This window comes from Salvelinus namaycush, chromosome 12, assembly GCF_016432855.1.
Source record: "Salvelinus namaycush isolate Seneca chromosome 12, SaNama_1.0, whole genome shotgun sequence".
Classification (NCBI taxonomy): domain Eukaryota; kingdom Metazoa; phylum Chordata; class Actinopteri; order Salmoniformes; family Salmonidae; genus Salvelinus; species Salvelinus namaycush.
This window is the reverse complement of record NC_052318.1, coordinates 37,342,002-37,483,410: the sequence shown is the minus strand read 5'-3', so window position 1 is coordinate 37,483,410 and position 141,409 is coordinate 37,342,002. Positions and strand designations below refer to the sequence as shown.

Here is a 141,409-nt window from a genome sequence, read left to right as displayed (position 1 = left end):
CACTATCAGAAAAAAAACAATAGGCTGGGCATCATCTCCTACTGGAGAATGTATCTATGTAAAGCTACCTTTTGGTCTTTCATCCAGGTACTATAGCTGCTCTTAGCAACGTGGGTGTATTTACATACTCTAGTGTTACTTTCAATTGTTTGGGTTGCACAAAAACAGTCCGCGGGAAGGCAGAAGATAAATACAATTCCATTTCTACCTACAGTGCTGGTGGGCAGGACATTTGGTTGTTATTGCAGGGGGACTTTGAGACCAAATCTGTTAAGAATCGTATTATTAAACAGACTTGTAGGGGAAGTTTATTTTGACATGAGGTAAGCAGAGAGGAAATGGGTTAATTAAAATTAATAAAAAATGAAAAGCTGAAATGTCTTGAATCAATAAGTATTCAACCCCTTTTATGGCAAGTCTAAATAAGTTCAGGAGTAAAACTTTGCTTATCAAGTAACATAATAAGTTGCATGGACTCACACTGTTTAACATGATTTTTGAATGACTACCTTATCTCTGTACCCCACGCATACAATTATCTGTAAGGTCCTTCAATCGAGCAGTGAATTTCAAACACAGATTCAACCACGAAGACCAAGGAAGTTTTCCAATGCTTTGCAAAGAAGGGCACCTATTGGTAGATGGGTAAAATAAAAAATCTGACATTCAATATCCCTTTGAGCATGGTGAAGTTATTAATTACACATTGGATAGTGTATCAATACACTCAGTCACTACAAAGATACAGGTGTCCTTCCTTGCAGACAAGCTAAATGACTTCTATGCGCACTTTGAGGCAAGCAACACTGAAGCATGCACGAGAGCACCAGCTGTTCCGGACAACTGTGTGATCACGCTCTCCGTAGCCGATGTGAGTAAGACCTTTAAACAGGTCAACATTCACAAAGCCGTAGGGCCAGACGGATTACCAGAACGTGTACTCAGAGCATGCGCTGACCAACTGGCAAGAGTCTTCACTGACATTTTTAACCTGTCCCTGACCGAGTCTGTAATACCTACATGTTTCAAGCAGACCACCATAGTCCCTGTGACCAAGAACGCTAAGGTAACCTGCCTAAATGACTCCTGACCCGTAGAACTCACATCTGTAGCCATTAAGTGCTTTGAAAGGCTGGTCATGGCTCACATCAACACCATCATCCCAGAAACCCTAGACCCACTCCAATTTGCATAACAACAGATCCACAGATGACGCAATCTCTATTGCATCATCCCACCTGAACAAAAGGAACACCTACGTGAGAATGCTATTCATTGACTACAGCTCAGCGTTCAACACCATAGTGCCCACAAAGCTCATCACTAAGCTAAGGACCCTGAGACTAAACACCTCCCTCTGCAACTGGATCCTGGACTTCCTGATGGGCCGCCCCCAGGTGGTAAGGGTAGGCAAAAACACATCTGCCACGCTGATCCTCAACAAAGGGGCCCTCAGGGGTGTGTGCTTAGTCCCCTCCTGTATTCCCTGTTCACCCACTACTACGTAGCCAACCACGACTCCAACACCATCATTAAGTTTGCTGACAACACAATGGTGGTAGGTCTGATCACCGACAACGATGAGATAGCCTATAGGGAGGAGGTCAGAGACCTGGCGGTGTGGTGCCAGGACAACAACCTCTCCTTCAACGTGATCAAGACAAATGATCTGATCGTGGACTACAGGAAAAGGAGGGCCGAGCACGCCCCCATTCTCATTGACAGGGATGTAGTGGAGCAGGTTGAGAGCTTCAAGTTCCTTGACGTCCACATCACCAATAAACTAACATGGTCCAAACACACCAACACAGTCATGAAGAGGGCAAGAGGGCCTATTTCCCCTCAGGAGACTGAAAAGATTTGGCATGGGTCCTCAGATCCTCAAAGTTCTACAGCTGCACCATCGAGAGCATCCTGGCTGGTTGCATCATCGCCTGGTATGGCAACTGCTCAGCATTCAACAGCAAGGCGCTACAGAGGGTAGTGCGTACGGCCCAGTACATCACTGGGGCCAAGCTTCCTGCCATCCAGGACCTCTATACCAGGCGGTGTCAAAGACTCCAGTCACCCTAGTCATAGACTTATCTCTGCTACCGCACGGCCAGTGGTACCAGAGCGCCAAGTCAAGGTCCAAAAGGCTCCTTTAACAACTTATACCCCAAGCCATAAGACTGCTGAACAGTTAATCAAATGGCTACCTGGACTATTTTCCATTGACCCCACCTCTTTTTTTAAGCTGCTGCTACTCAGTTTATTATCTATACATAGTCACTTTACCCCTACCTGCATGTACATATTACCTCAATTTCCTTGACTAACCTGTACCCTCGTACACTGACTCGATACCGGTAACCCTGTGTATAGTATCGTTATTGTTATTTTATTGTGTTACCTTTATTTTTTTACTTTAGTTAATTTAGTTCATATTTTCGTAACTCTTATTTTTCTTAAAACTACATGTTTGGTTAAGGGCTTGTAAGTAAGCATTTCACGGTAAGTCTACACTTGTTGTATTCGGCACAAAATAAAATTGTATTTAATTTGAATATCCATTGAGCACAAATGTATTGCTCTGACAATGTTCAATGTCAGATTAGTTAACAAGTCTGTGCTGAAAACAGAAATTAACAATTATTTCTGGAACATAACCTCCAGGCAGGGATGTATTCTAGTAGACCATCTAAATGTGAAAGAGTCACTGCTCGGGCAGCTCCAAAATTATGCTATGGTATAGGCTATAACTGGAGGCATTTCACAGCTGGTACTTACAGGGCATAGGTGGAGAAAGAAAAAACTCCTGAGGCTAACCTATATGAAATGAATACTTGGGGTAGCCTTTTAAAATACTCTAGGGGAGATTGGGTCATATAGGAGAAGGTCATTGTTGCCATTCTCTAGCTCCTTGCCATGCTACCCTGCTGCCAACATCCTTGGGATCCATGAGTGAATGAGGGCTCCAGAGGGGAGAGGTGTTTAGCGTGAGTTATATGGATGCAGAAGCCAGTGTCACAAAGCCTTTCTGTCAGGAACAAGGCAGCCAGTGACACATCACATCTCTTACATTTTATTTTATTTCATTTTAACTGAGTTGCTGGGGAGGGAGGAAACCACTCAGGGATTTCACCATGAGGCCCACGTGACTTTAAAACAGTTACAGAGTTTAATGGCTGTGATAGGAGAAAACTGAGGCTGGATCAACAACATAGTTACTCCACAATACTAGCCTAATTTACAGAGTGAAAAGAAGGAAGCCTGTACAAAACATGCATCCTGTTTGCAACAAGGCACTAAAGTAATGCTACAACAAATGTGTCAAAGCAATTAACGTTTTGTCCTGAATACAAAGTGTTATCTTTTGGGCAAATCCAATACAACACATTACTGAGGACAACTCTCCATATTTTCAAGCATAGTGGTGGCTGCATCATATTATGGGTATGCTTGTAATTGTTCAGGATTGGGAAGATTTTCAGGATACAAAAATTAACAAAATGGAGCGAAGCACAGGCAAAATCCTAGAAAAAAAACGGTTTCAGTCTGCTCTCCACCAGACACTGGGAGATGAATTCACCTTTCAGCAGGACAATAATCTAAAACACAAGGCCAAATCTACACTGGAATTGCTTGCCAAGAAGACAGTGAATGTTCCTGAGTGGCCGAGTTACAGTTTTGACTTAAATCTGCTTGGAAATCTAAGGCAAGACCTGAAAATTATTGTCTAGCAATTATCAACAAACAATTTGACAGTGGTTGAAGAATTTTGAAAAGAATAATGGGCAAATGTTGCACAATCCAGGTGTGGAAAGCTCTTCAGACGTGCCCAGAAAGACTCACAGCTGTAATCACAGCCAAATGATGATTCTAACATGTGTCAACTCAGAGGGTTGAATACTTATATAATCAAGATTTATTAATGTTACATTTTTCACAACTGTTGTACTAATGTTAGAATGTTTCTTCCACTTTGACATTACAGAGAATTTTGTGTAAATCGTTGACCAAAAAAAATGACTATTTACTCCATTCTAATCCCACTTTGTAATACCACGAAAAAGTGGAAAAAGTCACAGGGTGTGAATACTTTCTGAAGGCACTGTAAATACACCTGCGTTGCTAAAAGCTGCTACCACTCAGGGTTTAATTCCAGTTTGTCTACAAATTAATAATTTATATTGGATTTATGTCTCCATCTCAACCATAAATCAAAGTTAAAGAATGGGACTAAATCAAATCAAACTTAATTTAAAGTGCATTTAAAGTTTGAAATTATTTAGTCGTATTATTTTACTTTGATTTTTGGTTGAGATGGAAATGTGAGTTGCAATAAGACTAGAAAAAATGCTCTATTAATGCTATCTGCAAACAACAAACTAGAATAAGATTTCCCTAATTATGAAACTGTATTCTTTCAATAAATAGTCTAGTGCTTCCATAGACATAACGAGTTTCAGCAAAAAGTATTATCATGGTGCTTTTATTTATAGTGTAATTGAATTGGAGGTGAACATTTTCCTCAATGATCAGTCAAACTTAATGATCAGCTAACGTTAGCTCCCTGTATCCCAACATGCGACATGATGCGATCAGCGGTAGCTAGTTTAGTGGTTAGAGCGTTGGGCCAGGTTACTGGATCGAATCCCGGAGATGACGAGGCAAACATCTGTCGTTCTGCCCACTGTTCCCTGGTAGGCCGTCATTGTAAATAAGAATTTGTTCTTAACTGACTTGCCTGGTTAAAATATTTAAAGTGTTTTTATCAAAAGCAATTACTTGTGCATGTGAGAACATAGAATCATACTCATTGCATGCTTAATATGGCCTAGGCTACGTCACTTTTGTTTTGAGCCGACTTCGCCATTGGCTTTGAACGGGGCATCTGGCTCATGCCCGGGAGGTAGCCCGGTTCAAAAACTAATGCAACCCGTAGTCTGACGACTCACGCTTAAATTATTCCGCTGCTTTGCCGTTCGCTACATACTTTAATTGCCGATAATAAACTAACGTCCGTGGGTGTAGCGTAGCGTTTGGCCGGAGCAAGGTGTTTGTGTAACCAGGCAAGGTAACCCGTACCAGTTAATCGAATACTCTCACTGATCAACTCTACCATTTATTAAATCCCCCCCACGTAGTTATATATTCTATTTGATATATGTTGGATATTCATTCTATATAAGTAAAATTTATGTCAAACCTTTGTTGTGCTAAAAATAAGTGATACACTTTGATATGACAACTACAGTACTACCCCCCCCCCCCAAAATGCTTTAGAAGTGGAACAGTCCAAGGGTTACAGGAAGTTGTAGCAGCTGCCATGTTTGGCTGCTTTGTTCAGGTTTCTTGAAGGTTTCCTGCAGATTTTTGTGTTGCAATGGAACCGAGCTGGAGTACATTTCTATTTCAAGTAAGTAAATTTTGATACCCGAAAAGTACGATAATTAACGGAATAACTGTAGCAAACTCAAGACATTCACGGTTTGACGTTTTTCAAATGTGTAATTTTAAGTAAAGCTACCCAAGCAAAACAATGGTAAATAACATCCAGGCTTCCAGCTGTGAGGTAGCTAGGGCATGACGCTAAGAAAAATCTGTTCTTTTCGCTTTCATTTTTTTTGTATTACTATGATGGTAAACATGTTTTTAGCTTAAATAATAATTAAGTTATTTAGATCATTAAGTTAGCTTGTTAGATCAAAGCCGGCAAACATGAGGGAACGCCACCGTTACGAGCCAGCCAGTCTGAGTCTCTTGTTTTTTTGTTATTGGCCGGAACCATTGATGCGTTTTTTTGCTGTCTGATGGTGGGAATTTACTTTATAAACAACGTCTCGCTAGCCAATTAGTCTCCTAAAATAATCGTCCAGAGATCACTCGAAAACGAAAAATACTTTACCGATTGACGTTTACTTCCTTACTATTTCGCTAGTCAGCGTTTAACTTTTTCCTTACCTCAAGTCGAAATAGAGCCAGCTAGTTAACTAGCTTAGCTAGCTAAACATTGTGACTGCGGGTAGAGAGAGAATTCAAACTATGCACGCATGAAAGCAGTGTTTTTGCCACATTTATTTCAGTGTGCGACATCCTGATTCGGTGATGGAGATTTCAATCTATTACGTTACTATATACAAATCTCCGATATAGCTAGATGAACTAACGTTAGAAGTTTAACTAAATTGTTCAACATGGGTAACTGGTCACATTTGTCTATTTTTGTCTTTGGTCTGCATTCAAGCAAATTACGTTTCTTACCAGTTTCCATTACTAGTCTACATCATACTCGCTGCACCAACTTGTATCGTATTTGGTTTATCATAAAATAGGACATATTTCTACTAGCCCATGTCTGCATTAAGTCAAATGTTGTCCCCTGTTTACTTTATACAGCTACAGCGTGTTTTGGCAAGAAGATATAAACACAGGCATAGCCGACAACTGTGGTAGTTAGGGGGTAAAAAATCGATAGTGACATCGGGATATTATTTTTGATGATTGTCAAAACTATTGGATATTTCGCAATATAATTGTTGCGCTAGTTTGCTGTGCCTGCACCAAAATTCCAGTTTTTTTCCTTCATAACTTTTTCTCTATCTTCTATTTAAATAGGGAGCAAATGTGTCTTCAGCACTTATTTTGGTGACTGATAAACTTGTTTTCTAATGGCTCTCTTGTCCCTCTGCAATATGTTTGGAACATGGAATTGCAATAAATTCAGTGTCAAATCATGATACATATCGTATCGGCACTGAAGTATTGTGATATCGTTTAGTGAGGTCAGTGACGTAGCAGCCCTAATATGTGGTGGAATGAATCGATTTTGATTAGTGATTTAGATTAGTGCTTGTTTTTCAACAAATTAAGGCCAAGGAAACATAGTCTCGGATGTTATACATTAGCTGGCTTCTTGTGTTTTGTCTGATTGGATCCTTGAGGAGAGTTGTGGCAAGCTCCACAACAACAAAACTATTCAACCCATTAGGCCTACACAGATATGGGCCTACAATGTGGCATTTCAAGTAATGGTGTTCAAACTGCTTTCAACCTGAATATAACATTCCAGATGGCTGATGTACAGTTGAAGTCGGAAGTTTACATACACTTAGGTTGGAGTCATTAAAACTTGTTTTTCAACCTCTCCGCAAATTTCTTGTTAACAAACTATAGTTTTGGCAAGTCGGTTAGGACATCTACTTTGTGCATGACACAAGTCATTTTCCAACAATTGTTTACAGACAGATTATTTCACTTATAATTCACTGTATCACAATTCCAGTGGGTCAGAAGTTTACATACACTAAGTTGACTGTGCCTTTAAACAGCTTGGAAAATTCCAGAAAATGGTGTTATGGCTTTAGAAGCTTCTGATAGGCTAATTAACATAATTTGAGTCAATTGGAGGTGTACCTGTGGATGTATTTCAAGGCATACCTTCAAACTCAGTGCCTCTTTGCTTGACATCATGGGGATATCAAAAGAAATCAACCAAGACCCCAGATAATTTTTTTTGTAGACCTCCACAAGTCTGGTTCATCCTTGAACAATTTCCAAATGCCTGAAGGTACCACGTTCATCTGTACAAACAACAGTACGCAAGTATAAACACCATGGGACCATGCAGCTGTCATGTCGCTCAGGAAGGAGACGCGTTCTGTCTCCTAGAGATGAACGTACTTTGGTGCAAAAAGTGCAAATCAATCCCAGAACAACAGCAAAGGACCTTGTGAAGATGCTGGAGGAAACCAGTACAAAAGTATCTATATCCACAGTAAAACGAGTCCTATATCGACATAACCTGAGGCCGCTCAGCATGGAATAAGCCACTGCTCCAAAACCGCCATAATAAAGCCATACTACGGTTTGCAACTGCACATGGGGACAAAGATCGTACGTTTTGGAGAAATGTCCTCTGGTCTGATGAAACGGAACTGTTTGACCATAATGACCATCGTTATGTTTGGAGGAAAAAGGGGGAGGCTTGCAAGCCGAAGAACACCATCCCAACCGTGAAGCACGGGGGTGGGAGCATCATGTTGTGGGGGGACTTTGCTGCAGGAGGGACTGGTGCACTTCACAAAATAGATGGCATCATGTGGAAGGAAATTTATGTGGATATATTGAAGCAACATCTCAAGACATCAGTCAGGAAGTTAAAGCTTGGTCAGAAATGTGTCTTCCAAATGGACAATGACCCCAAGCATACTTCCAACGATGTGGCAAAATGGCTTAAGGACAACAAAGTCAAGGTATTGGAGTGGCCATCACAAAGCCCTGACCTCAATCCTATAGAAAATTTGTGGGCAGAACTGAAAAGTGGCAAATGGCTCCATCTTGAAAAATAGATTATTTTGAGTGGGAGCTCAGATTATTGGAGTGATTCAAATATTTACTCTCTGGGCAAGCTCTTAGCCCTGTTTCTGCTTTGAAGTTATTACTGTAATTTTCCCGGCTAACTGTTCTATTCCCAACGTTTCGGACATGTGTGGCTGTTGCTTGCAAATTGTAATGGGCCCAGAGCCTGTCGAGGCTAAGTGGCAGTTTGTCTCCAAATACTGAGTACAGTGCAGCCATTTTGCTGAGGGTGGGATGGTGTTTGTGTGATGTGATTATGCTAATGTCAACAGTCATTGATCAGTAGGTGTTTAGAAGTGACACATCGAGGGAAAGTTGATGTTAATGCAGCACTCTTGCTGATTTCTCCCACACAACTGCTAGTGGCCATGAATCATTGTGTCGTGTGTGTCATGTCCACTTTCAGTGAGATTAAATTACTTTTTCCTCATCTTGCGGACAGTGCCGCAAGCCAAAATACTGTCTGCTTAGCGTAACATGATTACTATGTCAGTTGTCTTTGTTTCATTGATTCATAAGCATTTGGATGCACCTGCTATAACTGTGTAGGCGACCAATAACATTTGATTTGATCCTATTCCTACCAGATTCTTTCACCCATATGGAGGAGCACTGTTTATTGTGTTGTCTGAGTGAGCGTTTTCTTTAATTCATTCTCATCAGACTATGAACGACCGTTTAGTCAAACGGTAGCAGCTGGGGGCCAGTGGGTTCAACTATCCATCACTACTCAAGAGCAGAGGGGAAAAATCTTTTCATTTTGATTTCCCATTTTATGAGAAAAGTGGTGCTTGACAAAGGTAAGGTTATTGTGCTCTCTGAGAGAGCTAAAGTACTATAATCCTTTATTACTCACCTGCAACGGCACAAAATGAAAGATTTGTTTGTGTCACAGGCTGCCTTGTTCCTGACAGAAAGGCTTTGTGACACTGGCTTCTGCATCTGTATGACTCACGCTAAACACCTCTCCCCTCTTGAGCACTCATTGATCCCAAGGATGTTGGCAGCAGGGTAGCATGGTAATGAGCTAGGAAATGGCCACAATGACCTTCTCCTATATAACCCAATCTCCCCTAGAGTATTTTAAAAGGCTACCCCAAGTATTCATTTCATATAGGTTAGCCTCAGGAGTTTTTTCTTTCTCCACCTATGCCCTGTAAGTACCAGCTGTGAAATGCCTCCAGTTATAGCCTATACCATAGCATAATTTTGGAGCTACCCGAGCAGTGACTCTTTCACATTTAGATGGTCTACTAGAATACATCCCTGCCTGGAGGTTATGTTCGAGAAATAATTGTTAATTTCTGTTTTCAGTACAGACTTGTTAACTAATCTGACATTGAACATTGTCAGAGCAATACAGTTGTGCTCAATGGTTATTCAAATTAAATCATTTTATTTGTCACATGCGCCGAATACAACAAGTGTAGACTTTACCGTGAAATTCTTACATACAAGCCCTTAACCTGTCGAGGACTGTTACATACAAGCCCTTAACCTGTCGAGGACTGTTACATACAAGCCCTTAACCTGTCGAGGACTGTTACATACAAGCCCTTAACCTGTCGAGGACTGTTACATACAAGCCCTTAACCTGTCGAGGACTGTTACATACAAGCCCTTAACCTGTCGAGGACTGTTACATACAAGCCCTTAACCTGTCGAGGACTGTTACATACAAGCCCTTAACCTGTCGAGGACTGTTACATACAAGCCCTTAACCTGTCGAGGACTGTTACATACAAGCCCTTAACCTGTCGAGGACTGTTACATACAAGCCCTTAACCTGTCTAACCCCGTTCCGCTAGCGGAACCCCTCGCCAACAGCCAATGAAATTGCAGGGCGCCAAATTCAATCAACAGAAATCTCATAAGTCAATTTTTTCAAACATACAAGTAGCGGTCGACCACCGATACCGATTATTGGAGGACGCCGATACCGATTATTGGAGGACAAAAAAAGACGGTGCCGAATCAACGGCCAATTTTTTAATTTTTTTTTAACATTAATTTGTAATGACAATTACAACAATACTGAATGAACACTTATTTTAACTTAATATAATACATCAATAAAATCAATTTAGTCTCAAATAAATAATGAAACATGTTCAATTTGGTTTAAATAATGCAAAAACAAAGTGTTGGAGAAGAAAGTAAAAGTGCAATATGTGCCATGTAAGAAAGCTAACATTTAAGTTCCTTGCTCAGAACATATGAAAGCTGGTGGTTCCTTTTAACATGAGTCTTCAATATTCCCATGTAAGAAGTTTTAGGTTGTAGTTATTATAGGACTATTTCTCTCTATACGATTTGTATTTCATATACCTTTGACTATTGGATGTTCTTATAGGCACTTTAGTATTGCCAGTGTAACAGTATAGCTTCCGTCCCTCTCCTCGCTCGAACCAGGAACACATCGACAACAGCCACCCTCGAAGCAGCGTTACCCATGCATAGCAAGGGGAACAACTACTCCAAGTCTCAGAGCGAGTGACGTTTGAAACGCTATTAGCACGCACCCCGCTAACTAGCCATTTCACATCGGTTCCACCAGCCTAATCTCGGGAGTTGATAGGCTTGAATACATAAACAGCAGAGCTGCTGGCAAAACGCACGAAAGTGCTGTTTGAATGAATGCTTACGGGCCTGCTGGAGCCCACCATCGCTCAGTCAGACTGCTCTATCAAATCAGACTTAATTATAACATAATAACACACAGAAATACGAGCCTTACGTTATTAATATGGTCGAATCCGGAAACTATCATCTCAAACAATACATTTATTCTTTCAGTGAAATACGGAACCGTTACGTATTTTATCTAACGGGTGGCATCCATCAGTCTAAATATTCCTGTTACATTGCACAACCTTCAATGTTGTCATAATTACGTAAAGTTCTGGCAAATTAGTTCGCAAAGAGCCAGGCGGCCCAAACTGTTGCATATACCCTGACTCTGCGTGCAATGAACGCAAGAGAAGTGACACAATTTCACCTGGTTAATATTGCCTGCTAACCTGGATTTCTTTTAGCTAAATATGCAGGTTTAAAAATATATACTTCTGTGTATTGATTTTAAGAAAGACAATGATGTTTATGGTTAGGTACACGTTGGAGCAACGACAGTCCTTTTTCGCGAATGCGCACTGCATCAATTATATGCAACGCAGGACACGCTAGATAAACTAGTAATATCATCAACCATGTGTAGTTATAACTAGTGATTATGATTGATTGTTTTTTATAAGATAAGTTTAATGCTAGCTAGCAACTTACCTTGGCTTCTTACTGCATTCGCATAACAGGCGGGCTCCTCGTGAGGCAGGTGGTTAGAGCATTGGAATAGTTAACCGTAAGGTTGCAAGATTGAATCCCTGAGCTGACAAGGTAAAAATCTGTCATTCTGCCCCTGAACAAGGCAGTTAACCCACCGTTCCTAGGCCGTCATTGAAAATAAGAATGTGTTCTTAACTGACTTGCCTAGTTAAATAAAGGCATGAAAGAAAAATCAAAATCGGCGTCCAAAATTACCGTTTTCCGATTTGTTATGAAAACTTGAAATCGGCCCTAATTAATCGGCCATTCCGATTTAATCGGTCGACCTCTATATACAAGTCTTAGACACCATTTTAACGATACAATTCTCGTTAATCCAACCACAGTGTCCGATTTCAAAAAAGCTTTTCGGCGAAAGCAGAAAATATCATTATGTTAGGTCAGCAACTAGTCACAGAAAACATACAGCGATTTTCCAACCAAAGAGAGGAGTCACAAAAAGCTGAAATATTGATAAAATTAATCACTAACCTTTGATATTCTTCAGCAGATGACACTCCCGGGACAACATGTTACACAATACATGTATGTTTTGTTCGATCAACATCATATTTATATCCAAAAACCTCAGTTTACATTTGGCTTTGCATCCAAAACATCCCGTGAATTTGCACAGAGCCACATCAAATCACAGAAATACTCATAATAAACATTGATAAAAGATACAAGTATTATTCACAGATTTAAAGATATGCTTCTCCTTAATGCAACCGCTGTGTCAGATTTCAAATAAACTTTACGGAAAAAGCTAACCATGCAATAATCTGAGTACGGCGCTCAGAGACCAATCAAGCCAAAAAGATATCCGCCATGTTGGAGTCAACATAAGTCAGAAATAGCATTATAAATATTCACTTACTTTTGATGATCTTCGTCAGAATTCACTCCCAGGAATCCCAGTTCCACAGTAAATGTTTGATTTGTTCCATAAAGTTCACAATTTATGTCCAAATACCTCCTTTTGTTAGCGCGTTTGGTAAACAAATCCAAACTCACGACGCAAGTCCAGCGGAAAGTACGGACAAAGTCCAAAAAGTTAAATTACAGGTCGTAGAAACATGTCAAACTAAGTATAGAATCAATCTTTAAGATGTTTTTAACATAAATCTTCAATAATGTTCCAACCGGAGAATTCCTTTGTCTTCAGAAAAGCAAATGGAACAGAGCTCGCTCTCACGTGAATGAGCGTCACGAGCTCAAAGCATTCTGCCAGACATCTGACTCATTCCCCTCTCATTTGGCCCCACTTCACAGTAGAAGCATCAGACAAGGTTCTAAAGACTGTTGACATCTAGTGGAAGCCTTAGGAAGTGCAACATGACCCATATCCCACTGTGTATTCGATAGGCGATGAGTTGAAAAACTACAAACCTCAGATTTCCCACTTCCTGGTTGGATTTTTTCTCAGGTTTTTGCTTGCCATATACTCACAGACATCATTCAAACAGTTTTAGAAACTTCAGAGTGTTTTCTATCCAAATCTACTAATTATATGCATATCCTAGGATCTGGGCCTGAGTAGCAGGCCGTTTACTCTGGGCACGCTTTTCATCCAAACGTGAAAATGCTGCCCCCTATCCTTAACTTCTTATGGCTGGGATCCCGTTAACGGAATCGATATGACAACAGCCAGTGAAAGTGCAGGGCGCCAAATTCAAAACAACAAATCTCATAATTAAAATTCCTCAAACATACAAGTATTTTACACCATTTTAAAGATAAACTTGTTGTTAATCCCACCACAGTGTCCGATTTCAAAACGGCTTTACGACGAAGGCACACCAAACGATTGTTAGGTCTGCACCTATTCACAGAAAAACACAGCCATTTTTCCAGCCAAAGAGAGGAGTCACAAAATGCAGAAATAGATAAAATTAATCACTAACCTTTGATGATCTTCATCAGATGACACTCATAGGACTTCATGTTGCACAATACATGTATGTTTTGTTCGGTAAAGGTATTTATATCCAAAAATCTCAGTTTACATTGGCGCGTTATGTTCAGTAGTTCCAAAACATCCGGTGATTTTGCAGAGAGCCACATCAATTTACAGAAAGTCATCATAAATGTTGATGAAAATACAAGTGTTACACATTGAATTTTAGATGCACTTCTCCTTAATGCAACCGCTGTGTCAGATTAAAAAAAAAAAAAAACTGTACGGAAAAAGCAAACCATGCAATAATCTGAGGACGGCGCTCAGACGACAAATCAACCCGAAGAGATATCTGCCATGTTGGAGTCAACATAAGTCAGAAATAGCATTATAAATATTCACTTACCTTTGATCTTCATCAGAATGCACTCCCAGGAATCCCAGTTCCACAATAAATGTTTGTTTTGTTCGATAATGTCCATCATTTATGTCCAAATTCCTCCTTGTTGTTCGCGCGTTTAGTACACAATCTAAATTCACGACGCGCGTGCAAGTCCAGCGTAAAGTACGGACTAAAAGTCCAAAAAGTTCCGTTACAGTCCATAGAAACATGTCAAACGATGTATAGAATCAATCTTTAGGATGTTTTTAACATAAAGCTTCAATAATGTTCCAACCGGAGAATTCCTTTATCTTCAGAAATGCGATGGAACGCAGCTAACTCTCACATGAACGCGCATGGTCAGCGCATGGTCAGCTCGTGGCACTCTGGGAGAGACCTTACTCAATCTCCTCTCATTCGCCCCCACTTCACAGTAGAAGCGTCAAACAAGGTTCTATAGACTGTTGACATCTAGTGGAAACCTTAGGAAATGCAACATGACCCCATTTCCACTATCTTGGATAAGCAAAGAGTTGAAAACCTACAAACCTCAGATTTCCCACTTCCTGGTTGGATTTTTAGATAAATAAAGATAAGTAGATTTGGATAGAAAACACTCTGAAGTTTCTAAAACTGTTTGAATGATGTCTGTGAGTATAACAGAACTCATATGGCAGGCAAAAACCTGAGAAAAAATCCAAACAGGAAGTGGAAATTCTGAGGCTGGTGGATTTTCAACCAAGATCCCATTGAAATTACAGCGAGATATGAATGAGTTTGCTTCCACTAGATGTCAACAGTCTGTAGAACTTTGTCTGATGACTCTAATGTGAAGGGGGGCCAAATGAGAGAAGAATTAGTCACCACTGCCATAAGGTGACCATTCTTTGACCATGCATTCTTTGACCATCACATGAGTGAGCTCCGTTCCATCGCTCATCTGAAGTCAATGTAATTCTCCGGTTGGAACGTTATTCAAGATTTATGTTAACAACATTCTAAAGATTGATTCAATACATCGTTTGACATGTTTCTACTGACTGTTACGGAACTTTTGGACATTTCGTCAAGTTTTAGTGAACGCGCTTCGTGACTTTGGAATTGTTTACCAAACGCGCTAACCAAAGTAGCTAATTGGACATAAATAACGGACATTATCGAACAAATCAAGCATTTATTGTGGACCTGGGATTCCTGGCAGTGCATTCTGATGAAGATCATCAAAGGTAAGGGAATATTTATCATCTAATTTCTGGTTTCTGTTGACTCCAACATGGCGGCCAATTTGACTTTTGTTCTGAGCTCCGTCTCAGACTATTGCATGGTTTGCTTTTTCCGTAAAGTTTTTTTGAAATCTGACACAGCGGTTGCATTAAGGAGAGGTATGTCTATAATTCCATGTGTATAACTTGTATTATCTACATTTATGATGAGTATTTCTGTTGAATAGATGTGGCTATGCAAAAGCACTGGATGTTTTTGGAACTAGTGAACGTAACACGCCAATGTGAACTCAGATTTTTTTATATGAACTTTATCAAACAAAACATACATGTATTGTGTAACATGAAGTCCTATGAGTGTCATCTGATGAAGATCATCAAAGGTTAGTGATTAATTTTATCTCTTTGTGCTTTTTGTGACTGCTACCTTTGGCTGGAAAAAGGTCTGTGCTTATTCTGTGGCTTGGTGGTGACCTAACATAATCGTTTGTGGTGCTTTCGCTGAAAAGCATATTTGAAATCGGACACTTTGGTGGGATTAACAACAAGATGACCTTTAAAATGCTATAAGACACATGTATGTCTGAGGAATTTTTATTATGAGATTTCTGTTTTGAATTTGGCGCCCTGCACTTTCACTGGCTGTTGTCATATCATCCCATTAACGGGATTGCAGCCATAAGTTAACTTCTCTGCGCTACGGATCCCTTTTACGGGATCATTTTCCTAAACAACCGCTGAATTGCAGGGCGCAAAATATTACAAAAACTATTTATAATCATGCAATCACAAGTGAAATATACCAAAACACAGTTTAGCTTGTTGTTAATCCACCTATCGTGTCAGATTTAGAAAATATGCTTTACAGAGAAAGAAATCCAAGCTTTTGTGAGTGTATCAATCAATGCTAGAACAGCTAGCCCAAATTAGCATGGTCACGAAAGTCAGAAAAGCAATAAAATGAATCGCTTACCTTTGATAATCTTCGGATGTTTGCACTCACGAGACTCCCAGTTACACAACAAACGTTCTTTTTGTACGATAAATATTACATTTATAACAAAAAAATGCCATTTGGGTTGCGCGTTATGTTCAGAAAACCAAAGCCTCGTTCCGTTCGACGAAAATTCCAAAAAGTATCCGTAATGTTTTTATAATCAATCCTCAGGTTGTTTTTTCAAACATAATCGATAATATTTTGACCGTAACCTATTCAATAGGAGAGAAAAGGAAAATGGAGAGCTACCACACTCGCGCGCAGGAACTATTCAGAGGACACCTGACTACTTTTGAAAGATCTTGCTCATTTTTCAAAATAAAAGCCTGAAACTGTCTAAAGCCTGGTCACAGCCTGATGGAGCCATTGGAAAAGGAATCTGATTGATACCCCTTTCAATGGAAGAAAGACGGGCCAGGAAACACAGATTTGTTTAAAAAAATAAAAAAATAAAACGCTTCCGGGTTAGATTCTCAGGTTTTCGCCTGCAGAATCAGTTTTGTTATACTCAGACAATATTTTGACCGTTTTGGAAACTTTGGAGTGTTTTCTATCCTAATCTGTAAATTATATGCATATTCTATGATCTGGACCTGAGAAATAGTCTGTTTACCTTGGGAACGTTATTTAAAAATAAAAAAAATCTGACCCCTAGCGTCGAGGTTAACCAACAAGGCTTGTAATTTAAATATTTAATTTGTATTTACAGGTGGCATACAAGTTTGTTATTAAGGCACATGAAAGTTCACATGTTCCAGAAGTCATTTCTGCTAAGAAACTTGTTTAGAATTTTTGGCTCTCCTTTGAAGTCGTGACTTGCGACTTGAAACTGGTCCTGAAACTGGTCACATATAAGGAAATCAATCAATTTAAATACATTTATTAGGCATAGGCCCACCCACTTGGGAGCCAGACCCAGCCAATCAGAATTTGTTTTTCCCCACAACAGGGCTTTATTACAGACAGAAATACTCCTCAGTTTCATCAGCTGTCCTGGTGGCTGATCTCAGACGATCCCACAGGTGAGGAAGCCTGATGTGGAGGTTCTGGGCTGGCGTGGTTACACGCGGCCTTCGGTTGTGAGGCTGGTTGGACGTACTGCCAAATTCTCTAAAACAACATTGGAGGCGGCTTATGGTAGAGAAATGAACATTAAAATATCTGGCAACAGCTCTGGTGGACATTCCTGTATTCAGGATGCCAATTGCACGCTCCCTCGAGACATCTGTGGCGTTGTGTAACAAAACTGCACATTTTAGTGGCCTTTTGTCCTCAGCACAAGGTGCACCTGTGTAATGATCATGCTGTTTAATCAGCTTCTTGATATCCCACACGTTTCAGGTGGATGGATCATCTTCGCAATGGAGAAATGCTCACTAACAGGGATGTAAACAAATTTGTGCTAAACATTTGAGAGAAATAAGCTTTCTGTGTGTATGTAACATTTCTGGGAACTTTTATTTCAGCTCAGGAAACATATGAACAACACTTAGCATGTTGCCAATCATATTTTTGTTCATTATATTTCACATGGAATTAAAAGCCAGTCGCCAATCAGTACTGTTAGTCTTTTCAGAATCGTTTATTCTCCCTGGCTTCCATTTTGATGTTATTTACGTTGGAGTGACCTCAGTCTTCAGAGCACATTTGTATCAAAATGGTCAGAGCGGCATGAAAGCGCTGCAGGTCAAGGACCTCTGTCTTGGGGCCAGGCTGTCTGCTGCTGTCCGGATCAGTTGGTCGGAGACAGACAGAAAGAGGGCTAGAAAATTATGATGTTGATGACTAATCCTGGAAGGTATCGAGCTTGAGCAGGTGCGCAGACAATAGGGCCCGGTGTGCACGGTGGCTTTCTTCCTGAGTTACAAGGTCCCCCTGGGTCCGAGAGCGCGACGGCTCGTCTGAGCTGATGCTCGTCTGGGCTGAGTCGTGTGTGGAGAAATGCAGCCCCTGTCCCATGAATAGAGGAGCCAAATCAGAGAAGATGCGCACACACAAAGACTTCCTGTTGGGCACTGGGTGCATCACTGGCTGGATTCGTGTCTTCCACAATAGGGCAGATGAAGTAAGGAGGAGAATGTGGGATTCGTTTTTAGACCTCTCTGTCATAAAACTGCGTGCATGAACAAGTATTTTAACTCCGCCATTCACCTTTTATGGTGACAATAACAGCCTTTATTTGCTGTATAATGTGGAACTGTTGTCATTAGGCCACGGCATGCAAAATACCAAGTGTTGTTTAATATTCAGTTTTATCAATAGATTATTGGCTTTCAATGAGTATGTTTACATGCACACTAATACTTTTCTGAGAATCTTTCAAATTATTTGGACATGTAATCTCCTTGCTTGGCGTTCCAGCTGTGTATTTGATCTGCGCAATGCCAAGAGTGTGCAAAGCTGTCATCAAGGCAAAGGGTGGCTACCTTTTTTTTTAAAAGAATCTCAAATATAAAATATATTTTGATTTAACACTTTGTTTTTAGTTACTATATGATTCCATATGTGTTATTTCATAGTTTTGTTGTCTTCACTATTATTCTACAATGTAGAAAATAGTAACAATAAAGAAAAACCTTTGAATGAGTAGGTATGTCCAAACTTTTGACTGGTACTGTATATTTTAAGAATATAATGGAATATAAAATACCATTTTTGTTTCTCTTAGAATAAAAACCTTAGTGTGAATCAGTTTTAGTAAGTAATAAGCTACGGCCCAGTTGCAGCTTTTTCTGACAAAGGCGAAACAAAGTGTATTTTTTTGACTGTGTCCGTGTGACAGAGGATGAGCAATTCTTATTAAACAAACATTCAAATAGGCAACGGAAGCAGGAACAGCATAGGGCTGAGTGACTCACTCATTCCTGGCTTTCGTTCAAAATAAGTTACCTTATAATGCAGAGTTAAAGACAAATTTGTCGTTAGCATAGATTCTCTCCTCACTACAGCTAATTTTGTTTTCAATTATTATGTAGATTATAATAAATGAATGTTTGTAGGAGTTGATGTGTTTTTTGTTAGGGCAAATCTGGTCTGTGATATTGAGTTAGAAATGTAAAACTTTAGAGTACTTAAGCATTGAATACATTGCAAGTTTTCCCTTTTCGGGTCATTAGGCTACACTTTACAATAGGACTCAACTCTGACTGCCCGCTGCACCTATCTGTAGTCTAAACTGTGGCACAAATGGTTTTTCTCACACCTAGCCAACCTATTAGACTGTCTTTTGTAAGTTAATGGAGGTGTGAATGTTTGTCAGTCTCTCCTATCGCACGAGTCCTGCATCAGGCAACAACAAAAATCAGTTGGCGGGTGGTCCCGGAGTTGAGTAAATACAGTGGCGCAATTACACTTGAAATGTGGACTGACGATTTTCGAAAATAGGATACTTGTGCCTTACAGCCCGTTACATAAACGAAGAGTGGATGTTATACATTGCCGCTCAAAACTGCAGAAAACATAAGGCCAGCTATTGTGAAAGAATACGTGTGGATCTTGTTGATTTTTCACTTCAAGAGCCCTACTGTCCACCTGGTAATTGTGTGGTTTCAAAGGATATAGCGTCACCTTCAGATGGATGTGTGGTTTCAGAGAGAAGCCAGCTGCGAGCCTGCAACCAGGCACAGTGGATGACATCCTTTTCCTGCACAGCAATTTGAAGAAATCCATTGATGAATGGACTGTTTTTGGAGTTGTTATAATATATTTATTTGTTTAATGTTAGACTCTTTAAAGCAATTTGAGTTGTCAGTGTGCTGCATTGCAATATTTTCTTAATTCACGGCATGGTTTCTTTTTAGCCAAATGATGAAAAGACATGCAGACAATTTAATTAATGCAGGAAAAGAGAAATGATAGCCTACTGTCTGTAGTCGTAAAAACAATTATGCTAAATAAATTGATATTATTTTGTTGGGTAATGGATCGGCTCTCGGAACTCATTAAGAGGTGGCTTTGATCTTCAATATAATCATTCAGAAGGTTAAACCCATAGGTTTTAGGCTGTGTGGCGGAGAGTGACACGGGCACTGGAGATGTTGGGTCTGGGCAGGTGGGTCTGGGCAGGTGGGGTGTGTTTTTTTGTCTAAAAAGACTAAATAAAATCTTACAGAAAATGTAAGGAAAAATGACAAGCTTGCAACACGCATTATGAATAGGATTTATTTGATTTTGTTTACATTCTTCATTGTAACCACAATGTCACAAATAATTGAACACATACAACATGAGCAGAGGAAGTTGTTCAACATTTCAAAAAATGTATTTCTTTTTTTTACCCCCTTTTTTCTCCCCAATTTCGATCTTGTCTCATCGCTGAAACTCCCCAACGGGCTCAGGAGAAGAAGGTCGAGTCATGCTTCCTCTGAAGAAATACATGGCCAGCCAAACCGCACATCTTCACACCCGCCCGCTTAACCCGGAAGCCAGCCGCACCAATGTGTCGGAGGAAACACCGTTAAACTGACGACCGAGGTCCACGGACCGCCACAAGGAGTCGCTAGATGAGCCAACTATAAAACCCTCCTCTAACCCGGATGATACTGGGTCAATTGTGCGCCGCCCTATGGGACTCCCGATCACGGCCGGTTGCGACACAACCCGGGAACGAACCTGGGTCTGTAGTGTAGCCTCTAGCACTGTTGCAGTGTCTTAGACCGCTGCGCCACTCGGGAGGCCCTAAAAACATTTCTTTATGAAAGACTATCAGAAAGAATATTGGTACTTATTTATTTTGACCCAAAGCCACGAATGAGTGAGTCACATACCAAACAATATAGGCAAAATGACTAAACAGGCATTGACAACTCACACAACTGAAAATTCCTTTGGGAACTTGTATTTACTAAGCAGTCCTATGGTCAAGAACGAGATGACACAGGAATGCGCAATTTAAACAGGCTCATCGATAATAGTTTTAGACAAAGTACAATAGACAGAATTCAACACGATAAACTAACAACAATTGCTACAGTGACTCAAGGCTCAATGTATAGGCATCCCGCCATCCCGGGGATGATAAAATGTGTAATGAGCTGTTCAAAACCGACTCTGCTAGTTCTGGGACGATAGATACAAAATTCATACAAAGCCTGTAATTAAAAAGCCACGGTCACAAAAGGCTCTTCACATTATAAGTGCAGGAATCGCACATCGCAGTTGGCTATAGGTGCGGATGTTAAAAAAATGCAACTGGCAGGAAAACACGTTCTCAAAGTGCACCGTTCTCCCAAAGCCCACCGCCACCTCAAATGCGAGTGGTTTCATGTGATTAAGATACCAATATTTGTGAGAGAGAGAAAAGGGAAGACCTAACAACTAGCATGGGTTGTTAATATGATTAGGATTTTGTGTTTGCTTCTGGACATCGAAAATAAAGTTTATTTGAAAACCAACAGAACCAGAGAAAATGCTGGTTTCAGTGGCGTAATGTTAATGAGAAAATGTTCAGCCTATGGTCAGATTTTGGTTAGGCTACTTTGAAACCAGGTAAAACTTATTTATTTTGATCAAAAGCCACCAATGAGTGAGTCACTCAGCTTTATGCTGACAAATATAGCTTTATGTTGTGAAATAGGCCAAGCCTAAACACATATTAAATAGCCTAAATAAACTAGTACATTTCATAAATGAAGTAGCTCAGGTCTTGAAAATATGGGCAACCTTTTCCCCTCCCTATCCTCACTGGACTCTTTCATTCAGTTTCTTCTTCACATCAGCAAAGAAGGACTCTGTGTTTCAGAAACTCACTTCATATAGAGCGTCTGTCACTCTTTCACACTGGTAAATAAAGCCAGTTTTTTATTAAGAATGATTTCTTTGTTTTTAGGGGGAGAGAAACCAAAAGCCCACTGTGCCTATTTTTCGAAAATCGTCAGTCCACATGTCAAGTGTAATTGCGCCATTGTATTTACCCAAGTTCTCTTTAAACTCCAGGACCACCCGCACATTTTTATTTTGCCTCATGTAGGACTCTAGTGCCAGAGAAGAGACTTTTGGACTGAAACATTCACACCTCCATTAATTTATGAAAAGGGAGTCAATTTCTGACAGTTTAGACTACCAATAGATCAGCATTCTAACTCTTGTGATAGTGTGGTGCAATGACAGAATGATGCAATTTGCCACGATCTACCACAAACGGTCGCGGCATAAGCTCAAAACCTTTAATTGATGAACCACTGAATATTACTGACCAAATAATGGTTTTATAACAATGTACAGGAACTTTGTCTAGCAAATTCACTGAAATAGCAACTTAACCTGTCTAGGACTGGGAAACCCTTCGCCAACAGCCAATAAAATTGCAGGGCGCCAAATACAAATCAACAGAAATCTCAAATCAAATTTCTCAAACATACAAGTATTAGGCACCATTTTAAAGATACAATTCTCATTAATCCAGCCACAGTGTCTGATTAAAAAAAATAAAAAAATGCTTTACAGCGAAAGCTCCACAAACGATTATGTTAGGTCACCACCAAGTCACAGATAAACCCAGCCATTTTTCCCGCCAAAGAGAGGAGTCACAAAAAGCACAAATAAAGAAAAATAATCACTAACCTTTGATCTTCATCAGATGACACTCATAGGACTTCATGTTACACAATAAATGTATGTTTTGTTCGGTAAAGTTCATATTTATATCCAAAAATCGTATTTTACATTGGCGTGTTACGTTCAGTAGTTCCAAAACATGCAGTGATATTGCAGAGAGCCACATGAATTCACAGGAATACTCATAATAAATGTTGATGAAAATACAGCTATTATACATAACTTTAGATACACTTCTCCTTAATGCAACCGCTGTGTCAGATTTAAAAAAAACTTTACGGAAAAAGCATAATCTGAGAACGGCGCTCAGAGCCCAAACCAGCCAGAGAAATAACCACCATGTTGGGTAGTCAACGTTATTCATAAGTAGTATAAAAAATATTCACTTATCTTCATCAGAATGCACTCCCAGGAATCGCAGTTCCACAATAAATGCTTGTTTTGTTCGATAATGTCCATCATTTATGTCCAATAGCTTCTTTTGTTAGGGCGTTTGGTAAACAATCCAAAAGCGCCATCTGGTCCATTCGGACGAAACGTTCAAAAAGATATATTACAGGTCGAAGAAACTTGTCAAACTAAGTATAGAATCAATCTTTAGGATGTTTTTATCATAAATGTTCAATATTGTTCCAACCGGAGAATTCTATTGTCTGTAGAAAAGCACTGGAACGAGAGAAACCTCTCAAGTGAAAGTGCGTGACTGAGAACGAGGCTGTAGGCAGACCCCTTACTCAAACATCTCCCATCCGGCCCCCCTTCACATGAGAAGCCTGAAACCACGTTCTAAAACGTGGTGACATCTAGGGGAAGCCGTAGGAAGTGAAAAAATACCCATATCCCGAAGTGTATTCGATTGGGGGGAGTTCAAAAACTACGAACCTCAGATTTTCCACTTCCTGTTTGGATTCTTTCTCAGGTTTTTGCCTGCCATATGAGTTCTGTTATACTCACAGACATGATTCAAACAGTTTTAGAAACTTCAGAGTGTTTACTATCCAATACTACTAATAATATGCATATATTAGCATCTGGGGCTGAGTAGGAGGCAGTTCACTCTGGGCACGCAATTCACCCAAAAGTGAAAATGCTGCCCCCTATCCCAAACAAGTTAAGCAAAATGCATCGGGAGAGGAAGACAATGTTGGTAATTTCCGGTTTCTGGGGTTTATCGTCCCAGCTCTAGTACAGTACACAGTAGTTTCGCGGTATACCGGTACCTTGGTAATATCACGATACTGAAACGTCATACTGATACCAACATTTTAGAATATCGTAGTACAGTTTCATATGATTCTACCGACATTTTCAACCCTACCGCTCTAAAGAACCTGCTGGTGCCTGTTATAAAATGTTTAGTCAGTTTGTTTATAAATTCAGTTGAATTGAAGCAACAGCTACCAGTCTCTTGTATGCACAGGTACAATATCCACTTCACTTTTATACTCGCATCAGGTGTAGCAGCTGTAATCAGCCAGCCGCATCCCCTACCAGCCCTCACTCACCTGCTTCCCCCCCGTCCGCTCTTCATGCGCGTCTATTCCTCATCAGTAAAAAAAATAATTGTATTTTAGCTGGGATGCAGAACCAGACGCTGATGAGTCTTCTGTTGGTAGGTTTGTACATTGGAGCAGCCCGTGAAGCGAGCTATGTTGATGTATTGTATCATTGCATCACCTGTTATAACCAAGAGCACAGACCATTCTGAGTAGACTTTGAGTTCACTGTCATGCAGCCTCAGTGTCAGATAGGGAAAATGGAGCGCCGCTTCGCCACAGCCATGCTTGCAGCTTTACAGTAAAGACAACGACTTCTCTAGTCCAAACGGTTAAAAACATATGACCCATATGACCAAATATGTTTTTTTCTCTTTCTATTGGGAGTAGCGCGCATTTTATACTGAACAAAAATATAAACCTAACATGCAACAATTTCAGATTTTACTGAGTTACAGTTCATATAAGGAAATCAGTCAATTGAAATAAATAAATTGGTCCCTAATCTATGGATCTCACATGACTGGGCAGGGGTACAGCCATGGGTGGGCCTTGGAGGGCATAGGCCTACCCACTGGGGAGCCAGGCCCAGTCTGGTTGTCTGTGGTTGTGAGGCCAGTTGGATGTACTGCCAAATTCTCTAAAACTATGTTGGCGGCAGCTTATGGTAGAGAAATTAACCTTCAATTATCTGGCGATAGCTCTGTTGGACAAACCTGCAGTCAGCATGCCAATTCTGTTTGGTGCTAACGTTTTAAGTTGGGAGCAGTGTGTGTATGCATGTTTGAGAGAGACTCTGTGTTAACTGAAGTGTAAAGAAGGTTTCATGCAGTGTTTTCCTCTTACTGACACAATGACATGCATGTCATTATGCATTTACAGTGCATTCGGAAAGTATTATCCCCTTAACTCTTTCCACATTTTGCAACGTTACAGCCTTATCCTAAAATGGATTAAATTGTTTTTTTCTCATCAATTTCGACACAATACCCCATAATGACAAAGCAAAACAGGTTTTTAGAAATGTTTGCAAATGTATTATAATTTTTGAAATATCACATTTACATAAGTTTTCAGACCCTTTACTCTGTACTTTGTTGAAGCACCTTTGGCAGCGATTACAGCCTCGAGTCTTCTTGGATATGACGCTACAAGCTTGGCATATCTGTATTTGGAGCGTTTCTCCCATTCTTCTCTGCAGATCCTCTCAAGCTCTGTCAGGTTGGATGGGGAGCGTTGCTGCACAGCTATTTTTAGTTCTTTCCAGAGATGTTAGATCGGGTTCAAGTCCGGGCTCTGGCTGGGCAACTCAAGGACATTCAGAGACTTGTCCCGAAGCCACTCCTGCGTTGTCTTGGCTGTGTGCTTAGGGTCGTTGTCCTGTTGGAAGGTGAACCTTCACCCCAGTCTGAGGTCTTGAGCGCTCTGGAGTAGGTTTTCGTCAAGGATCTCTGTACTTTTCTCCATTCCTCTTTCCCTCGGTCCTTACTAGTCTCCCAGTCCCTGCCATTGAAAAACATCCCCACAGCATGTTGCCACCACCATGATTCACCGTAGGCATGATGCCAGGTTTCCTCTAGGCGTGAAGCTTGGCATACAGGCCAGAGAATATTGTTTCTCATGGTCTAAATCCTTTAGGTGCCTTTTGGTATACTCCAAGTAGGCTGTCATGTGCCTTTTTACGGAGGGGCTGCCGTCTGGCCACTCTACCATAAAGGCCTGATTGGAGTGCTGCAGAGATGGTTGTCCTTCTTGAAGGTTCTCCCATCTCCACAGAGGAACTCTGGAGCTCTGTCAGAGTGACCATAGGGTTCTTAGTCACCTCCCTGACCAAGGACCTTCTCCCCGATTTGCTCAGTTTTGCCGGGTGCCAGCTATAGGAAGAGTATTGGTGGTACCAAACGTCTTCCATTTCTAAGAATGATGGAGGCCTCTGTGTTCTCGGGGACCTTCAATGTTGCAGAAATGTTTTAGTGCCATTCCCCAGACCTATGCCTCGACACAATCCTGTCTCGGAGATCTACGGACAATTCCTTAGACCTCGTGGCTTTGTTTTTGCTCTGACATGCACTGTCAACTGTGGGACCTTATATAGCCTTTCCAAATCATTTCAATCAATTGAATTTAGCACCGGAGGACTCCAAGTTGTAGAAACATCTCAAGGATGAACAATTGAAACAAGATGCACTTGAGCTCAATTTCAAGTCTCATAGAAAACGGTCTGAATACTTATGCAAATAAGTCGTTTCTTATTTTTAAATGTGCAAACATTTCTAAACACCTGTTTTCAGTTTGTCATTATGGGGTATTGTGTGTAGATTGAGTTTTTTAAACATTTAATCAATTTTCGAATAAGGCTGTAACAAAATGTGGAAAAAGAGAAGGGGTTCTGAATACTTTCAAATACACTGTTTTCCTTCCTCCCATTCCTGAGCAAATCAGCCATTCGATGCAGCATTCTCTTATACAGTGAACAGTGTGATGTTAAATTCAGTGTGTTGTATTATGTAGAATTGTGAATTTCAGTGATGTTTTTAGAGAACGGTAACAAGTGTCCGGGGGAGGGCACGAACAGGATGCTAGGCCACTTTTTTTTTTTTCTCCCCTTGGTATCGCGATACTACTTGGTATCATGATACTTGGCCTGGTATCGTCTGTAAAATGTTGTTATTGTGAGAACACTAGAGCACACTAGAGTTGAGAACACTAAAATTTACTGTACTGAACTCTACTTTACTGTGCTGGACTGTACTCTATTTTGCTGTACTTTGTTGTCCAAACTTGTAAAACAGACGTCTATGATTGGTACAGATTTGGTCCGGACCAACCAAATTTAGTATTTTTGTGGGGCAGAACTCATTAAAATAATACCCCAGTGTGTAGAATAATACCCAAATATGCAAAGGAGGATAGTGCATATGTGTTAGAGGTCGACCGATTATGATTTTTCAATACCGATACTGATTATTGGAGGACAAAAAAAGCCGATACCGATTAATCGGCCGATTTATTTAAAAAAAATACACATTTTTGTAATAATGACAATTGCAACAATACTGAATGAACAATGAACACTTATTTTAACTTAATATAATACATAAATACACACACGCACACAGCTCTGAAGTGACAATGATACTGAAGAGTCTGCTTAGGAGACAAATACTCTCAACTGTTTGAGTTTAAGTTACCTGTGATGAATGTTGAAAACAAAAACTTTAATTTCTATATGCAGGAAATCCTATTTTAATAATGGGCATGGTAAGAATTGACAACCAAAGTGCAAGTCATAATTACCATGACACCTAGCAAAATCTGAAAAGCGGTTCCTTCATTTATTCCATAGGATATTTTTAGATTCACTTAAAATAAGGTCTGTGTTTCGTGTAGGCTTACATCACCGTGCCAATTTTATAACTGTGTAGATATCCATAGGACAAGGTAACTCTGATCAATATTGGCTAAATATAAGCGAAGATAAAAAAAATTGTAGAGTGGATTTATGAAAATATGTTGACAAACGTTACCTTATCCTAGTGAGATTTACACGGGTATCAAAACGTCGAGGCGGTTTAAGCCTGCACGAAACACAGACCTTATTTGAAGTAGACCAAGACATTCTCTATGGAAGACATGAACGGTAAAATAACGAAGGAACCCCTTTCAAGTTCAGAAGTTATTACAGGAATTATAACGCGTCGACTATTTCTCTCTAAACCATATACCTTTGACTAATCCGGAAACTATCACCTCGAAAACAAAACGTTTATTCCGTTCCGTATTTTATCTAACGGGTGGCATCCATGAGTCTAAATATTCCTGTTACATTGCACAACCTTCAATGTTGTCATAATTACGTAAAGTTCTGGCAAATTAGTTCGCAAAGAGCCAGGCGGCCCAAACTGTTGCATATACCCTGACTCTGCGTGCAATGAACGCAAGAGAAATGACACAATTTCACCTGGTTAATATTGCCTGCTAACCTGGATTTCTTTTAGCTAAATATGCAGCTTTAAAAATATATACTTGTGTATTGATTTTAAGAAAGGCATTGATGTTTATGGTTAAGTACACATTGGAGCAATGACAGTCATTGATTGTTTTTTATAAGATAAGTTTAATGCTAGCTAGCAACTTACCTTAGCTTACTGCATTCGCTAACAGGCAGGCTCCTCATGGAGTGCAATGTAATCAATGCAAGATTGGATCCCCCGAGCTGACAAGGTTAAAAATCTGTCGTTCTGCCCCTAAACGAGGCAGAACGTTCCTAGGCCGTCATTGAAAATAAGAATGTGTTCTTAACTGACTTGCCTAGTTAAATAAAGATTAAATAAAGGTGTAAAAAAAAAAGAAACGGCAAATCGGCGCCCAAAAATACAGATTTCCGATTGTTATGAAAACTTGGAATCGGCCCCGATTTTAATCGGCCATTCCGATTAATCGGCCGACCTCTAATATGTGTACCTATTACATCACCATGAAGAGAATGATATCCATAATTATGCATTTCTGTGTAGTACAGAACAGGAATCCATGATGAAATTCCTTTTAACGCAATTCTGTTACCGGGTGGAAGTCCACTTCACTTACTGTAGTTCAATAACCAATTCTTTCTGCAGACATTGACTCTTAATTCAAAGCAGATATTCTACAGAATTTTAGGAAAACGTGGACACAGCATTTCTACGTGTTTTTTGTTGTTGTTTTAACTAACTTTACTTCTGCACAGTTTTTTCAGTAAATGTGTTTTTGTACATTTTTAAAAGTAGTCCTTGTGCATAGTGTTGTATGGTTTGTTAAATGTTGAAATCAAGTTTTTTTTGTTTTGCATACATTTTATGTGAAAAATAGGAGTGCCTGCGCAATTCCGTTGCCGTGGAATTGCCTGTAGACCCGAATCTGGCCTCTGAAGCTGTTGAATGATTGATTACAGTCAAGTGGTAGGCAAGCCTAAAGGCCAATTTATGCTTGATCCGAAAATGTGATCGGAGGCCTCGTGTGGAGTGTGTGTGACACAAGCGGAGCCCTCGTATGGAGTGTGTGTGACACAAGCGGAGCCCTCGTATGGAGTGTGTGTGACACAAGCGGAGGCCTCGTATGGAGTGTGTGTGACACAAGCGGAGGCCTCGTGTGGAGTGTGTGTGACACAAGCGGAGCCCTCGTATGGAGTGTGTGTGACACAAGCGGAGCCCTCGTATGGAGTGTGTGTGACACCAAGCAGAGCCTTTTAAATGTGTTTAAACACATGTTTAATTGTTGTCCATGATCTTGCACACACAGTGCTGACACAGTCAGTGAATCCCCAGTCACATCCGTTTCTTCAAAACATGCCCCTGTCTGGTTCTGGTGCAGTGTGTCTGTGTTCCGCTGAAGTGTAGTGCAAAGGCCTGATCTAGATTTTAGAGAGCTGTTTAGTAGGCTTGGGCGGTATACTGTATACCGGGGTATTTGAAAATAGCCACTGGATGTTTTCTTTTAGCTTCTTCCAAAATCAAGCTTCGCTTGGTAACAGTAGAGAATCCCCTCCTGGATCAAGAGCCTTGCTGTCTAATATTTGTGTGTGCAGAAGACTGTGAGTAGCAATTTTGAGTTCCTTGTATGACTTTATAAGCTGGGATGTCGTCTGTTCTGAAAATAGTTTAGGTCAGACTGTGTAAAATGTTTGCTATGTGCTCGTTAGCATTTAGTTAGCATTCTCAATGGGATTTTACATGTACTTGTTAGCATTATTAACCTTTGGATTACAGAGGCTGTGTGGTTAGAAAATAGTGTTCAGTGGCGATATTACTGAATATCCTGGTATGACAATCTGGATACCGCCCAAGCCTACTGTTTAGTCTGCACTGAAGCTGAGGAGACAGGCAGACAGACTAGGTATTCCAGCGCTGCGTGTGATTTTATTTATTAATGTCAGTCGACGTGGGTAGCTTCCAGCTTTGACGTCACTAACCTTTTCCCACAGCGGGGGACCTCTGCCTGCTGTGCAGTACAACCATGTGCTCTTATAACTGAACTGCCTTATTTTAGCAGCAGCAGCACATTAAGGCCCCTCCCCTCTCCGCCAGCTCTTTTCTATTTGGGCTGCTTTGGGTGGTGGCTGGACGTGGCGGTTCTCTATTCGGGTGGCGGGTTTCCTCTGTGTGTTTGTTGCAATGTGACAGAGATTCATCGCTGTGATTAGATGGGAGGCTTCCTGTGGCACTCACTTTTACCTGGTGTCTCTCCTCTGCTTCCTGAAGGGTGGCTAAGGAAACGAGGCTTGTGGCTCGACCTGCGCATCTCCAAAGCCACGCAGTCACCCCACTGAGAGGTTCTCGCTCCAACCCTAATCTATAGCACCTGATTCTAATAATTAGCTGGTTGATAAACTGAATCAGGTTAGTTACAACTCGGGTTGGAGTGAAAATCTACATGAGGGTAGTTCGTTAGCCCTGGTCTAACGGACACCGGTTTCTTATTCATTTATTAATTTGAACTTTCCTGTCAGTTCTTCAATAGTTTAATGTTTTGAGGAGCACTTTTGTAATGAATTCCATTGTAACTGGTACTTGACCCACCAAAAAGTACCATAAATAAAATAAAAAAATCCAACATAATTCCTCTTGGATCACTAAGATTAGGATCTGTATTTATCTATTTCATAATTATTATGTTTATTGATCAGATATTATGCATTTTTACCTCTTTTCCACTACTACCAGTGCAAAAATTCCAAAAAAGTTAAACAAATCCATTTCAAATGTTAAAAAATATTGCTAATGTAAAGGCCTGAGTTAAACATAACACTGATAAGAATACATGTAAAATGACATTAAAATGTTTCATTACCAGAACACAAACTTTTCTGATTATAGTTGTTTTTGTCATCACTTCATGTTATTTTTATGTACACATATTTGGATAAAGAACAAAAGACACACCACAGATTAAGCCAAAATTACCAAACTATGCATTTTATTTTTCTGAATATTTCCTTAATATTGGTGCATTCTGGGTAATGGTGAGCAGGTTTCGGAGATGAGACTGCATGTTTTGGACTGTTGCGTAGTTTTTCATTGAAAAACTGTACTGAGCTCTATTAGAGATTCAGTAACCCAATAGATCAAACTGTTATTTGTTAATCCCAAATTACTCTCATAATTCTAAAATCACGGATCTTAATGCTATTGACTAAAATACCCCTTATTTTAGCATAAGTATAAGTACTGTAATTACATATGTATTTTCAAAAGTCAAATGTGGATTTAAGCTTAAAAAGTTACTTTTTTTGTTGGAAAAGGTCATTTCTCCAAGGTCTTAATAACGGGTAGTATTGGTGTATTAGGATGTGGATATGTGTGGGTCTAAGGTATTTTAGATGTATTTCTAAATTGAATGGAAACCTTTGGGCAAATGGCATAACATGACATGCCTATAAAGACCAAGACTGTCTTGGGAAATCAAACAACAGTATAGCTAAGTGCTAAAACAGGTACACATGTCACAATGAGGGATATCCTCCTTTAAGAGGTGGGGTTTCTCTTTGCTGAAACAAATTCCAGATTGTGGCTTTAAGTAAATTAAAATGGTGTTTATACACCCATATTTTGACAACTTTTACTTAATCAAATAACTGATGTTTAACAAAAATCTATACAATAGGTGTAAGCAGCACAGCACACCCATTGACTATACATTAGAATTTACTTATTCTCATTACCGAAAAGGACCTAAAAATTATGCAGTAATGAGAAATGTGTTTTCAGTAAAGAGAGGCCCTTAACTTAATCTGCAAGTAGTAGGAGACAGCCAATGAGTCAGCAAACAATTGACTACATCACTAAAGCCCATTCATGTCTAGGCCTGTGGTGGTCATGAAATTGTCAGCCGGTTATTGTCATGCAAAAGTCTACCGATCTCCCTGTAATTGATCGATAATTAGCATAAACATGTGTAGCATCTCCAGGCCTCCTCATACAAATCAAATCAAACTTTATTCGTCACATGCAACAAGTGTAGATCTTACCGTGAAATCCTTACTTACAAGCCCTGAACCAACAATGCAGTTCAGTAAAGAGTTAAAATATTTACCAAATAAATGAAAGTAAAAAAATAAATAACAATAACGAGGTTATATACAGGGGATACCGGTACCGAGTCAATGTGCGGAGGTACAGGTTAGTGGAGGTAACTTGTACATGTAGGTAGGGGTGAAGTGACTATGCATAGATAATAAACAGCGAGTAGCAGCTGTGTAAAAACAAATGGGGTCGATGTAAATAGTCCGGGTGGCCATTTGATTAATTGTTAAGCAGCCTTATGGCTTGGGGGTAGAAGCTGTTGAGGAGCCTTTTGGTCCTAGACTTGGCGCTCCGGTACCGCTTGCCGTGCGGTAGCAGAGAGAACAGTCTATGACTTGGGTGACTGGAGTCTTTGACAATTTTTGGGGCTTTCCTCTGACATTGCCTAGTATATAGGTCCTGTATGACATGAAACTTGGCCCCAGTGATGTACTGTGCCGTACACCCAGTGATGTACAAGCCGCTGATGCACGGCTTTGGAAAATCTACATTTTTAAAAGGTCTAATAAATCTATGTAGTATACACCATCAAATCAAAGTTTATTTGTCACGTGCGCCGAATACAACAGTGAAATGCTTACTTACAGGCTCTAACCAATAGTGCAAAAAAGGTATTAGGTGAACAATAGGTAAGTAAAGTAAAGATACACACACTATTTATTTAGTCGGGTCGAAAGAAACGTATGAAGAAAATGTATTTCAGAAGAATAGGCTTGTTAATTTAGCTGACAAGATATGCTTATGTCTCATGCCATTATTTAAAATATGATTTTATAGTAAGAAGAATATAGGGCCCCGTGTGGCTCAGTTGGTAGAGCATGGCGCTTGCAACGCCAGGGTTGTGGGTTCGATTCCCACGGGGGGCCAGTACAAAAAAAGTGTGAATGTATGTACTTGTAAGTCGCTCTGGATAAGAGCGTCTGCTAAATGACTTAAATGTAAATGTAATATAATATAACTTAGCTGAATAAAATAGAAAGGATATTTTTTCCATTACAGAACGAGTGCATACGAAGAAGGCTATGTGTAATGTAAAAAGTGACCTTTTGAAATGGTTATTTTATGCTAGCTTTAGAGTTATTTGTGAACTTTAGTTGTGAATGATACAAACCTTAGAATGTCTTAGAAATCAACACATATATGGGCTGCATGATGTGACTGTAGGCTATTGACGATTTTGAGAAAGTAGCAAAAAACCTTGTGCTCTGTTCCTTGCCTCAGGCTTCACAGTCGTTCTCTCATCAAGTGATCATATTTTCACGCATCAGACTATTCTCAAATGAATTTAATCTTTACTAATATGTAAAATTAGTTTTGTTTTAGAGTGGCCCATTTATCAAATGGGCAGGGGGAAAAATACATGTCATCTGTATGCATTCGAGTAGCGAATGGAGGCCACGTTTTCCCGCCGGTCCGTTTGTAGGCTACATAACTTTTTATAGCAGAGCATGTGCTTCATATGAGCAGCTGAGAAATACATTTAAGAACACTTAATTCACGCCAAGCATCAACCGCTGTTTGAGGAGCATGCTCTCGCTGCCAGACAGGTGATGTTCCTGTTTGAGGAGCATGCTCTCGCTGCCAGACAGGTGATGTTCCTGTTTGAGGAGCATGCTCTCGCTGCCAGACAGGTGATATTCCTGTTTGAGGAGCATGCTCTCGCTGCCCGACCTTCAATGCTGCAGAAATGTTTTGGTACCCGTACCCAGATCTGTGCCTCGACACAATCCTGTCTCGGAGTTCTACGGATAATTCCTTCAACCTGATGGCTTGGTTTTTGCTCTGACATGCACTGTCAACTGTGGGACCTTATATAGACAGTGGTGTGCCTTTCCAAGTCATGTCCAATCAATTGCATTTACAACAGGTAGACTCCAATCAAGCTGTAGAAACATCTCAAGGATGATCAATCGAAATCGTATGCACCTGAGCTCAATTTTGAATCTCATAGCAAAGGGTCTGAATACTTATGTAAATACGTTTTTAAAGAATATTTTTTTCATAAATAAATGTGAAAGCATTTCTAAAATCCTGCTTTGTCATTATGGGGTATTGAAGATTTTTTTATTATATTTAATCAATTTTAGAATAAGGCTGTAACGTAACATAATGTGGAAAAGGGGAAGGGGTCTGAATACTTTCCGAGTGTACTGTACGTTCTCTCCTGGACTCATGGATAGAAAGTCTGGAGCGTAACATAAGGTAACCAGTCCATCCAGTATGCATCATAATACAGTCCACACTCAAAAGGTGATTACTAGAGTTTGTTTAATTTTGGAGTATAGGCTAGACCAATTATGTACCAAAGACAACTTAAATCTGTTTTTGCATGTTTTCCAGCTGTGTGTAATATGCGGTAGGCTATATATTGTATAACAGCACAATCATCATTTTTAATTCAGGCTTTTCTTTCTGGCTTGGGCTCATAAGCCTATGCATAAGCTCTAATATGCTATAGGTGTTTTTGAATTCATCACATTAGAAAGCACTGTCCATTTTGTTGTGTTAGGCTTTGAAACAACATCCACAACCATGTTTTACACTGTTTCACCCTGCTGTGGAACTTCTGGTCATTGATCATCACAGTGAGGTACATTTTAAAAGTAAGAGATGCCTACTGTTTTGATGATAAGTGTATGCTGTGCTTTTCAATTGTGATATCAATGCAAACAAAGTGGTTAGAGGAACAACAGAGCCCGGAGTACCAGGCCATTAGGACCTGATAGTAGTTAGCAAGTTGGGTAATACCAAAGCATGTCCAAAGTGCATAAAAGGAGATTACCATGTCACATGGAATTTTACTGCGGTCATGACTCATGACAGCCGGTGTGGCAGTAATATGGTCACTGCAACAGCCCTATGCATGCCTCCATGTTGGTAAGTTAATGGAGGGTTTTTTGTCGTTTTCGCTAATGAGAAGGTCAAGTGTCGTGAAGGGGTTGTTTGAGAATACAATCCTTATTCTGAAGTCATAGCCTGTAAGTGAAGAAATTAAATGAATTTGTGCTCCTCCAAGGACTACTTCTTTAGATCAGGGGTTCTTAAACATTTTCAGTCTGGGACCCAAATGAGAATTCTGTGAAAATATGCAACTATACATAAATATCAGTACATTTCATTGCCCTTATGCCTGAAACAAATAACAATTAAATATCCACATAAATATGTTTATTTTCCCCCATTAAAACTCTTACATATCTGTCTAGGTTGGAACTATTACTGTTAAAATATAATAATTCCAGTTCAGAATGAAATTATTTAACTGATTAATTGCATAACACAGATGTGGACCAGAAAACACACACACAGTCCTAATGAGAGCATGTCTATTCTGGGCTCTGTTTTTGACAGTGTAACACTGAGGTTATGCTCAGCCTTGAAACTGTTTCTGTACTTATTATTTAAACTGGATCAGAACATCTACTGCGTTCAGTCAGGCAGGAGACCGCTTCCTGCTGTAGATGAACAACCCAGAACTGTGTGTGTGTTTGCCTCAAAAAGCATCTTGCTTCAATCAGTTTTATTCCAGTTCAGAATAACAATTATTATTGTATTTTAACAGCAACAGTTCCAACCTAGACTTGTTTCCAATGATAATTTCTACAGTAAGATGTACAGTGGGCCTGATCATTTTTCATCTTCATCTGTACTGTTACTTAGGGTTGTACTATCAGTAGCTAGCTTGCTTTGGCGAATGTTAGCGATTAGCTGTGTACAAGGCCAGGGGATTGTTTGATAAACTCACATCTACTACTGTGAGTGTTAGTTAGTACTCCCTTATTTCTGCTTATCACCTGTTATAAAATGACAATGCCTTGCTAGCTGACTGACTTGTCCACTGTCAAAGCACTGTTTCCTGAAGTATTCTGCCCTGTTCTGAAAGAACTTCCTGGGTTTACCATCATGGTGTGGATGTTTGGTCAGGACTTGTCATTTATTAATTTGTTCGTTATGAGAGACTCTTCACTGCACAAAACACACTGTGGGTGCTCCTCGTTATACGTTTGTATGAAAGAGAAATTCATCACTATATTTTTCGGTTCATGACAATTGAGCTCCGTCCGAACTTGTGGCTAGCATGAGTCCATTTCTAGACAGAGGTGAGTGATGGCGAGTGAGGATGCGTAGTCATTGGCAGACAGCGCATCATCTGCTGCTGAACGACAGCGCTGCATCGTGTGTGTTGCAGAGTGATCTTCAAGAAAACTGCTGTAAACCGCGAAGCACACGGGCAACTCCCTCTCACTCACGCAGCTGGCAAACTGAGCAGAGGCCGCTGCTAAACAGACAGCGCAGATGCACTTGGCCAGTAGCCATTGCACGGATTGAGGGAGACAATGCCATCCTGTCTGATGTTCAGACTGCTTGAAGATGTAAGAGAAGAAATCCGTACTGCCCTTCCCCCCTTCACTGTTGCTCCAAGCAGAGGAAACTGCAGTTCTGAAATGCATCAAAAGTGTGAAGACTTCTGCCTTAAGCCCATACACACCCAGAGTACATGTTGGACAGTAATTATGCTGTCTCGCCACCTTGGCCTGGATGAGGGCAAGGTTCTTGGCAGTCTGGCGACGTACACTTCCAAGCAAGGGCTTTGGAATGGAGATGCAATATGGCAGTCGTGCCAACATATCTCATCAGCCACCTGGTGGAAGGGACTTTGTGGATCTGAGGCTCTTTCCCCTGTTGCCTCCATCATCCTCCAAATCCCACCAACATCAGCCGCCTCAGAGCGCAACTGGTCTTTGTTTGGGAACACACACCAAAGCACACAACAGGCTGACCAATACAAGGGTTGAAAAATTGGTGGCCATCTGGGTGAATTTGAGGCTTTTTGAGCCTGATAACGAGCCATCCTCAACAAGGTTGGAAAGTAACAGTGAAGATGAGGCCTCAGTCTGATGTTCAAGAGGTGGACATTGAGGAGGTCCAGGGAGAAGACAACCAAAGCTTTAGTTTCTAGACTATAATTTTTCAGATGTATGTTGAAATCTTTTTTGGGAGATGCGATGGATCATTGGGGATCATTCAATATTCCCTTTTGTTGTTCAATGACATCATCCCATGTGACGAGTCAAATCGTTGAATTAAAGTTAAATTCGTAACAATTGTTTTTCTATTGGAAGGATTTAATCATTTGTAATTGTCTACTTATCATAAGGTAAAATGTTTCTGTTTCCATATGATATGGTAAATACATTTAAATTTACATTTAAGTCATTTAGCAGACGCTCTTATCGAGAGCGACGAAATATATCCAATGCAAAAAACATCTACATTTTAAAATTGTATAAATATTAATGTGCATATATTCCCGTTAATTCCCACGGAAAGTGTCCACCTCTGAATATTCCCCAAAATGTGCAGCCCTAATGAAGGGTGAATAAAACATTATTTAAAAAATGATTGGAGTTTTTATAGCAAGTGTTACCGTAATGAGAAACATTTCCACAGTGTTTTCATGTAATACGTATTATAATTTAATGTAGACTTCAACTAGTATCCAATTTTTATGATTTAAGGACAAACACCATGTATTTTATTCATAAGTTTTGTTTTTGTTTATAAAATGACCTGAATTGAATGAGAATTTGGGGGTGAAAATGTACACAATTCAGGTGAAACTAGACTGTATTTTAAATAAGACACTGTGCTATAAACTAGGCATCTTACTCTTCAGATTGATTGTTAATAGTTGCAGATGCATCATGGTTTTCTAACTCCATTTGCTACTGCCATGGTTAGAATCACCCAGTATACCAGGGCCTTGGTCTGGCTGAGCTCATGCCCAGGTTGCTGCTGTGTTTTGGCAGGCTACTTTTACAGTCACATGAAGAGTGCACCATCATGGCGGGGGATCATTTTTCATATATGCTAGCAGGTTTGGATTCCACAGCAGTAGCAGCAGTAGGCTGTTAGTGTGCCTCCTCACTAATGACAGAGCCAGAGCCTATTTCTGTCCCTGTAAAACACCAACAGTCACTGACCCTGTTTTTTTTGCGTGATTCATCGAGTAGATGCCCCAGACATCAATACTGTGGCTTGGTACAAAGGTGATTCTTTATAAGGGACTTGGATGTCAATAGAGCACAGTAGCAACTACGTGCAGTAAAGGACTTTGGCAAATGATATTCCTAGTTGCTGTGGTTTTAGACTGGAGACCAGGGTTGTTGTGGCGACTATCTGGGTGAATGTTTTCAGATCTTCCAGTACATTTCCTCCCGTTGTATTTGCTGCAATGTTCAGCTGACTGAAGTCCCTCTTGCATGTCATTAGTCATTCAGCAGAGTGGCGGTAGTGCTGACTGCTGTGTTCTGTGGTCTACTGCGATGCCACATGCGCCAAGAAGGACTGTCTATTTTGGTGTTGCTTCCGATGCAATGGCTTTTGCCTCGCAATCACACCCGCAGCCAGCCACGCTTTAACTCTCCAACTCTCTAAAGCCTCACTTCAGTGGAGGAGCTGTGAACTAACTCAAAGGGCACAAGCTCTCAGGGTGAAATTGAAGAACCACCACACAGAGACAGTGTTCAATCTCCATGTGTTGTGCAAACTCATGTAGCTTCTAGGCCCAAGCTATGGCTGAGGTGGATGAGTCACCAAAGCAAAGCCTCCCCAGCAGCACTGGAGCATTTTCAGATGTGGCCTTTGAATGGCATTGAGATTAAGCTGTTCCTAATAGTTGTTGCATGTGAATGGCTTCCAGATTAGGCTATTCCCAGTAGGCCATCTAAGCCAGTAACACAACACAAAGAGAGCCTAATGCTAAATTAATTTCCTCCCAAACTATTTTCCCCACCACAAGAGCGGTTATATAAAGGAGGAATGTGAAGATGTAGGCTAATCTCCAAAAAGTGTCGTGTTACATAAAGGAGAAAGGCAGAGCTACAAGGATGTGAAGTGAATGTGACTGTATTGAGTAACACAAATAAAACCTGAACTTTCAGTGAGCTATCTCTTACAGCTAGCCTGTAGCAGACAGCAAGAATGGCTCATGGTAGTTTCAACCTGTAATTCTACCCTGTCCGTTCCAACAGGGAGGCCACCTGCTACACGTTCAGGCTACTGGTAATACTGTAATATTGTTTTGATTGAAAATTGAAATGTGTTCTGTGTTTCACCTTGCTCTGATGTGATGTCTCTACAGCAGGCCAATGAAGCCCTCCACCACCAGCACCAGGTGGCCCATAACAGCCTGCTGCCGCTGCTCAATTCTGGGAACGAGCTAGTGGACCAGAAACCTGTTATGCCCATCCTCCTGGACCAGAAACCCCCCGCCAGCGCCGCCGAGCTCCTCAAAGACAACGTGGCCTGCGGGACTGGCAGCGGCAGGGGACCCATGCCCGTGGTGAAGAAGGAGCACAAGAGCAAGACACCCTTCATCTGCGGCTACTGCAACAAGGCCTTCCGTGACAGCTACCATCTGCGGCGCCACGAATCCTGCCACACGGGCGTCAAGATGGTGTCCCGGCCCAAGAAGACAGCTCAGACAGCCCCCACCATGGTGCCTCTCATCTCTACCCTGCCCAGGGAGAATAGTGGGCAGCCCTCCTACATATCAACCATCGCAGGCATCCTCACCACGGCCACCCCCTCTGTCTCTTCAGCCTCCAGCATCATGTCTCCAGCCTCTATGATCAATGTACCCCAGCAGAGCCAGCCCAAAAAGCCTGCCAAGCCAGTGAAGAAGAACCACGGCTGTGAGATGTGTGGCAAGGCCTTCCGAGACGTCTACCATCTGAACCGTCACAAGCTGTCCCACTCGGACGAGAAGCCCTACGAGTGCCCCATCTGCCAGCAGCGCTTCAAGAGGAAGGACCGCATGACCTACCACGTGCGCTCTCACGACGGTGGAGTCCACAAGCCCTATGTCTGTTCTGTGTGTGGGAAAGGCTTCTCAAGGTAGGCCCCAGGCCCAGTCATGCACATTCACAACCACTCGCTAGCTGCCATACATTTCAAGTAAAAGTGCTTGCTATTTATTACAAAGTTAACTAATTCAGATCATGTAGGTACACGGTTGTTAGTCTACACATTCTATATAGTGTTGAGAGTGTATAACCATCAGTTGTTCAATGTGACATTAACGTGGTGCACGTCCCATTTGGCTGCTGCCCTCACAGATTTATAGTAGCGTTGAATGGTCTTGACTCAGTGCCTTTGTGGTCCCCAGCATGTTTAAACAGTCACGCTTTAGAGAGTAGTTCAACTCCAGTGTCCAAGAGTTCCCCCCTGTGAGGACAGGCATGCAGGCAGAGAGGAGTGAGCAGGGGGAGGGGAAAGGCGGCTTTAATTTGTGCGTCATGCTGTGGTTCCCGCCAGCTCATCACCCCTTCCCCAGGGAATGCCATTTAAAACAGACCTAGGAGGCAGGAGCCTGAGATTTCCTCTTACACACACACACACACAGCAGATCCCATTCTGCTCCTGTGCTGCTGCTTAACCTCACTAGGGTATGTAGCGTCCCACCTCGTCAACAGCCAGTGAAACTGCAGGGCGCCAAATTCAAAACAACAGAAATCCCATAATTAAAATTCCTCAAACATACAAGTATTTTACACCATTTTAAAGATACACTTGTTGTAAATCCAGCCACAGTGTCCGATTTCAAAAAAGCTTTACGACGAAAGCACACCAAACGATTGTTAGGTCAGAGCCAAGTCACAGATAAACACAGCCATTTTTCCAGCCAAAGAGAGGAGTCACAAAAAGCAGAAATAGAGAAAATTAATCACTAACCTTTGATCTTCATCAGATGACACTCATAGGACTTCATGTTACACAATACATGTATGTTTTGTTCGGTAAAGTTCATATTTATATCCAAAAACCTCAGTTTACATTGGCGCGTTATGTTCAATAGTTCCAAAACATCCGGTGATTTTGCAGAGAGCCACATCAATTTACGGAAATACTTATAATAAACATTGCTAAAAGATACAACTGTTATGCATGGAATTTTAGATCCACTTCTCCTTAATGCAACCGCTGTGTCAGATTTTTTTTAAAAGAGTCCAGCGCTCAGACACAAAACCAAGCCATACAGATATCCGCCATGTTGTGGAGTCAACAGAAGCCAGAAATAGCATTATAAATATTAATTTACCTTTGATGATCTTCATCGGAATGCACTCCCAGGAATCCTAGTTCCACAATAAATGTTTGATTTGTTTGATAAAGTTCATCATTTATGTCCAAATACCTCCTTTTTGTTTAGACAAAAAGTCATATTACAGTTCATAGAAACATGTCAAACGAAGTATAGAATCAATCTTTAGGATGTTTTTATCATAAATCTTCAATGTTCCAACCGGAAAATTCCTTTGTCTTCAGAAATGCAATGGAACGCAAGCTAACTCTCACGTGAACACGCGTGGTCAGCTCATGCCACTCTGGCAGACCTCTGACTCATTCCGCTTCCATTCCCCCATCCTTCACAGTAGAAGCATCAAACAAGGTTCTAAAGACTGTTGACATCTAGTGGAAGCCTTAGGAAGTGCAATATGACCCCACAGACACTGTATATTTGATAGGCAATGACTTGAAAAACTACAAACCTCAGATTTCCCACTTCCTGGTTGGATTTTTTCTCAGGTTTTTGCCTGCCATATGAGTTCTGTTATACTCACAGACATCATTCAAACAGTTTTAGAAACTTCAGAGTGTTTTCTATCCAAATCTACTAAATATATGCATATTCATATTCTATAATTTGGGCAGGCTTTTCATCCAAAATTCCGAATGCTGCCCCCTACCCTAGTGAAGTTAAGGCCGCTACACACTTTACGCAAACGCAGCGACGGGTGTCGTTTTCTATAGTTCTACGTACTTTTGTGCGCTCAAAATGTATACCATGCTCCATCACTCTGTTTGCGTAGGGTGTTTAGTGCCCTTTACAGGGCCCAGTTTGTTTTAAGTCTAGCCCACCTGGAATGACTGTTCATTCCGGTCTTTCCAGGCATAGCCAACAGTGGCCTTGTAAGATTTCCTCTTTCAACATTTACTGCAAATCCACTCACTACTTCCAGCTATGCGTCACTAGTAATCTGTGGGCATGAGTAATGGCAAATTGACATCGCTTTCCAAGAAGCAAAGGGCTTCTCTTACAGCTTGTTTAAAACAGTACTGTAGCAATGAGGTTTGTGCAGTAGGCTACAGTATAGGCCCAATACATTATCGCCGCATATTGGCTTTGCTTTAATTGCCCTGTTTGTTTGCTGGGCTGATGGTGTCTGCATTTGATGGTCAGTGTAAGGAAAGAGCAGCAGACTGAGGGTCCGCCTCTCAACGTTCCTGCGCTCTCCCTTTCCACCGCTGACACTGACCAAAAAGGGACACTGTCTTCCAGCTGATGGCGCAACTCATGTCGCGCAGCATTATTTCTGCCTCATGCACAAATTCATGTTAGTTCATGAACAGAGAAAGTGAAATATTCCTCGACTATAAAAGAATTTACGCAAATCGATAAACTTTCCTGCTCATTCATTCATTACAGCTGTAGTGTTGGTTGTAGTGTGAGTGGAACTAGGAAGAATGTGCATTTTATTGCATTGTGTTTAATAAAAAGTGCTGACTGTGCTGAGCAAGAACTTAAACATGACCTCACTCATAAAAACAGCAGTTCTTTGCTGTATTCATTGAGTCTCTCCAATCAGATAATTAAAAACAAATCTGTGTCGATTTTGCTTTATCTTTCTTTTACGCCTGCTATGTTACTGCAAACACGGTAATCTGAGTCATCCGATTGGCCAGCGGTAGACCTATAGTGCACTTGATTTGCTCTCTGGGCCCGCTGGGAAGGCAGATGAACCACATGAAATGGTTCAAAATGGGAACACTGCCTACCCGGTGTGCATTGCAACTGAATTGGGTTATCGGGTACATTATTAATCATATACAACAAATTAGATTTTTCTCTACAATATTATAACCTTAATGTGCTTTTACTTAACTGATTAAATTAGGGGGGGGGAAATGTTTTATTGGATTTCTGTTAAAACGCTAAGAAAAAGTAATAATATTCCATGTGAATTCACAATGCAGATGGTCTGTCATGCTTCCTGCGGAGAGAGAAAATGTTATAATTTATGATGCTGCTGCACTTGCTTTTCACGAGAGGGGCGCATGTAGCTTTTTGTTGTCGTCCAATCACAAGTCATCAAACCAGCACTAGGCTACAGTAATAGAGCTAGAGGCTCTGTGGCAAGTTAAGATGCTCACATACCTTCGACCTTCTCTTGAAAAAACCTTTGCTTAAGAAATTAGTGGCAATAGTACGGTTTGTCGCTCTTGAGACACCGTAGCCAGTATACATTTCCGCAAAATTAAAACTCAAATCGGTCATTCATTTTGACGTTTTTAACAAGGAAATCTTAGTTGTGCAATTTTACATCTAACTAGGATGTTTGGTGCAGTATTTCTCAAGTATTTTTTTTGTTGCATGAAAACGATTTGTCTATCGTTGAATGAAAACAGACTTTATTGAAGAATCCCTGCTTTTGAGCAATCACCGACTAAGGGGTGTAGACTTAGGCTTCCGAACTTGGGCTTGCCTCAGGGAAAAAAATGTTGGCACGAACAGACTTTAAAAAGAAAAATCCCCGAAGGCCAAAACGTCATAATATATTCAAACTTTTGAAAACTGTTTTGGGTGGGAAGCATGCCTTTAGGAGATATCTAGGCTAATCAATGGAAGATGTAATTAAAATTATAGAACTAAAAGTTAAATGAGAAGAACAGGCTACAACATCAAGAGCCAACAGGTAAGCTGCTACTTAATAATACGAATGGAGTTGAAAGGGGGAAAAGCGCTGTTATGTCTCAATTAGCCTAGCTAACATTAGCTAGCTAGCTTAACTAACTTTTCGCGGTTTGAAGACCGGTACTATTTAATCAGATGAGATGATAAATAACTAGCAATAAAATAGTCTACCAGCGCGAGTCGACTTGATTTGCTATCTCTCTCCCCCTTCCTGCTCCCCTCGTCACTCAAACACACCGCACGGCCCCTCGCCGCTGCCTGCAGGAGCGCTGCTCTCATAGTAGTATTGAATACAGCTCCGGTTAATAGGGTTGGGCGGTATCCATATCATCATACCATCCTTCTCTCATACCGGTATATATGGTATTACCGGCTTAGTGCACAAGGGGTGCCAAAAAACTTGCACAAAAAAACATTGGGTGTCTATTACCAGAATGCTGACAAAATTAACACAGGTAATGGCGAATTTCAATGGAGGATGCTAGCTAAATATGCTAACGAGCACAAACGAAAATAAACAAATTGCAAAGACAGGCAATCCAACTCATGAAGTTATACATGTATAAGTAGGAGCTACTGAATGGCATTTTTGGTGAGTTTGGACATTTTACAAGTGAATGTGAACGAGAGACATTGTGCAAATGAACAATGTTTTGAGACATACTTGTCTGAAGGAATCACAGTACTGGCTCCGAAGCAGCATGTGTAGGCTACATGTTGTGTCTGTAGAGTTGCTAGGGCAACTGGCCTGCCTGCTCTGAGAACAGGACGAGAGCAGAAACTCAAGGAAATCAAGATGGTGGCAGCTGTACAAATAACTCATCCAGAGGGCTTTGACTTCTCAAACACGGCAGAAAGCTAACACAATATGATGCCCCGTCACCTTATTAATTCAGCCACTTACTTAGATCAACTAGCAAGCTAAATTTAGGTGTGTGTATTTCACACAGGAAAACAAAAAATGTATTTCACCTTTATTTAACCAGGTAGGCCAGTTGAGAACAAGTTCTCATTTACAACTGCAAACTGGCCAAGATAAAGCAAAGCAGTGCCACAAAAACAACAGAGTTACACATAAACAAATATACAGTCAATAACAGTAGAGAAATCTACGTACAGTGTGTGCAAATGTAGAAGAGTAAGGATGTAAGGCAATAAATCGGCCACAGAGGCAAAATAATTACAATTTAGCATTAACACTGGAGTAATAGACGTGCAGATGATGATGTGCAAGTAGAGATACTGGGGTGCAAAAGAGCAAGAGGATAAGTAACAATATGGGAATGAGGTAGTTGGGTGTGCTATTTACAGATTGGCTGTGTACAGTGATTGGTAAGCTGCTCTGACAGCTGATGCTTAAAGTTAGAGAGGAAGATATGACTCCAGCTTCAGTGATTTTTGCAATTTTTCCAGTCATTGGCAGCAGAGAACTGGAAGGAAAGGCAGCCAAAGGAAGTGTTGGCTTTGGGGATGACCAGTGAAATATACCTGCTGGAGCGTGTGCTACGGGTGGGTGTTGCTATTGTGACCAGTGAGCTGAGAAGGCAGGGCTTTACCTAGAAAAGACTTATAGATGACCTGTAGCCAGTGGGTTTGGCGACGAATATGAAGTGAGGGCCAGCCAACAAGAGCATACAGGTCGCAGTGGTGGGTAGTATATGGGGTGTTGGTGACAAAACAGATGGCACTGTGATAAACTATATCCAGTTTGCTGAGTAGAGTGTTGTAGGCTATTTTGTAAATGACATCGCCAAAGTCAATGATTGGTAGGATAGTCAGTTTTACAAGGGTATGTTTGGAGGCTTTGTTGCGAAATAGGAAGCCGATTCTTGATTTAATTTTGGATTGGAGATGTTTAATGTGAGTCTGGAAGGAGAGTTTACAGTCTAACCAGACACTTAGAATATGTGGACAACTACAAATACCTAAGTCAGAACCGTCCAGAGTAGTGATGCTAGTCGGGCGGGTGCGGGCAGCGATCGGTTGAAGAGCATGCATTTAGTTTTACTAGCATTTAAGAGCAGTTGGAGGCCACGGAAGGAGTGTTGTATGGCTTTGAAGCTCGTTTGTTAGTTACCGAAAGTAAGACGCAAAAACTAAACTTAAGAATGGGAAGCATAGAAATAGCGCACATAGAACAGATCTACCACTTCTTAGACTTGCTTTCAAAAGTGACAGCTCTATAACATACATTTCTATGTGAATTTGGTCAGATCACCCAAAAAGTTATATATTGCAGCTTTAAATGTTTTAACATTGAAACGTTAACACCCCTAGATTAAATAAGACATTTGTTTGTTGTGACCATTGCTAATTTAAACTGCTCAGCTCTTAGTTGTATCTCCTCCATTTTTCGATGTTGGGAGTTGGTAACATTTGGAGGTGTTTCCATGCTTTGGACCAATCAAAATCAACTTTTCATCAACAGATCCGTGGTATTGTATTCCTCTAACCCAGGTCAATCAACGTTGCTGGGTCGTTTCTATGGCGGTTTAAAGGGGGAGACTCATATATATATATATATATATATATATATATACCATGAAAACTGGAACAGATTGTCTTCGGGGAGGGTAGATATTTAAACTCCGTCTGTTAGCTTTGTAAATTAATATATAGACCCAATTTTGTTTTGTAGTCAGCAGATTTAATTTAGAAAAAAACCCAATCACACACTAACCTGCAGCCACTAGCTAGTTTGTAAGTTGACATTTGAAGTTAGCGCCGTTCTGCGCAGTGACACGTTTATTTTGAGCAGCGTCCACTTTTTGACCATGGCCGTAATGACATTGTATTCACTCTAATCATGCTAAATTCTGAGTAAATTGTAACTTGTTAACCATATATGGTAGACATAGGGTCTTAACTATTGTTTTTCCAATGCAATTCTCTGTTGACTGAACATTTCTTTATGAACATTGAATGAAATAATAATTTTATGGGTTGGGTGAACACCCTACATTATACTGTCTGTCCAAACTGTAATCTTAGAGCTGGGCAGGGAAGAACCCGGCTTGGTTCCAACACAGTGACGCAGAGGTTTATCGGCACATTGAAAAGTGAGGCCGGCCAGCAGAATAACGTAACGATGAGTCACTGTCAGACAGCCAGCCAGGTCTGCAGGCGCTCCCTCTCTCTTCTTGCTCCCCTCTCCCTCTTCTCTCTGTGTGTTTGTGTGTGGAAGCTGCTGTCCACCTCGGTTAACAGTGAAAAGAAGAGAAGTCATTCTGGTTCACAGCACTCCTCAAAAGATTCCACTTGACTCATCTCCGTTGTAACAAAACCACTACCAGTGTGAAACTGTCTCGCTTTGGCCCAGCTGTTAGTTTTGGAGTTCTCCACACCATTCCTTATGACAGTGATGAAATGATTTAGCTCTTAGCCTGTCTGCTGTTGTCCAGGTTTTCAGTTAATCTAATGGGAGCTGCGATGAGTGGGATGTGTGAACAGTGGAGTCTCACTGGAAAGGTCAAAAGTTAAGAAACAGACTGTGTTGTGTCTATTAATATTCTACAGCAAGATTAACTTTTTTTTCACCTCTCTCCTCCAGGCCAGACCACCTGAGCTGCCACGTGAAGCATGTCCACTCCTCAGAAAGACCGTTCAAATGCCAAGTAACGGTGAGAGAGAGAGAGCTGTACTGTGTGGCCTTATTAGGGCCACTTGTCAAGAGCTCATTATTGACAACTCTCCCACTTTGCACTTTCTTCTCTGCTGGCTCGGACAGTACTTGTTAGTTTCCAGCATCGAAAGGAATGAAGATAACTGTGCCCGACTAGTGTCTTTAAAATGAGCCTGTTAGTCATAGAGTGCCGTAATGGCAGTCTGTTCATGACACCATACTCCAGTAGGCTCTGCCCTGTGGCCCCAGTAGAGATTTATGATGATCTATAAGCCTTTATAGTTGGACATGTTCCATGCAGTCTGAATGATGAAAGCTGGCTGTGTTAGATAAATTATTAAAGCTGCACTTGGCACCAAGCTGGAGCACAAAGCTGGGTGGCCCTATGAATAGTAGTGTGCCTCTGGCCTGACCTTCTGACCCCGTCTTGTTCTCCTCTCCTCCCCCAGGCCTGTACTTCTGCCTTCGCCACCAAAGACAGACTGCGCTCCCACATGATCCGACATGAAGGGAAGGTCACCTGCAACATCTGCGGCAAGATGCTGAGCGCAGCCTACATCACCAGCCATCTAAAGACACACGGCCAGACCAACTTTAATTCCTCTAACAAAGGTAAGTCACGTTAGCCCTATCTCACCAGCCACTGCCCCCCTCCTAACTTAAACAGTCTTCCTAATTTAATAGATTTGATTGATTTAATACTTTATTGTCCCTTTAGGTGAACAGCAGCTCCTGCCATACACATAAACACAAAATAAAAAACAGGACATAGCCTACACAACTTCACTTATGGACAAGACATACGTTTGATCATGTAGTGTATGTGGACACCTGCTCATCAAACATCTCATTCCAAAAATAATGGGCTTTAATATGGAGTTGGCCCACCCTTTGCTGCTATAACAGCCGCCACTCTTCTGGGAATGCGTTCCACTAAATGTTGTAACATTGCTGCAAGGACTTGCTTCCAGTCAGCCACGAGCATTAGTGAGGCCGGGCACTGATGTTGCGTGATTAGGCTTGGCTCGCAGTCGGCGTTCCGATTCATCCCAAAGGTGTTCGATCGGGTTGAGGTCAGGGCTCTGTGCAGGCCAGTCAAGTTCTTCCACACCGATCTTGACAAACAATTTCTGTATGGACCTCGCTTTGTGCATGGGGGCATTGTCATACTGAAACAGGAAAGGGTCTTCCCCAAACTGGTGCCACAGAATAATCTAGAATGTCCTATTCTGTAGCGTGAAGATTTCCCTTCACTGGAACTAAGGGGCCTAGCGCGAACCATGAAAAACAGCCCCAGACCATTATTCCACCTCCACCAAACTTTACAGTTGGCACTTTGCATTTGGGCAGGTAGTGTTCTCCTGGCATCCGCTAAACCCAGATTCATCCGTCAGACGGCCAGATGGTGAAGTGTGATTCATCACTCCAGAGATGACGTTTCCACTGCTCCAGAGTCCAATGGCGGCAAGCATTTTACCACTCCAGCCGATGCTTGGCATTGGAGATCTTAGGCTTGTATGGGGCTCCTCGGCCATGGAAAAACATTTCATGAAGTTCCCGACTAACAGTTCTTGTGCTAATGTTGCTTCCAGAGGCAGTTGGAACTCTGTAGTGAGTGTTGCAACAAAGGACAGACCATTTTTACGTGCTTCAGGACTCTGCGGTCCCGTTCTGTGAGGTTGTGTGGCCTATCACTTCGTTCCTGAGCAGTTATTGCTCCTAGAAATTTCCACTTCACAGTAACGGCACTTACAGTTGACCGGGGAAGCTATAGCAGGGCAGAAATTTGACAAACTGCTGACTTGTTGGAAAGGTGGCATCCTATGAGGAGTTTTTCAGTAAGGTCATTCTACTGCCAATGTTTTTGTCTATGGAGATTGCATGGCTGTGTGCTCTATTTTATACACCTGTCAGCAACAGATGTGGCTGAAATATCCGAATCCACTTATTTGAAAGGGTGTCCACATACTTTTGTATATACATTGCATTCAAGACCCCTTTACGTTTGCCACATTTTGTTACGTTGCAGCCTTATTCTAAAATTGATGAAATTGTTTTTTTCCCCCTTCGTCAATCTACACCCACTACCCCATAATGACAAAGAAGAAAAAAAGGTTTTTAGAGTTTTTTGCAAATGTATAAAAAATACAAAACTGAAATATCACATTTTTATATAAGTATTCAGACCCTTTACTCAGTACTTTGTTGAAGCACCTTTGGCAGCGATTACAGCCTTGTCTTCTTGGATATGATGCTACAAGCTTGGCACACCTGTATTTGGGGAGTTTCCCCCCCCATTCTTCTCTGCAGATCCTCTCAAACTCTGTCAGGTTGGATGGGGAGTGTCGCTGCACATCTCTCCAGAGATGTTAGCTCGTGTCCATGTCTGGGCTCTGGCTGGACCACTCAAGGACATTCAGAGACTTGTCCCAAAGCCACTCCTGCGTTGTCTTGGCTCTGTGCTTAGGGTCGTTGTCCTGTTGGATGGTGAACCTTTGCCCCGTTCTGAGGTCCTGAATGCTCTGGAGCAGGTTTTCATCAAGGATCTCTGTACTTTGGTCCGTTCATCTTTCCCTCTCCTGACTGGTCTCCCAGTCCCTGCCGCTGAAAAACATCCCCACAGCATGATTCTGCCACCACCATGCTTCACCGTTGGGATGGTGCCAGGTTTCCTCTAGACGTGAGGCTTCCGTCTGGCCACTCTACATAATGGCCTGATTGGTGGAGTGCTGCAGAGATGGTTGTCCTTCTGAAAATTTCTCCCATCTCCACAGAGGAACTCTGGAGATCTGTCAGAGTGTCCATCGGGTTCTTGGGTCATCTCCCTTACCAAGGCCCTTCTGCCCCGATTGCTCAGTTTGGCTGGACAGCCAGCTCTAGGAAGAGTCTTGGTGGTTCCAAACGTCTTCCATTAAAGAATGATGGGGGCCACTGTTTTCTGGGGGACCGTCAATGCTGCAGACATTTTTTTGGTACCCTGCCCCAGATCTGTGCCTCGACACAATCCTGTCTCAGAGCTCTACGGACAATTATTTCGACCTCATTACTTGGTTTTTGCTCTGAAATGCGCTGTCAAATGTGGGACCTTTTTATATATACACGTGTGTGTGTGTGTGCGCCTTTCCATATCATGTGCAATCAATAGAATTTACCACGGGTGGACTCCAATCAAGCTGAAGAAACATCTCAAGGATGATCAATGGAAACAAGATGCAGGGTCTGAATAATGTAAATAAGGTTTCTGTTTTTTTATTTGCAAAGATATCTTAACCTGTTTTCGCTTTGTCGTGTGTGTGTGCGGATTGAGTTTTATTTTATTTAATCCATTTTAGAATACGTCTGTAACGTAACAAAATGTGGAAAAAGCAAAGGGGTCTGAATAATTTCCGAATGCGCTGTATAGTGTACTTAAAACAGACACACAGATTTAAATATGTGGGAAACCGGTTTAAAATAACTACTTCAAAGGGCTTCAAAAGTTCTTACTTGATTGTTTTTGTATACACATTGAACATCCACACTTCTCATCCCATCGCTGACACTTTCCTAGAAGTCGTCTTTTACTCCATACCAAGACAGTGTGCCAAAGGCCAGTGCTTGGGATAACCTCACTAGGTGATCTCACATTACAGTGAAAATCTCATGTTTGACTGGTGCTGACTTTATCCTTAGGCAGGTTTCATTGTCTGTGTAGTAGAGCTACGGGACATGGAAGCTCCCACCTTACGTTTACCAAGATGACCATGTCCTCCTCGCTAGTTACGTTTCCCCATTTCTCTTCAATTACATTCTGTTTTCAAACATGAATTGGGTGTTACAATCCGTTGAGTGGAGAGATGTATACGCTATGCTATACGTACTTTTTTTAAATATTTGTTTTGTCTGCACGTGGTATGTAATCTGACATTCTGGTTGACAGAAGTGAATGGCCTGTGGCAAAAATCTGTTCTAAATGTAAAGCGCTTTCAGCAATTGGCTCGTGTTTGAGCATAAAGGCGCAGAGGAAAGTGGAACACAAAGTGAGATCTGATCCCACCGCAACAACCTTACAGCTTCCCCACTCGATTGATTTGTGCAACTTTCACAGATTTAGAAGTGGGCAGGGTTTTTGTCAGAGGATTGCTCTTCCATGGGTCTTTATTGTTAGTGTTATTGACATCTTTGGTGGCATGAACTCAAGTTTACTTTGTATTACTGCATAGTAAATAATTCAGAAAAATCCCTGCTACCGTAACCATTTAAATACATTGAGTGTACAAAACATTAGGAGCACCTGCTCTTTTCATGACATAGACTGAACAGGTGAATCCAGGTGAAAGCTATGATCCCTTATTGATGTCACTTTTTAAATCTACTTCAATCTGTGTAGATGAAGGGGAGGAGACAGGTTAAAGAAGGGTTTTTAAGCCTTGAGACAATTGAGACATGGATTGTATATGTGCGCCATTCAGATGGTGAATGGGCAAGACAAAATATTGAAGTGCCTTTGAATGGGGTGTTTAGGTGCCAGGCACACCGGTTTGAGTGTGTCAAGAACTGCAAGACTGCTGGGTTTTTCACACTCAACAGTTTTCTGTGTGAATCAAGAATGGTCCACCACCCAAAGGACATCCTGACAACTTGACACAACTGTGGGAAGCATTGGAGTCAGCATCCCTATGGAACATTTTCAAGAGTTTGTAGAGTCCATGCCCCCACGAATTGAGGCTGTTCTGAGAGCAAAATGGGGGGTGCAACTCAATATTAGGAAGGTGTTCCTAATGTTTTGTACATAGTGTATAATAATAACTTTGTCAAGTACAGCCCAATAACAGGTTTCTTCCTCAGCCTTCGCGCTGTAACTATGTGTCTGTATTTCCTGTTTATTAATCTGAGAATTTCCATTTGTGAAAGTGCTGTATTTGAGTTGTGGTGATACAGGCCGTTAGCCAACGCGTTTGTGATTCTCCTGTGGCTGTGGAACATGAACCCTGTTCATCTCTTCCCATCTGGAGAACACTGCATTACACATGAATCACTGCTCAAAAGGTGTAGTCAATAACAATGTATAATCAACATTTCTCAGATTCCTGTTTCAGTTACTCAGACAGTAGAAGCAACAAGGCCTTTCCCTGGCCACTGAAGGGAAATCCCTTAGCTGCTATGTTTATTCACTCTGCATGAGCTGCCATCTGAACGAGCACTGCCACCCTTCTCCCAAGGGTCCACAACACAAGGCAGACATATACAGCACAGAGAACTCTACAAATAGGGTATTGCTTGTCACCACAGTAATTCTATGGCCCGTTCCCTCCTCCCCCTAGGGACTTGTAGGCCAGGGTGTGTGCCACCGTTTTGGTGTTTGTACCAACCTTGCCCACCTGAAGTGGGGCCTGTAGAGTGCACTGAGAGTGACACCCTGGCCTTAGCGCAGCAGCCTTGGCTGGCCTGCAGACAGCCTTTTATAACCCCTGTGTGTCTATTTCTGAATAGGGGACTGGCAGTGGAACTCCTCAGGGGGACAAAAAGGTAATAATAATGTAGCATTGTGTGAAAACCAAACCTTACCCCAACCCCCCTGCCCGCAACCCAAGAATACACACAGTCACATCACACACACACAAGTATAAGGCAAGGATAAATCGATGTTAGGATGTGGGTAAACTCCCAAAAGGGGGGGGCAGCGGCGCATTTCTGCCGAGAGCCAAATGAATATAGGGAAAACGCTGCATGATAGTGTGTCACTTCATTTATAAACATTGCATCATCATTACATTCCATAAACATTTCTGTGCGCTAATTGTAAAACTGTTTTACTATACTATGTACAGCAAGAATGACCGCTAGAGATTTTTTTTTTTTTTTTTACTGTTTTAAGCTATACATTATTTACCTGCTTCAGTATTTTTCTTTTTTAGAAAAGCATGTATTTGCCGCATTTTAAAGAAAAGTGTGAAATGGTTATTGCTATTATGGTCAGTTTTAGTTTAATCTGTGCTGCAGGTGAGTCAAGGCAGTAGCAGTAAAGAGAAGAATGCTGAAGGCGTACACTGCAAAAAATGATCTATGCAAAATAGTCGAGTACAGACCGCATTCCTCCCTCTGTTTTAATGGCGGGGAATAAGCAGTAAGTCTGTGTGTACAGGTATTTGTTTGATTGATTTAGCAATGAACCTTAAACACTATATCCTCTATCCCGTTCTCTAGACAGTAATGACGTCCACAACTCTGCCTCAGCCACACCTGTAACAGCCTCCGCCCCCATCACCACCACGATGAACCGGGGAAACTCCAACAACCCCGTCAACATAGCGTCGCAAATGAACATTTCCACCAACACGGTGAACGTCAGCCTCCAGCACCCAGTCACCATCACTGGACCCATCAACATCGCCTCGATCAACATCCCTACCACGGCACACATGAATATCGCCCACCCTCTGGCCATCAGCACCCCAATGTCCATGACAATGTCCGGGCCCCTCAACATCGCCATGAGGTCCATGGAGAGTATGCCTTTTCTGTCCCAAGTCCTGCCTTCGTCCCCACCCTGGTAAAAAAAAAAAAGGTGGAGAGAAAAGAAAGGGAAAAATTGGGCAAAACAAGAGGTGATGCCCACTCCTCAGACCTGGAAATGAAAGTTTAGCCTACTTGTGCCGTGCAGCGGGAGAGAACCTCCCTGTCACATGGCTCCACCCCAACCAATGCTACATCACAGAAAAGAGAACCAGAACAGTTGTGTAGAAGTTAGGTTTTGTCTATTATCTGAATGACTTCAAAACTAGATGTAGTTAGTCGATGAAGTGTTATACAGTGATGCCTACATTAGTTGGGGTCGGATGAACAAGAGTGGAGGACTCCTCTCAAGCCTCACTAAACACCCATACCTTTGCAATTGGAAGATCATTTTTAAAAGGATTAATGCAAGTATGAATTGCTGGTTTTATTGTTCCATAAGTTCTCTTACAAAGTCAGTGGGTGTTTCTTATAAGTTGTTTTTAATCAGTATTTCATATGTTTAGGAGAGCAGTCAAACAAAAGGAACAAAGACTTCCATTTGGACGGAAGGTTATTCTTTTTTTCACAGCTGTGTAACTTTGTTTTTCAAATAAGAGGTATGCACTTGAGGTTCATGTTAATGTATTCTCACCATCAACAATTGAATCTGTATTATTTTGTTGAAGTGGATATCTGGAAATTGTCCCTCTTGACTGTTAAATATGTGTACAGTTAGTTTTTTTCTGTATGTTAGGGATGGCAGAGGTGTGCTTCTTTTGTTTGGTCATCAGTTGACGTAAATTGTTTTACACAAACTGAAAGAGGAATGAGTATTGCACTGAAAGCATATCCCATGTGTCACTTAACTGCAGTATTATCAATGATCAAATTGGAGTGTTAGGTAACCAGCCTACATAATAACAGGGCCATCTAGTGGCTTGCAAATGCCATTGAGGAAATTATCCTGAAGTTCACAAATGTGTATTTCTTTTATTATTATTATTATCATGTTGGTGACAGTTTATAGTTTTGTTAGAAATATTTTATACCCTTTTTAATATTGTTTTTGATGACCCTGATAGTATGGACACTCTGCTCAGATAACACGCTGAGAGTAACCCTGTAAACTTTATTTTTTGTTTTATTTTATTGAATTCACATCTAATACAACTTGATCCTTTCCCATGCTACTTTGTAAATATTTAATTCACCATATACCTTTTTTGCTAAAAGAAAAACGTAGAAGTCCTTAAAAGACTAGGGATCTAAGAACGCTTTAATTTTGTGAACATAGCCGTCCATTTTAATAATCATTTCAGCAAACTATACTTTCAATCAAACATCCATTGTCTCCGCCTGTGTCATGGTGATTTATGGATGAGGTGACGGATGTATTGAGAACAAAACACTAATTGTTTTTGAGAAGTGTATGAAAGTAATGTACGACTAGATCATGTTGTAGTGTGATGCAGACAATTTAGTTGAGCCAACATGGCCTCGGCAGCACATCTCAGGCATTGAGACCCATAGATTACTAGATAAGACGTTCTTACTTGGCCATATCACCGTTGCAAGGTTTTTGTGCTGTGTGAGGTATTTCCTGAAAGATCATACAAGATGCATGCCCCCCTGAGTTCTTTCAAAGAAAGTCCAATGATGAGCGTTTTCTTATGCATTGAGTAGATGAGCTATAATTGCCTGTTCTGTGCCAAATTTGATACGATTATGAGATTCAAATAAGCTAATATTTTGAATTGAATATTTCATCATTTTTAACAAGAAGAAAAGAACAATGATTTGGAAATTATTGGACCTCTGTGAAGGCAGTTGAATGTATATCTTTGTACAAAACTATTTTAGTTCTGAGGATGTCATAGTTACAATAGACATGTGAAAGATAACCTTTTTTATAAATATTTTGTATTAGAACATTAACAATGGTAATTTTGTATATACCTATGAAGACTAGGCTTTCTGATTAGCAGAAAGGTAAAACATTCCTACATTTTTTAAAATGTATGTTTGAAATTATTACGTAAACATGCTCAATGTTTTATGTGCCTTTTTATTTGGATTGTCTAAATAAAACATAATGGGTGGGCTTTGTGGCGGTGTGCCATTTCCTGGTGAGTCAGCCTATGGTGGGAGGCTAGCTGTTCCACTCATTAGAGCATCTACACTCATACCCCACAGTAGTACAGATGTTCACACACTTAATTGACACCAATTGCGTTTCCTCTTGTCAGATTGCTTTGTGCCTTTTTTGGGGCCTTGTTCTGTGATTTGAGACACCAAGGAGCTGCTAAGTGGCACAGCGGTCTGAGGCACTGCATCTCAGTGCTTCGATTCCAGGCTGTATCACAACCGGCCGTGATGGGGAGTCCCGTAGGGCGGCGCACAATTGACCCAGCGTCGACCGAGTTAGGGTTTGGCCAACGTAAGCAGTCATTGTAAATAAGAATTTGTTATTAACTGACTTGCCTAGTTAAATAAAGTTTTTTTTTTTTTTTTAAGTCCAGTTTCCCAGACACAGATTAAGCCTAGTCAGACTAAAAACATTTTCCAATAGAGATTCACCATTGAAATTGCTACCTAGTCTAAGCTTTGTGTGTGTGTTTGTGCGAAACCTCCACATAGATGCTCTATTGAGTTACTGATGACGCGTGAATGACCTTTCCAGTCTTTATTTCCTGCTGCAGAATAAATTACTACTGATGTGCTGTTTGTTTTATTCAGGTCCAATGTCAATTGCCCCCTCCTTTTCAGCTGATCCTCCTTTGATGTGTACACAGTTCAAGGTGGCTAGATGATACTCCCTATTTAAAATGGTAAAATATTTGAAGAGATAAAGGAGATTAGTCTTAAATATTGCATGTTGTTTTCATTTAGAGAATATCTACAGTATTTGGTTAGTATATTCAGTAGACTGACATGTAGGCCAACATTCTGCAGTGTTGCAGCATTATGCTGTCTCAGCTGACCATCAACAGCTAAAATTAAATTGGGGTTTTATTGCTGTAAACGTTCTTGATATGAGAGCCTGTCATAACTTACCCAACCGAAAACCCAATTTCATTCAAGTGTGACCATTCTTAGAGGCTCAGTTTAAATTTAATTGTGAGTACCCCAAATGAAAAACAAGCATGGGAAGAAGGAAGCAGGTGTTTTTTGTTTCGAGCCTTTTGTCTGTCTGTGTCTCTCCAAAAGAGAATGAATACAACTATTTTGTAGTGACTCTATTATGAATTAACATATAACACCAGTTAATAACAGCAAAAATATGGCTATTACAATGTTGCTATGCTTCTGATTTTTAAATATTTTTTATACATAAAATCAAATAGGACGTAGATTGCATAATTTCTGTTTTCTCCTATCCAAACATACTTACAAAAATGTAATAAACAAGACCCTGCCCCCACTGATAAAAGTATCTTTGTTGTCCTATGTGCAATTCTCATATTTCTCCGCTAGGCTCCTCTTGCGCCATCTGTCTGAAGCTCAAATACATGGTCAAGCAAGGCTATCCGCGTCCAACTGAATTTGCGTGTGATGGCTTGACGGTCGTAGAGAGGTGGTAAGAGGAGACGACACCGGTCACGGTCAGGACCAGCAGTCAATGGATGACAGCACAGCATTCGGTCGCAACTGCAACTTGCGCCAAGAGAAAACACAACTTTTGGTCAACGTTTACCCTCGACCCTCGGGTAAACCAAGCATTGTTTTTTAATGTTGATAATAGGAACGGGGAGGCTAACGTCATTTTTCTAGCTTCAGATGTTCGTCCGCTCTTCACCTGGTAAGGGGGTTTACATTTCACACATCAACGATACTAGAGTAAAGCATTACGGTAGCTTACAAACCCTATCTAGCTACATTTCAATTGCGCAATCGTTCAAATGTGTCGCTTTATGTTTTAAATACCAATACGCTATTCAATGTTAGGTATCTTATAGATAGCAAGCAGCAACATGCAAACCTGTAAAAAATACTATCCGTCAACTCGTCAGCTAGCTAGAAGATCACCAACCCCAGCTAGCCTGTCTGGTAACGCGGGGGGGTGAGAAGTCGCGTACTTCACTGGTCCACGGCACTAATTATTTGCTATCAGGGATTCTTGACGTCGCCCCATTGAAGTTGAAATTTAACCCATTTAATCCCGAATTTTTCCCAGACATGAAAATATCCAAATCAAGTGTCATTAGTTACCCTTTGAAGTAATCAATCATTCTTTTTTGAAATTTTAATGGAAAAGTAGGTGAAAAAGTGTGTTTTATGGTCGGTCACAATTGTGACCGGTGGGATAATGTTACGTATACTAAATTAACATATTTCTCCTATGCAGTTATCAAAGTTCTTATAAATCCCAACCCAGTTATTAACACATTTAAAACTCTGTCACGGGCAGTCCCCAGCTTTGCCTCTAGAATGCCCCGTCACGTTCTAGTGTGACTATTTACCACATCAAAAACCCTTATACAACACGATATGAACACTGAGAGCAAAGACAAATAGACAACAACCATCAACGTATTTCAACATTGTTACTTTATTGTAACATACATTGTAACATTGTTACTTTAGCGCAACATGTACTGAAACATTAATATTGTAACTTTATTGTAACTTTTGAACTTGTACTTTAGTGCAATATTCATTGTAACATTGTCATTGTGACATTTTAGTGCAACATTCACTAACAACTGTATAGCAGTCGTGTGATTCATTCCCACTGAACATAAAGGTAACATTTAGGATAGAGGTAGCCTGTAGAATATGCATTCAAGTAGAGGCCTACACTGAACAAAATACAATTATTCATATAAAAAGCGCCACTCCACAATGAGTGCTTTTATATATATATTTATATATATATATCATAGAGGTAGGCTTCAGAACCAAGTGCAAGATTAGTTTGTGCATAACTATTTTAAACTGTGATGAGTCAGACCTACTGTCATACAGTATGTCTTGAATCAATTGACCTTCTTTTCCAAAAACATTTCAGTCATTTTGATTATCTTTTTCGTCGACTTTTCCTTTCTTCCTAGAGTCAGTTGTACTGCTTCTCCTCACCCTTTATCGACTTTTCTATTTTTCTTTTGTCTTTTTCAGCCCTTTTTCATTCGCTCTTATCTCCTTTTCTACTGTCCATGGTATATCTTTAAGCACTCAATGTGCAGTGGCGCTTTGCATTTCTCACATGCATAGGTAGTACGTTTGTCACAATGACGACTTCTCTGGAACCGGTACATCGTGTTGATTGGCCAGTGAGAAGCTTTGTCATATCTTGCCTGATCTTCAACAGTAGCAGCCAGTAAAGACCTCCTTCCGTGGCTCAGTGGTTTCGTGCCAAACTTTTGCATATTTGGGCTGTATACTATGTGTTTTGGAATCACAGCGGTGGCAGGCCTCTTTGATCGTTTGAACACTCAATCTTTATTTTTGGCCACCTGCAGCTTTTCTCTTGGCTCTTCTGACTGGACCCTCTGGCGGGTAGAGGCCCTTGGCTCTTCATTATCAACAATGGAGGGGGGTGGGGGAGGTTGTGGATGGGGGGGTGAGGGGTAGGTCATCATCACTGATAACGTTGTTCCTGTCATGATCTGTTTGCATAGGTTCAGCATATGCATTCAACAGCCTGGCTGGCAAATGGCCTGTCCATAGTCCATATCTGACCCATTGCTATCACAATCACTCAGGACAGCATCTTTCTCATTTTGAGGGATAACTGCAATGTTGCATGCCTTGTCTGGGCAGTCACCTAGATCCAACATATCCCGAACTTGACTCAAAGTGAAACTAAAACAAAGAACAGAGTAGAAAGTTAGGTAGAACAAGACCTATGTATGTGTATCAGTATGTGTATACCTAGATGCACTGTGATATCCCACGGGTCACTATTGTTGCCGTCAACATGCTTACACATTCTATGACCACACTGAACAAAGTTGAGCAATTGCAAATGCATGTATCAATACTAGACACCTTAAAGATGATGTGTACCAAAAAATCTTTGTCCTATCTTTATGTTAACATACTTTACTGACCTTTTGTTTGGGAGCTTTGATGCAGCCATCCTCTTCTCATGGTGCAACCAGGAAGTAAACAGCTCTGGTCATGTGACAATTTACACTAAACATGTGACACTACACATCTTTCATTGAGACCCTTTATTATTTCAATATTTGCTGTAAATGCATTGATACGTCATTCAGTAAAAGATTTAGAGCCTTATAACTGAAAAGTTTTTTACGGTCACTATTGTGACCGATGGGATTAAATAGGTTAAGAGCGTTAAGGTCAGGGTATGGACATCCCAAGGATTCTAGATAGTACTAACCGTGCTTCACTAGCCATATAGCTGGGTGCACCACGGGCAGGAGTAATCACAGGGTCTTTGATCTTATGCTGCTGCCTTTGTCCACCAAGGCCCCGAGGGTCTCCTGGCTCAGGTGTCAATGGCTGGGGTCAATTCTGTTTTAATGGCAGGTGCATCTGCATGCTATAATCGCCTATTTATCATGTTATCTCTGGTTAGCAGATTTGTCATTCCCCCCGCCTATTGTATTCTTGTAATACATTGTGTTTCAGAAAAGCACTAAATAAATATTTGAATGTTGTAGCCTTTTATAATTTCCCCAGAGCTATATATTTACAGTACGGCTCTGGATGTGCCTGTTAGTGCACAAGATCACAGGGCGATACCATGCCAGCGTAGACCAATTTTGGGGGGGCATCTAAGATTATTCTGGCAATTCTCACATAGAAACTATTAGGGATCAATGAAAGAAAGATGTGTAAATACACGCATATTCGTTAGGGCCGGGACATTACTAGTGTCACGATACTCATTAGTATTGTGGCAAGGAAAGTAAACACGAAGGGGATTTAACTTCTTTAGGAAAACAAACCTAATGTTGGAAACTAAGTATTTTTGTTTGATTTATTTGACCTTTTTAACACCATACAACCACATGTGGATATAGTACAATGCCATTAAACCAGTGGTGTGCCGTGGGCCTGGGCCTTCAGTGAGGTACTACACAGTCCCACCCGAATTAATCCACCTCATTATGATGCCATGGCTCTAGAAACTATACATTTAGACAGAAACGCAGTATAACCAGGCGTTGCGTCACCTTGAAATTGACAAATTGACATTTTTGGGTAAACAGTGTTTACCCAAAAACATGACACAATCAATGAGTCTTTTCAATATTTCCCTTCACCTTTTCATTGTGCAGCTCCGTTGCCCTGCGCGTTTGTTCTTTGAGCTGTAGATCCACTCCGGTGTCCCCAAAAGTTTTCAAAAGCACCATTGCTTGTTAGTGCCCAGCCGTACTTTGGTGTCTCGTTGCTGCCTTGGTTAGACAACTCAAGTTTGCAAAGCCAGTGTGGCTCCAAACACCAAATCGATCACTTGCAAATAATAGGCATTCCCAGCAGTACAGTTTGCAGTGCTTCTCGGAGCCAAGGAGCCTGTGAGCCATTGACAGCGCTCGTAGTTGAAACTTTGAAAGTGGCGAGCGAACGAAGCACTTTCCCGCCTGTGACAGGCTTTGTGGCGTCGGGCGACCTCTCCTTACAATGTCTAACTTTTCTTGAAAAGTTCGTCTTGAGAATGGCGTTATAATTATATCCTCGACCAAATCGATATCTTCTCCTCCTTCCGCCATTGTGGGTTGAAAAAACAGCTTAGTAGTACGCGAATTAATTCGTTTATCAAATTCAGTTTCCTAGATCTCCATAGGACCTGCCTCTCAATATTGGTAATCCAATCAAAAGACGTGCACGCACTACGCCTGCTAGCTGGCTCCTGTGTAACACTGGAGCCAGCCAGAAGGCGTACAATAGCCAACTCTAAAGCTGATTGGTTGACACTACATTTTCATTTCCATTCACTATAAGCTACAAGCGCCCGCACTGTTGATTTCTGAAGGCCTGAGGGCAGATTTTAGACCCCTGGCAACACATGATGGCTGAATATGATTGGATAAAAGATCTAACATAAAGACCAGCCCTCAAAATCTCAACCTGGGGCTGGAAGCAGTGCAACCAAGAGGAAAGCTATGAAATGAAGAGTATAACTCTTACTCTGGGGAATAATTTAATACATATTTGTGGGAAAATATATTTAAAAAAATATATATATTCTGATGATGTTTAGGCCAGCAGAGAAGGCCTTGCAGGCCCTGACGGCCCACCACTGCATTAAACTCATTGAGGACGACACAACGTTTAAACACGTATTCCATTGTGCTCCTCATGAAAATACATAAAAACGAAATATACACAAGATTATAACATGAAAACAAAATACATCTCATCAATAGGGAAGAAACCGGAAATGTAATAAAACAGATTACCAAGTAACGTTCATTGAAACAAGTATACTTTCTTTAAGGCTGTGCCGTTTTTTAAAGAATTTTACCCATGAACCATTTCTTCAGGTTTATCTTACAACTTCCTAGCGTAGGGATGGATTTAATAGGGTTTGGTACACCATTCCACTCCGCTGCACCAGTGTTAAGGAAAGAGCCATGCTCCTATAGCGCAGTGATCTGATATTGGCTACACTGGTTCTGGTGTGATGGCTATGAGAGAGTCTAATGAAATTAAAATAACCAGACAGGTAACTGGGGGCAAGGTCATGTATAACTTTAAAAACCATCAACAGTTTAATCTGCACCACCCGGAGATAAACTGTAAGCCAATTCACTTCCCTGAAATTATTAGGACCAATGTAAGTCTGAGGGCTGAGCTTGAGTATAATTCTGATTAGTTTGTTTTGGGTCGTTTTGAAGTTTGTCCTTCAGATGTTTTGTTATGAACCTTGAGATGCAATGCATAGTCATAGTGGCACAGCTCAGTGTCTTTTCAACAGGCTCCTTATTCTTATGTGAAACCAATAGGGCAGAATCATCTGCATACAGGAACAGAGGGCATAAACAGGCAGAGTCTATGTCATTTATGTAGAGCAAAAAAGCAAAGGCTCCAAAACGCTCCCCTGGGGGACACCACAATTTATCTCATTAGCATCAGACAGCGTCACGCCCACATACACATCAGTTAGGTATGAATTAACCCATAATAAGGAGTTGGTGCCAAAACCAATTGCTTACAGTTTGTGCAACAAAATATAATGGTTCACAGTATCAAATGCTTTTTGTAGGTCAACCATTACCATATCACAGAAGTTGCCCGTGTCAATTTCTTGCTTGATCAAATCTGTCAAGTATAGTAAACGTGTCGGTAGAATAGGATTGTCTAAAACTGGACTGAAGGTCATATAAAATGTTATGGTCATCAATGTACTTTAGGATCTGTTCACAGATTCACTTAATTCATAAGGTCCTATACGATCAGCAGCATCACTCAGAAATCTAGCCGGGATGTTATCCAGTCCTGTGGCTTTCTGTTTGTCAAGATCTTTAAGTCTTTGTAACATCTGAGGTTGAAACCTGGGAAAATCCAAATTGTCCTTCGGAGATGCCCTTGGCTGAATAATAGGTTTGAATAGGATGGTTGCTGGCAATGGTGGTGAACAATTCATTAAAATTATCAGCCACCTGTGCTCGGTCAAAGGTTACAGTACCATTGATGTCCAATGCTGTTTGACTGTTTTTGGCTTGTTGCAAGTGCCTAGATCCTTGAGAGTAGAACTCAGTAGAATCACTCCAGAGTTAAGAAAGCCACAGTATGCAGTACATATATTTGAAGGATCTCATTAAAGTCACTCTGGTCTGGAGTTCTATACAGAGCCCCTACCAAAATTGGTTTGCTCTTAGGTAATAACATATCGAGCAAAACTGCTTCCATGCGATCATGGTTTAAATCTGTTCTCGTGTTAAAACTAAAGTCCGCTCTGACATAGACGTACACATCCCCTTCTCTCCGATTTCTGTCCTTTCGGGTAATTTTGAAGTTTTCTCTTTCTGGCGAGCAAGCAAATCTCATCTATTTTTGGCAGTAGACTGCATACATTAAGATGTAGACCAGTGATCACCAACCTTTTCTGAGTCAAGATCACTTTCCCAGTCAAAAAGCAAGCTGAGATCTACTGCTCAGATATTTTTTTTTACATTAACCTCACACAGTTTTGTAGGAATAAAGTTTGGGCAGTAGGTCTAATACATTATCACAGCATATTGGCTATATGATTGGCCTGCCAATATTGTTAACCAGACCATATTATATTTCAAAACTCAAGCTTTGATAACAAAATACATCAGTTGGATTAGCACTTGTGAGGCACTGTGGAGCATGAATTTAAATAATTGTCTTTTTCATTTTACTGGACTGATGGTCAAATCACGACGTCAGTGATCTTCAGGTCGAAAAGTCAGAGCTCTAGAAAGATGCCGAGTTTCCGACTTGGAATTCCGAGTTGGATGACCGTTCAAAACTATTTTTCCCAACCGCCTCTCACGGTCCCTGCTTTCTCCTTCCTTTCCTCCGGTGAGACTGACCAGAGAGAGGGGACACCGTCTTCCACCTGATGGCGAAACTCGAGTCGCACCGCATCTGCCTCATGCACAAATTCATGTTGTTCCTATGACCAGAGAAAGTTAAATATTCCTTAATATTAAAATCGACACGACGAACTGCTAATAATAATAAAACGCAGGGCTAATGATACTTAGCTACTCATTCATCGTAGCTGCAGCCCAAGCAGAAGTGTGGAGAAGTGCGTTTTGTAATATTGTTGAATATGCACTTAAACATGAACTCACTCATAAAAACAGCAGCTCTTTGCTGTATTCGTTGACAGTCTCTCTGTGGTCATGGTTTTAAAAGTTATTAAATCTTACGTAGGCTACCGGTAGTAGCCTATTAAACTTGGCTGTGGCCAGGGTCATGGAAGCTCTGTAGCCACGGTGATTTGAGCTATCCGATTGGGCAGCGCAGTAGGTGCACTGGATTTAGTCACAGATTTGCTGGTCCGCCGGGTAGGCGTACTTTGTCTCATGGGAACACTTTGCAAACCCGGTGCGCAGGACTTTTGAATCAAGTGCACTTACCTGCAACAGCTCAACACGATTTTAAAGAAGGAGCGCAAGCCTTTATCGTTCGTTGGCTTTTCTACAGAAATATTTGGTGATCGACCGGTTGGCGACCACTGATGTAGACAATGCAAACCTCTGGAGGCGAGGGGCTTGACTCTGGATGATGTTGTCATCTAGAGTCACACGTATTTATTTTCCAACCTATAGCACACAATATTTTACATACAGCAGGTTTTTAGAGGACCAGTGTTTTCATTTTTGCCATGAAAAAAATATTGGGATACTGGTGTCGTCACAGCCCTAATATTCATCAAATGTTCAGCACCAATTGGTAGATAAAAAAATACTGATCATGTATATTATTTAGGGTAAAGAAAATATATATGAATAATTTAAAAAACGAGTTTGGAAAGCATTTACACACTAAATACAGTGAGCTCCAAAAGTATTGGGACAGTGACACGATTTGAAATTATACAATGGCTATGAGGTTAAAGTGCAGGGTATTTTCATCCATATCGTGTGAAACGTTTAGAAATTACAGCACTTTTTGCGTATAGTCCCCCCATTTTAGGGGACCAAAAGTATTGGGACAAATTCACTTAAATGCATCCAACAAGTTTGTAGAGTCACAAGCTTGATGTAATCATTGCGTGCTAGGAATATGGGACCAAACACTAAACTTTTGACTACTTTAATACACATGCTGTTTGTTTTGGTTGTGTTTCAGATTTTTTTTGTGCCCAATAATGTATTGTGTCCTTTTGGAGTCACTTTTATTGTAAATGCGAATATCATATGTTTCTAAACACTTCTCCATTTAATGTGGATGCTACCATGATTACGGATAATCCAGAATTAATTGTGAATAAAATGAGTGAGAAAGTTAGACGCACAAATATCATACCCTTTGAAGACATGCTCACATCTCACCACTACAATAACAAGGGAGGTTAGCATTTTTCTAATGTTTTGTACACTATATTGGTGAATAAAAATACAGTGGTTGCCATATTCAATTGTTCAACCCATGAAATATTGGAAGGTGAGTAAAGTGTACAGTAGGGGTTTAACAGTATTCCTATGAATCTGTCCTAATAATCCTCACTAATCATGGATCTGTGAACTGTGCTAGGCTTGGGCGATATAACGTTTATACCGTATACTGGGCTATTTTGATATACAGACGGTATGATTTTCAATAAGTGCCTTCAGAAGTATTCATACCACTTGACTTATTCCACATTTTGTTGTGTTACAGCCTGAATTCAAAATGTATTTTTCTCACCCATCTACACACAATTATACAGTTATTGTATGTATTATACAGTTATTTAATGTACATAATATTCACACACATGAGTCAATACTTCGTAGAAGCACCTTTGGCAGCGATTACAGCTGTGAGTCTTTCTGGGTAAGTCTCTAAGAGCTTTCTACACCTGGATTGTGTAACGATTCGAATGGAAGGGGGAGCATCATAGTCCTAATGAGCTATTCACTGCCGGACAGGAGGCCATACTGCCACCAAAATATACCATGTAGCCTACACTGTCAATGATACCTTACCTCAGGAGGAGGATTTTGAGGTTCCTGTAAGAGATCCCCTCTTTTCATATTGATTGGCTAAATCCAAAACATCTAGACGAGGATTTTGAGGTTCCTGTAAGAGATCCCCTCTTTTCATATTGATTGGCTAAATCCAAAACATCTAGACTAGGCCTAGCTAGCCAAAGATAATATTTGTGTGTAGGCCCACCTATCACCACATGTTGTCCATTGTGTCTGTCTTTCATCACAGAGATGTATCAAACAGTCCTTTGTCTTCTACCGGTAGGCCCTATCTGTAATCAGCTCAGGGCCTAAACCAGCAGGCATTAGTTATGGGTGACGTAAGCAAGCCCTATGCTGCATGTAATTCACAAGAGCAAAGCAGTCCTCCCCTGGCTCCCATATCGGTAAGCAGCTACAGTAGCCTACATGAGGACAAAGAGCTGTGGTGGATTGTGGTGCTAAATATAGCTGGGCGCTAGGTTCAGATTAGTGTTGAATAGTGAAAAGTGAGGAATCGGTGCGTGGGAAATATCATTCAGCCAGCTCTGAGATGATTGATTTGACACCAAGGGCTCCTGACCCCCCAGACAGCTCACTGGCTTCAATTGATGTCTGCCTGCAGGATGCTGGATTGGGCCTATTTTATCCCAGATAAGTATCTGGAAGAAGAGCTTGACCAGTGATTCTGCTTGTGAATCTGTTGCTGTCAGTCAACCCTGTCTTTCAGTCAGTTCAGCCTAACATAAATTATGCTGAATGGAAAGTAGGAATGTAAAGATAGTATTTTTGTATGTTCAGTGTCTGGCCTCTGCTGAACTGTGGCACTTCTCTGTATCAGATCTGTCGTGTCTTTGGCTATGCTGGATTAAGTGATATGACATGCTATTCTATAAAATCCTTTCTCTGTAATTAATATTACCTGATTAAGCTAATCATGTAAATGTAATTAACTAGAAAGTCGGGGCACCACGAAAGAGTGTTTATAGAGCTGTTATCTTCCGAATAAACTCTGAAAGACCTAGTAATATTTTACATCAATAGCAGTCAACATTAATCGTCACCTTATTTCAGTCTCATCTGAACATCGTAAATTCTTGGTTATCTTCACGTACACTGGCTAACAAGTTGAATCAGCAAAACAAAATTGGGTTTAATTATTTATTTACTAAATACCTAACTAATCACACAGAATTACATATACACAGAATGAATCATACCTTGATTACAAATTATGTCATAAAGGAAAACATCCCTTGCGGACAGAGCAGATATGACAGCTAGTTACACATAGGAAAGGGGGTTGGGTTTGAGTGAAAGAGCGGGAAGACTGAGGAACAAAGGGAGAAGCTGTGCTATCGTAAATACAGTATCCTATGCATTCTAAATTACCGCCCATTTGGAAAAGGAAAATGCAATAAATATTTACTCTGAGCTGCGCTTCAATAGGTTGGTGGTAGATGGAAGGCCGTGTTGCCCAACAGAGTCCTTTGTCCTTTGAAGAGTGTCTCTGGTGGTGAACGGGATACGTTGTAGTGTCGTCGTTGGGTGGTAGACAGAATACTCTGTCTGTCCTCTCCTAGCCCACGTTTACAGCGGCCGCTGCTAACTCAGCGGCTAGGAGGTATCACTTCTGTAGTGAATAAGAGTTCAAAGTTCATACCATTTGCAGCCAAAGCTCACGCTGAGGTTGGCTTAGTTCTGTAGTTGACATGTTAGTCCTTTTCAACGTATGGACCGTCGTCCTATCGTCCTCGGAACAGAAGGTTACATTTTCGTCAAGGGCTTATATAGTGGAGGGAGAGAAGGTTGTGTTTCCTAGTTTATAACCCATGTCTCTTCACAGGGGCGGGCCACTGATTGAGCAGAGCTCTAACTTTATGAAAACCCAAATCTCTCATTTGGAAGCTAAAATTACATTTAATCTTTTCACAAATAGTGTCGTATTTAAACATTTAAATTGCTCAACAATTCCATGTGAATCTGATAACTAGAATGTGTAGACTTTCCCAGATACAGTTTATGTCGTCCTGTCATCAGTCATAATGTCTCAGATGACAACCGAACTGACATCATATTCATTAAGTACCAACGCATATTTTCAACTGGTTCTATTACCGAAATATGGTTCCTTTCCCCCACTTGTTTGATGTTCCCAGACTCTCTATGTTTAACAAAGGCTATTCAAGAGTCCATCAGTAGAGTCAGAGAGAGAGGGAAGGGAGAAAGGTATTTATGGGGGGGTCATAAACCTTACCCACAGGCCAACGTCATGACAGATCATATGGTAATGGTGTGCCATGACATCTAGAAAAGTTTTTTTGAGCAGAAACTCTTAGAACTGTTAGCAGGCAATCCATAGGCCAGTGCAGAGCAGTGTGTCCTTGGTGCAGCACTGTGATTCACAGGTTCACGTCACACTGCCCTATTTCATTCTGAGTGCTCCATTATGTTTTCAAATGACCTCCTCTGTCAGGGCAGTACGATCTAGAGCAGGGTTATGGGACACTCTGCCTGCTCTCCTTGTGCTCTAATGCAGCAGCGGTGGACCAGGTTCAGTTCCACCACCTGGTCCAATTCTCAGACCCTACTAGCATTTAAACAGAACTTGATCCAGTGCCTCTGCGAACTCTTATTATCCCTAATCTGACACTATCCAATGCCTACTGACTGACTGTGATGAGGCGCTGCTGGGCTAGGCTGACTTCATAGTCACACCGCCTGGCCCTGGCGCCTGGCCCGGGTCTCTGGGAAACAAACTGCTGCATGGTGGTGTGGAGTGTTGACTCAGTGGCAGCCTGATTAATTCAGCTCCTGTAACCTACTTAGGCGGTGCATGTATCGGCCCTCTGGGTCACGATGCAGTTGGCAGCGGGTGGTGCCTCTGCCCTTCCCTGTCACTGGCCGACTCTATTCTGGTGCCTGGGGACACAAGCGTTGCCGTGGGAATGCAGACGCCTAGGGTGTCGAGGTCGGGAAAGTAATGCATTCAGACAGTGACTCTGCCTGAGAGGGACCCAGCTGATTGGAGAAAAAAGATGGAGAAATTGAAATATGATGACATTGTTTGAGCACTATGAATTTGGAAGCTACACACTCAACATGGTTCAATGTGCCAATAAATTAGCACAATCTACTTATTAGTTTTTTCAAATTGCCGCCGTCTTGGAGCTAGTATTGGGATCATGTATACCGTGCTAATGCGACGCAAAAAAATAAAACTAAAGTAACAGAGCATTGTACAGTACGGCGAATTTAGCAAATGAGGCATTTGTGATAATAACATGAGGGCTGCCATCTTTATGCACCTTCGCCATTTTAACGCCGCCTTCTCTCTCTCTGTGTGTGTGTGTCTTCAAAAAATATGTAGCCTTATCTTTTTATGACCTCCTTGGACACACTATTGCTCGAGTGGAACTTCTCCATTTGTACCGCTGTTCATTGTGTTGATGCTTGTCTGCTTCATTCTGTTCCTGTTCCCGACTCTGCAGGTGCTGAAGGGATGTGTGGGTTGGAAGTGTTAGGACACATCTAGTCCACCTCTGATCAGAGAGAACATAGCGCTGTGTCTTCCACACACTGCCTGCCTGGGGAGACCAGCCACCACATCCTCACAGCATTGGATGCAGCTGGGTCAAAACCAGAGGAGAAGAGAGAATGGCTTTCTGTGGTGTTGTGATGATGAGAGGATAACGGGGCCGAGCACTGAGGGCCCTGAGGTGGACAGGCACAGTTGAAGCAGCAGGCCAGGCAGGCGGTGGGCACCCACCGTCCAGGGACCAGAAGCCACCATTTCTCGGGTGGTGTGGCCGGCGCGGAGGAGGGGTGCCGTGCGGAGGCTGGAGGCACTCTGGATGATGACCAGCCTGTTCCGCCGCCGCAACAGTGGTAACCATGGTGACGTGGCGTCGCACCACGACAGCCCAGTCCCAGCTGAACTCAACAACAGTAATCCCAGTGGGGGTGGGCGAACGGTGCGGCGTCTGGAGTTCAACCAGGCTATGGAGGACTTCAGGACTATGTTCCCCAGCATGGAGCAGGAGGTGATAGAGTGTGTGCTGCGGGCCAACCACGGAGCCGTGGACTCCACTATTGACCAGCTGCTCCAGATGAGCCTGGATGGACACGGCTCTGACGACAGCTCCGACTCAGAGGACAGCATCCCCCCTGAGGTACGTCTGCATGGGGGCAGGGGCGCTGGTACGAGAACTTGTGAGTAGCCCAGATAAAACTAAATGAACACAACCTAAGATAGTCTGAGACCATAGCATATCATGAAATGTATGTCAAGGTTGTCAGCTACTTTTTCACCCAATAGTAGTTATTCATTCACACACCTTATTTCAGGTGTTTTGCCTCTTCAAACCAGATGGTTGTTCTTGGAGAGGGAAAAGTATTTTTAATGTTGCTCTTAATATGCTTTTGTAGTGGGTGACATGCATTTCTCTGGAGGGCATGTGATTATGCACTGCTATTGTGGACAGAAAGCTTTGATAAGCGATCTTCAAAAGCTTGACAATAGCTAGAGGTAAACACTTTGTGGTCTCTTGTGCAATGGGGTGACTGTTGTGGACAGCCGAGACCAGCCATTCCTTTGGAACTCCCTTGGTGCTGATACATAAACTCTTGCTGAGTAGTAACAAGATTGTATCAAGTGCAATATTGGACTGGCAAGCTGTTCACTTTGTATTTGATTAAATTACTGCAGGTCTCTCAGTTCCAGCCATATTTAGTCTTTTTATTAGCATTTGTCCACTCTGGCTGTATTCCACCATGCTCCACACAGGATATGAACTGTTTTGTTTATTTCCCCCAATCATTCTGAAAGACTTGAGGGAGAAAGAGGAGAAGATTAAGAGCTGCACTTAAAAATTACACGGAGTGTACAAAACATTAAGAATGCTTCCTAATATTGAGTTGCACTGCCACTTTTGCCCTCAGAACAGCATAAATTCGTCGAGGCATGGACTCTACAAGGTGTCGAAAGTGTTCCACAGGGATGTTGGCCCATGTTGACTCCAATTCTTCCCATAGTTGTGTCAAGTTGGCTGGATGTCCTTTGGGTGGTGGACCATTCTTGATACACACAGGAAACTGTTGAGCGTGAAAAACCCAGCAGCGTTGCAGTTCTTGACACTCAAACCGGTGTGCCTGGCACCTAAACACCCCATTCAAAGGCACTTCAATATTTTGTTTTGCCCATTCAGGCTCTGATTGGCACACATACACAAGCCATGTCTCAATTGTCTCAAGGCTTAAAAACCCTTCTTTAACCTGTCTCCTCCCCTTCATCTACACTGATTGAAGTGGATTTAACAAGTGACATTAATAAGGGATCATAGCTTTCACCTGGATTCACCTGGTCAGTCTGTCAGTCTATTCTACCTAACATGCTAGGCTGTTTTAAAAGTAAAGTTAATTTCAATCAACCATTTATTAAATACAGGATAAAAGAGTGCTGCTGGTCTAGTTGAATTAAACAGCTCAATACCAAGCGCTCACAATGCCTCTAATTTAGGGCAGAGAGGCTGTGCTGTATTGCCAATGAGTAGTTATAATACAGATTCATTTAATCTGCTCTTTGAAGTGTCCACATGTGCCATCTGATGGGATTTTCAAGACCTTTTAGAACATTCTCAATGGTTCCTCTGACCCTGTAGATCCTGGAGCGGACTTTGGAGCCGGACAGCTCTGACGAGGAGCCCCCGCCGGTCTACTCTCCGCCCTCCTATGACATGCACATCTACGACAGGAAGTACCCAGATCAGGTCCTGCCCACAGCATCACCACCACCCAGGCAAGAGAAGAAGGGGAGGGAGGGAGGGAGGTAGGGAGAGAGAGAGGGCTCAGGGCTGTCTGCCTGGCTCTGACCTCATTTCATCACTTAAAGGAGAATGATAGATGGCTGGGATAGTGTGAATGAATGAATGGTTTTTCTCTTATACCATCATTTACATGAGTGATGAGATGCATATATTCTTCGTTGTTGCTTTCTCAATATCTAATACATGATATGGCTGCTCAGCGATTCATGGTGTGAGTGCTTTGAATGCCAAGAGGTTCTTGATACATTCAATGCTCCACCTGCTGTCTAATGAATGCTACTGCAGCAGCTATGAAATCCATGTTCTGTACTGTGCCCTAACTTGGGTAGATCTGTAGACATAATACTAGTGACACTTTTGTTAGATGTAGACAATTGTATGTGTGCCAAGGAGGGAACTTGTGAGAAGAAATAAGAGAGACCGGTTTATGCTAGACAGATCCTTTGAAGATGACCAAAACACGTCATTATTGATATGTACTCTTATAGAACATAGCATTGATGGGACTAACAATATCCTTTCCCATCTCTGTGCCAGCTTTGATGCCAGTCAATCCCGTCCCTGCCAGCCCCCTCCTGGTCCACACCCTCCTGCCAGTCAAAGGCAGATTGGAAGTTACAGGAACTGGAACCCACCGTTACTAGGCAACCTCCCTGATGATTTCCTCCGGATCCTGCCTCAGCAGCTGGACAGTCTGCCAGTAGGTAGATTTATGGGTCAGCCCCTAATGGACCATTAACCCACACTCCCATCACTTACAGACCACTGCCTGGCGCTCTGCTCTGATGGCCAACTGGCTGGATAATTACCAGCCTTTGCAACAGACTGCACATGAAGAAAAATACTGCACATGAAGAAAAATACAGTCCAATTATTTATACAGATTCAATTCCCTGGTACACCCCCCCCAAAAAAAAAAATATTATTTTATAATTTATGGTGCAATTTTATTAAAAGCTGAAGCATTTCCACATAGGACTTTGACACGTCTAACATTGTTCTCTCTGGTCCCTCCTTCCTGCAGCGCTCTCACAGCAGCCTAACGCCGACTAGTCTGACCCAGCCCTCCTGCTCTTCCTCCCTGTTGTCCATGACGCAGCAGGTTGAGCCTGGGGCTGGGGCGGCGGCCAGGGCAGGCCAGGTTGGCATGGAGACGGACCAGGAGAGAAAGCTGAAGCAGTACTTGGAGGATGAGAGCATAGCCCTCTTCCTGCAGAACGAGGAGTTTATGAGGGAGCTGCAGCGCAACCGCGAGTTCCTCATCGCCCTTGAGAGAGGTGTGCATACACTTAGTAACACATACAAACGTTTACATTTTTGGCATCATTTGCAAAGGGCTTATGCACTACTTAGTGATGATATCACTATGCTTTCATCCCCAGCAATCAAGCTATGAAGAGTCAGTAAAATAAGGTCTCTGTCATGGCAGTGCTTTCCTCCTCATTCCCTCCACCTCTTCTCTAGTAGTGCATGAAGGAGAGCTTGTCAGCTCCTGCTACATGCCTCCATGCTTTTAACTCCATTGATGCTGAGACATCGGCTCCCTCTGTTTTTAGATCGGCTGCAGTATGAGTCAAAGGCATCCAAGTCCCATCATTCACCAGCTTTCATGGGGACGTCCACTCCAGGTAGATATCATTCATCTGCACTCCATAGCATTTAGCTCCATTCTCGTTCTGGCTCAGTCTGAAACTGTCCAGGTTTCTTCATGCGGGGCCTGTGTACAGCAGGCTCCTGCAGTGAAACGCCTTATTTTCAAGGCACACAGAGAAAGTGTGACTTGTTGTGCATCTCAGTTGTTGTGTGTGTCTCTGTGTGCATCCCTGTGTGTCTTTCTCTTGTGCTCGCATGTCTCTGTGCGCGGTCTATTTCACGCTGCTTGTCTGTGTTCTAGGAGATAATTGTGCCTCAGGCTCTGGGGAGGCCTGCACCAATGTTACTGATGACGCCTTGTTCCGTGACAAACTCAAGCACATGGGCAAATGTAAGAACACTCAATCTGTCGCTCTCTGGGCCATAACCAAATAATTTTCTCAATGTGTGTGTGTCTATCACTTCAAAATGTAATTAGAACTTTCCATATTGGGCATGTCCAGTTAGCATGACGTGCTTCTAGCAGTACGTGGAACTGTAAATGATGGATGCTGAAGGACATGACCCTTTCACAGTCTGTGCTCCAGAAAGCTATAGGAAAACCAACTTTCCTACCGTCTCTGCACTTGAATGATATGTTACTAAGATGTTTTTTTAAAATATATAATGATGTATTCATGGACATATGCTTTTTCAAATCAGAACAATCATATTCAATTAAAAAAAACGTTTTATTTGATCCTGTAATCCTCCACAGCTACGCGAAAGAAGCTTTTTGAAATCGCTAGAGCTTTCTCTGAAAACACCCGAAGAAGAAAAACGAAAAGGAGAGCCCTCATGAAACATCATTCGTATCCTTCCACTTCACCAATGGTCCCTGCCACCACCCATTGCCTCCCCCTCCTTTCCCTAGTCTCGAAAACTTGGGTCTGGTTTCAATTACAGACTCTTTTGGCATAGAGGAACTACCTCACTACTCTGTCCTCTTGAATAAAATACTAAATAGTAGCAAGTAAGTCAAAGATCACAGAGGTTATTTTTAATGAGTGCATTTCGCAAGTGGCTAGTTTGCATCAACGACCTTCATTAAACCCTTGAAAAGGTTTTGCCTACAAACTTTGGTTTCGAATCGTGACGTTCTGGCATGTCTGCATTGTGATTTGTTGAGAGGACCCACCCCAGACATTTTTTCCCCCCCTTATTGCAGTTGTCAAAAGAGTAGGTCATTGAAACCAGACCCTGGCCTAGGGTCGGGTTTACAAGACGATCCTCTCTCTGGCAGGCCTCCATGCTCAGGAGTCATTGCCCAATGGATCTTTTGTCCTTGCCAGAAGTGACAGTGTTCAAATGAACTGAACAGATGTGCTTGCATTGTACAGATGTAATTAACTATCCCTCAGAGACTTCCCTGCATGTTGATGAGTGGCTGTAATATCTGCCTTTGTTTCTATTGTTGATGTCATTTAGTTTGAGTTCCAGGGAAAGTCCCATTTAGTATCCAGTTGGCAGGTCATATGCTGGGCTTCATCACATTTACATTTTAGTAATTTAGCAGATGCTCTTATCCAGAGCGACTTACAGTAGTGAGTGCATACATGTTCATACCATTAGGGCTGTGCTGAATTAGGAGGTCCTTTCATGGGCTTGACTCTGAACTTGCCTTCATATGTTTTATGTATAAACATCTGCCTCTCTCCTTAACATCCTCTATTACCCAGACTGGGTAATGCTGCCTCCACTGCCAACCTCTTGGAAGATGAAGAAGCTGGACACCTGAGTGGTACATTTATCCATGTTGTTTTAATATCATTCTAATCAAGAAACCTAATTGAATCGTATGAGGCATGATTGTTCGATTGTTTAATTTAGGCCTAGTCCAACTGTAAACAGGGAGGTGAATTTAGTCCACATGCTAATTTGTATGAACCTAACTCATGTGTCTGTACAGAGGAGGACAGCATGCTCAAGAGACCAGGCCCTCAGGAAGAGGAGGTGCCCCAACAGGAAGTGTTATGGTGAGAGAGCAGTAACACTGCACACACAAAACCTACAAATTACTATACCTTGAAAACTATACATTTTTCATCTTTTGGATTTCCTCAACTAACAGTTATCTTAACTATTTCTTTGACAGATTTCTCATATAGTTTTGTCTGTGACAATGGAAGAACAATATGGCTCACACTACCCCCTTCTTGACCTGAACCAAGTCCCGTGGAATATTACTACCTTCAGATGAAATTTCCCAGTTATGAAGTCGTAAGTCCTGTTTTAGAAGTCAGAGCAATTCTTCAACCAATGAGATTTCATTTAGCGCGATGAGCTAGCTAACATTGCTAATGATAAAGTTAGCTAGCTTGCTTAACTTTGACAATATGGTAAACTAGCTATTATCCACATTGATATGTTTGACGGCGTCAAACGTTAATTTGCTTTATCATCTTATGGTTGAAAAGATGAAATGTCAGTGATGAAACGTCACAACTCTTAAATTGGATATCTTCTCTGAATTTCACTCTTGGGATTCCAACATGGGAGGGTTGTTCAAGTGCTTATTTCCCAGTCGGAACATCGTATTTCCCATTTGAGTAGCATTTGAAGGCAGCATATTGCTCTTTTGGTTTCATGTTTCAGAAATCATCAAACTAGCTAGTTAGGCACTTTTTAAAATATTTAAGTTATATGTAAAATGTATTGTTATTGATGGTGAATATTAAAACATGTTATGATTAGAAAAACTATATTTAATTTTTTTAAATATTTTAATTATTCCTGATAATTGCTGAGTGATACAGTAAAGGCACAGTGAAAGCTGGAGTTGTAATTCTGATAGGACTCAGGACCCTAGTGCATTTTACTCTCATATGAATGGATTTGACTATGTCTAGCACCGGAACATTAAAACAGTCCATTTCTGGCCCCATGTGAGTTTGTCTGTGTGCAACAGCGATTGTTCTAGTTTATGCTTCCCCCAATGCAATTATATTTTTCCTAATCTGAGACTATATTCTCTACCAAATTGTCTGCCTTAAGGTCCAACAACAAGGTCCAGATAGGCAAATTTTCCCCATTGATCTAATGGTACAGTTGAAGTCGGAAGTTTACATACATTTAGGTTGGGGTCATTTAAAACTTGTTTTTCAACCACTCCACAAATTTCCTGTTAACAAATTATAGTTTTGGCAAGTCGGTTAGGTCATCTACTTTGTGCATGACACAAGTAATTTTTCCAACAATTGTTTACAGAGAGATTATTTCACTTATAATTCACTGTATCACAATTCCAGAAGTTTACATACACTAAGTTGACTGTGCCTCTAAACAGCTTGGAAAATTCCAGAAAATGATGTCATGGCTTTAGAAGCTTCTGATAGGCTAATTGACATCATTTGAGTCAATTGGAGGTGTACCTGTGGATGTATTTCAAGGCCTACCTTCAAACTCAGTGCCTCTTTGCTTGACATCATGGGAAAATCCAAAGAAATCAGCCAAGACCTCAGAAAAACAATTGTAGAACTCCACAAGTCTGGTTCATCCTTGGGAGCAATTTCCAAATGCCTGAAGATACCACGTTCATCTGTACAAACAATAGTACGCAAGTATAAACACCATGGGACCACGCAGCCATCATACCGCTCAGGGCGGAGATGCGTTCTGTCTCCTAGAGATGAACGTACTTTGGTGCGAAAAGTGCAAATCAATCCCAGAACAACAGCAAAGGACCTTGTGAAGATGCTGGAGGAAACCGGTACAAAAGTATCTATATCCACAGTAAAAACGAGTCCTATATCGACATAACCTGAAAGGCCGCTCAGCAAGGAAGAAGCCACTGCTCCAAAACCGCTATAAAAAAAGCCAGACTACGGTTTGCAACTGCACATGGGGACAAAGCTCGTACTTTTTGGAGAAATGTCCTCTGGTCTGATGAAACAAAAATAGAACTGTTTGGCCATAATGACCATTGTTATGTTTGGAGGAAAAAGGGGGAGGCTTGCAAGCCGAAGAACATCAACCCAACCGTGAAGCACGGGGGGTGGCAGCATCATGTTGTGGGGGTGTTTTGCTGCAGGAGGGACTGGTGCCCTTCACAAAATAGATGGCATCGTGAGGAAGGAAAATGATGTGGATATATTGAAGCAACATCTCAAGACATCAGTCAGGAAGTTAAAGCTTGGTCGCAAATGGGTCTTCCAAATGGAAAGTCACCCCGAGCATACTTTTTAAGTTGTGGCAAAATGGCTTAAGGACAACAAAGTCAAGGTATTGGAGAGGCCATCACAAAGCCCTGACCTCAATCCTATAAAAAAAAAATTGTGGGCAGAACTGAAAAAGCGTGTGCGAGCAAGGAGGCCTACAAACCTGACTCAGTTACACCAGCTCTGTCAGGAGGAATGGGCCAAAATTCACCCAACTTATTGTGGGAAGCTTGTGGGAGGCTACCCAAAACGTTTGACCCAAGTTAAACAATTGAAAGGCAATGCTACCAAATACTAATTGAGTGTATGTAAACTTCTGACCCACTGGGAATGTGATGAAAGAAATAAAAGCTGAAATATAATTATTTATCTACTATTATTCTGACATTTCACGTTCTTAAAATAAATTGATGATCCTAACTGACCTAAGACAGGGAATTTTTACGAGGATTAAATGTCAGTAATTGTGAAACTGAGTTTAAATGTATTTGGCTAAGGTGTATGTAAACTTCTGACTTCAACTGTATATTCCCAGAGATGACTAATGTAGGGGAATACTGTTTCCATGTAACCAGAGAGCCCTGGTTTGAATCAGAATCTGAACCTTCAGTGTAACAGTATCCATGTGGCTAGGGTTTTCACCTTTAGCATGCCTATGCCTATTTAGTAAGTTTAGAAAATAATTAATTTACTCCTGTGTTGCTTGTAGCTGCTTAGGAAAGGAAGCTCGAGACTATCACAATGATCCAATGGCTTTATGTGATCCTACTGTAAATGAGACCAGTAAGACTTGATAGAAGTCTTTTTTTTTTTTTCCATAATTTTTTATTTACAATACCAGTACTTCCTGATATTACTCACACTGGTTTAGACTTGCAGATAAATACATCACATACAGTGCATTTAGAAATTATTCAGACCCCTTTTTCCACATTGTTACGTTGTAGCCTTATTCTAAAATTAAATTGTTTTTTCACCTCATCAATCTACACACAATAACCCATAATGACAAAGCAAAAACAGTTTTTTTTGTTTTTTTTGCAAATGTATACAAAATTAAAAACGGAAATATGACATACATAGGTATTCAGACCCTTTACTCAGTACTTGAAGCACATTTTGCAGCGATTACAGCCTCGAGTTTGACGCTACAAGCTTGACACACCTGTATTTGGGGAGTTTCTCCCATTCTTCTCTGCAGATCCTCTCAAGTTCTGTCAGGTTGGATGGGGACTGTCACTGCACAGCTTTTTTTCAGGTTTCTCCAGAGATATTCGATAGGTTTCAAGTCTGGGCTCTGGCTGGGCCACACAAGGACATTCAGAGACTTGTCCCGAATCCACTCCTGCGTTGTCTTGGCTGTGTGCTTAGGGTCGTTGTCCTGTTGGTAGGTGAACCTTTGCCCCAGTCTGAGGTTCTGAGCACTCTGGAGCAGATTTTCATCAAGGATCTCTCTGTACTTCGCTCCATTCATCTTTCCCTCGATCCTGACTGGTCTCCCAGTCCCTGCCGCTGAAAAACATCCCCACAGCATGATGCTGCCACCACCATGCTTCACCGTAGGGATGGTGCCAGGTTTCCTCCAGACGTGATGCTTGGCATTCAGGCCAGAGTTCAATCTTGGTTTCATCAGACCAGAAAATCTTGTTTCTCATGGTCTGAGTCCTTTAGGTGCCTTTTGGCAAACTCCAAGTGGGCTGTCATGCAGTTGTGGAAAAAGTACCCAACTGTCATACTGGAGTAAAAGTAAAGATACCTTAATAGGATATGACTCAGGTAGAAGTCAGTCACCCAGTAATATTCTACTTGAGTTAAAAGTCTGAAAGTATTTGGTTTAAAATATACTTAATTAGTCAAAAGTAAAAGTATAAATCATTTCAAGTTCCTTATATTAAGCAAACCAGATGGCACCATTTTCTTGGATGGAATATGAATGACATTCATCCAATATGCTGTGATAGGTCCCATGTTGCTCAGTTGGTGGAGCATGGTAGTTAGTCTTGTCCCATTGCTGCAACTCTCGTATGGACTCGGGAGTGGCGAAGGTCGAGAGCAATGCGTCCTCCGAAACACGACCCTGGCAAGCCGCTGCTTCTTGACATACTGCTCGCTTAACCCGTGAGCCAGCCGCGCCAATGTGTTAGAGGAAACACTGTACAACTGGCGACTCAAGTCAGCTTGCAGGCTCCCATAAAGGCCTGATTGGTGGAGTGCTGCAGAGATGGTGGTCCTTCTGGAAGGTTCTCCCATCTTCACAGAGGAACTCTGGAGCTCTGTCAGTGTCCATCGGGTTCTTGGTTACCTCCCTGACCAAGGCCCTTCTCCCCCGATTGCTCAGTTTGGCCGGGCAGCCAGTTCTAGGAATAGTCATGGTAGTTCCAAACTTCTTCCATTTAAGAATAATGGAGGCCACTGGGTTCTTGGGGACCTTCAATGCTGCATACGTTTTTTTAGTGCCCTTCCCCAGATCTGTGCCTCGACACAATCCTGTCTCGGAGCTCTACGGACAATTCCTTCAACCTCATGACTTGGTTTTTGCACTGACATGCACTGTCAACTGTGGGGCATTATATAGACAGGTGTGTGCCTTTCCAAATCATGTTCAATCAATTGAATTTACCGAAGGTGGACTCAGTCAAGTTGAACAGACATCTCAAGGATGATCAATGAAAACAGGATGCACCTGAGCTCAATTTTGAATCTCATAGCAAAGGGTCTGAATACTTATAAATAAGGTATTTCTTTTTTTTTTTTTTTTTATATATATATATAAATTAGCAAACTTTTTTTTTTTAATTACGTTTTTGCTTTGTCGTTATGGGGTATTGTGTGTAGAATGCAGAGTTTTTTATTTATTTAATCACTTTTAGAATAAGGATGTAACGTAAGAAATTCTGGAAAAAGTCAAGGGGTCTGAATACTTTCTGAATGTACTGTATGTTGCTAGATATGTATAAATTGAAATGGTTTAAAAGATGTATGATCTATCTTGGGGATGTCATTACCATAAACTATGTAGATATGCCGTAGGTAGCAAGAAAATAATCAATGCTCAGGGAATCTTACTCAGCCGCAATTTTCTTGTTGTGTTTGACCCTCTTCTCTGCTATTTACTCCAACTGATTAAACACAGCTGAAAATATTCTGATATGTTCTGATATTCTATGTGTTCCATAGCCTAGTATGGTATAGTCCTTGTGGGTGGATTTTTTTTGACCAATTATAATTGGTTTTGTTATTGCATTCTCTAGCTATACTAGAGAGAAAAGATACAACTCTGTTGGCCTTTTCTGGAATACAATTCAGTACAAATGGCAAGACTTTTCAATATCAGTCCTACCCTGAATAAAATACTGTTTTAGCAAATGCAATTTAGATGACAATGTCTTCTTATCAGACCACAAGCCTAATTATCACCATGTCTAGCTGTAGCTTCCCTCTACTTTAACAAAGGTGAACTTATAAATGCTAGATTACTTGGCAACTCTTTATAGATTGTGTTACACTGAAATAGGATATGTTCTAGCCATACCACAACTAGAGGGTTACATGTTCTTATGTAAGCCAGGATTTCATTTCAGTCTGAATTTTTTTTTTTATCTGGGTTTGCGTGATTGTTTAAATATTCTATTGTCCTGTGTGTTGGTCAGGGGGCACCTGAGACTTGGCATAATGATATTTTCTTCCATGTTACCATAGCTCCCTCCAAAGGATTGTGTGTTACATGAATGTACAGTATAGAGCCAATGTTGATTAAAACATGAACCATTTAGAGTGCACGTCTTTGGGCTTGTTATCCTGAATGACTCACCATCAACCCAATCAGAAGACAGAATGTATCTAATGCTAATTTGTGATTCTTATTGTAAGCATTATACTGTATTCCTCTATTTTTCTATTTGAAAAAGCATATATGCTGGAAACTTATCAGCCAATTACATTACAATTCATGTTATCAAATGCAGGTTGAAGAAAAAATGGATGTTAATGCTTTTTATGACTTGTACAATTGATTTGTATCTGTGAGAGACATGCTGGTGTAGATCTAGAGAAATGATCTAATCTTGTATAGTATAATCTCTTACTTCTCAACCCAATCCAAAAATAGGAAAATATACACTTCTGTCTTTTGCATTTTCAAGGTAACTTTCATAAACAAATATTTTCTTATACTGCTTTTGTTTGCTACGTGAATAATACAGTTGTGTTATACCCCGTGTTCTTGGTCTTTTTCTGTGTGACAGATATTAAATCAACATAGAACTATAGTAGGGCATGTTATATCTGATGTATTTTGTATGTGCCAGTGTGTGCTCCCATGCTCCGTAGTTTAAAGATGAGTTCCCAGAATATAACATTGTGAGCGGACATTCTTTCCCTTCCCTCTATTGTCTCTGTTTCCTGTTGCTCCTCATTAAGTGTGAGTGAAGGACCTGCCAGAGTTGCCTCGTGCCTCAGTATCTAGATGCCTAATTTAAAGGAAGTGACATCAACACTGACTGAGAACTGCCACTGATTTTTAGCAGGTTTACTTCTAAGTGCTCTATTTGAGTCTGCATTTACCATAGATATCCTATTAAATTACTAGGATTAATTAGTATTCTAATTCCTAAAAATATGGTGTTTACTTCTATTTTAAATATGGTATGTCAGACATATCACTTCATCACTTTTATTTCTGTTTTATGTAAATACCTGTGCTTTCATGCTTGGTACAAGGTAATTAACACAGGTTATTTCTCTGGAATAAGCCTAATGTAAACTGTTGCCATTTTATTCAGTTTCTCATGTCCAATGCATCTCCTGACTTGACAAGGACTATTTGTGATAGTAATCAATGCTGCTCAGTAAAATTATTCAATCTCACTGCCTCTACTTTTTCGACCAAGTTAAAGGCCCAGTGCAGAAGATGTGGTTTTTCTGTGTTTTATATATATTACCACACTGAGGTTGGAACAATATTGTGAAAATTATCATAATGCCCTTTTAGTGTACTAGCTATTTGAAATGACCATCTGAAATGTCTGCTTGTTTTGGTGGGATGGAGTGTTGGCCTGCCTGGTGACATCACCAGGGGGTAAATTAGTTAATAAATCATATAAGAAATAGTTCCAAACCTCTCTGCCAGTGCCAATAACAGCTAGTTTTCTGATTTCCCTCCCTATTCCCAGACAGTCCTAGCACAATTCTTCCTTGAGAAATTGCTCTTTGCTACGAAGCTGTTTTGGTTTATTTTTTACCATTTTCATTTAAAATAATCACAGGAAAGTACTTAAATGTTACACAAATAATTTAATATTGAGATCAAAACGGGTGCATTGGATCTTTTAATGGTTTTGGAGTTTGCCCACTGAGCTCTAACGGCAAACCTACTTTGCCCAGTAGATGGTGCTCTACACAAATGTATTTAACGTCATCGCATCTGCATCCCATGTGCAGTTATTTCCTCATTGCCTTTCTTCCGATAGTACTGTATGACACAGCAGTGTTTTTTCTCTTTTGTTATCATGCTAATCTCTACCATATTACCCACAGTATCTTGATTATCCTTGCTCTTCTGTTTTGTAGTTCTATTCTTTATTCCTCCCTTGCCGTCAGTCTTTCTTTGTCTCTGCATGGCCTCCCGCGGTAGTCATTGCCACCCCTGTCCTGAAGGGGGCTCCAGCCTGTATGTGTTGTAGTGGCAACTGGGCAAGCAGGGCTGGCTATGGCTGAGTGACGTGCATGTTGGTGTGATTTAAGCCTGTCAGGCCTTTATGCTGCTAATTGCATGGCAACTGCAGATGGAGCTTTAATCTAAGCCTGACTGTCCACCCTGCTCCTCAGATCATGCCTGGTTCTGGTGTCCCCCTCCCTGTCCGAGGTTATGTTATGTGGGATGTTTAATGTCCCTTTTTACATATGTGTCTAAACTAGACATGTGAACCTCACACTCAAGACTTTACAATTTAGATTGTATGGAGCAGCAGTCCTCCCAGGCAGGCTGTGTTGTTATGGAGCAGCAGTCCTCCCAGGCAGGCCGTGTTGTTATGGAGCAGCAGTCCTCCCAGGCAGGCCGTGTTGTTATGGAGCAGCAGTCCTCCCAGGCAGGCCGTGTTGTTATGGAGCAGCAGTCCTCCCAGGCAGGCCGTGTTGTTATGGAGCAGCAGTCCTCCCAGGCAGGCCGTGTTGTTATGGAGCAGCAGTCCTCCCAGGCAGGCCGTGTTGTTATGGAGCAGCAGTCCTCCCAGGCAGGCCGTGTTGTTATGGAGCAGCAGTCCTCCCAGGCAGGCCGTGTTGTTATGGAGCAGCAGTCCTCCCAGGCAGGCTGTGTTGTTATGGAGCAGCAGTCCCAGTGTTTGTGGCCCTTCCTGGGCTCATCCTCTCTCCTCAGACCTGCAGGGTTGGCTCAGGAGATCCCCACCACTAAAGGACACGCAATCAGATTGTCCACAATCCAATTGAATCTGATGCAACGCTGCCTGGGAGGCTTGCCCCTACGCTAAGATGCAGCAGCCTGGCTGGCCAATGGGGCTGCAGTACGAGGCCGCCAGGCTGGCAAAGGATGTGTGTGTCTACCCTCAGCTCAGCAAGTCATGTCAACAAGCTGACAAGTGCCTCCTTTCCTCACTCGTCCTATTGCTTTCAGACCAAATTGTCAGCTTTTTTGTAAATGAGGCCTTGCTGAATTTGGGGGAATTCTAACTTCGTGAAATTTGCTTTGCTTGCCTTGATGCTCTCTGTGCCTTACCCTTGGCAAGACTGTAACAAGCTCAGTCCAATACGCAAAAAAAGGAGAGCACGTTTCTGGAAACGAGACTTAGTCTTTGAGTGTGTAGGTGATGTAAAAGGTGGCAGAGTCTCCGGAGTCTAAGCCAGGACACACGTTAATGTCAGTGTGTGTCTCTACATTTACATTTAAGTCATTTAGCAGTCAGCATTGCTATGTGGGGCTGAGAAAGCAAGAAGAGAGCAGTCACATACCCTGAAGGTGACAGTGGGACCTTATAGGGGATTACCTTGTAATCTGCATTTAGGATGAGTGCCTACTAAAATAGCTTATTTTGTGCTCTGCTCTCTCTCGATGGAGTTTCTAAGTGTGTGGTCATAAGACAGCACCCACATGTGCTTATCCAGGACAGGGCTCACTCATAAGGGCTTACATTCACCAGACTCGCAGCTCAAATCTTGCCTTTTTGATCCTGTCACCCTCCCACTCTCATACATGTGCAGTTTTGTTCCTCTCAGAGTTAACATTATGGGGAAACCCTGCACCCTGGTCATTTCATTTAAGGTGGGAAGCAGGCAGTGTGTTTAAGGAAAGCAAGGCATTGTTCATAGTGCTGTGTCAGAAATAGGAGAGGAAAGGGTAAGTGATGTAGATGGAGAACTCCAGGGACACATCACATGTGCTTACAGATCCAGAGTGAACATTGCTGGCCCTCACGCTGATTCACTCCACAATGTGGTTGGGTCTAATTCTGCACATTATAGCATGTCAAGTAGTAATTGTCAAGTTCACAGGTTGTGGAGTATTATTGTCCTAATATGACTGGGTAGTATACTGCAGTAGATCTCGGCATCATCGCTTCTTATTCTATGGAGCGATATACTTCAGCTCAAGGTGTGTGTGTGTGTGTGTGTGTGTGTGGGGTGAGGATAATTTGTTGGCAAGCCTTTATAAGAAAATATTTTGTTGGTCCTCTCAAACAGGCTAGAGAACCAGCCACGTTTAGTCAGGACAATATGCCCAAACTGAGACACGTATTTATTAAGCCCCAAATCAGCGGATGCCCAGCCATATTAAAGGACTTCATTTCCCGAACTGCAACGGGTCTGTGATGTCTCCAACAGCTGACAGACGATAAAAGCCTAGGCGAGAGCTTTCAGGAGGGGGAGAGAGTCTCTCGGCAAGGAGAATACACAACCCGAACACTGTTGGACTTTGGATTGCTTTGGACCAGGATATTGATATCGAACATTTTTATTTCTATAGCCGAATTTGGCGCTTTTTCTGCTGAATTTTGGGGCATTTGTTAAGTTCCATAACATTGCGTAGCTGGTGCATGTGCATTTTAACATTTTAAAGTGCATCTACCCCTTAAAGCCGTGCCCAATGCCGAGGAATGGAGAGTGTGTCTGATAAAGGTGGAAAGATGGTCGAGAGTGATGAGCAGTCGGAGAGGGATAGTGGCGGTGGCGCAGCGATGGCCGCGCTACACCAATGCGAACTCATCCAGAACATGATTGAAATCTCCATCTCCAGTTTACAGGGGCTCCGGACCAAATGCGCCGCGTCCAATGACCTCACACAGCAAGAGATACGTACTTTAGAGGTAATTAACTCTTGAAAACGCATAAATACGGCGGTCCAAACTGCGGAGTTATACGTATGTCTGCCTGGGCTGCATTTCTTTGGTGGCTAAGCTAGGCGCTCCATCAATTTCCTCATGTTTTGCACAATACACTGCAGTTGTTTGCTGTATTGCGCGATGCTATACATGATTATTTAAAGAATAGGCCTACATTTAAACATGCACGATGACTTCCCACATTGTCTACTATTGATATAGCTATAAATAGACATTGTCACTGACGTTGATCTGGTTACTGTGACCTCTTTCTCGAGGTGAAATATTTGTCTGGAAACCCCGGAATTCTTGCAGCAATGTTTTGCGTGCTGATGGAAACAAACGGGCCAAATTCCTCACATTTTAATTCTGTTCTTGTTCACGATTCCGCATGTCAAGCAAAGTTCGGGGACAAAACAAAATGCAACATGAAATAGCAGAGCATTTCTCGGCAATGGTAAATGCTCCTCATGCCAATAATCTTGATAATTTCCCTAGTATATTTCTAAGCCAATTAAGGCCAATATGTTTTTTAATGTGTTCTCTGCACCTGGCTGTGTGAACCAAATAATTTTTGTCGTGTCTGGGATGAGTTGAGTAGCGTGTGCAAACAGTTCTGAGGAACCAGTGTTTAAATTGCGCAACGGGTGATGGCCTACATATAGGCTCCAGTCTTTAGGCCCATAATATGGTAGTGTTCCGTTGGAAAATATTATATCAAAGTAATAAAATAATACGGAAAATGTAGCCTATTAAAGAGCAATAACATACTCATGGGCATATACACTGCGTGTACAGAACATTAGGAACACCTTCCTAATATTGAGTTGCACCCCATTTTGCCCTCAGAACAGCCTCAATTCGTCTGGACATGGGTTGAAAGCGTTTCACGAGGATGCTAGACAATGTTGACTTCAATGCTTCCCACAGTTGTCAAGGTGTCTGGATGTCCTTTGGCTGGTGGACCATTCTTGATACACCGAGAACTATTTAGCGTCACACAAAAAAACGGCAGCGTTGCCATTCTTCACACACTCAAACCGGTGCAACTGGCACGTACTACCATACCCCGTTCAAAGGCACTTACATATTTTGTCTTGCCCATTCACCCGCTGAATGGCGCACACATACAATCCATGTACAATCCATGTCTCAATGCTAAAAAATTATTATATAACTGGTCTCCCCTTCATATTCACTGATTTGTAGTGGATTTAACAAGTGACCTCAATAAGGGATCATAGCTTTCACCTAGTCAGTCTGTCATGGAAAGAGCAGGTGTTCCTAATGTTTTGTACACTCAAAATCCCAAATCAAACTTTATTTGTCACATGCTCCAAATATAACAAGTGTAGACCTTACTGTGAAATGCTTACTTAACAAGCCCTTAACCAACAGTGCAGTTCAAGAAGAGTTAAGAAAATATTTACAAACTAGACTAAGGTAAACAATTATAATAAAAAGTAACACAATAAGAATAACGAGGATAAATACATGGGGCACCGGTAACGAGTCAATATGCAGGGGTACAGGTTAGTTGAGGTAATTTGTACATGTAGGTAGGGGTGAAGTGACTATGCATAGATAATAAACAGTGAGTAGCAGCAGTGTACAAAAAGGAGGGGGGGTCAATGTAAATTGTCTGGAAGATTTTTATTAATTGTTCAGCAGTCTTATGGCTTGGGGATAGAAGCTGTTGAGCCTTTTGGTCCTAGACTTGGCGCTCCGGCACCGCTTGCCATGTGTGTGTATGTATGTGTGTATATATGCAATGATTTTACAGAGTTACAGTTCCTAATAAGGAAATCAGTAAATTGAAATAATTTCTTTAGGCCCTAATATATGGATTTCACATGATGGGGCAGGGGCACAGCCATGGGTCGGCCTGGGAGGGCATAGGCCTGGGCTGGCATGGTCTGCGGTTATGAGGCCAGTTGGATGTACTGCCAACTTCTCTAAAATGATGTTGGAGAGGCGGCTTATGGTAGAGAAATTAACATTCAGTCCTCTGGCAACAGCTATGGTGGACATTCCTGCAGTCAGCATACCAATTTGCACGCTCCCTCAACATTTGAGACATCTGTGGCATTGTTTTGTGTGACAAAACTGCACATTTAAGCGTGGTCTTTTATTGTCCCCCGCACAAGGTGCACCTGTGTAATGATCATGCTGTTTAATCAGCTTCTTGATATGCCACACCTGTCAGGTGGATGGATTATTTTGGTAAATGAGAAAGGCTCACTAACAGGGATGTAAACAAATTTGTGCACAACATTTGAGTTTTTTTTGTGTGTGTGGAACATTTCTGCGATTTTTTTTTATTTATTTTTTATTTTTTATTTCAGCTCATGAACATTGGAACCAACACTTAACATGTTGCATTTTATATTTTTGTTCAGAATATTCTCAGCTGTCATGACATTTGTCCAGCCTGCATTCAGTCACCAACATCCACAAAGATGTATCAATAACCAACTCTTTATGCAAATTGAATGATACTACTGATATGCTTTCATGCTCATCACATTTGAATGAGATTGTCAGGTTTCTATTTGAGGAAAGCATATGCTATTACTCTTCCCTTCAGGGGGTTTTGAAGAGTGCATTTTCTTTACGTTTCATGCATCTTCAACATCTGAGTTGTGAAAAGGTTCGGACTTCTTGAGTGGTCATTGGACTGCAACACTAGTTATGGTAAACCTGTTTCAGGACAAAGAAAGACTTCAAGTGAGTGTCAGAAATAGAAAGCAATGAGTGGGTGCTCTATGCTCACTCTACAGTACGCCTTTCACAGTCACCACACACACTGGCACTTTCACTTCTTCCTTCACACTGGGTTTTCTTGTTAGTTCAGGATGTCCATCACTGAGGAAAACTGGATCGTTATGGTCTGCTCACCCTGCCTTATAGACATTCAACCAGCAATGGTCAATCAGAAGCTGCATTTCTCCAGGCCGTACATATACCCTGATCCCATCTTCACACACCCCCTGAACCAGACAAATGTGGGGATGCTGGAAAGAATATAGGTAGTATTACAGCACTAAACTTAAGCACTCGTTTTAGTCACAGTATTTCACAGGTACAAAAGCCCGAACCATCTGGGTTGAATCACCCCCATCTGTTTGTATGAGAAGATTGTAGTGACAATTGGAGCAGAGAGAGCTGTTAACCATAAGTTGCCCAGATCTGTCTTGGGCTTGGCCATGAAATCCTAACTGGCAGAAATCTGACAGGCCTGTCAGCTTGACACTCCCATAGGGCTCCACAAGTGTTCCCATGAGTCCTGTATATAACAGCAGAGTGGAAAATATCAATTGTCAATCCAGCTAAATGGCCTAACTGCTCAGTTAATTTGTGTGATGAATGAGAGAAGTGAATAGCGACGGGTTAAAGTGTCTGTCACAGTTGTGTTGCAAAACAGGGGCATCTCTCCCAGAGACCCGCACTTGAGCGCAATCAAGAGAGGCTTGAACTCGCATTATATTCTTACTGAAAGAGCTTTATTATGGCACTCCATCCATGGCTGTTTTTTTGCAGTGTGCCTTGCCGGTGAAAAGATAATGGTGCTTTGCTCTCCAAGTGGAGTACTGCAAGGTGGTGCTTCAGTTTTCACACACTAATCCCTGTCTGACTCTTGACATCTCTCACACACCCCCTCTGTCTGTCTGTCTTTCTGTCTCCATGTTGGCCTGTTCTTTGTTATGTCTCCCTGTCGTTGTCTCTCTGTGGCTGTGAATCAGTATGTCTGTTACACTTTAGCAATGAATGACACCAGATGATATCCAATAATAATTTAAACAGCCTCTAGGGACAGATTAAATACTGTGCAGGGAAGGTTACTCTAAAAGAGCTTGAACATTGTGGATTTTTTTGCTTACAGGTTATACAGTGCCTTCAGAAATTGTTCACACCCCTTGACTTTTTCTACATTTTGTTACAGCCTGAATTTAAAATTGATTCAGTTGAGCTTTTGTGTCACTGGCCTACACACAATACCACATAATATCAAAGTGGAATTATGTTTTTTCTAATTTTTTTTTATTTTTCAATAACAAATGAAAAGCTGAAATGTCATGAGTCAACAAGTATTCAACCCCTTTGTTATAGTTCATAATGAGTTGCATGGACTCACTCTGTGAATGACAACCTCATCTCTATACCCCACACATACAATTATCTGTAAGGCCTCTCACTCGAGCAGTGAATTTCGAACACAGATTAAACCACAAAGACCAGGGAGGTTTTACAATGCCTCGCAAAGAACAGCACCTATTGGTAGATGTGTTAAAAAAAAAATCTTTTTAAACAGACAGTGAATGTCCCTTTGAGCATGGTGAAGTTATTAATTACACTTTGGATGGTGTATCAATACACCCAGTCACAACAAAGATGCAGGCGTCCTTCGTAACTCAAGTTGCCGGAGAGGAAGGAAACCACTCAGGGATTTCACCATGAGGCCAATGGTAACTTTAAAACATTTACAGAGTTTAATGACTGTTACAGGAGAACTGAGGATGGATCAACAACATTGTAGTGTCTAGGGTTGCACATTTTGGGGAATATTCACAGGTGGAACATTTCTGTGGGAATATATGGGAATCAACGGATATATATGCAAATTCATATTAATACAATTTAAATGTATTTTTTTTTTATTGGATATATTTATCATATATGGAGACAAACATAAACCTTTACCTTATCATAAGTAGACAATTACAAATGATTAAATCCTTCCAATAGAAAATAAACAATTTAGTTATGAATTGAACTTTTTAATTAAATGAGTTGACTCTTCACATGGGATGATTTCACTGAACAACAAAAGAAAGGGAATATTGAATGATCCCCAATGATCCATCGCATCTTCCAAAAAAGATTTCAACATACATCTGAAAAATTATAGTCTAGAAACTAAAGCTTTGGTTGTCTTCTCCCTGGACCTCCTCAATGTCCACCTCTTGAACATCAGACTCTGAGGCCTCATCTTCACTGTCACTTTCCAACCTTGTTGAGGCTGGCTCGTTAACAGGCTCAAAAAGCCTAAAATCCGCCCGGATGGCCACCAATTTTCAACCCTTGTATTGGTCAGCCTGTTGTGTGCTTTGGTGTGTGTGTTCCCAAACAAAGACCAGTTGCGCTCTGAGGTGGCTGATGTTGGTGGGATTTGGAGGATGATGGAGGCAACAGGGGAAAGAGCCTCAGATCCACAAAGTCCCTTCCACCAGGTGGCTGATGAGATATGTTGGCACGACTGCCATATTGCATCTCCATTCCAAAGTTCTTGCTTGGAAGTGTACTTCGCCAGACTGCCAAGAACCTTGTCCTCTTCCAGGCCAAGGTGGCGAGACAGCATAATTAGTGTCCAACATGTACTCTGGGTGTGTATGGGCTTAAGGCAGAAGTCTTCACACTTTTGATGTATTTCAGAACTGCAGTTTCTTCTGCTTGGAGCAACAGTGAAGGGGGGAAGGGCAGTACGGATTTCTTCTCTTACATCTTCAAGCAGTCTGAACATCAGACAGGATGGCATTGTCTCCCTCAATCCGTGCAATGCTACTGCTATAGGTTTCAGGCTGCTTACCACACTCTCCCAAAATAAACTCAGCAAAAAAAGAAACATCCCTTTTTCAGGAGCCTGTCCTTCAAAGATAATTCGTAAAAATCCAAATTACTTCCCAGATCTTCATTGTAAAGGGTTTAAACACTGTTTCCCATGCTTGTTCAATGAACCATAAACAATTAATGAACATGCACCTGTGGAACAGTCGTTAAGACACTAACAGCTTACAGACCGTAGGCAATTAAGGTCACAGTTATTAAAACTTAGGACACTAAAGAGGCCTTTCTACTGACTCTGAAAAACACTAAAAGAAAGATGCCCAGGGTCCCTGCACATCTGCGTGAACGTGCCTCAGGCATGCTGCGAGGAGGCATGAGGACTGCAGATGTGGCCAGGGCAATAAATTGCAATGTCCGTACTGTGAGCCGCCTAAGACAGCGCTACAGGGATACAGGACTGACAGCTGATCGTCCTCGCAGTGGCAGACCATGTGTAACAACACCTGCACAGGATCGGTACATCCGAACATCACACCTGCGGGACAGGTACAGGATGGCAACAACAACTGCCCGAGTTACACCAGGAACGCACAATCCCTCCATCAGTGCTCAGACTGTCCGCAATAGGCTGAGAGAGGCTGGACTGAGGGCTTGTAGGCCTGTTGTAAGGCAGGTCCTCACCAGACATCACCGGCAACAATGTCCCATATGGGCACAAACCCACCATCACTGGACCAGACAGGACTGGCAAAAAGTGCTCTTCACTGACGAGTCGCGGTTTTGTCTCACAAGGGGTGATGGTCGGATTCGCATTTATCGTCGAAGGAATGAGCGTTACACCGAGGCCTGTACTCTGGAGCGGGATTGATTTGGAGGTGGAAGGTCCATCATGGTCTGGGGCGGTGTGTCACAGCATCATCGGACTGAGCTTGTTGTCATTGCAGGCAATCTCAACGCTGTGCGTTACAGGGAAGACATCCTCCTCCCTCATGTGGTACCCTTCCTGCAGGCTCATCCTGACATGACCCTCCAGCATGACAATGCCACCAGCCATACTGCTCGTTCTGTGTGTGATTTCCTGCAAGACAGGAATGTCATTGTTCTGCCATGGCCAGCGAAGAGCCCGGATCTCAATCCCATTGAGCATTTCTGGGACCTGTTGGATCAGAGGGTGAGGGCGAGGGCCATTCCCACCAGAAATGTCCGGGAACTTGCAGGTGCCTTGGTTTAAGATAGGGGTAACATCTCACAGCAAGAACTGGCAAATCTGGTGCAGTCCATGAGGAGGAGATGCACTGCAGTACTTAATGCAGCTGGTGGCCACACCAGATACTGACTGTCCCTTTGTTCAGGGACACATTATTCCATTTATGTTAGTCACATGTCTGTGGAACTTGTTTCCGTTTATGTCTGTTGTTGAATCTTGTTATGTTCATACAAATATTTACACGTTAAGTTTGCAGAAAATAAACACAGTTCACAGTGAGAAGACGTTTCTTTTTTTGCTGAGTTTACATCATCCAGCAGGATCCTCTTGATGGGGCTGTCCATATCGGCAGACTGTGTTATGGCCATTTCTTGGAGAGACTCCCCCTCCAGGAGACTGTCAAACATGATGACAACACCACTCCAACAGGAGTTGCTGGGCAGCTTCAATGTGGTGCTCTTATTCTTCTCACTTTGCTTGGTGAGGTAGATTGCTGCTATAACTTGATGACCCTTCACATACCTAACCATTTCATTGGCTCTCTTGTAGAGTGTATCCATTGTTTTCAGTGCCATGATGTCCTTGAGAAGCAGATTCAATGCATGAGCAGCACAGCCAATGGGTGTGATGTGAGTGTAGGATTCCTACTTTAGACCAACCAACCTTCATGTTCGCAGCATTGTCTATCACCAGTTCAAATACCTTCTGTGGTCCATGGTCATTGATGACTGCCTTCAACTCATCTGCAATGTAGAGACCGGTGTGTCTGTTGTCCTTTGTGTCTGTGCTCTTGTAGAATACTGGTTGAGGGGTTGAGATGATGTAGTTAATTATTCCTTGCCCACGAACATTCGACCACCCATCAGAGATGATTGCAATACAGTCTGCTTTCTCTATGATTTGCTTGACCTTCACTTGAACTCTGTTCAACTCCGCATCCAGCAAATGAGTAGATAAAGCATGTCTGGTTGGAGGGGTGTATGCTGGGCGAGGAACATTCAGAAATCTCTTCCAATACCTGTGAGCATCCGAGGTGAACCAGTTGCATACACAGCTCAAGCAAGACATTCATCAGCATTTCTCTGACTCCGTTCCTCCATTGAGTCAAGAAAGTTTCTGATTCCTGTTGCTATCGATAAGGTGTCTGATTCATCATTTTCACCTCAAATAGAAGTAGAGGGACTTTTGTCAGAGGTTGCTTGTTTTGAGCGCTGAGGGAACTTTATGCACTTGTCCAGATGATTCTGCATCTTTGTTGCATTCCTCGCAAATGATTTGGCACAGTATTTGCAAATGTACACCGCTTTTCCTTCTACATTAGCTGCAGTGTAATGTCTCCACACATCAGATATTGCCCGTGGCATTTTCCTGTAAAGATTAGGGAAAAAATGATTAAAAAATAAACATACAATTCCATGTACAGATAAATAGTTAAGCAGTTAGATTAAACAACTCCTTTTGTAAGATACAGTGGGGCAAAAAAGTATTTAGTCAGCCACCAATTGTGCAAGTTCTCCCACTTAAAAAGATGAGAGAGGCCTGTAATTTTCATCATAGGTACACTTCAACTATGACAGACAAAATGAGAAAAAACAATCCAGAAAATCACATTGTAGGATTTTTAATGAATTTATTTGCAAATTATGGTGGAAAATAAGTATTTGGTCAATAACAAAAGTTTATCTCAATACTTTGTTATATACCCTTTGTTGGCAATGACAGAGGTCAAACGTTTTCTGTAAGTTTTCACAAGGTTTTCACACACTGTTGCTGGTATTTTGGCCCATTCCTCCATGCAGATCTCTTCTAGAGCAGTGATGTTTTGGGGCTGTTGCTGGGCAACACGGACTTTCAACTCCCTCCAAATATTTTCTATGGGGTTGAGATCTGGAGACTGGCTAGGCCACTCCAGGACCTTGAAATGCTTCTTACGAAGCCACTCCTTCGTTGCCCGGGCGGTGTGTTTGGGATCATTGTCATGCTGAAAGACCCAGCCACGTTTCATCTTCAATGCCCTTGCTGATGGAAGGAGGTTTTCACTCAAAATCTCACGATACATGGCCCCATTCATTCTTTCCTTTACACGGATCAGTCGTCCTGGTCCCTTTGCAGAAAAACAGCCCCAAAGCATGATGTTTCCACCCCCATGCTTCACAGTAGGTATGGTGTTCTTTGGATGCAACTCAGCATTCTTTGTCCTCCAAACACGACGAGTTGAGTTTTTACCAAATAGTTCTATTTTGGTTTCATCTCACCATATGACATTCTCCCAATCTTCTTCTGGATCATCCAAATGCTCTCTAGCAAAATTCCTCAAAGCTAAATTCCTCAAATTCCTGAGCTTAACTTCCCATGGAAAAATTCTGGAAACTTAGTGTAAAATTTCCAACCGTTCTCAACCCTAGTAGTTACTCTCTTTAAAAAAAATATATTAAAAAAAACAGAATGAAGCTAAGCACAGGCAAAATCCTAGAGGAAAACCTGGTTGTCTGCTTTCCAACAGACGCTGAGAGACATTCACTTTTCAGCAGGACAATAACCTAAAACTCAAGTCCAAATTTACACTTGAGTTGCTTACCAAGACGAAATTGAATGTTCCTGAGTGGCCTAGTTACAGTTTTGACTTGAATCGTCTTGAAAATCTATGGCAAGACTTGAAAATGGCTGTCTAGCAATGATTAACAACCAACTTGACAGAGCTTGAAGAATTTTTTTAAAGAATAATGTGCAAAATATTGTGCAATCCAGATGTGCAAATTTCTTAGATTTACCCAGAAAGACTCACAGCTGTAATCACTGCCAAAGGTGATTGTATCGTGTATTGACGTAAATGAGATTTCATCTTCAATACATTTGCAAAAATGTCTAAAATCATGTTTTCACTTCATTATGGGGTATTGTGTGGAGAGAAAAAAAAAAGATTGATTCCATTTTGAATTCGAGGCTGTAACACAACAAAATGTGCAATAAGACGAGGGTTATGAATACTTTCTGAATGCACTGTATGTAGCCTAGCCTATATAGACATATAACATGATAGAGATTATATTATATCGGTCACAAAAACCAGACTTCTGACTCCTCATTTGAATCTTGCTTGCCTAGTGTCTCTTGATATACATTTTCTTCCGTGAGTCTTTTGGAGTAATGCATCACCATGTTATCTGTGCAGATAATCCATCCCTGAGCCTACCTAATGATCAGCAGATAGAAATGCATCATCTGTTTTGTCTTCTCATGGCGTTGGAAAGAGTTTTGCTGCGGCGCTCGTGGTGTGAGCTATTGTGGCTGTGTCTATATTTAGACGTCTTTCTTCCTACGCATTTTCAGGGTTGGTTGTTAAATAAGGAAATCAAATGACGCGCAAAGAGGCTATGCTGAGAGGGGAGAGCAGGGAGGAAGGGGGGGGGTGAGGGGATCAAAGCCAATCAGCTGGGCTGCTTCTTATGACATAGCAACTGCTGTGTCTGTCTGAGGCCTAGGAGGAGACCGACTGGGGAGAATATGGCCATCACCAGAGAAGAAACACAAGCAAATCATTGCAGCATTATCCACACTATTTTGGTTTCCTCTTTTTGTATTGGGAAAGCAAACGGTACAATCCAGCAGTCGGATTGCATTGTGTGGAAATCATGGTCGTTTTACCCCAGCAGGCGGCCTTTGAGCTATTCTTAAACATGTTGAGGATGTAGTGTTACTCTGCATCTGGTAATTTTGAGGTCTGCAGTATTTGTGTAATGGGGAAGGAGGATTTGTATGACAGGGCAAAAAACAAGGGGTTTCTTTGCCCTGTTCAAACAAGCTTCCTTCCTACCCAGTCCTTTCTTTGTTTCTTCCTTTCTTCAAGGACCATGACATAATTCCATTTCCAGATCGGATATATTACATTTGGGTAACAATTTACATACAGTTGCTTCTATACCTGTGTAATAAATCTGCAATAGCTTTGTAATTGCTTAGTAACAGAATTGGGCATTTCTTTGTTATTATTACTTAAGTGGAATAAGGAACAGTGCCTATTCCTCATTCCTGTTAGAAGGGTTCTATATACAGCATGGTTACACTAATGTATTTGAGGCATTTTGTGTTTCTCAATTGAATTCAGTTTAATCTAAATTCTTAAATAATGATGCGTTGCACTCTAACAGAAAGCGCCTTAGATTTAGAGAACCATTTAGATTCAGAGAATGATGCAACACCAGCTCGAACTCCTACTCTTAAGTTCTATGGGAATTGCCTGGTTAGATAATAATGCATGTTTGGTTTCAAATGTAACTCGGGAGAAGACAGTCATTAGCCCGCCCCCATGCTGTTCTAACTGACTCGTGTCAACGTGTAACCCAAAACACTCAACAATGATCTTCCAATTGATGTGACGACGCTGCAATTGATTCAGGGCCTTGATGCAATTGCAATCCCTAAATTGTCCTATTGTGTTGTATTTCTTGAAACGGCAGTAAATTGGGGTCCGAAATTATTGACACGCTTAACAAAAAATGAGCAATTATAACTGTAGAAAATAATTACTAATAATATTTTGCACTCCAAAAAATGGGTAAATATTATTTTATACTAATATAATTGCTCAGAGAAAGAGATTTTCTTTAACAAGTAATACATTTTTTTCTCAAAGGTAGGGGCAAAATTATTGACAGCCCTAAAGATTGTTATAAATAAAGTAGCTAAAAGTGTAGTATTTGGTCCCATAATCCTAGTACCTAATGACTACATCAAGCTTGTCACTCTACTAACTTGTTGGATGCATTTGCAGTGTTTCAGATTATTTTGTGCCCAGTAGAAATGAATGGTAAATAATGTATTGTCATTTTGGAATCACTATTATTGTAAATAAGAAAACAATATGTTTCTAAACACTTACGTTAATGTGGATGCTACCAAGACTACGGATAACCCAGAATTAATTGTGGTTAATGATGAATGAGAAAGTTACAGAGTGTCAAAGATCATACCGCCAAGATATGCTAACCTCTCACCATTGCCAATAACAGGGGAGGTTAGTATGTCTTGGTGGTATGATCTTCTTCTTTTTTTGAGCATACAATAAAGCAGTGTTGAAGTGATTAATTTTAAAGTCATTATTGCTTATCAAGATGAGCAGTAATGTTCACACACTTAAGATTCCAAGCTATTTCTGAGCTTTGTATGGTGTGTGTCAGCAAGGTCGGGCTGTGTTGCTGTGTGTTGCTGGGACTGTCGCTGGGACAAGCCAGACGGGGACTAACCTTACACAACATAAGGACAGAGGATTAGTGGCAGCAGCCAGCCAATCCCCCAGCCCCTCCCCCTCCCTGTGGGGTCAGCCAGCGATGACGGAGGGGTCAGCGCAGTGGGCCATTGTCTCTGACAGTCACCCACGGCCGATGGGCGCCCAGCCCCGCCACAAAGCCCCGTGGCACATGTGACCCTTCCTCCCTCCCTGCACCATGCGTCACTGTGCCTCCATCCATCGTGCCACAATGGTGGTGGGCTGTGGTGATTTGTGGCATATTCATGTTGTTACCTGGGGCTGCTTAATATGCAGCATCACGTCACAGCCGTTTGTTAACATTTAGGCCCATCACAAAGGCCTTAATGTGCCATGTTCATTATCTGCCAGATCACAGTGCACACGGTGACGGTGACGGGGGCCGCCCACATTTTATTAATGCTACCATGGACCGCATGGGGCCAGCGGATAAGGGCAGATGAAGCTATAGGCGAAAAGGCAAAACACAACAAAGCCTCCTTGTCACATGGTCCTGCCTCCTTGTCACATGGTCCTGCCTCCTTGTCACATGGTCCTGCCTGCTTGTCACATGGTCCTGCCTGCTTGTCACATGGTCCTGCCTGCTTGTCACTTGGTCCTGCCTGCTTGTCACATGGTCCTGCCTGCTTGTCACATGGTCCTGTCTGCTTGTCACATGGTCCTGCCTGCTTGTCACATGGTCCTGCCTGCTTGTCACATGGTCCTGCCTGCTTGATGGTGATACTATTGTGTACTGATGAGTTCTTGTACCTACTCCAGTTACAAAGACATGTATTTTTTTTTATTTTTGTACATTTGTATTTTCTGACTGAAACAATGTTTTGGAAGAGAACATTCAAGCGCTCATAGACACACTGGAACATTTATTTTGCTCTTGAAAATGGAGCGTTGATCATGGTTTGATTTACAATTGTGAAGACAAAAGCCAGCACATAATACCAGATGGGAATAGTGCAGTTTGTGGGCTTCTGTGGGGCAAATTCAGAATCCATGTGGGTCATATGCCCACCATGACCACAGACGGCAGATGCCTTTAAAAATTGCTGTACAGTTCTGAGGGGACCAAAGGATAATGGCACATAACATGTGACAATAGAAACTGCAGAGAGTCATGTACATTTGAAGGGGGCTTCTATTACCACAGATGACTCTGTTTTATCTTTGAGAAATCTGATATTACCTCCTCATAGTGTAAGTTCTGTTTCCCTGGGAAAGAAGTCTTGCACAATTCTCCTGCAGAGAGGCAATGCTGTCATTGGCAAAGACATCAAAGTAAGGCTGTCATCCAATGTTTATGAGAGTACAAGACGGTTATTTCTGCCGAATCTTGAGGAAACAAGTGGAACAGTAGGACTTTGTCCCCTGTGTCAGACAGGTGTTCTGGTGTCTCTCTGGCTGCTCTCTGGTGACTTGGTTCGTATTGGCTGTCACTCATCTCCTCAAGGCACTAAAGCGTTTCCATTGTGTTGTTTAACCCCCATTTTCAGACTAACAGGTGGGATCTGAGGCCAGTCAGGCTACCCCATCCCCCACCAGGCTCCCATCTAAATGAGTCCATGAGTTCCATCCCCCACCAGGCTCCCATCTAAATGAGTCCATGAGTTCCATCCCCCACCAGGCTCCCATCTATATGAGTCCATGAGTTCCATCCCCCACCAGGCTCCCATCTATATGAGTCCATGAGTTCCATCCCCCACCAGGCTCCCATCTATATGAGTCCATGAGTTCCATCTCCCACCAGGCTCCCATCTATATGAGTCCATGAGTTCCATCCCCCACCAGGCTCCCATCTATATGAGTCCATGAGTTCCATCCCCCACCAGGCTCCCATCTAAATGAGTCCATGAGTTCCATCCCCCACCAGGCTCCCATCTAAATGAGTCCATGAGTTCCATCCCCCACCAGGCTCCCATCTATATGAGTCCATGAGTTCCATCCCCCACCAGGCTCCCATCTAAATGAGTTCCATCCCCCACCAGGCTCCCATATAAATGAGTCCATGAGTTCCATCCCCCACCAGGCTCCCATCTAAATGAGTTCCATCCCCCACCAGGCTCCCATATAAATGAGTCCATGAGTTCCATCCCCCACCAGGCTCCCATCTATATGAGTCCATGAGTTCCATCCCCCACCAGGCTCCCATCTAAATGAGTTCCATCCCCCACCAGGCTCCCATATAAATGAGTCCATGAGTTCCATCCCCCACCAGGCTCCCATCTAAATGAGTCCATGAGTTCCATCCCCCACCAGGCTCCCATCTAAATGAGTCCATGAGTTCCATCCCCCACCAGGCTCCCATCTATATGAGTCCATGAGTTCCATCCCCCACCAGGCTCCCATCTATATGAGTCCATGAGTTCCATCCCCCACCAGGCTCCCATCTAAATGAGTCCATGAGTTCCATCCCCCAGCAGGCTCCCATCTAAATGAGTCCATGAGTTCCATCCCCCAGCAGGCTCCCATCTAAATGAGTCCATGAGTTCCATCCCCCACCAGGCTCCCATCTAAATGAGTCCATGAGTTCCTTCCCCCACCAGGCTCCCATCTATATGAGTTCCTTCCCCCACCAGGCTCCCATCTATATGAGTCCATGAGTTCCTTCCCCCACCAGGCTCCCATCTAAATGAGTCCATGAGTTCCTTCCCCCACCAGGCTCCCATCTATATGAGTCCATGAGTTCCATCCCCCAGCAGGCTCCCATCTATATGAGTCAATGAGTTCCATCCCCCACCAGGCTCCCATCTAAATGAGTCCATGAGTTCCTTCCCCCACCAGGCTCCCATCTATATGAGTCCATGAGTTCCATCCCCCACCAGGCTCCCATCTATATGAGTCCATGAGTTCCATCCCCCACCAGGCTCCCATCTAAATGAGTCCATGAGTTCCTTCCCCCACCAGGCTCCCATCTATGAGTCCATGAGTTCCATCCCCCACCAGGCTCCCATCTATATGAGTCCATGAGTTCCATCCCCCACCAGGCTCCCATCTAAATGAGTCCATGAGTTCCATCCCCCACCAGGCTCCCATCTATATGAGTCAATGAGTTCCATCCCCCACCAGGCTCCCATCTATATGAGTCAATGAGTTCCATCCCCCACCAGGCTCCCATCTAAATGAGTCAATGAGTTCCATCCTCTACCTAACACAGACCTGTTGTTAACTGATCATCACAGGACTGACTGAAGAATCTATCGATCTGTGAATCTAACTCTGTTACATTTTGAAGCCCACTGAGGATTTCAGTTTTTATAACACACGTCATGTCTGGGATCTGTGGAATGGTACAACGCTACTCTAGCTTTTTATCTTTCTATAGAAAATGGGCTGTTATTCAAATGTTACCTAATAAGATACATGTGTTTTATTTAGCAGAACTACAGAATTGTGTCTAGTCTGAGGTGTACTTTTAATAGATATTCCACGTCGAGGTGTACGGTCTCAGATTTTCTGTTGTCTATGGTAAAATCCCACTCTAAACAATGCTGCTGACGACTGGAGTGAGGTTGCTAGGTAACCTGACAACACTCTTGCACCAGTGTATTGTTCACTGTGCTGCCTGAATGATCGCCATCTATCTTGTGTGTGTGTGTGGTTCTCGTGACGGATGTCTCTGGTGTCCAACTACACAACAACATTATGTTCCACAAATGAGACTGAAAAATACTGTATCTGCAACTCACAGTTGCAAAATATGAGGAGGAAATCGTCACGTTGGCTGTTACTATGTAGGCCTAATACAAATGTTAAATAGTTTTTGCAGTTAAAATGTCTCCTGACCCTTTAAACTACACAGAGAGAAGTTCTGACAGAAGTCTAATTAATCTAGTGTCATTCCTGCTCTGTGGGAAATGTCATGTAGATCTTCTCAATTTAAGCTTACATCCTGTCTCTCCACTAAGAGAAGAGATACAGTGAAGAGAGCTTGTTGTTGGCAGGAGGAAGCTTACTGGCCCTCTTGTCCACCCACAGCATGAGGCCTCTCATTGGCTAACCTCAAAGGTCAAATGCCTGCACCCAGAACAATGGTTAAAGTCCAGACACATTGTATCAATATAAGGAGTTGTGGGCATGGTAGCCTATATGAATAGGATAGGATAGGGCTCCCTTTAACCAGCCCTGTCAGACAGTCTGTATTTGAAGTGATTCAGTAATATACCTTCACTGGACATAGTACCATTCAATGGGTCTAGTCAAAAAGAAAATGCTGCTTCCCATTCATTTGTATTGGTCACATACATGTGTTTAGCAGATGTTATTGCAGGTGTAGCGAAATGCTTGTGTTTCTAGCTCCAACAGTGCAGTAATATCTAACAAGTAATATCTAACAATTTCACAACAATACACACAAATCTAAGTAAAGGAATGGTATTAACAATATATAAATAAATGGACGAGCAATGTCAGATCATATCAAGTTCTCTTCGAGTCAACTCTCTTTAGCACACTTTCAGTTTATTCAATTCTCAAATAGACTGGGGTTCTTTCTCCCAGTCACACGTCCAGGGGAAGAATAGAAATTGAGCTTTTATTGAGGAGTGCGATCTATGCCCTCAGTACAATTAGCACTTGTCTGGCAGCCGAGGAGCTGGAGTGGTCTATGGAGAGCCCCTTTGCCCAGGCCGTTGACCTGACCCCTCCTCAGGTCCTCCTCCAGACGCCCTCTCTCCTTTCCTCTCTTCCTCTATGCTCCCTTCTCTCCCTTCTACTCTCTCCTCTCGCCTGCAGTGGAGGCCTTTGTTAACCGCTGCCGCAGAGCCAAGCTGCCTCTTTCATCCCAAGGCCGCACTTTCTCTCGCCCAAAGTGTGTCTATGTTTCTACAGTGTGTACTACGTGTGTGAGTGAATGAGCTGAGAAAAGGCATGCTCAGCTCATTGTTGCTCCAGCACTCGAGAGGTGACTGGTGGGCATAGCTGTGAGAAATTGAAAAGAAATTGCCCAAATGTGGCTGCTTCTTCTTCTGCTTCTTCTTCTTCTTCGAGCAGACATTAATACAATTATTCCAAATAATACACCAAATATAGAACAGCTTGTTGCGTTGTGGCCATCGATATAATCCATATAAATATTTTGGAACCTCTAACCCTGGCACTTTGACAGTTAAACTCATGGGTACACTTGCAATGGCTTCCCGTCCTGACTTGAATAGGAACTGCCATCTATGGGTTATATTTCTATGTTTGGGTGCAGCGGTCAGTTTGCCTTTCACAAAAATCTAAATACAATCACGAGATAATCGTAGGCCTACCGTTTGGAAAGCAAATACCTACTTTTGAAAAGAGAAGACTGATCTGTCTGTAGAAGCAAACCACTTGAGCGATTCTGAGTAAACAGCACTGTTTTTCAACGTAGCTTATCTCGAGATAGTGGCATGAGCGCATTGGCCATCACTGATGAGTAGCCTATGCTTCCTCTGCATCATTGGTTGAGTCAGTGTTACTAACTAGGTTTCCATCCAATTGGCAACAGATGTTCATGTGAATATTCTAAAATCTGCTTTAAGAAAATATGCAGATTTTTTTTTCACCAGTGATATGTTTACACCAAACTGACTTGTTGGGGATAACAAATTGTGTGTGATGACTTGGTGCACACAAAGTTGACTTTTTAGCTTAAGTTTTCATGTACCGATAGTTGTCACAGAAACGGTTGTGTTAAATAGCAAATGTGTCTACTCTGGTCTTGGCAAATGTGCTCTAGCCAACAGCTCACAGATACAGTGCAGGTAGGCTGTGTGGGTACAGTGCAGGTAGGCTGTGTGGGTACAGTGCAGGTAGGCTGTGTGGGTACAGTGCAGGTAGGCTGTGTGGGTACAGTGCAGGTAGGCTGTGTGGGTACAGTGCAGGTAGGCTGTGTGGGTACAGTGCAGGTAGACTGTGTGGGTACAGTGCAGGTAGACTGTGTGGGTACAGTGCAGGTAGACTGTGTGGTTACAGTGCAGGTAGACTGTGTGGGTACAGTGCAGGTAGGCTGTGTGGGTACAGTGCAGGTAGACTGTGTGGGTACAGTGCAGGTAGACTGTGTGGGTACAGTGCAGGTAGACTGTGTGGGTACAGTGCAGGTAGACTGTGTGGGTACAGTGCAGGTAGACTGTGTGGTTACAGTGCAGGTAGACTGTGTGGTTACAGTGCAGGTAGGCTGTGTGGGTACAGTGCAGGTAGACTGTGTGGGTACAGTGCAGGTAGGCTGTGTGGGTACAGTGCAGGTAGACTGTGTGGGTACAGTGCAGGTAGACTGTGTGGGTACAGTGCAGGTAGGCTGTGTGGGTACAGTGCAGGTAGGCTGTGTGGGTACAGTGCAGGTAGGCTGTGTGGTTACAGTGCAGGTAGGCTGTGTGGTTACAGTGCAGGTAGACTGTGTGGTTACAGTGCAGGTAGACTGTGTGGGTACAGTGCAGGTAGGCTGTGTGGGTACAGTGCAGGTAGACTGTGTGGGTACAGTGCAGGTAGACTGTGTGGGTACAGTGCAGGTAGGCTGTGTGGGTACAGTGCAGGTAGGCTGTGTGGGTACAGTGCAGGTAGGCTGTGTGGTTACAGTGCAGGTAGGCTGTGTGGTTACAGTGCAGGTAGGCTGTGTGGGTACAGTGCAGGTAGACTGTGTGGGTACAGTGCAGGTAGACTGTGTGGGTACAGTGCAGGTAGGCTGTGTGGGTACAGTGCAGGTAGACTGTGTGGGTACAGTGCAGGTAGGCTGTGTGGGTACAGTGCAGGTAGACTGTGTGGTTACAGTGCAGGTAGACTGTGTGGGTACAGTGCAGGTAGACTGTGTGGGTACAGTGCAGGTAGGCTGTGTGGGTACAGTGCAGGTAGGCTGTGTGGGTACAGTGCAGGTAGACTGTGTGGGTACAGTGCAGGTAGGCTGTGTGGGTACAGTGCAGGTAGGCTGTGTGGGTACAGTGCAGGTAGGCTGTGTGGGTACAGTGCAGGTAGACTGTGTGGGTACAGTGCAGGTAGGCTGTGTGGGTACAGTGCAGGTAGGCTGTGTGGGTACAGTGCAGGTAGGCTGTGTGGGTACAGTGCAGGTAGGCTGTGTGGGTACAGTGCAGGTAGGCTGTGTGGGTACAGTGCAGGTAGGCTGTGTGGGTACAGTGCAGGTAGGCTGTGTGGGTACAGTGCAGGTAGACTGTGTGGGTACAGTGCAGGTAGACTGTGTGGGTACAGTGCAGGTAGACTGTGTGGGTACAGTGCAGGTAGACTGTGTGGGTACAGTGCAGGTAGACTGTGTGGGTACAGTGCAGGTAGGCTGTGTGGGTACAGTGCAGGTAGGCTGTGTGGGTACAGTGCAGGTAGACTGTGTGGGTACAGTGCAGGTAGACTGTGTGGGTACAGTGCAGGTAGACTGTGTGGGTACAGTGCAGGTAGACTGTGTGGGTACAGTGCAGGTAGGCTGTGTGGGTACAGTGCAGGTAGGCTGTGTGGGTACAGTGCAGGTAGACTGTGTGGGTACAGTGCAGGTAGACTGTGTGGGTACAGTGCAGGTAGGCTGTGTGGGTACAGTGCAGGTAGGCTGTGTGGTTACAGTGCAGGTAGACTGTGTGGGTACAGTGCAGGTAGGCTGTGTGGGTACAGTGCAGGTAGGCTGTGTGGGTACAGTGCAGGTAGGCTGTGTGGGTACAGTGCAGGTAGGCTGTGTGGGTACAGTGCAGGTAGGCTGTGTGGGTACAGTGCAGGTAGGCTGTGTGGGTACAGTGCAGGTAGGCTGTGTGGGTACAGTGCAGGTAGGCTGTGTGGGTACAGTGCAGGTAGACTGTGTGGGTACAGTGCAGGTAGACTGTGTGGGTACAGTGCAGGTAGACTGTGTGGGTACAGTGCAGGTAGACTGTGTGGGTACAGTGCAGGTAGACTGTGTGGGTACAGTGCAGGTAGACTGTGTGGGTACAGTGCAGGTAGACTGTGTGGGTACAGTGCAGGTAGGCTGTGTGGGTACAGTGCAGGTAGGCTGTGTGGTTACAGTGCAGGTAGACTGTGTGGGTACAGTGCAGGTAGACTGTGTGGGTACAGTGCAGGTAGACTGTGTGGGTACAGTGCAGGTAGACTGTGTGGGTACAGTGCAGGTAGACTGTGTGGGTACAGTGCAGGTAGACTGTGTGGGTACAGTGCAGGTAGGCTGTGTGGGTACAGTGCAGGTAGGCTGTGTGGGTACAGTGCAGGTAGGCTGTGTGGGTACAGTGCAGGTAGGCTGTGTGGGTACAGTGCAGGTAGGCTGTGTGGGTACAGTGCAGGTAGACTGTGTGGGTACAGTGCAGGTAGACTGTGTGGGTACAGTGCAGGTAGGCTGTGTGGGTACAGTGCAGGTAGGCTGTGTGGGTACAGTGCAGGTAGACTGTGTGGGTACAGTGCAGGTAGACTGTGTGGGTACAGTGCAGGTAGGCTGTGTGGGTACAGTGCAGGTAGGCTGTGTGGGTACAGTGCAGGTAGGCTGTGTGGGTACAGTGCAGGTAGGCTGTGTGGGTACAGTGCAGGTAGGCTGTGTGGGTACAGTGCAGGTAGGCTGTGTGGGTACAGTGCAGGTAGGCTGTGTGGGTACAGTGCAGGTAGGCTGTGTGGGTACAGTGCAGGTAGGCTGTGTGGGTACAGTGCAGGTAGGCTGTGTGGGTACAGTGCAGGTAGGCTGTGTGGGTACAGTGCAGGTAGGCTGTGTGGGTACAGTGCAGGTAGGCTGTGTGGGTACAGTGCAGGTAGACTGTGTGGGTACAGTGCAGGTAGACTGTGTGGGTACAGTGCAGGTAGACTGTGTGGGTACAGTGCAGGTAGACTGTGTGGGTACAGTGCAGGTAGACTGTGTGGGTACAGTGCAGGTAGACTGTGTGGGTACAGTGCAGGTAGACTGTGTGGGTACAGTGCAGGTAGGCTGTGTGGGTACAGTGCAGGTAGACTGTGTGGGTACAGTGCAGGTAGACTGTGTGGGTACAGTGCAGGTAGACTGTGTGGGTACAGTGCAGGTAGACTGTGTGGGTACAGTGCAGGTAGGCTGTGTGGGTACAGTGCAGGTAGGCTGTGTGGGTACAGTGAAGGTAGGCTGTGTGGGTACAGTGCAGGTAGGCTGTGTGGTTACAGTGCAGGTAGGCTGTGTGGGTACAGTGCAGGTAGGCTGTGTGGGTACAGTGCAGGTAGGCTGTGTGGGTACAGTGCAGGTAGACTGTGGGTACAGTGCAGGTAGGCTGTGTGGGTACAGTGCAGGTAGGCTGTGTGGGTACAGTGCAGGTAGGCTGTGTGGGTACAGTGCAGGTAGGCTGTGTGGGTACAGTGCAGGTAGGCTGTGTGGGTACAGTGCAGGTAGGCTGTGTGGGTACAGTGCAGGTAGGCTGTGTGGGTACAGTGCAGGTAGGCTGTGTGGGTACAGTGCAGGTAGGCTGTGTGGGTACAGTGCAGGTAGGCTGTGTGGGTACAGTGCAGGTAGGCTGTGTGGGTACAGTGCAGGTAGGCTGTGTGGGTACAGTGCAGGTAGGCTGTGTGGGTACAGTGCAGGTAGGCTGTGTGGGTACAGTGCAGGTAGGCTGTGTGGGTACAGTGCAGGTAGGCTGTGTGGGTACAGTGCAGGTAGGCTGTGTGGGTACAGTGCAGGTAGGCTGTGTGGGTACAGTGCAGGTAGACTGTGTGGTTACAGTGCAGGTAGACTGTGTGGGTACAGTGCAGGTAGACTGTGTGGGTACAGTGCAGGTAGGCTGTGTGGGTACAGTGCAGGTAGGCTGTGTGGTTACAGTGCAGGTAGGCTAGTTAACATGAGATTATTATGGAAAAGAGTGAGAATATTTTTATTTGTCAAACGTCGGTCAAGCATTGATCATCATGTCACCATAATAAGACCCTCAATATTTATTGGAAAGGAACATCAAGATCACCGTGCACTTTCACCGCCCTGTGAAGTTTGTCATAACTTATTTCATCTGTAGTTTTTAAATTTGAACGTTTAAATGTAACCTTTTAATTAACTAGGCAAATCCGTTAAGAACAAATTCTTATTTACAATGACGGCCTACCCCGGCCAAACCCGGACGACGCTGGGCCGATTGGGCACCACCCCAATCACGGCTGGATGTGATACAGCCTGGATTCAAACCAGGGAGTCTGTAGTGACGCCTCGAGCGTAAAAAAAATTTGCGTGTGAAAAAATTCTGGTATCTTTTATTTTAGATCATGAAATATGGGACCAACACTTTACATATTGCATTTATATTTTTGTTCTCTCTGTGTGTGTGTGTGTGTGTGTGTGTGTGTGTGTGTGTGTGTGTGTGTGTACAGTTGAAGTCGGAGGTTTACATACACCTTAGCCAAATACATTTAAACTCAGTTTTTCACAATTCCTGACATTTAATCCTAGTAATACACTCAATTAGTATTTGGTAGCATTGCCTTTAAATTGTTTAACTTGGGTCAAACGTTTCGGCTAGCCTTCCACAAGCTTCCCACAATAAGTTGGGTGAATTTTGGCCCAGACAGAGCTGGTGTAACTGAGTCAGGTTTGTAGGCCTCCTTGCTCGCACACGCTTTTTCAGTTCTGCCCACAAATTTTCAATAGGATTGAGATCAGGGCTTGGGGTGGCCACCCCAATACCTTGACTTTGTTGTCCTTAATCCATTTTGCCACAACTTTGGAAGTATGCTTTGGGTCATTGTCCATTTGGAAGACCCATTTGCGGCCAAGCTTTATCTTCCTGACTGATGTCTTGAGATGTTGCTTCAATATATCCACATAATTTTCCTGCCTCATGATGCGATCTATTTTGTGAAGTGCACCAGTCCCTCCTGCAGCAAAGCACCCCCACAACATGATGCTGCCACCCCCGTGCTTCACTGTTGGGATGGTGTTCTTCAGCTTCCAAGCCTCCCCCTTTTTCCTCCAAACGTAACGATGGTCATTATGGCCAAACAGTTCTATTTTTGTTTCATCAGATCAGAGGACATTTCTCCAAAAAGTACGAGCTTTGTCCCCATGTGGAGTTGCAAACCGAAGTCTGGCTTTTTTATGGCTGTTTTGGAGCAGTGGCTTCTTCCTTGCTGAGCGGCCTTTCAGGTTAGGTCGATATAGGACTCGTTTTACTGTGGATATAGATACTTTTGTACCTGTTTCCTCCAGCATCTTCACAGGGTCCTTTGCTGTTGTTTTGGGATTGATTTGCACTTTTCGCACCAAAATACGTGCATCTCTAGGGGACATAATGTGTCTCCTTCCTGAGTTGTATGACGGCTGCGTGGTCCCATGCTGTTTATACTTGCGTACTATTGTTTGTACAGATGAACGTGGTACCTTCAGGCATTTGGAAATTGCTCCCAAGGATGAACCAGACTTGTGGAGGTCAACAATTTGTTTTTCTGAGGTCTTGGCTGATTTCTTTTGATTTTTCCCATGATGTCAACCAAAGAGGCACTGAGTTTGAAGGTAGGCCTTGAAATACATCCACAGGTACACCTCCAATTGACTCAAATGATGTCAATTAGCCTATCAGAAAATTCTAAAGCCATAACATAATTTTCTGGAATTTTCCAAGCTGTTTAAATGCACAGTCAATTTAGTGTATGTAAACCTCTGACCCACTGGAATTGTGATACAGTGAATTATAAGTGAAATAATCTGTCTGTAAACAATTGTTGGAAAAATGACTTGTGTCATGCACAAAGTAGATGTCCTAACCGACTTGCCAAAACTATAGTTTGTTAACAAGAAATTTGCGGAGAGGTTGAAAAACAAGTTTTAATGACTCCAACCTAAGTGTAAGTAAACTTCCGACTTCAACTGTGTGTGTGTGTATGTATGTATGTATGTATGTGTATATAATTACTTAAATCATACAATGTGATTTTCTGGATTTTTGTTTTAGATTCCGTCTCTCACAGTTGAAGTGTACCTATGATAAAAATTACAGACCTCTACATGCTTTGTAAGTAGGAAAACCTGCAAAATCGGCAGTGTATCAAATACTTGTTCTCCCCACTGTGTGTGTGTGTATATATATATATATATATATATATATATTATGTATATGTGTGTGTATATATATATATATATATATAATGAATGTATGTATGTGTGTATGTATGTATGTATGTGTATATATATATGTATATATACTGATTTCCTTATATGAAATGTATTTCAGTGAAATCTTTGAAATTGTTGCGTGTTTGTATTTTTGTTAAGTATATAGATAAAGAGAAGCTTAGGCCTAGCCCCAGAGAGAGCGAGAGATGGAGATATGCCGGCAGCATGCTACGATACCAACACCAACATCTCTTTATCCTTGTCAGATATGCTACTGTGTGAAGATATAGGCCTACAGAAAGTCTAATTCGCAATTTTTCGAACACAATATTTTTTATAAAGAAAAGTATTATATTGTTAAATTATAGGATTAACTCTGGTAGGCTTAAAACATTCTTCCTCACCTCAAGATCATCTGTCGGAGTCCGATGCAGCGCAGGTGTGCACTGCCTTCATATCATAAGCCTGCAGTGTAATAGGCTAATAGCCACACCAAACCTTCACAAAAGTTATTGTCAAAAGTAAGTCGAGCCATTCGTTTATTTGGAAAATATGAGCAGATATTATATCACAGCAAACACAACATTACAGCTGGAACTTAATTTGTCCAAAGAAAATGGCTCAACAGAAGCAACAAAACACTTGAACTGGTTTAAACCTACGAATGAAGGCTATTGCCTACTGTACCCAACAAATGACAGCAATAGGCAAATGTTATTTATTTTACAAAAGGCCTACTTATAACCTGTCTTAAACTAAATACTGAGCACAATTAAAAAGACAGCTCGAACTTAATTTAGCCAATGAATATGTCCCAACAGAATTAAACAACACCTTTGGCATAATTAAAGAACTGGTTTAGATTAATAAGTAGGCCTACAATAATAATAATGATGATGGTGATAAAACAAATGATTCTAAATACAAAAACAATTAAGAAAGTTTCACAATTGCATCCTATCTAAATAGTCAGTTGCACAGTAGCCTACATTTGGGCATTTGTGTGGTATTAAAAAATACTCTGTCTTCTGAATTAAATGCAATGGCCCTTTTTATTTTTTTCCCCCAGACCCTGCAAAAATAAAACATCCTCAAAAACATGTAAGCTCCATTGTATGCCACTACTCAAATGCGATTATAGATGCATGCAATGCTTTACTATAAAGGGGATTTTTCTCCCCCCGCACACCCCTCCTTCCAGCACCCACCACTCAAAACATCACATTGTATTTATCACTTGCGCCGAATACAACAGGTGTAGACTTGACCGTGAAATGCATCTTCCTGCGGCTACGCTGGTGGGTGGAGTAGAGTGATACCTGGCGGTGCGCTGCTCATTTCATGGCCACGTGGTGCGGCCTGCAGCCCAAGGCGTCCTGCTGTAATGGACACTCCCAGATGGAGATAAGGAGACACACTATACTGGAGCCAGCACTGCACAGAGTTGAGAAGGCCAGGCCAGCGCAAACTAATACCACGGTGCTGTGAGTTACTCATCCGGTAGTCACCTGGGAAGGCCGGAACAAGGAGTGGAGCCTGCCATATCCTCATAATGTTGCTATATTAAAGTACAGCAGTAGGTAGTGGTAATGCTAGAGTTTCAGACATCCTCTGGACAACTTCTGAGGTGTTTATATCACAGACCACTATGTTCAGACTGTCATTAACATGCCACGTGAGCGTCCAGCCTGCTCATTGTTTTTTTGCTTCCCTCTCATCTGTTTTATTTTTCCACTGTCATGTTCCATACAACATCTCTTGATATCCCAGTGTTCATTTGCACAATCACCATTAGGGCAGTGGTGTCAGGTGTGCTGTTTGAATGGTACACAACAGGGCTTGAGATGTTGTGATCTTTATCAGTACATCAGATATCAGGTGAAGGGAGCAATGGGGGGAGGGGGCATGTATCTTAGCAGTCACTAGGTGTGGGGGGGGGGTCTGTGTGTGTTTGTGGTGAAGGATGAGGTGGACTTGGCATCCCTGAATCTAGATGCCAGTTACTGAGGCTTCACTTATTAAAGTGCTGATTAGCAGATACAGGCGGCTGGGGGGGTTGGTGTGTGTGTGAAAAGGATGACTGGCTTAATGGCCAGCGGCCCCAATGGTAACATGGCTTGCTGTGCGTCAGCAAGCTGCTGCCCTGGGTGCTGGTGAAAGGGCCGTCTCAGCGGGCGAGCCCTCCTCCCTGGTGTCAGCTGTACAGGCCTCCTCTCCCCTCAGACTGCCCTGCTCCCTGCGTCATCACCAGCCACCACAACACGGAGGTGCTGCCACTACCTGTTCTCAGAGAGAGAGAGAGAGAGAGAAGGGAGGAGGGGGGGGGGCATATCATCTCACCCCTAGCCGCCTGTCTGTGTCCGGCCTGTCTCTCTCTGTCCAGCCTCTCTGCAGAGCTGGAAAATGAATGTGGTAGCCAGTGCTCTGTTTGTTTGTAGATGATCATGGTGGAGTGCTTTCACATATTCTGCAATGTAAGCATCCTCACTGTTTTGTTTATTATGTGAACAGCCTATGACGTCTTTTAATCGAAAAAAATGGATCCCACGGTCTTGACAGATGAAAGAACAATGTGATACCTGGGTTAGCACCTAGAAAAACAAAAGCTCATGGGCTGACATGTTGATACATGGTCACTGAGGGGGAGGTATGTTTAGTCGGGGGCCAGTCCAGTGATGGCTGTCTGCTAGCCTCACTGTGAACTTTGCGTCTTCCAGGACTGTGATGTCACTATGCCCCTGCCTTCAGTGGCTGCAATGTTCCAATGACACTTGGTTGCCATGCCAGCGGTGCAGACACCCTCATGAGAAGGCCAGCTCGCTGTTCCCTTCCATATAATAACAGCTATTTATATCTACTTGACAGCCCTGCTTGCTGGAGGCGAAGCAAAAAAAAGGAGAGAGGGAGGGTAAAATAAAATCCAGTCAGATATCTGCCTGCCTGGGTGAGAACATATATGGAGGAGAAACGCCACATTGTAGAATTAATAAATGTGTGTCTGTCTGATTAGAATAATTAATGTTTCAGATTGGCTTCTCCTCACATTATGGGAGAAGGATTGTGTGTGCGTGTGGGTGTGCATACATGTGTCTGAAACTGCTTAATCTCCCCAGTGTTCTACCACAGTCCAAACATCAAAGACCGTAAAGCCCGCTTAGGGCTGTGGCAGTCATGACATTTTGTCAGCTGGTGATGTGTCAAGCAAATAACTGCCGGTCTCACGGTAATTTACCGTTAATTAACATAAACACGTTTAGCATCTCCTGGCTTCCACACACAGCCTACAAGCCACTGATGCAGACCTTTGTAACATCTACCGTTTAAAAAGTCTAATAAATCCATGTAGCCTACACCATCACAATAAATCCATGTTGCCTACACCATCACAATAAATCCATGTAGCCTACACCATCACAATAAATCCATGTAGCCTACACCATCACAATAAATCCATGTTGCCTACACCATCACAATAAATCCATGTAGCCTACACCATCACAATAAATCCATGTTGCCTACACCATCACAATAAAACCATGTAGCCTACACCATCACAATAAATCCATGTAGCCTACACCATCACAATAAATCCATGTAACCTACACCATCACAATAAATCCATGTAACCTACACCATCACAATAAATCCATGTAGCCTACACCATCACAATAAATCCATGTTGCCTACACCATCACAATAAATCCATGTAACCTACACCATCACAATAAATCCATGTAGCCTACACCATCACAATAAATCCATGTAGCCTACACCATCACAATAAATCCATGTAGCCTACACCATCACAATAAATCCATGTAACCTACACCATCACAATAAATCCATGTAGCCTACACCATCACAATAAATCCATGTAGCCTACACCATCACAATAAATCCATGTAGCCTACACCATCACAATAAATCCATGTTGCCTACACCATTACAATAAATCCATGTAGCCTACACCATCACAATAAATCCATGTAGCCTACACCATCACAATAAATCCATGTAGCCTACACCATCACAATAAATCCATGTAGCCTACACCATTACAATAAATCCATGTAGCCTACACCATCACAATAAATCCATGTAGCCTACACCATCACAATAAATCCATGTAGCCTACACCATCACAATAAATCCATGTAGCCTACACCATCACAATAAATCCATGTAGCCTACAACATCACAATAAATCCATGTAGCCTACACCATCACAATAAATCCATGTAGCCTACACCATCACAATAAATCCATGTAGCCTACACCATCACAATACATCCATGTTGCCTACACCATCACAATAAATCCATGTTGCCTACACCATCACAATAAATTCATGTAGCCTACACCATCACAATAAATCCATGTAGCCTACACCATCACAATAAATCCATGTAGCCTACACCATCACAATAAATCCATGTAGCCTACACCATCACAATAAATCCATGTAGCCTACACCATCACAATAAATCCATGTAGCCTACACCATCACAATAAATCCATGTAGCCTACACCATCACAATCAATCCATGTAGCCTACACCATCACAATCAATCCATGTAGCCTACACCATCACAATAAATCCATGTTGCCTACACCATCACAATAAATCCATGTAGCCTACACCATCACAATAAATCCATGTAGCCTACACCATCACAATAAATCCATGTAGCCTACACCATCACAATAAATCCATGTAGCCTACACCATCACAATAAATCCATGTAGCCTACACCATTACAATAAATCCATGTAGCCTACACCATCACAATAAATCCATGTAGCCTACACCATCACAATACATCCATGTAGCCTACACCATCACAATAAATCCATGTTGCCTACACCATCACAATAAATCCATGTTGCCTACACCATCACAATAAATCCATGTAGCCTACACCATCACAATAAATCCATGTAGCCTACACCATCACAATAAATCCATGTAGCCTACACCATCACAATAAATCCATAAGCGCGAATGTTCCAAAATGCTATCAATTAGCGGGAAAACACCATTCTCAAAAGTGACTGCAAATGAGATTATGCATATAATGCTTTTCTTATAAAGATGCATTTTTATGGTGAAAATGATCTTCCCCAAACCTGAAACTCACGCGCTGCTTATGTATACCAGTTATGCTCTACGCCCGGATTGTGCTTCATTTTAACAAGTTATTTGGCCACAGTAGTTGTAATACAAACCTTATCAAAACATATAGGCCTATGGGCTAGGCTACATGAGGTGTGCTGCTATGATTAGAAAAAGCCGCTAAAAAAGCCATGCGCTCTTTCTTGTCTTACAAGCATCATTCACAAGTGATAATATATCATTCACAAGTGATAGGCTAATATTGTCACCCATCAGATTATCATTTTTTTGTTCTTTTTTTGTAACTTTTTATTTAACTTGGCAAGTCAGTTAAGAACAAATTCTTATTTACAATGACAGCCTACTCCGGCCAAACCCTAATCCGGACGACACTGGGCCAATTGTGTGCCGCCCTATGGGACTCCCAAGCATGGCCGGTTGTGATACAGCCTGGAATTGAACCAGGGTCTGTAGTGATGCCTCTAGCACTGAGATACAGTGCCTTAGACCGCTGCACCACTCGTTAGCCCAATTACATATTATTGATTTAATCTTGTCTTTACATATACTAAATAATGTGTCAAATGTGTTTTGATTTAGAATGGACCATTATCATGCACCTGTCTCAAAACAGGGGCAGTGGGGAAAAATACATGTCATCTATGCACTTAAATAGCGAATGGAGGACACTTTTCCCGTGAAAGCTAATGGGAACATCCTCCTTTTAATAAAGGCCATCAACTCTGTTTTCTCATACAATTGCATAGCCTATAGAAATGTTGCAAAACATGAGCTCATGGGCTCTCATGAAGTGTTTGATTAGATTTTCGATTACATTTGCATTGATGTCAGAGTGATTTAGAATGAGAATAGAGTGCTGAGTACCAGGTAGTTAGCAAGTTTGGTAGGCTACTAATGGCCATCAACAGCATCACAGCTTTGAGAAGCCAAGTTACCATGACTAAACGGTCACGTGGAATTTGACTGCCGTCATGACTCGTGACCGCCGGTGTGGCGGTACTGCGATCACCGTAACAGCCCTAAGCACATTCCCTCGTTGTCTCTTGGGCAGCCCTGTGTGTTTTATAGGATTACATTTTTTTGGGCTTTGTCCAATATTTGATAAGGGTCTTGGGATAGGCTAAAACTCCAGCATAGACATACTGTAAACATGGCTTGGCATTGTCAGTGGCTGTCTTATTCTGGCTTTCATTTACCAGTGAATATAGTGTCTATTGTAGGTTTTCTGTTTAGTTAATCAGTTGTTAAATGATTTGCATGTGCAAGGATGACGCACAGAGAAGAATTCAGCAACATATAATCAGAGCGTGATTAAAATGTCTAATTAATGTATCCCTGGTATTTCATGTTTTCTATGTACTATTTCTGCAAAGAACGAGTGTGCATACAAATTGTGCAGGCCATAATTGCTGTAGTTATGTTCGACTGTCCATTAGGCTCATGGTTCTTTTCAATTCACCTATATTTTCCTGTCACGCTAAACTACACAGTTGACAACAACACAGGGAAGAGTAGTAGATATCCTACAGACCCCGGCCCTGGCCTGCTCCCAGCTAGCTTATCCAGGCTCATCTCCTCTCTTCTCACTAACCTGCCCCTACCTTATCTGTTGTGTGGCCCTTTCTGTTGCCCCCTGCAGGTAAAGCTGATGAAGTACATCTGTAAGCAGCTGCAGTGTAAGCGGAAAGTGCCAGAGGCAGAGAGGCCTCAGGCCTTGGACAGTTACCCACGGCTGGGGGACTGGCTGCGCACCATCAACCTGAGACCTGAGCTCATTGAGGTAAGTCCTAGAAGTGTGTGCGTGAAAAGTATGTGATTTCTGAAAAAATCTGAGTTTGCTTAATTTACTATCATCTTAAATTAAGATATTTAATTTTTTTATTATATTTATGCTACTTTCTATGATGTGGACAGTATGTGTACTTAGAACGCAGCGATGAATTTCTTTCTCAAATGGCACAGATAATTTAAATAGCAGCCAACCGGTGTCACTGTTGATATCTTATGGCGGGTCGTGATTCGATGAAGTTAAGTTTTTGAGCTGTGTTAGTTTTAACAGGACGTGCAACCTCATCTCCTCTCTCTCTCTCGCTCTCTCTCTCTCGCTCTCTCTCGCTCTCTCTCTCTCTCTCTCTCTCTCTCTCTCTCAACCACACCACTGTTGGCTGCTGCTTTACTGTATCTGCATGTCTCCCCAGGCACGCGCATTATGTACTGGCTAGGCTGGGGCCAGGCCTGGAGAGGGCAGGGCAGAGTGGTGCTCTGTTGTTCACTTACCAGTGTTGTTTTAGCTGAGAGTCTCCTGTCACATTCCTCACACTCTGGATGAACCCCAGATACAGCACCACCCAATCCACAGAATGTGCAGTCTCTCTCTCATGTTGTCTCTCTGATGCTCTCTCTCTTACGTTCTCTCTCTCTCTCATCTCTCTTACGTTGTCTCTCTCTCTCTCATGCTCTCCCTCCATCATTTGCTCTATTTTTACTCATTGGCCAGTGGTCTGTCTGTGCCCTGTGAACAAACGGCAAGCAGGATAGGACAGAAATGCAGCCTACTAAATACCAGGGATGCCAGCGGGCTTTTGTGCTTATAGTGGAGCTTTATGATGTCTTCCATCCAACAAGTTCCTTTTACAGTACAACTCCCATCAGTCAGCCATTCAAGCAGTTTTGCTGCTGCATCCTGGGTGCTGTGACCCACTTCAGTGACAATGTGAACCATAGAATTAGGAATTACAATACTAGGATCTCTATGGTGTGAACCATGAAGGCACAGCTGACCCAGAATCCACCAGTGCTGCATGCCTGCACGCTCACTGTTTGGGGGTGTACTCAGCCAAGAAGGGAGCTTGTCTCTTTGTATTCATTATGTACATAATATTACATAACCAGCTGATCTGTGGACATTAGGTTGAGAGCTTCTTGCAGGTCTGTGTGTATCTTATGGGCTTAATTGCAAGTGATGCAAAAAGCCTCCTTGTGACAGCCCTCCTGTAAGCCTTCCAACTGGGTGAGCCTGCTTCTACACGTTGCATGTTACCCGGAACGATATTCGAACATATCTGTAAGCAACTGAATGTTTTTTGTTACTCGAAAAGGAACCTCTCTGGAGTATGTTCTTGCCTTACATACAGTATTTCCAGAAAAATTTTCTCAGCTTGTTGAGGATGGTGAGACAATGGTTTTAGCTCTAAGGTGACAGGGTTCATTCTCACCCACACAATATGCTTCAGGCCAGTAGGGGGTGAACAAGGTGTTCCTCTCCTCTTGGCTCGGTGATCACACCTGTGTTGAACTGTGAGTGAGGGTTAGACCTGGCCAGTGAGTCACCTGTCCTGGTCTAGCCAGGCTGACATCAGCACTTTACGGGGAGCAGGCATACCCCCTTCCCCCCCGAAAGATGAACGGAGCAATGTACAAAGAGATCCTTGATGAGAACCTGCTCCAGATCGCTCAGGACCTCAGACTGGGATGAAGGTTCACCTTCCAACAGGACAATGACCCTAAGCACACAGCCAAGACAACACAGAAGTGGCTTCAGGACAAGTCTCTGAATGTCCTTGAGTGGCCAAGCCAGAGCCCGGACTTGAACCCGATCTAACATCTCTGGAGAGACCTGAAAATAGCTGTGCAGCGACGCTCCCCATCCAACCGGACAGAGCTTGAGAGGATCTGCAGAGAAGAATGGGAGAAACTCCCCAAATACAGGTGTGCCAAGCTTGTAGTGTCATAGCCAAGAATATTCGAGGCTGTAATCGCTGCCAAAGGTGCTTCAACAAAGTACTGAGTAAAGGGTCTGAATACTAATGTAAATGTGATATTTAAGTAGTTTTTTTTATATAAAAACCTGTTTTTGCTGTGTTATTATGGTGTATTGTGTGTATATTGATGGGGGAAAAATACTATTTAATAATTTTTAGAATAAGGCTGTAACGTAACAAAATGTGGAAAAAGTCAAATCAAATCAAAAAATTGTCGCATGCGCCGAATACAACAAGTGTAGACTTTACCGTGAAATGCTTACTTACAAGCCCTTAACCAACAGTGCAGTTCAAGAAGAAGAAAATATTTACCAAGAAGACCAAAGTGAAAAGTAATAATAAAAGTAACACAATAAGAATAACAATAACGAGGCTATATAAAGGGGGCACCGGTACTGAGTCAGTGCAGGTCGAGGCAATCTGTACATGTAGGTGGGGGCGAACTGACTATGCACAGGTAACAAACAAACAGCTAGTGTACAAAAGGGGGGGGGTCAATGTAAATTGTCCGGGGGCGATTTTATGATTTGTTCAGCAGTCTTATGGTTTAGGGGTAGAAGCTGTTGAGGAGCCTTTTGGTCCTAGACTTGGCGCTCCGGTACGGCTTGCCGTGCGGTAGCAGAGAAAACAGTCTATAACTTGGGTGACTGGAGTCTGACAATTTTATGGGGTTTCCTCTGACACCGCCTATTAAATAGGTCCTGGATGGCAGGAAGCCTGGCCCCAGTGATGTATTGGGCCGTTCACACTACCCTTTGTAGCGCCTTATGGTCAGATGCCGAGCAGTTGCCATACCAGGTGGTGATACAAACGGTCAGGATGCTCTCGATGGTGCAGCTGTAGAACCTTTTGAGGATCTGGGGACCCATGCCAAATCTTTTCAGTCTCCTGAGGGGGAAAAGGTTTTGTCGTGCCCTCTTCACGACTGTCTTGGTATGTTTGGACATTGATAGTTCGTTGGTGATGTGGACACCAAGGAACTTAACTCTCGACCCGCTCCACTACAGTCCCGTCAATGTTAATGGGGGCCTGTTCGGCCCGCCTTTTCCTGTAGTCCACAATCAGCTCCTTAGTCTTGCTCATGTAACAGTATAACTTTAGTACGTCCCCTCGCCCCGACACGGGCGCGAACCAGGGACCCTCTGCACACATCGACAACAGTCACCCACGAAGCGTCGTTACCCATGGCTCCACAAAAGCCACGGCCCTTGCAGAGCAAGGTGCAACACTACTTCTAGGTTTCAGAGCAAGTGACGTAACTGATTGAAACGCTAGTAGCGCGTACCCGCTAACTAGCTAGCCATTTCACATCCGTTACACTCACCCCCCTTTCAACCTCCTCCTTTTCCGCAGCAACCAGTGATCCGGGTCAACAGCATCAATGTAACAGTATAACTTTAAACCGTCCCCTCGCCCCGACCTCGGGCGCGAACCAGGGACCCTCTGCACACATCAACAACTGACACCCACGAAGCATCGTTACCCATCACTCCACAAAAGCCACGGCCCTTGCTGAGCAAGGTGCAACACTAATTCTAGGTTTCAGAGCAAGTGACGTAACTGATTGAAACGCTAGTAGCGCGTACCCGCTAACTAGCTAGCCATTTCACATCCGTTACACTCACATTGAGGGAGAGGTTGTTGTCCTGGCACCACACTGCCAATTCTCTGACCTCCTCCCTATAGGCCGTCTCATCATTGTCGGTGATCAGGCCTACCACTTTTGTGTCGTCAGCAAACTTAATGATGGTGTTGGGGTCGTGTTTGGCCACGCAGTTGTGGGTGAACAGGGAATACAGAAGGGGACTAAGTACACACCCCTGAGGGGCCCCAGTGTTGAGGATCAGCGTGGCAGACGTGTTGTTGCCTACTCTTACTACCTGGGGGCGGCCCGTCAGGAAGTCCAGGATCCAGTTGCAGAGGGAGGTGTTTAGTCCCAGAGTCCTTAGCCTAGTGATGAGCTTTGTGGGCACTATGGTGTTGAACACTGAGCTGTAGTCAATGAACAGCATTCTCAAATAGGTGTTCCTTTTGTCCAGGTGAGAAAGGGCAGTGTGGAGTGCGATTGAGATTACGTCATCTGTGGATCTGTTGGGGCGGTATGCGAATTGGAGTGGTCTAGGGTGTCCGGGAGGATGCTGTTGATGTGAGCCATGACCAGCCTTTCAAAGCACTTCATGGCTACAGACGTGAGTGCCACGGGGCGGTAATCATTTAGGCAGGTTACCTTCACTTCCTTGGGCACAGGGACTATGGTGGTCTGCTTGAAACATGAAGGTATTGCAGACTCGATCAGGGAGAGGTTGAAAATGTCAGTGAAGACACTTGACAGTTGGTCCGCGCATGCTTTGAAAACACGTCCTGGTAATCCGTCTGGCCCGGTGGCTTTGTGAATGTTGACCTGTTTAAAGGTTTTGTTCACATCGGCTACCAAGAGCGTTATCACACAGTCATCCAGAACAGCTGGTGCTCTCGTGCATGCTTCAGTGTTGCTTGCCTCGAAGCGAGCATAAAAGGCATTTAGCTCGTCTGGTAGGCTCACGTCATTTGGCAGCTCGTATCTGGGTTTCCCTTTGTAGTCCGTAATAGTTTTCAAGCCCTGCCACATTCGACGAGTGTCAGAGCCGGTGTAGTTGGATTCAGTCTTAATCCTGTATTGACGCTTTGCTTGTTTGATGGTTCGTCTGAGGGCATAGCGGGATTTCTTATAAGCGTCCAGATTAGTCTCCCGCTCCTTGACAGCGGCAGCTCTAGCCTTTAGCTTGATGCGGATGTTGCCTGTAATCCATGGCTTCTGGTTGGCATATGTACGTACAATCACTGTGGGGACGACGTCATCGATGCACTTATTGATGAAGCCGATGACTGAGGTGGTGTATTCCTCAATTTCATTGGATGAATCCCGGAACATATTTCAGTCTGTGCTAGCAAAACAGTCCTGTAGTGTAGCATCCACGTCATCTGACCACTTCCGTATTGAGCGAGTCACTGGTACTTCCTGCTTTAGTTTTTGCTTGTAAGCAGGAATCAGGAGGATAGAATTATGGTATGATTTGCCAAATGGAGGGCAGGGGAGAGCTTTGTATGCATCTGTGTGTGGAGTAAAGGTGGTCTATGATTTTTTTCCCCTGGTTGCACATATGACATGCTGGTAGAAATGAGGTGAAACAGATTTAAGTTTGCGTGCAATAAAGTCCCCGGCCACTAGGAGCGCCACTTCTGGGTGAGCATTTTCTTCTTTGCTTATGGCCTTATAGAGTTGGTTGAGAGCGGTCTTAGTGCCAGCTTCGTTTTGTGGTGGTAAATAGACTGCTACGAATAATACAGATGAGAACTCTCTTGGTATCTACGCGGTCTACATCTTATTATAAGCGGCAGGCTTATAGCCTAGTGCGGGGCGGAAGGTAGCCTAGTGGTTAGAGCGTTAGACTAGTAACCGAAAGGTTGCAAGATCGAATCCCGAGGGGCAAGGTACAAATCTGTCGTTCTGCCCCTAGGCCATCATTGAAAATAAGAATTTGTTCTTGACTGACTTGCCTAGTTAAATAAAGGTTAAAAATAAATAAAAATAAGGTACTCTACCTCAGGCAAGCAATACCTTGAGACTTCTTTAATATTAGATATCGCGCACCAGCTGTTATTGACAAAAAGACTAACACCCCCACCCCTCGTCTTACCAGAGGTAGCGTCACTGTTCTGCCGGTGCATGGAAAATCCCGCTAGCTCTATGTTGTCCGTATCTTCCTTCAGCCACGTCTCGGTGAAACATTTTTTTATGTCCCGTTGGTAGGATAATCTTAATCGTAGGTCATCCATTTTATTGTCCAATGATTGCACATTAGCGAGAAGAATGGAAGGCAGTGGGAGTTTACTCGCTCGCCTCCGGATTTTCAGAAGGATGCCCGATCTGCAGCCCGTTTTCCGGCGTCTTTTCTTAACGCGAAAGGCGTGGATCTGGGCCTGTTCCAGTGAAAGCAGGATATCCTTTTCGCCGGACACGCCGGACTCGTTAAAGGAAAAAGTTTATTCCGGTCCGCGGTGAGTAATCGCTTTTCTGATGTCCAGAAGTTATTTTTGCTCATAAGAGACGGTAGCAGCAACATAATGTACACAATAAGTTAAAAAAATAAGTTACACAAAACGCAAAAAAATTACAAAATAGCACAATTGAGTTTCTGTGTCCTCCTCGTGCAGCTTGTTGTCTGGCCTCTTCTCTGGGTGGGAGGCTCCAGGGGGATTTGGCCAGTCAGTCAGTACTTACTGGTCTCTGCTCCTTGCCTGGCCTGGCTTGTTCTGGCCTGGCCTGTCCTGCTCTGTGGACATAACTGGAGTTGGACATATGGGCTGGCTGGCTTTGGTTTATGAGAATGAACAATGATAACCTTTGTGTCTAGCATAGGCGAGTTGGACTCTAGCATACTCGTTCGTGTAAGATGTATACAGTTTGTATGTTTCTCTGTCACATGTTGTACTGTATGTAGAGGTGTGTCATGACGTTGCCCTGTTTGGGTACAGCAAGCCCCATCCCCCTCTCCCTGCCTCTCCCTGCCCCCTACAACTAGGCTGCTGTGGTCAGTGAGGTCGTAAATTCCTAGGGAAGACCCTGACTTATGGCCACACAGTATAGAGATAGAGTGTTTCACTTTATTCACTCTATTTCACTCTAAGTTTCATAGAGAACAAAGGAATTTCTTCCACCTCACAGAACTTGAGGTCCGAACAACGTTTACGTTCCGGAGAAGGTATAAAAGATCGGTGAAGAATCCAGCTACGAACTGGTCCGTTTGTTACAACTTGGGGAAGCTCATGGGAGACAGTGCGGCCACATTACCATAAGGCTGTTTATATAATAGACGCACATTTGTGGCCTGCTGGAGGTCATTTTGCAGGGCTCTGGCAGTGCTCCTCCTTGCACAAAGGCGGAGGTAGCGGTCCTGCTGCTGGGTTGTTGCCCTCCTACGGCCTCCTCCACGTCTCCTGATGTACTGGCCTGTCTCCTGGTAGCGCCTCCATGCTCTGGACACTACGCTGACAGACACAGCAAACCTTCTTGCCACAGCTCGCATTGATGTGCCATCCTGGATGAGCTGCACTACCTGAGCCACTTGTGTGGGTTGTAGACTCCGTCTCATGCTACCACTAGAGTGAAAGCACCGCCAGCATTCAAAAGTGACCAAAACATCAGCCAGGAAGCATAGGAACTGAGAAGTGGTCTGTGGTCACCACCTGCAGAACCACTCCTTTATTGGGGGTGTCTTGCTAATTGCCTATAATTTCCACCTTTTGTCTATTCCATTTGCACAACAGCATGTGAAATTTATTGTCAATCAGTGTTGCTTCCTAAGTGGACAGTTTGATTTCACAGAAGTGTGATTGACTTGGAGTTACATTGTGTTTTTTAAGTGTTCCCTTTATTTTTTTGAGCAGTGTATATTGATTGCAATTGTTCCCGAATGAGTGAGCGTTCATGTGCAAAGGATTAGTATTTCAATTGTTATAATTATCAACTTTGTAGTGTCTCATCTCAGTTGACCCCCACTTCCCCTTTTGTCCATACCGGTTTAGCCCACTAGGGCACATTCTCCTATCATTTCTTGTAACCATATTTACTTTGTTTGTTTTGTTTATGCATTTCTGTGAATTACTTAGTTAGTAATAAATAAATGATTTAAGACAATTGATGTATGGATGATTGATATAGTGAAGACTGGGTTCGTGCAGATAACCAACAATTTACGACGTTTGGAATGAGACTAACGTGAGGTAAAATAAATAATTCATTAATCAGAAGACTATTGATCAGATATGAAAATATCTGAAAGGTTATATTAGGAAATTATAACTTTGTAATCTGAATATTTTCCTTGGTGCCCCGACTTCCTAGTTAATTACAGTTACATTATTAATCTGTTTAATCGCGTAATACTAATTACAGAGAATCTTTGATAAAAACTAAAAGTCTTAATTTAATGATGCCAAAGACACGACAGGTGTGACTGGATACTGTGTGGACGTACTAATAACTCACCCCCCCGACCTTGTCTCTTTCTTCTCCTCTCTCCAGGCAGTGCCCGTGAAACTGTCCCTGGATGCCTTGCTGCAGATGCCAGGTTCTCAGGTGCAGGAGACCATGAGGAGACTGGGCTCCACTTCAGAGGAGTGTGCCAGGCTCACCGCTGCCCTCTCCTGCCTGAAGAGTGCCACTGAATCAGGTGGGTGTCTGTCTGTCTGTACCCTGGAGAGTCTGCCTGATCTGCCATGTCAGTCTGGGGTCTCTGTGGGGTTTTACTGACTGTAGGACACGGCTGTTTCTGCTCTATTAGCCCCGTCAGCAGCAACAGGGTGCCACCCAGGGTAAGGTTATGTTGTAGGACAGAAGACACAGGGTTGAGGGGTGGAAGACTGATTGGAGTGTGGTAGTGGTCTGTAACCCTGTTCTGTGCCTCCCCTACAGATGGGGAGCTGAGAGAGGATGTTGGACTCTGGTTCTCTGAGCCCACCCGGCGAGACAGTGGCTCTCTGCTGCTGCCTGCCGACCAGCTGACGGGGGGGATGGGGGGTCCGATGCGCCCCCACAGCCCCTCTCCCCTAGCTCGGCCCCCCACCACCCCATCCACTCCCTCCACCCCCTGCACCGCCTGTGCCCAACCCCGGTTCGGCTCCGTGTCTGCAATGCCCGGTCCCGAGGCACATGGGGCGTACATTTACGCTGACAGCCCCTTCACAGACCCCTTCCCCCTCTCCGCCGCCCATCAGGGGCGACTCTATGGCCACACCTCCACACCGCCCATCACCCCGCCCTCCAAGAGGCGCCACAGGCTGAAGCCCCCATGCACCCCGCCACCGCCCTCCCGCAAGGTGCTGCACCTCCTGCCCAACATCACCCTGACCCGCAGCAAAAGTCACGAGTCCCAGCTGGGGAACCGCATCGAGGAGCCGCCCACCAACAAGTAGGTCACTTCCTGCCCCCCATGCTTTGTGAGAGTTCCAGTCCATTATGACCTAGATTAAAGGGTTATGCTGTCTGACAGTGTTGTTGGAGGCACAGCATTTCAACTGATCCAGTCCATTTGACAGTAATCATAGTGGCCCACTCGACAAGAGATTTCTGAAAGATTATTTTGCTTGGCAACGCATGTGAGGTCATCATGACCAGTGTCTGGGCAGTTTTCCACAATGCTCAAAATCTTGGAACCGGTTTGTATATGGGACACACTTCTGTCCTTCCTTATTATGATGTTACAACTGAAGCACAGGGCTTTTCACACACACACACACACACACACACACACACACACACACACACACACACACACACACACACACACACACACACACACACCACATCCTGCCCATTGCTGCCTTAATGTGTTCAGTATAAGGCCAGAGCTAATCCCCCACAGATTCCCTGAGATTGAGTCATTTCTAAGGCATGATTCTCAGAGGGCAAGACACAGAAACACAGACACACACACACACACTTTTCCCACACAGACATACATACACATACAGTACTAACACATATCCATAATATCCTGTTCATTTGTAAATGTACAGTGGCTTGCGAAAGTATTCACCCCCACTTGGCATTTTTCCTATTTGTTGCCCTACAGCCTGGAATTATAATCGATTTTTGGGGGGTTTGTATCATTTGATATACACAACATGCCTACCACTTTGAAGATGAAAAATATGTTTTATTGTGAAACAAACAAATAAGACAAAAGAAAACAGAAAACTTGAGCGTGCATAACTATTCACCCCCCCCCCCCCCCCCCAAAAAAAAGTAAATACTTTGTAGAGCCACCTTTTGCAGCAATTACAGCTGCAAGTCTCTGTCTCTATAAGCTTGGCACATCTAGCCACTGGGATTTTTGCCCATTCTTCAAGGCAAAACTGCTCCAGCTCCTTCAAATTGGATGGGTTCCGCTGGTGTACAGCAATCTTTAAGTCATACCACAGATTCTCAATTGGATTGAGGTCTGGGCTTTGACTAGGCCATTCCAAAACATTTAAATGTTTCCCCTTAAACCACTTGAGTGTTGCTTTAGCATTATGCTTAGGGTCATTGTCCTGCTGGAAGGTGAGCCTCCGTCCCAGTCTCAAATCTCTGGAAGACTGAAACGGGTTTCCTTCAAGACTTTCTCTGTATTTAGCGCCATCTGTCATTTCTTCAATTCTGACCAGTTTCACAGTCCCTGCCGATGAAAAACACACATGATGCTGCCACCACCATGCTTCACTGTGGGGATGGTGTTCTCAGGGTGATGAGAGGTGTTGGATTTGCGCCAGACATAGCGTTTTCCTTGATGGCCAAAAAGCTCAATTTTAGTCTCATCCAACCAGAATACCTTCTTCCATATGTTTGGAGAGTCTCCCACATGCCTTTTGGCGAACACCAAACGTGTTTGCTTCTTTTTTTCTTTAAGCAATGGCTTTTTTCTGGCCACTACATATGCACGCACCACTTTTCCGTTATAATTCTTTTTAACAAGTTTATTTTTTAAATTTCACTTCACCAATTTGGACTATTTTGTGTATGTCTGTTACATGAAATCCAAATAAAAATCTATTTAAATTACAGGTTGTAATGCAACAAAATAGGAAAAATGCCACGGGAGGTGAATATTTTTGCAAGGCACTGTAGCATTAGTGATGAAAAGCTCAGCTGTAATGAATGGAACCTGACTAGATGGAAGTATTTAAACAGGACTGATAATATAGCTTAATACATAGACTATATACTTTATATAGAAGTAGACCATATGACCACAGACCTATCATGTGAGGACACTGATGAGTGTGACCGGGGGCATAGGGAGGCACAGGCCTTTTCCACTGTGTATAGAGCCCAGAGAGAGCAGGCAGGAAGGCAGTGGGGCTGCCTGCTGCTGGATCAGCACTCTGCATTCCTGACCCAGTGCCAGGCAGAGGACGCTCAGCCCTTTGGCCTGTGCTCTGCTGTTGTGGAGGTTGTGGCTGAGTCTGCCATGTGCCAAGACCTGCTGCTAATGTCTCCCTCCTTCCCTATCTGCCTCGCTCCTCTCCTCTCTGCCACTTGCATAACATGGCTGGTACAGGATAGCCATTAAATTATTGTCTTTGGTGATCTGTATGGTGGCCCATTTGGGATTGTCATTGAGTAATCCAGTGTTGACTGTGTTGAGATGAGGGTGTGGGAGCAGCAGCGTGCCACTGTACTGACGTCCCAGTGTGTTCTTTTTTCCCCTCAGGTGTACAAAGCAGAATAAGTTGTTCCTCAACGTTCAGATCAATGGGAATGGCTGTGAGGACTCACCCTCCCGTTCCCCCCACCTGTCTGCCCGCACCCCCGGGGCTTCCACCCCTGCCCCCGCCACTGCCCCCTACACCCTACCTGGCACCCCTACCCTGATGGAGGAGCATTCATCCCACCTCAAGAGTGAGTTCACACACATGTCTACTTTCCCCACTTAGGCTATATGTAAGGAATCTTCCTTTGAGTAGATTGGTAAGTGCATGGTGAACTACTCTGATAGAATGGACCCTTTGTCTATGTGTGCTCTTTGTAAAGAAATAGATTTATTTTCCAGTAACTGGCTGTAGGGCCACAGTAGCCGTCCCAGTTTGGCTCAGAGGCAGTGTGTGTTTCAGTCGGTAGATTGCTGGGGTTGTTCCATCTGAGGACTGTGATGTGGAGGAGCGTTCGCTGACCCCATTGCTTGTATAGATTACATTACTCCTCCACTTCATTTGACAGCTTAGAGATAAATCTAATACTCCCACAAATTTGTATCTTTGAGAGTGACTGACTGAGTGAGTGATTGTGTGTTGAGTGAGTGATTGTGTGTTGAGTGAGTGATTGTGTGTTGAGTGAGTGATTGTGTGTTGAGTGAGTGATTGTGTGTTGAGTGAGTGAGTGTTGAGCGAGTGAGTGTGTGTGTGTGTGTGTGTGTGTGTGTTGAGCGAGTGAGTGAGTGAGTGAGTGTGTGTGTGTGTGTGTGTGTTGAGCGAGTGAGTGTGTGTGTGTGTTGAGTGAGTTTGTGTTGAGCGAGTGAGTGTATGAGCGTGTGAGTGTGTCTGTTGACCGAGTGAGTGTGTGTGTTGACAGTGTGTGTGGTGAGTGAGTATGTGTGTGTGCTTTTGTGTCAGTAAATGTTTTTCATTGGTTTTGGCACATACTGTAGCAAGTGGTAGGGTTGAAAAATTCTGGGAACTTCCACGAGTCTTCCAACCAGGATTTCTGGAAATGTTGGGAAGTTTGGGAAAAGAACCAGAATTGAGCATTTCCCTGAGCACCACTCATTTCATTTTGATACTAGCCACTAAACTTCATAGAACATTTGCAGTTTTTGCGCTAATACTCAATGTTTAGACACATCCTCCTCTGTCAGGTTTACGTTTGATTCCTAGTGTTTGACATCTCTGTCTCTCTCCAGATAACATGGGGTTGCGTCGCGGCTCCCCACAGGCAGTGAGGAGAGACATAGGCCTGGCCGTCACCCACAGGTTGCTGACTACACCTTTAAGCCTCAGACTGCCATGATGAAAATATGAAATATACTTTCAATCTGCAGTAGATATAGCAAAACACTATTGATGGTTTAAGCAATTGATGATTCTGTGTGCAGGTTTTCCACCAAGTCGTGGCTGTCCCAGACGTGTCAGGTGTGTCAGAAGAACATGATGTTTGGGGTGAAGTGTAAACACTGCAGGTGAGTGAAGTGAGGAGGAGGAGGAGGGGGAGGTGGAGGCTCTCTGAGATGTTCTGGAGTTAGGTTGAGTGTCTGTACAATGCAGTAAAATACAACTTCATCCTGTTTTGGTGGTTTGTTTTTCTGTGCTGTTCTCTGATTGGTTGTTTCCTGACTGCAGGTTAAAGTGCCATAATAAGTGTACTAAAGAATCTCCCTCCTGCAGAATCTCCTTTCTGCCAAGTAAGCCTTCCACACCACACACTTTCGCAGGTTAGTATTTATTGGGATGACTCATGTACTGGAGGCAGCTCTGCAGAGGGGTCACTAACTGGCACAAAGTCATAAAATCTGATTTTAAACCTAACCTTAACTGCAATATTGTTTTCATAAATCTTTACAATATAGACAATTTTGACTTTGCAGCTGGCACATCTAACAGAAAATCGCTCAGTTCTACCTCCAGGACAAGACTGATCCCAATAAACGTCAACCTGCTAAATGTTAATCTGTAGTTTATTAAAGGGCCTACATAGATTCAACAAGTATGAGGGTTATGATCCCAATCTCTTCTTTCCAGTCACCAAAATCCGGAGGACTGAGTCTGTGCCGTCTGACATCAACAACCCTGTGGACCGGCCATTAGAAGCACCACAATTTGGCACACTACCAAAAGCCATCACCAAAAAGGTACAACCAATCACACCTGCTTAGATATTACATCACAGCTTTGATGATAATCATGTGCATGATGCTGTTAGGACAGACACGTGTGTTATTGACTCTGATCAGTGTGTATTTGTTCTCCTTCTCTCAGGATCACCCTCCTGTGCTGAACCAGTTGGACTCCAGCAGTAACCCGTCCTCCACAACCTCCTCCACACCCTCCTCCCCTGCCCCCTTCCAGAACCCTCCCAGTGCCACCCCGCCCCCCAACCCCTCGCCCAAGGGCCACCGGGAAAACCGCTTCCACTTCCCAGGTAGGTCCCTGACCATCACTCACACACGTATACAAATACACACAATCACCGCTCGTACACACAAACACACACATGAATATACACACACACGGATATATAAACAACCACACAAGCATGTCCACTGCACACAGTTAAGCCAGCATTCTCCCACTATCAAGGTGCATGCTTGCATTGTGTTCTTCATTACACAGAATGTCTCCCTGAGTCACATTTTCTGTTTAGTGAATGCTAGACTTGGAATGGCCGGGCAGCAGTGGTCGACCTCCCTCTCTCTCCCTCTTCATTAATACCACTAACACAGAGTTACTCCTGTGGCTGGGAGGGTGGGTGTGACTAGGGTTGTTTTAATGGCTACTCTAACCCAGAGTCCTTCTTTCCTCTCCATGCTTGTTGGTTCTTCCCTCTCTTTCCCCTAAGCTGCCTGCTACTTTCAGCATAGACAGCAGTTTATCTTCCCTGGTGAGTTTACGGTACAGTCCCAGACACTGTTGGGCGGCGCTCACTCCTGCCCACATCCTCAGCCACAACCAACCCTGTCAGCTCTGTCTATCTCCTGCATGTACTCACGGGTTTAGTGGATTAAATGAGCAAGTTGTGCATTTGTGAATGCCTTGGAACAATGTGTTGTGCTGTGTGATATTTAGACTGCATTATCTCATGTGGAGATGGGTCTCTGTGCCACCTGTTGGGGAGTTTCAGAATTGCATGTCTTATCATATTGTGGTGGTGGTGGTTGTCAACACATTGCTATGGCAAGGGGCCAATATAAGTGGGCAAAGAAACTACATGAGGGATGCAAGTTTGGCTTTAAGAGCAAAAATAGTTTTATTGCATACTGAATATTTGTATTATTTTCTCCCAGATGTGTCCAGTTCCACTACTTTGCACTCTGAAGCCCTCCAAGACACAGTGTAAGGCTCGCCTGTCTATTTCATTTATCAATAGTGTTTTAATGGTGCAACACTCAGAACACTCTGACATTGTGACTGTGGTTTGACCCGTCCCAACAGTGAGACTGAACCAGCAGATGACATGCACGCTGAACTGGCTGAGGATGAGGACGGAGAGGTAGAAACTGTGTGTGTGTAAAGTAACTGTAACATATGTGCAGACACATGCCCAAAACCAAAAACATTGGCCATGCATGAATGTCCTACAGGAGGAAGAGGAGGAGGAGGAGGAGGTTGAACCTGAGATAGACCCAGACCCAGTAGAGGAGGAGGAGGAGGATGATGAGGAAGATGACGATGGGAGTGAGATGAATGGGGGTTCGGACGGTGAGTGTGATGGTGATGAGTTGGATGACCTGCCCAGCTCACGGGGTGGTCGCTGGAAAGGCCCCATCTCCCGTAAGGCCAGCCAGACCAGCGTCTACCTGCAGGAGTGGGACATTCCCTTCGAACAGCTGGACCTGGGAGAGCTCATTGGGAAGGTGAGAGGGCAATAGAACACACTGTTTTCACTGGAGATAACCTTTTCAATGATTGAGCTACATATGCATGAAACTATCAGTGTTTTTTATTCAAACCCATTGAATGTGTGTTTCTGAAAGTGTCATTAAAATCACTCCCTCCTTCACTCCAGGGCCGTTGGGGCAAGGTGCATAAGGGGCGTTGGCATGGCGAGGTGGCCATCCGGCTGCTGGAGATAGATGGGAACAACCAGGACCACCTGAAGCTGTTTAAGAAGGAGGTGATGAACTACAGACAGACCCGTCATGAGAACGTGGTCCTCTTCATGGGGGCCTGCATGGCCCCGCCCCACCTCGCCATCATCACTAGGTAGGGGGAGGGGCTAACTTACATCCCAAATGAATATCTCTTTGGTATATTCAGTCCACCATAGCTGTTGTTTACTTGTTTAGTTCCATTTGTTCATTCAAATGTTTCTCTCCAGTTTCTGTAAAGGGAGGACACTATATTCTGTTGTTCGGGACACCAAAAACACACTGGATATAAACAAGACGAGGCAAATCGCTCAAGAAATTGTAAAGGTGAACTTCTATTCTTGTTCGGTCCTTTCAGATTTCTACAGGTAGATGGGTAATGTTGACATATACAGTATGTGTAATATATATTTACTGTATTTCCTTACTTTAATCCACACAGGGAATGGGCTACCTGCATGCCAAAGGCATTGTCCACAAGGACTTGAAGTCAAAGAACGTCTTTCATGACACCAATAAAGTGATTATTACAGACTTCGGCCTGTTTGGGATCTCTGGAGTGGTTCAGGAGGGGAGGTATGGACTCGGCATATTGGTTCCTACAGCTATCATCTCAGCTGGTGGATACTCGGTGGGTCTGTGTTCTCCTAACAGTGGTTTCTTATTGTGCGTGTGTGTGTTTTCGCTCACAGGCGAGACAACGAGCTGAAGCTTCCACATGGCTGGATCTGTTACCTGGCGCCAGAGATCGTACGCAGGATGAGCCCTGGAAACAATGAGGACCGCCTGCCCTTCTCCAACGCTGCAGACGTCTACGCCTTTGGGTACGCTCTCTAAGCAGATTCTGAAGTACCTTTTCTTTATCATTAATAGCAGAATAGTTTCTCCTTGAGACTGCTTCACTTTACAGTTAACTGGCTCTGGGGAATGACCATATTGCTGGTTGCCCCCTTGTAGCACCATTTGGTACGAGCTCCAAGCCAGGGACTGGCCTATCACCAACCAGCCTGTGGAGGCTACCATCTGGCAGGTGGGGAGCGGTGAGGGCATCAAGAAGGTCCTGGCAGAGATCAACCTGGGCAAGGAGGTCACGGTGAGTGGAGGGGGGAAGCACTTATGTGAGCGGAGCTGGAGTGGAGCGTGCCCAATTTGACTGGAGCCCGGTGTGAGATTCCCAAAGGCTGGAGCGTAGGCCTTCTCGCCCGCCCCAATTTTGCTCCAGTAGCGCTCACTTCACGAGCTCAGGGCATGCCCACCCCAGCATGCATTTGTAGTCTACTTGCTTTAGCTACTGTCATGGAGTTCACTAAATATTTTCATAAAGAAAGTGATAAAACACACAGGTGCTAAATCAAGGTGACTTACAAAGATTAGGACCAAGAGCAAGAGAGGGAGTGTGGTGATGTAGTGTCCACAACTAAAGAATCATTGTGGAATCTGAAAAGATACGTATCCCGAAAGCATGAGCGGGATTTCCAACCGCTCATCTCCCCTCACATGCTCTGGTGCCAGATCACATTGTGCTGGAATCATGCAGAAATCTATGCTCATACTTTTTGGGGGGGGAATTGCATCTTTCTTAATCCTAGCAGGGTAAGTGAGGGTATTTGCTCATGCTAATGCTATGTTTTTAAGGGATGACCTTGATAGAGTAGAGAAGAAATTAAAGCTGACTACAGGATACATCTCTGCATTGTGTTGGCATGAAGTGATGACATTAATCCTTCCTGTCTGTGCAGGAAATCCTGTCTGCCTGCTGGGCCTACGACCTGAGGGAGCGGCCCACCTTCACCCAACTGGCAGACATGCTGGAGAAGCTGCCCAAACTCAACCGGAGACTGTCCCACCCTGGACACTTCTGGAAGTCTGCAGAGTACGTATCCTAGAAGTGGAGGTATGGGAGTAGGACATACCTGTCCGCCCTGCCATGCACTCTGACCCCTGACTGGGTTCTGACTCATCTGGAATGGACTTGTGTATGAAACAAAGGGGTTCAGCTGAAGGCATGACTCCCAGATTGCTGTGCGGTATTAGGGCCACTGATGTCAAACTGATGGGGACTAGGCAGGGGATGACTGAGTTGACTCTTGGTAGTAGTTTATAGTCATGAGCCACATACCCTCTTGACGGTCCATTACAGATACGTTGACCACTGTAATATGAGTGACTGTGGTTTCTAATGGTGAAGTATTTAGAAATGAACCATTATATGTGACGCTAAGGGAATTTTCTGTTTTATCTTCTGTTTCCCAAACTTTCTCCTCCAGGATGTGACTGTGAGTGCACTTTTCTGTTTAAAAGCATTGTTTTGTCCCTCCCTTTCCTGGACTTTTTCCTGCCCTGCTCTGTACCCATACACCTCCCCACCCCTTTCTTCTCATATGTTAGGTGTACAGTACCTGGTCCAGATTTGTCTCTCCACCTTCACTCATCTCCTGCCATCTCTCTCCTGCTCGCACTCTGTAACTTCCTCATTCACTACATACTGCACGTCTGTCACTCAAAGGCTCATGGGGGGAGTCTTCTCTACACATGAACTACTTGTCCAGTAACAGCCCCTACCAGTTCAACAACTCTCTGCTAGTGGAGCTAGCTACTGGTCTTATGTTTGTTTTCAAACAAGCTGTCCTTTGCCAACACTATCAGTAATGATGCCACTGATGCCCCAACAAATTGTGCCTGCATAGCATGCCAGAGCTTGAATGGGAAGAGAAGCGCTTACCAGCTTGCATGGTGTTTGCAATGGTCTGTTGGGACACTGCATGGGCTTGTAAATCCTGAAAGAGGTTTTTGTGATGAGAAGGCTCATTTGAGATTCCTGTGGTGCAGAAATCTGGGCCCTTGTTTCATGTTGAAGTATTTACCTGTCTCTTCTACTGTACCGGTCTTCTTCTCAAATCATTCTCTTAATTTTAACCTGTTATTATATTTTCACTAACAGTCTCTAACCTCCATGTTTCATTTGTTCTCTCTCTTTCTGTTTTCTCTCTTCCTAATATAGGTTGTAGCCGTCACTATGAAATATAAGCAATGCAAAACAAACAAAGCCTGGGTCTGCCTTGCATGCTCCTGAAATCCTTAACTTTTAGGATTGATCAAAGCATTGACTCTGCCTGATACAGACACTGCTTCCACTAACCCACAGCCTGATCTTCCATGTCTATTAAACTGTAGTGTCTGGTTGTGTGGGAGAGAAGGGTGCTGGACTGAGGAGGCCGCGGGTAGTGCTTCGCTACCTCCCCTCAACTTTCTTTCCTTCGTCTCAAAACATATTGCCTTCATTTTTTTCTACTGTTGCTTTTTGGACTATCTGAGGCTTGTGAATAACTGGCTTGTGGTGTCTGTTCTGAGACTGACCGGTGTGCTCTGGTATGAGCCCGGTAGCTGACGGCTGCTCTGCTGTGCTCTGCTCCGTCTGCAGCTTGCCCTGCTCTCCCTCCTCTCTGTGCTGCTGTGATGTGGTTCTTCCTACTGGGGGCTCCCAGATGATGCGACCCAGACACTTGCTGGACCAAAACAATGGTTGTAACTCCTATCCTAAATGGACCACTGCATTCACTCCTTCCTCTTTTCTCATTGTGGTCTTGAAGCTTCGGGCTGCTTGAGTGATGTAATCCAACTGCCTCTTGACTCTTACCCTTCAGCTCTCTGCAGTTTTTCAATGGCATGCGCTGCGACACTGTCACCGTGCTGCCCTCTGTCTGCCTCCTGCATACGACCTGTACACATTATTTCAACAGGAGAAAAAATTATAAGATACAAACTTTTACCTTTAGTTGTTGGTTCCTATTTTGAGTAATCATTTTCAGTGTTTATTTTTTTGTTCCATGAAGTTTGAAAGGACAAATGTCTCAGGAGTTGCGAGAGCATGATTGAATTGACTCATGTCTCTGTGTTGCTTGTCTGAGTAGAATCTGATGAAACCGTACATTTGAAAACAGCTCATTGCATAAATGAAGAATGAATATGTTGAAACCACAGCTAAGAGGTGTCATCATGCAATGTGATCTTCCTCTCATCTCACTACACACTGGGAATGGATTCATGTTGGTTATTTAGGACTGAAGGTATTTGATAATGAAGCGAGTGCCCTGATTATTAAAATGCATAAGAGGGAGCCACGGAGAAGCAGGGATGCCTTCTCTCTGCCTGGGAGCGCTGTAGAGAGGTAGATCAAGTAGTATAGTAGATTAATTTACAGCGCCCAAAAAATAGAACAGGAACCTGGCACAAAAGTGTCCTATAATTTACTCCTTAAACATGACCACTTGTGTGCGCTTGTGTGTATTCCGTTAGTGGTGGCCAGCTTCAGTTGGTGTGCTTGTATTTGTGTGTGTTTGTGAGTGTAAGTGAGTGTATTGTATTGTAATATATAGGCTTGATTTAGTGAAAGACTGCAGTAAATGTATTGATGATATCAATGGTATTGTAACGACCCTGGGTTTATAAGCGCGGAAATCGACTCTGCCGCTTGAGCATGCTTTTGCGGCACAGTTGATAGCGCGCCGGACTTCGGGCTAGAAGGTCGAGGGTTCGAGACCTGCTCCCTGCCTGTTTCATTACACTGGTGTCAGAAGTGATCGGACCTTGCATCCACGACAGTGCGTGTGCTTGGCCGGTGAGCGCGTTCCTGTAAGACGTAAAGTCGCAAGCTAGCGCGAGGTAGCGCTCTTTGAAAGGAGGGAGTAGTGTAACGACCCTGGGTTTATAAGCGCGGAAATCGACTCTGCCGCTTGAGCATGCTTTTGCGGCACAGTTGATAGCGCGCCGGACTTCGGGCTAGAAGGTCGAGGGTTCGAGACCTGCTCCCTGCCTGTTTCATTACAGTATGTAAGATATACATGTAGATACATTATTTAATGTACAGGTAATTAACTCTTTTAATATTTGTACAAACATTTTATATGTACAATACATCGCATTTTGAAATAGGTACTGCTCCCCTATTACAGATGTATATATCTTTATATTTTTTCATGTACAAAATACTGTAAAAATACTGTACATTTCTTTTTGAATGGGTCAATTCATGTTTTTTATGTCATGTAAAAATTCATATTTTTGTATTGCATGTTGCTACCATTCTGTGAACACAGTTTCTGTTTTCATCCTTGAAAGAATAAAATGAAGCTTGTTATGTCATTTGTTTGAGCTGAATTTAATAAAGTATTTCAGTTATGTTATGGGCTTTTACAGTCAGTTGTATTTAGTTACTGCCACATGTTCAAAATATATGATGGGGAGTAAGGCCATAAAACCAAATATCTAAATGAATTAACATATCTAGAGACTAGTGTAGTATGTTTTATTCAAATTACTTTTTCATTTAGTTTTAGTTTGTAGCTATCCCTTATGGGCTCGTTAGACGAAGAGGCCCAGGGCGGTCCAAAAAATGTTAGTTGTCAAATGTATGGAACGCTCAGAAAGAACGTGGTCAAATCGCAATCTTTTTAATGCTACGCGTGTAAAGTAAGCAGGTACATGCGCTGTTAACGTGTTCACGCACTAAGTTAACGCCTACGCGCATCAAATAAGCACGTGCAAGTGTGCTTGCAGGGGGTCTAACGTGCTAAATAAACGGCTGTAAGTGGTCCTGCACACGTCAAATTAACGCCTACAGCTGCTAAATATAAACCTGCACACAGTGGCGGATTTAGGTATAGACAACATGGGCAGCCGCCCGAGGCGGCATCTTGCCGGGGGCGGCACGGGGCACCTGCACAAAAATGTTGGAATGGTGACATTTGCGCGATCTGTTTTCTATCGCTCATTTGCACGTCACGTGTTGATAAATCGTTTACTGTTGACAGGAGAACAAGAGGAGACAATAGGACGAGGTGGATAATTTTATAATAAGGCCGTTTAATCACATGTAAAGATATCTTAGTAAAATCTTGCAGCAAGGCTCTTTCTGTCTGATTCTTATTGAACCGTCCGGAAAAGAGGGTAGTTTCAACAGTTGTACAGTATTATATAGACAACAAGCAAAGTAGGTAGATCTGCGAGTCTGGCCTTCCGATTGGTCGATCTGGGTCTTGGGTAGTCCTGAACAGGCCTGGTGTCCACGTTCCATTGGTTCCTGAGATAGTTCTTTGTCTTGAGCTCCAACCCTGAGTTGTGTGTGTGTGTGGTTGGTGTCTTAATAAGTCCAGCATATGTCCAAGAGAAATGAGGAGTATGTGTATTTTGTATAAAATATGGCTTATGTTGAAATGTAGTTATTACTAGTTTCCAGTCTCTATTACAATTTCTTACACACGTCAATGATATGTCACCATGTGGGACTGTTGGTCAATTAACCTTGTCAGAGTGGGTGCCCTGATTCTAGTTTGTGAGCTAGGCAAGAAGGACTCCCACTCAGAAGTACGAGATGGGGAGGGGGTGGGGGTAGGTTGACCTCAGGTCTCCCCACTGGAACCCCGAGGTAGGGGGAGCGGGGGAATCTATCAACTAGCGCACCTCTAACTTTGTACAGTACTAATGCAATTAGTAAAATCAGTCACACTACAAAATGCTACCAAATAAACCACAATTCATTCATAATACTGTGAATATATAGTTTCACAGACATATTGTTGCATTTGTTTCTGGTTTGTGTGAAATCGTTAAGAATAATATAAAACCAGTCTGCACACCACCAAGGTGAATTGGTTTAGTCTTGACTCTTGTTTGACAGTATTGTGGGATGGGTAATGTATTGATGCTCGAGTGCCAAATCAACACAAATGGATAAGACAAGGTCTAAGCCATCAGGTGCCCAGTTTAGGAAAAAGAGTAAAGAGAAATGTGCAAAAGATAAAAGGTACGCAGCTATGTCATCTCTTTGAGTATAATTTTTTATATATTTTTTTATTCCACCTTTTTTAACCAGGTAGGCTAGTTGAGAACAAGTTCTCAATTACAACTGCGACCTGGCCAAGATAAAGCAAAGCAGGTCGACACATACAACAACACAGTTACATATGGAATAAGCAAACATACAGTCAATACAGTAGAAAAAAGGATATATAGTGTGTGCAAATGAGGTAAGGCAATAAAATAGGCCATAGTGGCGAGGTAATTACGATATAGCAATACTATTAATATTATGCATGTAATGAAATAGGGTAGTATAACACTTGTTTCTTAGCCTATGTTGCTTGCTATGTTATTACACATGGGGCGACAATATTTTGGTTTTCTGTCCAACTGGCTTACTTAACATTGGCTATATGTTCGCCCAGGGAGCCATACAAGCTAGAACCGCCACTGCCTACACGCTAACTTACCGCATTCTTTAATATGCTGATATTACCAGCCAATTTCCCTAGCTCCTCCTTTCAACCACATTTCACAGTTTAAATGAACTTTATTTTCCACTGCAAGCAGAGTATGGACCTTCACAATGTAACGGTTTTGTCTTTGAAAATTGTTATTACTGAATCATAAAGTTTATCAGCTAGTTTACAGTGGAAGGATCTGTTTCTCATCACTGGCTATCCACGAGTTTCCCGTGTCCCATGATGCCTTGCGAATTATGAACGTTATTTCCGGTTTGACGTAAACAAACGGTTTATTCATTCATGAAGAGCTTGCCAAACTAATAATGATGTGGGAATACAACCTGATGGAGAACAAAAAGGGTCATATTAGCCTACCTTTACCCTCCGTAATTGATGGTTGGGAAGATGACGTGAAGAAGTGGCCTCGTATCACGTACGGTAGCGTACTTACTTAGTTGAATCCGTAAGGCGATGAGCAACTTAAAAAGTTTGAAGGCGTACCAATAACGTCACAGTAACAAAGTCGGTCGGGTGTTATTGAAGGATGTTGGAAACGACCTCGTCTACCTAAAAGCAGACAGAGCATGCACACATCTCATCACAAGGCGTGGGTACTCGCATCAACGACAGCTGTCATACAGACAGCGAGTTGCTCATGTATTGCAGGGCCAGGACGCTCATGTAGTCATGCTGCAGCAATTCTGTGGAAGGTCAGTAAAGTAACGACCAAAAATGACATGAAAGTGCAGGACAACGGGTAATCCAGGAGAGGTTTGAGAAACACTGGGTTAGATAATAACTAAAAATATTTTCTTCAATGTAGGTTGAGAGTGCAGTCAGGCCAGGCGAAACAGGAATGGCATGCACTGATGTGCAAAGAAGTGAAACTCAGGTGTGAGGAAGAATGTAGGGCTGAGGAAGGCGAAACACATTAATTTTAAACACCACAGACCCCACCACACAAATCCAGGCCCATCAATGTCGTTACAGGACGATTCCACAACCTCCCCACGACTTTAAGAACCATGCAGAGTTCACAAGCCACATCAACTCCTCAGTAATGGCCACACTATTTAGGCTCCAGACAAATGGTGTTCTTTAGCTAAGTTACAGCGCAGATGTAGACAGCAGCAGCAAGTCAGGCCCAAGCCAACATGATTCAGCCCACACGAACACACTGTGTCACACTGAACACAACCCTGTAGGAAGTGCACATTGTTTTATGAGGCCTCATCAAATGATCCCCCGTACAAGCAGCTACATTGATGGAAGAAACCAAGATC

General features: G+C 42.9%; 4 protein-coding genes and 1 non-coding gene across 6 annotated transcripts; all 5 read left to right on the top strand.

Moving 5' to 3' along the window:
* The first annotated feature begins 5,298 nt into the window (after window positions 1–5,298).
* Window positions 5,299–56,233, top strand: LOC120057195 (vascular endothelial zinc finger 1-like). 2 transcript variants are annotated; one of them, XM_039005680.1, is made up of 6 exons: window positions 5,299–5,401; window positions 39,419–40,173; window positions 47,583–47,652; window positions 48,104–48,266; window positions 53,127–53,162; window positions 53,841–56,233. In XM_039005680.1, exons 1-6 carry the CDS (start codon window positions 5,369–5,371, stop codon window positions 54,188–54,190), a joined length of 1,407 nt encoding a protein of 468 aa, XP_038861608.1. In that variant the 5' UTR covers window positions 5,299–5,368; the 3' UTR covers window positions 54,191–56,233. The 2 variants fall into 2 exon arrangements, with proteins under 2 accessions (XP_038861608.1, XP_038861609.1); XM_039005681.1 differs by lacking the exon at window positions 53,127–53,162.
* On the top strand, window positions 33,066–33,141 carry trnaa-ugc. Its single transcript has one exon. It is a non-coding gene; the product is annotated as a tRNA-Ala (tRNA).
* A 14,315-nt stretch (window positions 56,234–70,548) lies between the features above and the next one.
* Window positions 70,549–76,813, top strand: LOC120057520 (CUE domain-containing protein 1-like). The gene is made up of 10 exons (XM_039006116.1): window positions 70,549–70,863; window positions 72,352–72,518; window positions 73,120–73,216; window positions 73,541–73,793; window positions 74,073–74,144; window positions 74,411–74,500; window positions 74,867–74,960; window positions 75,828–75,889; window positions 76,058–76,124; window positions 76,244–76,813. Coding segments are annotated over exons 1-10 (1,218 nt in total). The 3' UTR covers window positions 76,245–76,813.
* Window positions 76,814–86,410: 9,597 nt separating this feature from the next.
* LOC120057518 (kinase suppressor of Ras 1-like) lies at window positions 86,411–126,499 on the top strand. Its single transcript, XM_039006115.1, has 4 exons — window positions 86,411–86,620; window positions 117,424–117,564; window positions 125,610–125,757; window positions 126,000–126,499. Exons 1-4 carry the CDS (start codon window positions 86,411–86,413, stop codon window positions 126,497–126,499), a joined length of 999 nt encoding a protein of 332 aa, XP_038862043.1.
* A 1,811-nt stretch (window positions 126,500–128,310) lies between these two features.
* Window positions 128,311–137,386, top strand: LOC120057517 (kinase suppressor of Ras 1-like). Its single transcript, XM_039006114.1, has 16 exons — window positions 128,311–128,558; window positions 128,779–128,966; window positions 129,958–130,033; window positions 130,156–130,239; window positions 130,400–130,461; window positions 130,799–130,908; window positions 131,036–131,198; window positions 132,061–132,109; window positions 132,209–132,266; window positions 132,310–132,630; window positions 132,783–132,979; window positions 133,095–133,191; window positions 133,307–133,440; window positions 133,557–133,688; window positions 133,822–133,957; window positions 134,604–137,386. The coding sequence occupies exons 1-16, from the start codon at window positions 128,311–128,313 to the stop codon at window positions 134,748–134,750; spliced, it is 2,202 nt and encodes a 733-aa protein (XP_038862042.1). The 3' UTR covers window positions 134,751–137,386.
* Window positions 137,387–141,409: the final 4,023 nt, after the last annotated feature.

What these genes read in the sequence shown, in the direction of transcription:
- LOC120057195 (XM_039005680.1), top strand. Translation starts at nt 5,369, where the DNA reads ATGGAACCGAGCTGGAGTACATTTCTATTTCAA. An exon ending in GGAGTACATTTCTATTTCAA is followed by an intron (nt 5,402 to 39,418) that starts GTAAGTAAATTT and finishes ATGTCTCTACAG; the next exon opens with CAGGCCAATGAAGCCCTCCA. An exon ending in TGTGGGAAAGGCTTCTCAAG is followed by an intron (nt 40,174 to 47,582) that starts GTAGGCCCCAGG and finishes TCTCTCCTCCAG; the next exon opens with GCCAGACCACCTGAGCTGCC.
- LOC120057520 (XM_039006116.1), top strand. Translation starts at nt 70,549, where the DNA reads ATGACCAGCCTGTTCCGCCGCCGCAACAGTGGTAACCATGGTGACGTG. An exon ending in AGCAGCTGGACAGTCTGCCA is followed by an intron (nt 73,217 to 73,540) that starts GTAGGTAGATTT and finishes TCCTTCCTGCAG; the next exon opens with CGCTCTCACAGCAGCCTAAC. An exon ending in ACTCAAGCACATGGGCAAAT is followed by an intron (nt 74,501 to 74,866) that starts GTAAGAACACTC and finishes AATCCTCCACAG; the next exon opens with CTACGCGAAAGAAGCTTTTT.
- LOC120057518 (XM_039006115.1), top strand. Translation starts at nt 86,411, where the DNA reads ATGGAGAGTGTGTCTGATAAAGGTGGAAAGATGGTCGAGAGTGATGAG. An exon ending in AAGAGATACGTACTTTAGAG is followed by an intron (nt 86,621 to 117,423) that starts GTAATTAACTCT and finishes TGCCCCCTGCAG; the next exon opens with GTAAAGCTGATGAAGTACAT. An exon ending in TGAGACCTGAGCTCATTGAG is followed by an intron (nt 117,565 to 125,609) that starts GTAAGTCCTAGA and finishes TCCTCTCTCCAG; the next exon opens with GCAGTGCCCGTGAAACTGTC.
- LOC120057517 (XM_039006114.1), top strand. Translation starts at nt 128,311, where the DNA reads ATGACCACAGACCTATCATGTGAGGACACTGATGAGTGTGACCGGGGG. An exon ending in GCATTCATCCCACCTCAAGA is followed by an intron (nt 128,967 to 129,957) that starts GTGAGTTCACAC and finishes ATCTCTGTCTCT; the next exon opens with CTCCAGATAACATGGGGTTG. An exon ending in GCAGACGTCTACGCCTTTGG is followed by an intron (nt 133,689 to 133,821) that starts GTACGCTCTCTA and finishes GCCCCCTTGTAG; the next exon opens with CACCATTTGGTACGAGCTCC.